This window comes from Chrysemys picta, chromosome 1 (genome assembly GCF_011386835.1).
Source record: "Chrysemys picta bellii isolate R12L10 chromosome 1, ASM1138683v2, whole genome shotgun sequence".
NCBI lineage: Eukaryota > Metazoa > Chordata > Testudines > Emydidae > Chrysemys > Chrysemys picta.
Window position 1 is genome coordinate 137,879,565 of NC_088791.1, and position 144,179 is coordinate 138,023,743.

General features: G+C 48.9%; 2 protein-coding genes across 2 annotated transcripts; both read left to right on the forward strand.

The window, feature by feature from the left end:
• Positions 1-44,525: 44,525 nt before the first annotated feature.
• Positions 44,526-108,896, forward strand: LOC122172996 (antigen WC1.1-like). Its single transcript, XM_065584730.1, has 15 exons — positions 44,526-44,837; positions 57,630-57,944; positions 58,399-58,710; positions 73,227-73,544; positions 85,495-85,809; positions 86,829-87,143; positions 88,644-88,706; positions 88,793-89,107; positions 89,498-89,533; positions 90,518-90,655; positions 104,592-104,687; positions 105,649-105,732; positions 106,406-106,495; positions 106,914-107,066; positions 108,466-108,896. The coding sequence occupies exons 1-15, from the start codon at positions 44,780-44,782 to the stop codon at positions 108,588-108,590; spliced, it is 2,733 nt and encodes a 910-aa protein (XP_065440802.1). The 5' UTR covers positions 44,526-44,779; the 3' UTR covers positions 108,591-108,896.
• On the forward strand, positions 92,806-95,350 carry LOC135981598 (uncharacterized). The gene is made up of 2 exons (XM_065584822.1): positions 92,806-93,786; positions 94,781-95,350. The coding sequence occupies exons 1-2, from the start codon at positions 93,210-93,212 to the stop codon at positions 95,254-95,256; spliced, it is 1,053 nt and encodes a 350-aa protein (XP_065440894.1). The 5' UTR covers positions 92,806-93,209; the 3' UTR covers positions 95,257-95,350.
• Positions 108,897-144,179: the final 35,283 nt, after the last annotated feature.

Consider the following 144,179-nt stretch of genomic DNA (forward strand, 5'->3'; position numbering starts at 1 on the left):
CCTTTTCAGGGGTGGGAAGTGAATCTAGGTGAATGCACCTCTGAACTAATGGTCTTCGCTGACCAAGGACAGCCAACTGTGAGTAGGGTGCAGTTCAGGGAGAGGGGAGTGGTGTGTTAAAGGAACATCTATTTGTCAGACTTTCATGCTGCAAGATGGGAAACTGAGACAAAGGACACTGCCCCAATGCACTGTGAGGTGGGTGTTGCTTATGGTTACATGCTTTTGAATCATGGTTGTGGTGTTTTCCCAAAGTAATGCTGGCTTCTATTTCCCTTTTAACAAAAATTTTCTTGTGTTATACACAGACTCAGTGCTTCTGAGTGAGTAAGTATTGACTCTTAGAGGTGCCCAAGGGTGCTAATTAGTTTTATCAGATTATTGGATAGGGGCTTGAGATGGTTCTCTTTTGTATTGGTAAGAGGAACCCATAGACACTGAGCCCTAGCCCTTGTTGCTGCCAACTCCATCTGGCAGATATATCTATGGAAAAAAGTGAGGCAGATGGCAAACAATATACATTAGAGGTTATGAAGTGTAGAAAATAGATAAGGAAAGCTAAAGACATCCAGAAAAAAATCATGGCTGCAGAACTAAGGACAATAAGGAGAGGTTTTTGAGTATACCAGGAACAAAATAAATCCCAATAATGGGACAGGCCCATTACTAGGTAAAAATAGTAAAATTGTCAATAAAATGATACAGTAAAGGCAGAAGTGTTTAATAAATATTTCTGTTCTATATTTGGAAGGAAGCCAACTGATGTATTCAGATTGCATGAGGATGATGAACTGCTTCCCCATCTATTAGTAACTAAGGGAGATGTTAAATCAGCATCTACTAGGGACAACTGCTCTAAAAGCATCAGGACCAGATAACAAGAGCCCTAAAAGAGTTGGCTGGTGAAATCTAGACAATATCAATAAAGCTCATGCTATATGGACAGATATAACTGACAGATTTCAAAAAGGAATGATCAGTGGGAATAATCTTTGAATTGAGGTGTTTCTATTGGAGTTCTACAAGGCAGATGATATTTTATATTTTTACCAAAGGTCTGGAAGTAAATATAAAATCACTGCTGATGAAATTGGCAGATGGCACAGAGATAAGCAGAGTGGTAAATGAGGACAAGGCAGTCATCCAGATGGTCTGGATTTCTCGGTAAATTGAGCTCATTCAAACAGAAAGCATTTTAATACAGCAAAAGTTTAAGTCATATATCTAAGAAGAAAGAATGCAACCAAATAAGATCTCCTGGAAAAAAGTGGCTCTGAAAGGGATATAGGAATCATGAAATCCCAAAGCAATGTTGTGGCAAAAAGTTCCTTGGAGGGGAGTAATGAGTAGTACTAGGGAAGTGTATACTGGTAGACTTCATTGGTAAAACCACTACTAAAATACTGCTGTGAAGAAACTGGGAGATATCTGTATTAATTTTATGAAAGTTATCTCCATGGGTTTGGTGGTTGGTGTACTGCAGGCTAAAAGGTAACTGAGGGTATGTCTATACTACAAAGTTAAGTCAACTTAAGGTAAGTTGACATCCAGCCGCCGCAGTAATTAAGTTGGTTGTGTGTGTGTCCTCACTAGCAACACTTGTATTGATACACAAAGAAGTGCACTATGGGTAGCTATCCCACAGTGCAACTAGCCACAGGGGGTTTTGGGAAGAGCTTACAGTGCCTCATGGGACCAAAACATTGATGCAGGGGGGAATGGGAACATGGCTTTGGCCTCCCATGATGCAGTTTCCTACCTCCCTCCTTACCCTGATATCAATGGCACTTTCTCATGCCTTTTTTTCCGAAAGCCTGGCTTAGCCATGTGCATGTCATACCCCAAGAAGCATGGACCCCATTCAGCTGTGCACTGTTGTGAGCATTAGAAACACCTTTTGCCTTATCCTGCAGTATTTCCACAGCTGAGAAAGGCATGCAAGCAGCCCTGCTGCAAGCCATAGGATGAAAAAATTCCTGGTTGCTGCTGGCAGTCGTGCAGCAGCTGAAAAGGGTGGAGCGCCATTTCTGATCCTGGGAAACAAGCACAGAGTGATGGTATTGCATTGTTATGCAGCTATGGGATGACGAGTAGTGGCTACAGAACTTTTGAATCCATAAGTCCACTTTCCAGGAACTTAGTGCAGAGCTTTCCCCAGCCCTGAAGTACAGCAACACTAACATGAGACCTGCTCTGACTATGGAGAAGCAAGTGGTGATTGCTCTGTGGAAGTTTGCAATGCCAGACTGCTACCAGTCAGTGGGAATCAATTCGGAGTTGGTAAATCCACCATGGGATCTGTTGTGATCCAAGTATGCAGGGGCATTAATCGACTTCTGCTAAGAAGGGTAGTGACTCTGGGCAACGTGCAGGACATAGTGGATGGTTTTGTCACGATGGGGTTCCCTAACAGCGGTGAGGTGATAGATGGCACGCATATGCTTATCTTGGCAGCAGACCACCTTGCCAAAGAGTACATAAAGCGTAAGGCATAATTTTCAATGGTGTTGCAAGCACTGGTGGATCATAAGGAGCATTTCACCATCATCAATGTGGGAGGGTCAGGAAAGGTGCATGATGCGCGCATCTTTAGGAAAACAGGTCTGTTCAGAAAGCTGCAATCAGGGACTTTTTCGAGATCACAAAATAAGCATTGATGATGTTGACATGCCAATCGTGATCTTGGGAGACCCAGCCTACCCTTTGTTCCTGTGGCTCATGAAGCCAAACATTGGCCACCTGGACAACAGTAAGGAGCATTTCAACAACAGGTTGAGCAAATGCAGAATGGTGGTGGAATGTGCCTTTGGACATTTAAAGAGTTGCTGGCACAATTTGCTTACTAGGTTGGATTTCAGTGAAAGCAATATCCCCATTGTTATCACTGCCTGCCGTGTGCTCCATAATATCTGTGAGGCAAAGGGAGAGAAGTTTCTGCAGGGGTGGTGTATGGAGGCAGATAGATTGGCAGCTAATTTTGAGCAGCCAGATACCAGGGCAATAAGAAGAGCCCAGCAAGGATCTCTGCATCTCTTGGATGCTTTGAAAACCTGTTTCAGTAATGTGCACCGCTTATCTGTGTTGTGCCATCCCCTCCATTGAATCAATTTCTCTGTACCCCCTCCCCCACCCAAACCTCAATGATTAGAATAAATAAAGAGCATTTAATTCTCGAAACAAATACTTTTATTGCACACACATACATTATTTTCCTGTTCTTTCTGTTTCTTTAACTTTGGGCAAATGATGGAATAATATTGGGGGGGGGGGGGGAGAAACCAAGTCAGTTTGTCTGTGAAAGCACAGAAGTCTTGCCCATCAAAGGTCTTTGAATGGTTGCCTTTTGTTCTTAGTACCCTCCTCAGTGTTGAGTGGAAGAGATACTGCACACCCTACCCCCAGCTCCTGGAACGTTTTGGGGAGGAGGATTGGGAACAGGACAATGCTTGCAGGCAGTTCTGCAGGGGCTGCAGAGGGATTTTAGCCTCAAGCTGCTTTTCCTGAAGCTCAACCAGATGCCTCAACATGTCGGATTGGTTCTTCATAATCCACAGCATCTCATCCTGCATGACATGCTCATGCTCCTGGAATGCTCTCCTGCTTTCCATGTCTATGTCCAGTTTTTCAGACAATGAAATCCTCCAAGCTCTTAGCCCTGTCTCAGCTGTCCCAGAGGCCTTATTGTCTTTCTAAACATATCATCACACTGTGATAGGATCCCCGGGCTGCAGCCTGGGACTGTGGGACCGCTGTGCCCCCTGAACTCTCCAGCCTGAGCTAACTCTTACAATGCTTTGCTAGTGACAAGCAACAAACCCCTTCAGGTGATGTTATCACTCAGCACGACAGCATATGGAGTCCCATACCCAGCTAGATTGCATGAATGCTCCCAGAGCCACTCATGAATCACACAGAGAAAGGCACCAGCCAAGTCCCCCCAGCTCCCAGCCTTGTACCTCAGGAATATACCATCTGATGAGCAATACAAGTTTATTAATTGGTTCATCGCTTCATCAATGGAAAGTGGATATACACCAGCCTTTGTAAACCTGTGCAGATTTACCAAACACTTCAGGCAAACTCACTGGTAAAGATAAACAGTAAAACAAGTTTATTGACTACAAAAGATAGATTTTAAGCAATTATAAGTGATAGGCAAAAAGTCAGAGTGGTTACCAAAATAAACTAAAATATAAGCATGCAATCTAAACTCTCAACCCTATTAGACTGGGCAACATCTAGACTAAGCAATTTTTCTCACCCCACTAGATATTGCAGTTCATAGTACAAAGGTTTCACCCTTGAAACCTGGGCCAGTCTCCTCTGTTGGAGTCTTCAGTCTTCTCAGTGTCCTTGTTGCTTGCAGCATAGGTGAGGGGAGGAGAAAAGGCGAAGTATGGGGGCACTGTGGTCTGTTTTATATCCTTAGTCCCACCATGTGTTTGGAGAACACAAGTCCAGGCATGTCTGGTGGGCATTGCTGAGTCACCAGGCAAGGTTGAGCAAGTGTGGCCTTGTGCAGCTGAGTCATTGCATCGTGGCTCCCTTTCTTAGACAATGGCTGTTGATGATTGTTCGACACCTGCCTGGGTGTTGGTTATCCCCCTGGTTATTGTCTTTGGTGAGCTGGTGTCTTCCCAAACCCACAGCATATTTTTGTGACAGTCATACAATACAATTTGCATAACTTCATATGCATTAATGATATGCATATTTAGATGGAACAGTGGGTTTGAGCAGATCATAATCTTTCCCACGATACCTCACATGGCATGCTTTGCCTGAAATATCACAATTATATACAAATAATGAATATGAGGGTTACAGGGCATTTCCCTGGGGTGTAGAACGACACACACACATCCTCTTCCCCCCTTCTAATTAGAGCCCTGTGCAGATACAAATTTATACCTGTGGATGCGGATATCCGCGGATATAAATCGGTATCCGCAGAACCCGCAGGGCTCTCCCGGGAAGTGCAGCGGCGAAAGGAGCAGAACATGAAGCCACCACTCTCAGGAGCCTGCACCCCACGCCGGCAGCTCCTCCGGCTCCGCAGTACTGCCCCCAGCCCTGTCCTCTGTTGAGGGTGTACAGACCCCAGACAGGAGATGCAGTCACGCAGACAGCTGCATGGAAGGGACAGGTGTGGGGCTGAGGGCAGTACAGCCACGCTGGAGGTAGTAGTTGCCATAAACGTGCAGAATCTGAGGTCAATGCCAATCCCTGCCAACCAAACCATCTACATGTTAGGGAAAACATGGTTGAGGGACCCTGAAATCACTTAGGGTGCTGGATCGCATGCTCTATTGTTTGCGTTATGAGCACTTGTAATGAAAACTTCCCCCGTTTCCCCTAGGTGACCCTATGTGATATCAGTCTCCTGAGGGTAACAGAGGTAGCAAGGGAGCGGATTCCGCAAGCGTCTGGGTACAGACCTGGTCCTTATGTTGCTCTGCTTTGTATCACAGTGATGCCAGGAGAGTTAATACTGGAGTGGCATGGGAAAGTGTCCTATTATGGTGAAAGAAATAAGGCAGCCCTCCTCAGAAACCTTCTGCAAAGGATTGCAGAGTACCTCCATGAAAGTTTCCTAGAGATCTCCATGGAGGATTCCTGGGCATCCCGGTGCACATAAACGGTCTTTTCAAGGGGGCCACCCTCTGCGTAGATGGAGCAGCCATTGGGAAGCAGATACTCACTACACTTCACGTTTTCTTTACATTAAACATAAAATATAAGAGTATATAACCCCTACAGTTTGATTGAAATTGCATACTTACCAGAGGTGCCTTCCCCAGCATCATGCTCAACCACCATGCTGTCCTGCAAACAGCTGGACTCTGGGGTTAAAAATAGCTCCTGGCTCTTGGGGAGAATGGACCCTTGTCTCTCATTCTCCTCCTCTTCCTCATCTAGAATGTTCTCCTTGTTGCTTGAGGCAGCCCGAGACTCAGGCCTGGTCTACACTACGGGTTTAGGTCGACTTTAGCAGTGTTAAATCGAATTAAGCCTGGACACGTTCACACAACGAAGCCCTTTCTTTCGACTTAAAGGGCCCTTTAAACCGGTTTCTTTACACCACCTTCGAGGAGGGGATTAGCGATAAAATCGGCCTTTGCGGGTCGGAATTGGGGTAGTGTGGACGGAATTTGACGTTATTGGCCTCCGGGAGCTATCCCACAGTGCTTCATTGTGACCGCTCTGGACAGCACTCTCAACTCAGATGCACTGACCAGGTAGACAGGAAAAGACCCGCGAACGTTTGAATTTCATTTCCTGTTTGCCCAGCGTGGAGAGCTCAGGTGACCACGCAGAGCTCATCAGCACAGGTAACCGTGATGGAGTCCCAGGATCGCAAAAGAGCTCCAGCATGGACCGAACGGGAGGTACGGGATCTGCTCGCCATATGGGGAGATGAATCAGTGTGAACTCCGTAGCAGTAAAAGAAATGGCAAAGTATTAGAAAAGGTCTCCAAGGCCATGAAGGACCGGGGCCATAACAGGGACACACAGCAGTGCCGCGTGAAAATTAAGGAGCTATGGCAAGCCTACCACAAAGCCAGAGAAGCAAATGGAAGGTCCGGGGCAGAGCCGCAAACTTGCCGCTTCTACGCGGAGCTGCATGCCATTCTAGGGGGTGCAGCCACCACTACCCCAACCGTGTGCTATGCCTCCGTCAATGGAGAAACACACAGGGAAGAGGGTTCAGGGAACGAGGAAGATGAGGATGGAGGTACTGTAGGTAGCTCACAGCAGCAAGGAAGCGGAGAAACTGGTTTCCCGAACAGCCAGGATATGTTTGTCACCCTGGACCTGGAACCAGTAACCCCCGAACTCACCCAAGACCCTCAGGGCACACAGGAGACCTCTGGTGAGTGTACCTTTGTAAATATTACACATGGTTTAAAAGCAAGCGTGTTTAATGATTAATGATTAATTTGCCCTGGCAATCGCGGCCAGTACAGCTACTGGAAAAGTCTGTTAACGTGTATGGGGATGGAACGGAAATCCTCCAGGGACATCTCCAGAAAGCTCTCCTTCATGTACTCCCAAAGCCTTTGCAAAAGGTTTCTGGGGAGGGCTGCCTTATCCCGTCCGCCATGGTAGGACACTTTACCATGCCAGGCCAGTAGCACGTAGTCTGGAATCATTGCATAACAAAGCATGGCAGCGTATGGTCCCGGTGTTTGCTGGCATGTAGACAACATCCATTCCTTATCTCTCTTTGTTATGCTCAGGAGAGTGATATCATTCATGGTCACCTGGTTGAAATGGGGTGATTTTATTAAGGGGACATTCAGAGGTGCCCGTTCCTGCTCTTCTGAACAGAAATGTTCCCCGCTGTTAACCACGCGGTGGGGGGAGGGGTGAAGTGATCATCCCAGAGAATCGTGTGTGTGTGTGTGTGGGTGGTTTACTTGGGTTTGTGCTGCATGTTAACCCGGAAACCACAGCCCCTCCTTTTACATTGAAAACCCATTTTAAATGGCCAACCCAATTCATCCTTGATATGGGAAATGCGCTGCTGTTTGAAACCATTCCCGCATGTTAAGAAGGTTAAAAAAGCCAAAAGACTGTGGCTTACCATGGCTGCCTGCAAGCCGAAATATGTTGCCTGGCACTGCGTGAGTGATCTCTCATACCAAACCGGCAGGCAGAGGAAAAATGCGACCTTGTAACGAAAGAGTGTACCCATTGTTCTCTAAAATGTGTCTTTTTTAACCACCTCTCCCTTCTCCTCCACCAGCTGCAAATGTTTCTCCTTCGCAGAGGCTAGTGAACATTAGAAAGAGAAAACGGAGGACGCGGGACGATATGTTCACGGAGCTCCAGATGTCCTCCCACGCTGATATAGCACAGCAGAATGCGTGGAGGCAGTCAATGTCGGACATGAGAAAAGCACAATATGAACGAGAGGAGAGGTGGCGGGCTGAATGGCGGGATGAAAAGAGCAAGTGGCGGGCTGAAGATGATAGGTGGCGTCAGCTTGCAGACAGACGGCAAGAGTCAATGCTCCGTCTGCTGGAGCATCAAACTGATATGCTCCAGCGTATGGTTGAGCTGCAGGAAAGGCAGCAGGAGCAGAGACCGCCGCTACAGCCCCTGTTTAACCAACAGCCCTCCTCCCCAAGTTCCATAGCCTCCTCACCCAGACGCCCAAGAACACGGTGGGGGGGCCTCCGGCCACCCAGTCACTCCACCCCAGATGATCACCCAAGCATCAGAAGGCTGGCCTTCAATAAGAGTTAAAGTTTTAAAATGCAGTGTGTCCTTTTCCATCCCTCCTCCCCCACCCATCCCAGGCTACCTTGGCAATTATCCCTCTACTTGTGTGAGGAATTAATAAAGAATGCATGAATGTGAAAAAACAATGACTTTATTGCCTCTGCAAGCGGTGCTCGAAGTGGGGAGGGGAGAGTGGGGTGGTTTGTTTTCAGGGAAGTAGAGTGAACCGGGTCGGGGGAGGTTGGAGGGTTCATCAAGGAGAAACAAACAGAAGTTTCACACAGTAGCCTGGCCAGTCACAAAACTCGTTTTCAAAGCTTCTCTGATGCGCACCGCGCCCTGCTGTGCTCCTCTAACCGCCCTGGTGTCTGGCTGCGTGTAATCAGCGGCCAGGCGAGTTGCCTCAACCTCCTACCCCGCCATAAATGTCTCCTCCTTACTCTCACAGATATTGTGGAGCGTACAGCAAGCAGCAATAACAATGGGGATATTCTTTTCGCTGAGGTCTGAGCAAGTCAGTAAGCTGCGCCAGCGCGCTTTTAAACGTCCAAATGCACATTCCACCACCATTCGGCACTTGCTCAGCCTGTAGTTGAACAGGTCCTGACTACTGTCCAGGCTGCCTGTGTACGGCTTCATGAGCCATGGCATTAATCATAGAATCATAGAATCATAGAATATCAGAGTTGGAAGGGACCTCAAGAGGTCATCTAGTCCAACCCCCTGCTCAAAGCAGGACCAATTCCCAACTAAATCATCCCAGCCAGGGCTTTGTCAAGCCGGGCCTTAAAAACCTCCAAGGAAGGAGACTCCACCACCTCCCTAGGTAACGCATTCCAGTGTTTCACCACCCTCCTAGTGAAATAGTTTTTCCTGATATCCAACCTGGACCTCCCCCACTGCAACTTAAGACCATTGCTCCTTGTTCTGTCATCTGCCACCACTGAGAACAGCCGAGCTCCATCCTCTTTGGAACCCCCCTTCAGGTAGTTGAAGGCTGCTATCAAATCCCCCCTCATTCTTCTCTTCTGGAGACTAAACAATCCCAGTTCCCTCAGCCTCTCCTCATAAGTCATGTGCTCCAGACCCCTAATCATTTTTGTTGCCCTCCGCTGGACTCTTTCCAATTTTTCCACATCCTTCTTGTAGTGTGGGGCCCAAAACTGGCCACAGTATTCCAGATGAGGCCTCACCAATGTCGAATAAAGGGGAACGATCACGTCCCTCGATCTGCTGGCAATGCCCCTACTTATACAGCCCAAAATGCCGTTAGCCTTCTTGGCAACAAGAGCACACTGTTGACTCATATCCAGCTTCTCGTCCACTGTGACCCCTAGGTCCTTTTCTGCAGAACTGCTACCTAGCCATTTGGTCCCTAGTCTGTAGCAGTGCATGGGATTCTTCCGTCCTAAGTGTAGGACTCTGCACTTGTCCTTGTTGAACCTCATCAGGTTTTTTTCGGCCCAATCTTCTAATTTGTCTAGGTCCCTCTGTATCCGATCCCTACCCTCTAGTGTATCTACCACGCCTCCTAGTTTAGTGTCATCTGCAAACTTGCTGAGAGTGCAGTCCCACACCATCCTCCAGATCATTAATAAAGATATTAAACAAGCAGAGGCTAACAGCGGGAGCTGTCCAAGAGGAGGTAGGCTGGGTAAGGGGTAGGCTGGGTCCCCAAGGATCACGATAGGCATTTCAACATCCCCAACGGTTACTTTCTGGTCCGGGAAAAAAGTCCCTTCCTCCAGCTTTCGAAACAGACCAGAGTGCCTGAAGACGCGAGCATCATGTACCTTTCCCGGCCATCCCACGTTGATGTTGGTGAAACGTCCCTTGTGATCCACCAGGGCTTGCAGCAGCATTGAAAAGTACCCCTTGCGGTTTATGTACTCGGTGGCTTGGTGCTCCGGTGCCAAGATAGGGATATGGGTTCCGTCTATGGCCCCACCACAGTTTGGGAATCCCATATCAGCAAAACCATCCACTATTGCCTGCACGTTGCCCAGAGTCACTACCCTTGATATCACCAGGTCTTTCATTGCCCTGGCAACTTGGATCACAGCAGCCCCCACCGTAGATTTGCCCACTCCAAATTGATTCCCGACTGACTGGTAGCTGACTGGAGTTGCAAGCTTCCACAGGGCTATCGCCACTCGCTTCTCAACTGTGAGGGCTGCTCTCATCCTGGTATTCTGGCGTTTCAGGGCAGGGGAAAGCAAGTCACAAAGTTCCATGAAAGTGCCCTTACGCATGCGAAAGTTTCGCAGCAACTGGGAATCGTCCCACACCTGCAGCACGATGCGGTCCCACCAGTCTGTGCTTATTTCCCGGGGCCAGAATCGGCGTTCCACGCCATGAACCTGCCCCAGTGACACCATGATTTCCACATTGCTGGGGCCTGTGCCTTGTGAGAGGTCTATGTCCATGTCAATTTCCTCATCACTCTCTTCGCCGCGCTGCAATCGCCTCCTCGGCTGGTCTGGGTTTCGCCTTGCATTGTCCTGGCTCTGCATATACTCCAGGACAATGCGCGTGGTGTTCATAGTGCTCATAATTGCCGCAGTGATCTGAGCGGGCTCCATGATCCCAGTGCTAGCTATGGCGCCTGGTCTGAAAAAAGGCATGAAACTAGTATCTGACGGACCAGGGGAAGGAGGGAGGGCGGGCCGAGTGACGACATGGCATACAGGTACAGGGAATTAAAATCAAGAAAGGTGGCTGTGCATCAGGGAGAAACACAAACAACTGTCACACAGAATGGTCCCCCCAAAGATTAAACTGAAAACCCTGGGTTTAGCAGGCCATTGATTTGACGGATGGAGGGGGAAGCAAATGAATACAGAACAAATCTATTTTTTACATCTTAAGACAATGGTGCAGCATGACTGATAGCCCTCGGCATCTTCTGGGTGCTTGGCAGCAAATACTGGGCGCTTGGCAGTTAGTGTACTACAATGGCCTTCAGGCCTATTGCGCGATCTGCTGCTCAGGGAAGATTCTGCTAATGTGCGATGATCCAACTTGTAATAGGACGGTTACCAGTTGTAATACACCATCTACTGCCAAAAGGCAAGGGGCTGGTGCAATGCAGCCCTACGGCTGCCAGCCCCACAGCTGCCAGCACCCAGATCACCGATGAAGGCTACCAGTCTACTGCACCGTCTACCGCCAAAAGGCAGTTAGCTGCTGCTGCTGTGTAGCAATGCAGTCCCACGTCTGCCGGCACCCAGATAACATATGGTGACGGTGAGCTGAGCGGGCTCCATGCTTGCCGTGGTATGTTGTCTGCAGAGGTAACCCAGGTAAAAAGGCGCGAATCTATTGTCTGCCGTTGCTGTGATGGAGGGGGAGGGGCCTGACAACATGTACCCAGAATCTCCCGCAACACTGTTTTGCATCAACCGGGCATTGGGATCTCAACCCAGAATTCCAATGGGCGGTGGCGACTGCAGGAACTGTGGGATAGCTGTGGGATAGCTACCCATAGTGCAATGCTCCGGAAGTCGATGCTAGCCTCAGTACTGTAGACGCGGTCCGCCGACTAGAGCACTTAGAGCATTTTATGTGGGGACACACACAATCGGCTGTATATAACCGATTTCTATAAAACTGGCTTCTATAAATTCGAACTAATTTCGTAGTGTAGACATACCCTGAGCTTTCCTGGTAACATTCAAACTAACATGTAAACAATGGCATCGGCCTGCAGAGAACTGAGTCATGCAGGGACATGTGACTTGCTCCTGTGACTCCAAACTCCATCTTGCTGCTAGGATTTTCCACAGTAAGAACAAAGGGGTGTCCTTCCAAAGGGTAAAGAATATAAAAGGCCCTGGAAACTCCTCCATTTTTCTTCAATCCTGCTTCTTACTTCTGGAGGAACTTTGCTACATTGAAGCTCTGAACAAAGGACTGAATGACCCATCCCAGCTGTGGATGTACTCCAGAGACTTGATTTGAGCCTGCAGTTTATTCCATCACTGCTGCAAGCCTGAACCAAGAACTTTGCCATTACTGTATGTAATTGATTCCATTTAACCAATTTTATTCATCTGTTTTTCTTTCTTCTATGAATAAACCTTTAGATTTTAGATTCTAAAGGATTGTCAACAACGTGATTTGTGGGTAAGAGCTAACTTGTATATTGACCTTAGTCTGGGACTTGGTCCTTTGGGATCGGGAGAACCTTTTATCTTTTATAGAGGCATTTCTTTTACAGTGTCTGAGGGAATTGCTTGTGTGAGTTCTGGTTAGCCAGTTGGGTAAAATCAAAGTCCTCCCTGTCTGGCTGGTTTGGTTTGCTTTAGAAGTGGAGAAACCCCAGCCTTGGGCTGTAATTGCCCTGCTCTAAGCAGTTTGTCCTGAATTGATACTCTCAGCTGTGTCCTGCCAGAGGTAGCATCGTTACAGTATGTGATGTTTGCTTTTCAGCTGGCAATGGCTGATCATGCAAAATTGCTGATGGCAGTATTATTAAATTCTGGGGTACATGCAGGAATGCCAAATTCTGGGGTAACAGCCCAACCTGTTCTTAAAAACCTGCAATGACAGTGATTCCATCTCCCTTAATAACCTATTTCAGTACTTTATTATCCTTATAGTTAGAAAGTTTCCCCAAACGTCTAACCTAAATCTCACTTGTTGCAGATTGCTTTTTGTCCTACCTTCAGTGGACATGGAGAAAAATTGATGACCGTACTCTTTATAACAGGGGTGGGCAAACTACGGCCCGCAGGCCGCATCCATCCAATCAGACCTTTTAATCCGGCCCTCAAGCTCCATTGCCCCGCTCCGGCGCTCCAGCTGGGGAGTGGGGTCAGGGGCTTGCCCTGCTCTGCCCACCCGGCACTCCTGCATGTTCAGGACCTGCATGACAGGCATGAGGGCCCGCATGTTACTCTGGCTGCACAACCCAAATGAGCCTCACACACCATCAGAGCCCGGAACGTGCAAGCCCACATGCCTGCTACTTGTTGTCTTAGATGACTATGATATTTTACCAAAAAGAGCGAGGAGTACTTGTGGCACTTTAGAGACTAACAAATTTATTTGGGCATAAGCTTTCGTGGGCTAAAACTCACTTCATTGGATGCATGGAGTGGAAAATACAGTAGGAAGATATATATACACAGAGAACATGAAAAAATGGGTGCTGCCATACCAACTATAATGAGATTACTCAATTAAGGTGGGTTATTATCAGCTGGACAAAACAAACTTTTGTAGTGATAATCAGGATGGCCCATTTCCAACAGTTGACAAGAAGGTGTGAGTAACAGTAGGGGAAAAATTAGCATGGGGAAATAGTTTTTACTTTTGTAATGATCCATCCACTCCCAGTCTTTATTCAATCCTAATTTAATGGTGTTCAGTTTGCAAATTAATTCCAATTCTGCAGTTTCTCGTTGGAGACTGTTTTTGAAGTTTTTTTCTTGGAGTATTGTGACTTTTAGGTCTGTAATTGAGTGACCAGACAGGTTTAGGTGTTCTTTGACTAATATTTTAGTAGTGTTAATTTTCCATTGTTAATTTCATGAGCATTCATGGCCCACTATACAATTAGGGGGAGGGATAGCTCAGTGGTTTCAGTATTGGCCTACTAAACCCAGCATTGTGAGCTCAATCCTTGAGGGGACCATCTAGGGTTAATAATCATCATCATCATCATCTGTTAGGAATAGTACTTGGTCCTGCTGTGAAAGCAGGGGATTCAACTCAATGACTTTTCAAGGTCCCTTCCAGTTCTATGAGATAGGTATATCTCCATATATTATAATTTCTATACCCAGATGTGGCCCTCAGGCCAAAAAGTTTGCCCACTCCTGCTTTATAACAGCCCTTAATATATTTGAAGATGTTTATCAGGTCTCCCCCAACCTTTTTTTTCTCAAGACTAAACATGACCAGTTTCTTTAACCTTTCCTCATAAGTCAGGTTTTCTAAACCTTTTATAATTTTTTGTTGCTCTCCTCTGGAATCTCTCCAAACTGTCCACATCTTTCTTAAAATGTGGCACCCAAAACAGGACACAGTGCTTCAACTATGGCCTCACCTGTGCCAAGTGGGGCAGAACAATTAGCTTCCATGCCTTACACATGACACTCCAGAATGTTGTTAGCCCTTTTTTCCAACTTCATCACATTGTTGACTCATATTTCAATTCAGCAGTACTACCACCTAGCCAATTATTCTCCATTTAGTACTTGTGTATTTACATTTTCCTTACTGAGTGTCGGACTGTGCACTCGTCTTTGTTGAATTTCACCTTGTTGATTTCAGACCACTACTCCAATTTATCAAGGTCATTTTGAATTCTAACCCTGTTCTCCAAAGTGTTTGCAACCCCTCCTAGCTTGGTGTCATCTACAGATTTTATAAGCATACTCTCCACTCCGTATCCAAGTCATTAATGAAAATGACAAACTTTTATAGGACCCCACTTGATACGCCCTCCCAGTTTAACAGCAAACCATCGAGAACTACACTTTGTGTATGGTCTTTCAATCTGTTGTGTACCCTTTGTGACAAAGTGGAGATTTTTTGTATTATTTTTATGAATCCTAGGCATGCCTCAGTTTCCTTCTGTACATGTCATTGCTAGCCAGAGGGTAAAAAGAGTTATCACTGCTCCTGGAACAGTGTAATAGACAGGAGGTTTGTGTGTGTCACCTCATTGTCTGGGGGGAATGAATACAGTCACTAAAGAACTGGCTCAAACTGATCCAAATCAACAGAGAGTCCATCAAGACAAAGAGATGCTCCAACAAATGAACCATCAACACCTAACAGCAGAAAACTCCAGCAGTTAGGATTTGGGAACTGAGCTGGAGAAGGTGTCAGTTGACTGGAAGAAATGGGCTTTTCAAGGGACTCGGGAGCCAGACATGAGGAGACAAAGGGGTAAACAGAGAGAGACAGAGATGGAGTTCATCACAGTGTGGCTGGCCCATCAGGGCACTAGTTTGACCAAGGTGGACTACGGCTTAACTTTGGCTTCTCTGTGTTGATCTAAGGTCAATAAAATTCTGTGAGCAAGGTGACTAATAAATGATTACCTTGTTTTGAAAAGGTTGCCTGTGTTGCTGTAAATACTCACTGAGAGCATTGCACACTCTGAAGGGGCACAGTAAAAGCCTCCCAGAGGAGTTTGGCTTGGCTGGATTCATTGCAGGGAGCCACAGAGGCAGGGAACACTGGTGCTGAAGGCCCAGTCTTGGAGGTCAGGAGCCTGCCCTATGGAACTGTGTGGGTCCTTGGGGCCCAACACACTAAAAGGGTTACTCCCAGGAGCCTGGTGACAGGCTGGGGCATAGACCAGACCCTGTAACTCCATGACAGTGTCTTCATTGTAATTTCATCTTGACCATATTTCCCTAGTTTGCTAATGAGAATAGTGTGTGGGCTGTGTCAAAAGCCTCACTAAAATCGAGGTATTTCATGTCTACTGCTTCCCCCCATCCACTAAGCTATTAACACTGTGGTTGGTTTCACATGATTTGTTCTTGACAAATCCATGTCGGCTATTACTTATCACCGTACTGTCCTCTAGGAGCTTACAAATTGGTTGTTTAATAATTTTCTTCTCAGGGGCCCATATCTACCAGTTCACTGAATCTGTTAAAGTCTGTGGTTTTTTTAAGTCCATTGTCCATTCACTGCTGCTCTCACTCCTTCTGTTCCTTAGAATCTTGAAAGTTATCATTTAATAATCATTTAACCCATAATGGCTGCCCACCTTCCAAGTTAATTTCTCCACATTCCAAAATAAGAAGTTATCCCCAACAGATTGCAAGAACTTATTAGACATTTTGTGCTTTTTCTGTATTATTTTCCCAACAGATGTCTGCGTAGCTAAAGTCTCCCATTAATACCAAGTCTTGTGTTTTGGATATTTTTGCTATTTTATCCAGAAATGCTTCATCCACCTCCTTCTCCTGATTTGGTGGTCTGTTGAAGACCCCTGCCATGACATCTGTCCTGGTTTTGCCGCTCTTATCTTCACCTAGAGAGTTGCAACTGGTCTGCCTCTCTCCTCCTTCTGGATCTCAAAACAACTGTATACATTCTTGATGTACAATGCAACACCTCCTTCCTTTTTTCCCTGCTAGTCCTTTTTGAAAGAGCTATATGTCTCTATACCAATATGTTTTAGTTAAAAAAAAAATTGGACTCAGCACAGGGGAAACTGTGTTCTAAGGGAAGAAAGACACCTCACTTGGAATGAAACATGACTAATTATATTATACTGCCACCTGTAAAAGTAAACTGAAGCATCCAACTGCAAGTCCTAGGACAGCAAAAGAACCTGCTACAGCCTGGAACCCCATTTCCTCTCCACAACAGCAAAGATTGGAAGAGAATATGGCCAGTTTATAAAGACTCTGAAAATATAGAGGAATTTGTATCTACCTTCAAGCATCTATGTGGGATTCACAGGGCTCCAGATGACCCATGAATGCCTGTCCTGTTGACCAAATTGTCTGGGAAAGCTAGAGAGGTATTTAATGAAATGGGGGATGAGGAGGCTTTGAATTATGTAAAGTTTAAAGAAGCTGTATTGAGCTAACTGCCTCCCTGAGATGAGGGCTCAGTGTTTGAGATATGTAGCCACAAGACTGAGCTTTGCATCCAAGCAGGTGATGGAACGTCAAGTCCTACCTGCAATGGAGCTCTGAACCCAGCCCAGACTGACAGAGTGGGGAGGGAGCTCTTCTGGAAACCAACAACCTAACTATCAGTCACAGGGGACTGGGGCCACCCACAGCAAAGAGAGGGATGGAGCAGGTGACAGTGTGAGGTAAAGAGAGAGAGAGTGAGCACCAGACACTCAGAGCCAGGGGTGGCATCAGCCTCTTTCTAGTGGGGGCACTGAGGTGGGCTAGACAGAAAATTGGGGGTGCTGCGCTAGACATCTTGTGGGCAAACATACTTATTTTTTTTAACAATATGCGCTTAAACATGTGTTTTATCTATGTTATCCTGAAAAGAAGAATAAAAATATATAATATATGGAGATATACCTATCAATAGAAGTGAATAAATATATAAATTAACTAATAATGCTAATAATATTAACAAGAATAACAATACACATGCAAACTTCGGGGAAAAATACTGGTTAAATAATACTAATTTCTAATTACTTTAAATCAGAGAGTGTACTGTATTATATTCTGTAATTAGCCATTTGCACACACAAAAGAAATGAAACAACACGCACTATTTAAAGCAAAATAAACAACTGACCAAATCTAAGGAAGTATCCCTTTTTTCCCTAGCCGATCAAGCCCGTATTTGCATTCCAGTCAAGTCAAAACCCAATCAAATACATACAATCTGAAAATTCAAAACATTTTTAAAGTTGTTTTTTGGGGGGAACAGACCACAAACAAATCCCAATATTTATATTTCACAATTCACTATTCAAAAGAACAGATCTGACCTGAGAGGAGGAGAGACATACTGGTGTGCTGCAGGCTGCGTGTGACACAGGTGCTGCTGCTCTGCTCAAGGGGTGAGCATTGGAGGAGCTCCCATCACCCCCATTTCTGCTGGAACTCAGTACGCACTCTACAGGACAGTAATGTCAGGGCGGGGGAGGAGAAAGGGAGTGTTAGAAGTAAAGCTCTTCAGAGAAGACAAACTGAGCTCCCTCTCACCCATGTCCAGCGGGTTCCCAGCGCTGCCATGGCAAGGCAGTATTGCACACAGGGACACACTAGCTGGCTATTTACAGGATAAAAATTACACAGTAGCGATGTTAGCGGTAAATGTTATGACACAGCAAGGGCCTAAATCCTCAAAGGTGTGTAGGCACCTTTAAGGATCAGGGTAAGGTATTTATAGGAGCAAGTGCTAGATAGTGACTGGATATATAACAGGGATGAGAGCGCTGAGTATTTATATCCATGAGGAATATATGATCATTACTTCTGCCTCAACTAAGTATGTGGCCAAACCAAGATAACGATTGCAGAATAAGATAGTTAGATGATAGCTATAGATATTATACAGGGAAACTTTGTGAACTATTTATAGCTTCAGATGCAGCTGATTAGTTGGGTATTTACAGGATAAAAGTCACACAGAGTGGCTGGGGGTTATCTCCAGGGACAAGTTCTGTTGGATAGCGATGTCGGGGTTAAATGTCAAAAAGCAACAAGGGCCCAGGCATCGGGTTAACACCCGGGATTCTGTTCAGCATTCAATGTTACCTGCCTTATAACATTTCCTGTGTTGTGACTTAAACTAAGTCATGATATCTGCAGAAACCCTCCCCCACCTCCCCACTAGTTGATAGCCCAAATCACATCCATATCCCGTACAATAATAGAGACAGATTTATTAGTAATCAATCAATTATGCGTCCTCCCACCCATCTCTCCAACTTGCATTACCCTGGGGCTCTGATCCTCTACAGGCATCATCACCACAGAAAGAGAGAGGGGTGTTTGGACATTATGACTCTGGCACATGACTGGCTTCTGTAGCAGAGAGTTGATAAAAATCTTTAGCCCCACGTCCTTGCAAAAGAAAAATCAGGTATGTCACCTCCTCTCATTCTAGTCAACAAAAGCAACATGTCCAGGTTTGTCTGCCTATTTCTCCGCTTCCATACAAGCCCCCCACTTACACTCCTTTAATTACCCTGGTGTGTCAAACACCGCAAGTGGCTGTCTAAACTCCAAGCACTCAATGACACTATCACTGCCTAACTGGACTCTTTAATATTTCACAGTGCCACCTGCTTGTGAGACAAGAGCAATAACACAGCTAATAGAACTCCATTTTTTATTGAAGAAAGTGTTGTGGTGACACTAGGCCAAAGAATATGTGTGTTCAGATAAGGGGGAAAATATAGTTGTCTTTTAGGGAACAAGTTCCAATCAGTTCCCCCTTGCTCTCCAAAATCCAGAGTTCCTTATTATTTATTTAACAGGAGTGCCTGGGAGCCACAGTCAAGGAGTAGAAATCCATTGTGCTCACAGAAAAAGAGGGAAAAAGTATTATCTCAATTTTACAGAGGGGGAACAGAGAGAGAGAAACTAACCTGCTCAAGGTGGTCACACAGGAACCTGTGGCAGAGCAAGCAACTGAATCCACCTCTATTGAGCCCCAGCTCAGTGCATGTACCCAAGACCATCCAGGAGATGAACACAACCACCCACTTGAAGGAATCTGATTGGTGTGTGTTACCAGACAGAGATGTGCGGGGAGGTGCACTGTGAAGAGTGGAACTGGAGGAAGAGAGTCTGGCATTAGGAGGGATCTAGTAAAGAGCTGGCAAGACAGGCATCAGCATGGGCTGTACCAGCCTGCCCAGGACCCAGGGTATGTACTCACATCACTAGCCTGTGCTGGGGTCTATGCCTCCATGTTTTCATGCTTTTTTTAGCTGTGCTAGCTAGATTAAATCTAGTGTGGGCCTGCCTACCAGAGCTGCAATCACACCTAAAACTGCAGTGTAGACAAACCCTCTCTCTGATGTAGAGGCAGTTGTGAGGCAGCAGCCATTTTGTGTTTCAGTTCAGATGCAGAATGTTACCTAGCAAATCACTGCACTGTACTCTCTCTCTCAACCTGGAATGAAAATTTTACTCTTCAGATGGAATTTTCAAAGGGGCTCAAGGGAATCAAGCTTGCATGACTTTATTGCACGTCTTGCAATATTTGGTGTTTCCAGGATCCATGTGGTTGCAGGAGAATCTCAACTTTCATAGACATGGGTTTAACTCCTGCCAACCTGTGCTGGAGTCATTTTGAATTAGGATCATACAGAAAATTCATACATTTGGGACTTGTAGGGACATGAATAAATGTTGTGCTGCATAGAATGAGTTATTATTAAACATCCTTTCTATAGTGCCCTAAATTTATCTGTGTTTACAAACACAGATAAGGTGAGTTCCCTGCCCTGAAGAGCTGAATATCTAAGCAGGACAAGTGAAACAAAAAGATGATATTGGGCAACAAGGTAAGAGAGGTTGGGGATTATTGGTGAGGTGCAGTGGGTTTTCAGCAGGGATTTGAAACAGGAGCTGGAGGGCTATTAGCATATGAGAACAGGGAGAAGGTTCAAGGCATTAGGGGCAGCATGACACAAGGCACAAAGCTGAAAGGGAGAAGGAGACAAAGCAGTAAGTCTTCAGAACATCTGATAATGATGATGACCGTGGCCCTTTAGAATCTCCTCTAACACTAATCATCTAGTTTTTAGCAGGAAGCCCTAAGAAACTCTGCTACTACTGAGCCTCAGAGCTTTAGAAGGATACTCTATCATGTACCAATACCCCTACCAGTGATGATCACAACCTAAGTTGGACATACTGAGAACAAATGTTACAACTCACAGACAACTGACAGTCATGGTACATGCATAATTTTAGGGTTGGATCCTGACTTTTAGAGTCTTCCCAGAAACAGTAGTAATACGGTGCAGAGCTATGGAGCCACCCAGCATTTACATTAATTTGGGGGTTGGAGCCAGGTCTCAAGTGTGCTATCTAGCAGCCCAACAATGACATTAATGCTGAGTTTGAAGTTAGGCCTCATGGTCACTCCGCAGCAGCAGGAGGCCACCCAGAGCTGTGATTTGGGTCAGCAGTGATGTCACCAGGTCTTGGTGTGTCTCTGCCAGAGCTAGCAGGACTCCTCTCCCTACAGGGCTATCGAGCAACACAGAAAAATCATCAGTTGAGGGATTCAGCCAGGTCTCATGTGTCCCCAGCAGCAGCTGATTGTCTCTGCCTGCAGGCGATAGAACAGCCTGGCCAGGTACTAATTCTGGGATAGAGCAGGTCCCAAGTTACAGACGTTGCAGAGCAGCCCTCCTAGAAGTGTGTACAGCAGCTGGGCAATGGTATGAATCTGGGGGCAAGAGCCTGGCATCAGTTCTCCCCAGCAGCAGCAGATTGCCCCTCCCTCTAGGGCTGTAGAGAGGCCTGGCTAAACTGTCATTTTTGGGGATGTCCTCTGCAGCAGCCTGGCAATGGAGTTAATTTCCCGCTGGTCTGCCCAGCCAAGAAGAAGGTAGCTCAGTTTAATATCACCTTGGAAGTATAGCATCCAGAGTGCAGAGCTGCAGCATCGGGGTGGGATGGCTTCTGGTGTCTCCTCCAGCCCCTCTGCCCCCAGTCCAGTATTAACACCATCCGTATGCAGGAGCAGGTCCAGCATGAAAGCAGACTCCATGCTTGAGGCAGGATGAGCACCTGGTCCAGCTCTTCGTAGACTGGACGTGTTCTAGATGAGTTCCCAGGCTGAGTTGTGGTTTTTAGTCTTGCAAAACTTTGGGTGCTGCTCAGTTTTGAAATAATAGTTCACACCTAATTGGCAAAGACCTGCCCATGAGTGAGAAAACCAAAGCACAAAGTGGTCAGATGGCCTAGCAGTATGACTCCATTACAAAGGCACATGTCCTGGGCTCAAATCCCAGAGGAACCCTGCCTTGGGAGGAAAAATTATGGCAATTTAATTTTGTTGAGAAAAACCTCAAGGCAAATGGGAAAATGTTTCTTTACAAGGATCATGGCATGTGGGTACCTAAGACATGCACTGAGTCCCCCACACCCAAACCCCCACCCCTCAAACCCTCCCTTGCATTGGGAGCCCCCCCACCTGGAACCCTCCCCACTAAGCCCCCCACATCAGGAGCCCCCCTCACCCAGAACCCCCCCACCAAGCCCACTGAGCTCCCACCCAGCTGAGCCCCACCCGCTGCATCAGAAGCCCCCCACACCTGGACTCCCACCCCACTGAGCCCCAACCAGATGCACCGTGACCCCCACCCTCACCCCCACCAAGCCCTACTCCACCAGCCCCCACTGCCACTGAGCTCTAACCACCTTCACCTGGACTCCCCTGCAGAGTCCCATTGCCCCTGCACCCAAAACCCCACACCGAGCCCATGTGCATCCAGATTCCCCCCTCCACAGCCGGACCCCCACGCCAAGCTGCCCACACCCAGATTGCACCACACAGAACCCTGGTACTGCTTAGGGAATTCTGTGCCATTTTTTTAAATTAAATTGTGCAAAGTTCTGCAGATTTTATTTGTCAAAATAACACAATAACAATATAATCACACCATTTTCAATTATTTTGGTAATTTATTTCAAAATACTTGTCAGCAAATAATTGAAAATGGTGTGATTATAGTTATTGTGTTATTTTGACAAATAAAATATGCAGAATTTTGCAGAATTTTAAAATATTGTGCACAATTTTTTTATTTTTTGGTGCAGAATTCCCTCAGGAGTATCCTGTGAGCAACAGGGGGGAACATGGGTCACTTGCTCCTCCCCTCACCCCACAGCACAAGCCTAGGGATGAGGAGGGGTTGAAGAGCCCCTGGAGCTGCCCCAGCATCCTGGAAAGTGGCGGGATGGACCCTGGTGCAGCCCCAGCCCTGAGAGAGACGGTGAAGAACCCCAGGGATTGAGCAGATGTGGAGGCAGAGAATGGGCAGAACTGACAGCGTAAGGTGGGGGAACAGAACTGATGCAGGGACTGAAGGGACAGGATTGACTTGGAGGTTTCAGGAAGAATTCATTGGTGGGGCGGAGATGGGCAGATGTGGAGATGAGAGCTCCTGGAGCAGGAGCCAAAATCACCTTACCCAAGAAATTTGGGAGATGGGTAACAGTAATTGTCTCACACACACTGTGGATAGGCAGAGGGAGTTCAACGGTCAAAAGACAGATAAAAACACAATATAGTCTTTTTTTAATCTTATGATTTTTTGGATCAGGCTCATGCTTTTGGGGGGATTGACTCATGATTTCTGATTTCCTGAGGTTGGCCATACTGGAACAGGACTGGCTGACCTTGGACAACAGCTCCTGCTAAGGGGACAGATTGTCATGTTCCAAGTAAGAATTTGAATATCCAGCTCCTAATTCTGAGTATCTCTTTGATGTAAAGGATCCTGAGGATTCTACAAAGGATCAGACATTGGCATGAACAACAAGATCAGCCAAAATGATAACAATAAATACTGTGACATCAGGGGGTCTGAATGAATGCAGAGAGACAATATTTGTCTAAAACCCCAACAGACTCTAATGAAACCAGAGCCCTCACACAGCAGCTCCACCTCCCTTGGAGGTGGGGACAGGCAGCAGCCTCACACACAAGAAAGAACAGTCGCTTAACTTCTAGTAACTGTGGTTCTTCGACACGTCCTATCCATGTGAATGTCAGTGTCGGTGCCAGGACCTCATACATGTAAGACCTGAACTTTCTAACAAGCTGTGTCTGTTGCCAGCACACATCTTTGATTATCAGTCAGTTCTTGAATTCTCTGAGCTTTGTTCTGTTTATTCCGGGACAGTGGCTGCACTGTGCTGCATGGTGAGCCGCTGACAAGGCTGAATCCCCATTCTGGCACTTCAAGTGCAGAAGATGGGGGCCCGCAAGGATTTTAAAAATTCATACTGGCCACTACAGGCTTGTATTAAACTCACAAAGTTACAGCTTTTCTCTGACCTTGGCTTGGTAAATGCAGCCACCATCAAAATGAAAAAAACAAAAACAAAAAAAACCCCAACCCTTGAACCCAGGAAGAAGCACTTGAGAATTCCTCCCTGTGCGGTACCCTCAAGCCCTTTCATCCTCCTTCGGGGAAGAGCTGAGAAAGAAAACAAAGGAAGTTAGCTGTTGCCACCAGTTAATTAAACAACATATGCACAAACCTCTTAGGAAACCAAAAATCCAATCCTGTTCTTAAAAAAGGTAAATTTTATTAAAACAAAAATGAAGAAAATACATCTGGAACTTAGGCTTTTGCTAGAGATTAAAACAGCAATTCCAAAAAGTAAGCATCCAAAATAGCTTTCTTGAGGCTACAGCTTAAAGGTTACAACCAAACAAATCATCTGGGGTTGGCACAGAGGAGATCCATCCACAAGCCAAAATAAAGAAATAAACCTGATTGCATCTATTTCAACATTCCCTGTCCCAGTGATTCCTTCCAGATATGGAAGATAAATTTTCATACCTGGTTCAAACCTTACACAGCATTCCTGCTTATAGCATTGCAGCTCTGTGTCTCCTTCTCTGGAGAACAACATATAAAGGGAAAGTTTCTTTCCCAATTTTAAAAAGTTCAAGCCTTCCCATTGGCTCTTTTGTGCAGGTGCCCACTCCTTTTCCTTTACCTGGGGGACTTTTTAACCCTTTACGGGTAAAGCAAGCAGGGAACAGCTACCAAGAGGGATTTTACAGCTAACTGGCTGGCTGGGTGTCAATAAAAGGGAGCTACCCCAACCACCTTCATTTATCACAGCCACTGACAAGGACTGTATTTAAGGCAGAGCTGGTGTAGCTGCCGCATGGTTCCTAATGAGTTGTAGTAGGGAGCGGGGTGGACTGACCTGGGAATGTTGTCTAGTTTTACTGGGACTGTCTGCATGGGAGATGGAATAGCAGGGGATGACTTTACTTGAGGGATGATACCTGAGCTTGTAACCTGAGCGGGGAGGGGAGCAGGTGACACCTTTGCCCAGGAAACTGGACAAAGGCTGGAGGAGGGGCTGGAGGGAGGGTGGAAGAAGATGGCTGCAGTGGAGTTTCAGTTTGAAGCTGGCTGGGGAAACGGAGAGAACCCCCCAGGGTTGGGGTCTAAGCTCCCTGCCCCCAAGACGGACCTGGCTGAGGGGTCCTGGTTGTACCTGCAAGCTCTGCTTGGGTCTGTGTTCCTGTCATCTAATAAACCTTCTGTTTTACTGGCTGGCTGAGAGTCACAGTGAAACGCCGGAAGAGAGTGGTGCAGGATCCTGACTCCCCCGCACTCCGTGATAACTGGTGTTAGTGGTGGGATCTACTGCACCCCCTGGATGGCACTTCCAGCAGTAGGTGACTGGGGAGCAGTAAAATGAAGGGGGATTGATGGGGACCAGGCGTGCTGAAGATTCAGCGAGGAACGGTTTTGGGGGATGGAGGAGCTACACTTAACCCCTGAGAGGTGGTGACCTGGAGAAGGGCTGGCACACAAGGGGATCCCCCTCGAAACTGTGGGGAGCGGTGAGCACACAGGCCTGCGAGTGGCCAACAAGGAGATGTGTAGCAAGCACCTTAAGAGTGACCTGGTTGAGCTGTGTAGGCAGAGGGGGCTGCACACTGGGAAGCACACCAAAGAACAGCTGATTGCCCAGCTGGAGGAGGGAGATCGCTCAAATGAACTGATCCCTGTCTCTGAGGGAAGCAGCCCATCAGATGCAGCGCAGGCACTGGTGTCTGTTCCAGCTGGGAGTGGTCAGCCAACTGCTGAGGGCTTCCCTTCTACCTATGCCTAGGGGAAGGGCTGGGAAGGGCCCAGCGAATACCAAGGGCACCGTGACCTCCCTGGCCAGCAGGCGATCCTCCCAGTTGAGCTCCCCACCCTGGGAGCTGAGGCGGCTGGAATGAGAGAAGGAGATAAAACTGAAAGAGCTGTAGTTGAGGCAGCAGGAACTGATGGAGGAGCAAGCAGAATGGGAAAAGCAGTGTCAGCATGAGCTGGAGTTGGCCAAGCTGAGCAGCAGCGAGCCCCCGGCTGCGGTGAGTGATGGGGGACCCAGGACTGCATGGAGATTTGATAAGGGCATCCTGGCCCGGCGTAAGGAAAGGGAGGACATAGATGACTTCCTGAATGCCTTTGAGAATACCTGCAAGCTGCACAGGATTGATCCAACAGACAGGCTCCAGTTTCTCACCCCCTTACTGGACCCTCAAAGCCATGGCGATGTACAGCCGAATGAAAGGGGTGGAGGCAGGGTACTATGAACTGTTCAAAAAGGCCCTGCTACACGAGTTTGGGCTGACTCCCAAGATGTACCAGAAAAGGTTCCGGTGTGAGCGTATAACCCAGGAGGTCACATATCAAGAACTGGCCCTCTGGATGCAGGGATACACCCACAAGTGGGTAGATGCAGCCCCAACTAGGGAGGACATGCTTAACCTAATGGTACTGGAGCAACTGTATGAACAGTGCCCATCCGACCTGAAGCTATGGTTGATGGACAAAAAGCCAGAGGACCCGTGACGCGCAGGACAGCTGGCTGACGAGTTTGTGAATAGCCGGTCAGGGGGTGGCAGGAAGGAGTCCCAAAGGAACAGGCCCACCATGATGCAGCGAGAGAATCACCCTGGGACCTCCCAAAGGGGGAACACGGAGAACCCCCTCCCAAGGGGAACATCCGGAGTCAGGACCAACCGACAGGCTTGAGGGGACCAATTGGACATGCGCTGCTATTACTATGGCCAGAGAGGCCACATATGGACCCAGTGCCCCAAGCTCAAAGACAGACTGAGCAGACCAAACCCACACAGAGTTAACTGGGTAGGGACCCATCTGGATGAGGGGCCGGCTTCCCAGGCAAGGGGGACTGACAGCTTCCCAACTGCTCAGGAGGGAGGAGTGCCCTAGGCCAGCTCCTCTGGGGGGGCTGGATGCTCCGGACACAAGGTTCTCCATTTACAGGGTGGGCGCGGGGCTGTCCCTGCGGAGCGAGTGCCTTGTTTCCCTGGAGGTGGATGGGAGGAAGGTCAATGGATACTGGGACACGGGCTCTGAGGTGACGCTGGCCCGGCCCGAGGTGGTAGCTCCAGATCAGGTGATGCCCATCACCTACCTGACCCTGATGGAGGTGGGCGGGACCCCATTCAAGGTGCCCGTGGCGAGGAAACATCTGAAATGGGGGGTCAAGGAGGGCGCCAAGGATGTGGGGGTGCACCACCATTTGTCCACTGAGGTGTTGATGGGGGGGGACCTAGAGGACTGGCCAAGCAACCCCCAAAATGCCCTAGTCATGACCCATAGCCAGAGCCGGCAAGGGGCACGATGCCCTGACCTTGGGAAGGATATCACCCCAGAGGCACAGAACCCTACCCTGGTGGGGAGGGAGCGCCCAGGGCCAAGGCTCAGAGAGGCTGCGGCTTCAGACCCAGCTGGCGAGAGGGAGCAGGTCCCTATCCCTTCTCCTGCTGTTAAGTTCCAGGCCGAGTTACAGAAAGATCCCTCCTTGCGGAAGCTAAGGGACCTGGCCACCCTCAGTGTGGTACAGACCATGGGAAGAGGTTGCAAGGAGAGGTTCCTGTGGGAGAAGGTGTTCCTATACTGAGAATGGGCTCCCCCAGGGGAGATGGAGTCATGGGGGATCAGGAGTTAGCTGGTGGTACCCCAGAAGTATTGTCACAAGCTACTGCACCCAGCCCATGACATCCCTCTCGCAGGGCACCAGGGGATCTGGCGCACTAGGCAGAGGCTGCTACAGAACTTTTACTGGCCTGGGGTCTTTACTACTGTCCAACAGTATTACCGATCCTGTGACCCTTGTCAGAGGGTGGGAAAGGCCTGGGGCAAGGGGAAAGCGGCTTTGAGACCCTTGCCCATCATAGAGGAGCCTTTCCAGAAGGGACATAGTGGGACCTCTCAGCAAGACAACCCGGTCAGGGAAGAAATACATTCTGGTGGTAGTATATTTCGCCACCTGCTACCCCGAGGCAGTGCCCTTAGCTTCCATTGAAGCAGACACCGTGGCAGATGCACTGCTGACCATTTTCAGCTGAGTGGAGTTCCCCAAGGAAGTCTTGACAGACCAAGGGTCCAACTTCATGTTGGCCCTGCTCCGGTGTTTGTGGGAGAAATATGGGGTCCGGCACAACTGGACCTCAGCATACCACCCCAATCCAATGGGCTGGTGGAGAGGTTCAACAGACCGCTAAAGATGATGCAAAAAACATTTATGAATCAGCACCCGCAGGATTGGGACAAATACTTACCTCACCTGCTGTTCGCGTACAGGGAAGTACTCCAGGAGTCTACTAGGTTTTCACCTTTCGAACTGTTATAAGGCAGGAGGGTAAGGGGGCCCCTAGACCTGATGAGAGATGAATGGGAGGGGAAGGCCACTCCCGATGGAGAGTCAGTGGTGGAGTATGTCCTGACCTTCCGGGAAAGGCTTGCTGAGCTCATATTGATGACATCTGTGTCTTTAGCCAGACCTGGGAGGACCAAGTGTCCAGGTTAGACAAGTGCTGGACCAACTCCAGGAGGTTGGGCTGAACGTAAAGGCTGAGAAGTGCAAGATGGGGATGGCTGAAGTATCCTACCTGGGCCATCGGGTGGGGAGCAGCTGCCTAAAGCTGGCACCAGCCAAAGTGGAGGTGATCAGAGACTGGCCTGCTCCACAAACCAAAAAGCAGGTCCAAGCCTTTATTGGGATGGCGGGGTACTATCGAAGATTTGTGCCCCACTGTAGCTCCATAGCCACCCCCATCACTGAGCTATGCAAGAAGGGGAAGCCAGACAAGGTGGTCTGGACCAAGTAGTGCCAGAGGGCTCTCTGTGCGCTGAAGGAAGCTCTGGTCAGTGGCCCAGTTCTGACAAACCCAGACTTTGACAAGCCCTTTATGGTGTTCACTGACACCTCAGACACAGGACTGGGGGCGGTGCTAATGCAGTATGATGAAAAGGGGGAGAGACACCCCATAGTGTACCTGAGCAAGAAGTTGCTACCCCAGGAGCAAAACTACGTGGCCATCGAGAAGGAATATCTGGCCATGGTGTGGGCCCTTAAGAAACTAGAGCCATATCTGTTTGGGCGACACTTCACCGTGTACACCAACCACTCTCCCCTGACCTGGCTACACCAGATGAAGTGAGCCAACACCAAGCTCCTAAGGTGGAGCCTGCTCCTGCAGGATTATGACATGGACGTGATCCATGTGAAGGGGAGTGCAAACATAATAGCGAATGTATTGTCCTGGAGAGGGGACCCTGAACCTCCCAAGGTCACTGGTCAGAGTGACCCCACTCAGTTCAGTCTCGAAGGGGGTAGAGATGTGATGCAGTAGGGAGTGGGGCGGACTGACCTGGGGAATGTTGTTTAGTTTTACTGGCACTGTCTGCATGGGGGATGGGATAGCAGGGGATGACTTCACTTGAGGGCCGATACCTGAGCCTGTAACCTGAGCCGGGAGGGGGATGGGGCCAGATGACACATTTGCCTGGGAAACTGGACAAAGGCTGGAGGAGGAGTTGGGCTGGGGTATGTGTGTGTGGAAGGAGACGGCTACAGCAGAGTTTCAGTTTGAAGCTGGCTGGGGAAATGGAGGGAAGCTCCCTGCCCCCGAGAGGGACCTGGCTGAGGGGTCCTTGTTGTACCTGCAAGCTCTGCTTGGGACTGTGTTCCTGTCGTCTAATAAAACTTCTGTTTTATTGGCTGTCTGAGAGTCACGGTGAATCGCTGGAAGAGGGGGGTGCAGGACCCTGACTCCCCCACACTCCATGACACCTAGTTTTGCTGCTCTCTGGATGGGTGAGAGAGAACTTCCTGTGCTGACTCAGAGTTCTCTCCACTCACCAAGATGGTGTCTGGCTGGGGAAACACCCTGTTGTTCATTGCCAAAGAGCTCACTCTGTGGCACTTAGGCCTGTTCTAACACACACCTACACACGGCTCCTTCAGGCGGGATTTTACATTTGATTGCCTCCTCCCCCACCCACTTTCCGCTGGACGTCGGCTATGTTGTTTTCCTGGTTAACTTGCTGCTGTCTCCTGGGAAGCTGGTGTCCTATGGCCAATGTGCTGCTCTTCACTGTGCAGACGAGACGGGTTTCAGCTACACAGACTATTAAGGAGATTCTCTATTCTGACTGACGGAAATAGCCAGGACCCTGCAATTCTCACTAGCTCCCAGACTGACTAACGCAGCCTGTGCTGTCTAGAGTTACCACACAGGGCAGTCCTAGCACTGGCCTCGACAGAGATTCCTGGAGTGGAGTAGGTAGTGTCACTACCTACACTACGGTATGTGAGATGGTCACTCAGAACCTAATCAGTAAGTGTTAAGAACAAACTCTAACAGGGTGAACAGGAAGTCCTCTGAGACTCTGCTGCCACTGATGGTCACATCTGAAGAAGAAAGCTCCATGACACACTCCTACCACTAATGTACCACTGCCGATCCCACTCCGTTCAGGAAGCCCTGAACAGTCTGGGTTCCACAAAGGGAGCAGGGGTTGTTCCCTTCCCTTTTCGATACAGCTAACCCCAGTGGTAACATTCCAGCTCTGTGGTTTTAGTGGCCTGGCTACAATTGGACACACACAGCTAAGGAGTTCAATTTTAGATCTCCCCCCCCCCCCATTTTTATTTTCTTAATTGGTTTATCAAATGGGCAGAATTCAAGGCTCACTTTTATTTGCCTAAAAAGACAGAATCATTTTTCACACTGTTCTGGCCTACGCCAAGGAGGGTGGTTACATGATGATCCGAGACTGAAGCGAACATGACATCAGAAGCGGACTCGTCACTCATATATGGTCACAGCCGGAGTTTTAGAATTGTATTGGACGTTTTAGCTGCACAAAGTTTTAGATAAATCCTCTGATAATGTCTAAAAAGGTGAATATTGTTTCTATTGGTTCCTTCTCACAGCTGATGCCAGCCTCTGAATCTATATATTTCCCTTCCACTACTTTGTCGTCACTTGTCAGACACAGAGGAGCCCTGGCAGAGTGTTTTGGTGCAGCCAGTGCAGTGTCAGGAGGGGACAGCTAGTCCGGCTGGCAATGAAGGGACATCTCTCCACTCAGCTGCTTTGGTTTCTCTTCTTTCTTCAGGACACCATGGGTAAGTGCCTGCTTTATTTTATTTTATGAGTTGGGCAGACGAGAGCTAGAAATAGAGTTTTGAATCCACTAGAAATGGGGGTTTATTCCAGAAATCAATGAAACAAAGGGAAAGCAGGCAATTGGATTTAAGTAAATGTGTGTGTGTGATTATCTCCCCGTTGGTTATTCTGAGAGAGGAGGTTTATATATTTGCAATAATCATAGATTTGACTCAGTCCCAGACGATTTATACTTTATAAAATACCCCAGTCTTGTAGCACTGTGAGCTCGGAGTTGGTTTTAGTGAACTAATGGCTTCAGTGCTTAGAAATTCCTGCTAAACAAATGAACCACAAGAAAAGGAAAGTGGGCTTCCCTGTTATGACCTCCAGCCTCATCCCCCATCCAGCTCTGTACCTGTGTATGGGACCTGTGAATAATTCCAGGTATACACTCCATACCATTTAAAATAACACTGCTGTCCTGCGTGTGTCCAACTTGCTGAGCACCTTCAGCAGGATGAAGAAGAACAGGAGTACTTGTGGCACCTTAGAGACTAACAAATTTATTAGAGCATAAGCTTTCGTGGACTACAGCCCACGCAGGATGTAAGTGATGCATTTGTCAGGACATTGAACTGTCCAGTAGCAGACTATTTCTGTGAGTTGCTGCAATCTGAGATGCTGCTGTTCTGTAGCTGCAGCATGAACAGGTGAAGCTGAAGATAAAAGTCAGATTTTAGAAACCTCAAATATTTAGCTAGAGACAAACTGTGGTACCACAGCTGGTATGTACAGATCACAGATAGCTCTGCAACGTCTCTGTCTCGGAGGGTAGGTGCTGAGGATTACAGAGCAAGGGATTTTCTAGAGTGGGGGATTGTACTTGAACTCCCAAGAAATTCAGACAGAAGTAGCTGGAGTTTGATCTCATGATAAAAATGAATTTTAGCAGAATGAAACCACAGAGAATTCCACTGGGATTCCTGGGTAACCAAATCGCCATAGCATGGGCCACGTGAAACCAGGGGGCCCTATTCTCCCTGCAGGGTGGATTGACTCTCATTACCTACAATGGGTGGAACTCATACCCTGCAGGGAGAGAAGGCGGCCCTGGACTCCACTGGTCAACAGGCTGGTCAGAGTAATAACAGAGGCTGGTTACAACCTTTTCTTGTCTTTAAATTTGACTCCATGTGGAACAGGAATGTCCCAATCACAGTTGTGTCCAGTTAAAAGCTCATAGCCCAACAGTCCATGAGAATGTTTTTCAGTTTGATTTAAATGCAGCTTAAACGGCTGCTGAACTCCCTGCCACCCTCCCTCAATAACGGGGCACTTTACAAATCTACAAATGGACACCTATGAACAGGCTGGATTCTGGTTCCACCCAAAAGTTTCACAGTGGTGAAACCGACATTCCAGCGGGTTAACGTTTTCATCTTTGATTGTCAAAACTTTAGGAAAACATGCACACAGAAAAAAATTGCGGCAGAACAGAAATGGTTTTGTGAAATTGTTGCCCATCTTTCTTCCTGCCATTGCTGAGCCCTCTGTGACAGGAGCAGTCCCAGGGAGGCCAGTGTAGTCAGTGGGACGACTCCTGGGAGTTCCACAATCTGGACTTAAATAAAAAAGTCTCAAGGAAGGAGGCGACTCAAATACAGGCAGGGACTACAGCACAAAGGGATTAAAAAAGAACAGGGACATCTTAAAATCAACCCATCACTCCATAGGAGGTAATGTATGTTAAAAGCTCCCTTCCAACCAGTTATGAGCTGCCAAAATATTAACAACCGGTCCCTCCTCCTCACCCCACGAGGGGGTTGTGCCCCCCCCCCCCCGGCCCTGGGACTCCTGCCTCATCCAACCCCCCACGTTCCTTGACACCGCACCACCAGGACCCCTGCCCCATCCACCCCCTTTCCCTGTCCCCTAACTGCCCCCTGCCACCCCATCCAACCCCTCCTTTCATTCTTGATGGCCCCCCGAGACCCCTGCCCCATCCAACCACCCCTTCTCCCTGTCCCCTGACCACCCCCGGAACCCCTGCCCCTGACTGTCCCCCACTGCCCTATCCAACACCCCTGCTCCTTCCTGACTGCCCCCCCCCCGAACCCTTGCCCCCATTCAATTCCCCTGCCCTCTGACCGCCCCGAGACCCGACCCTAATCCACCCCTCCCTGCTCCCTGCCCCCCTTACCACGCTGCCTGGAGATGGGGGCCGTGCTGCCCGGAGTCGGTGCTGGGAGCCGCTGGCGCCGGGCAGGAGTTGGGGGCCGGGCTGGAGCCACGGGCTGTCCTGGGCCAGCGCCGCAGGCCGGCCCGAAATCAGGGGCTGGCCCAGAGTCGGGGCCGGGGACCGGGCAAGAGCCAGGGGCCAGGCCGGATCCGGGCCGGAGTCAGGGCCGGGCCGGAGCTACTGGCCGGTGGCTGGAGCCGTGAGCCAGCCCAGAGCCACTGGCTGGCCTGAAGGTGGGGGCCGGCCCGGAGTCGGGGGCCGGGAGCCAGAGCTGCTGGCCGGCCCGGAGCTACTAGCCAGCCCGGAGTCGGGGACAGGGGCCGGGCCAGAGCCGCTGACCAGGGGCTGGAGCCGCTGGCCGGCCCGGAGTCGGGGCTGGAGTTGGGGGCCGGGCCGGAGCCACGCCGCCTGACCAGAGTCGGAGTCAGGGCTGGGGCCGCCCGGAGCCGCGCGACGCCTAGAGCCCTCCTCGTGCCCCCAACCCCAGCTCACCTGCAGGAAGCTGCTGCTTCCTTCTCAGCCCTCCCAGGCTTCCCGTGCTAACAGCTGATTCGCGGGAAGCCCAGAGGGGGAGACTTCACGGAAGGAGGCAGAGGCGGAGCCGGAGCCAGGTGAGCTGGGGCCGGTGGCAGGGCAGGGAGCTGCTGGAGATTTGTTAAATTTAAAAGCCCTTTTAGAACTGGGACAACCGTTCTAAAAGGGCTTCTAAATTTAACAACCGGTTCCCCTGAACCGGTGGGAACCGGCTCCAGCTCATCACTGCTTCCAACAAAACACCTAAATATGAGCTTAACATTAAGCTCTGTGACTAAAAGCCTTTGCTGGTTCAGGGCCATAAAGAGCAGGGGACAGATGTAACATGATGGTGGCTGCTCAAACATGCTGCAGTGGATATGCCCTACTGGGAACAGCACTAAGAGGAAATCATAATAATTAATCCCCAGTCACTGCTGTGATGAGGACACCATGGAATACATGAGTGCACAGCCTATATGCATCCGAAGAAGTGGGCTGTAGTCCACGAAAGCTTATGCTCTAATAAATTTGTTAGTCTCTAAGGTGCCACAAGTACTCCTGTTCTTTTTGTGCCCCCTGTGTAACTTACAGATGGTTCTATGGTGAAAACCCTGAGCTGGGAATCTGGCGATTAGTGTCTGTTCTTGACTCTGCCACAGATTTCGTGTGTGACCATGGGGCATCTCACTTCATTTCTCACTGCCTCAGGTTCTCCTTCTGTAAAATGGGAATAATACCTACCTGTGTGATTGAGGATGGAGAGATAATGTGGGGATAAAATTCACCAGACAGGAAAAAAAACACTTTAAATAAATTAAAATGAACAAAGTAAACTCTTTTGTCCCAAGTCCAACACGTGGGTTCCCACAGAGCGGGGATGGGTCTGAAGAGACACCAATGTTTTTAATCTGACTCAGTGTCGCAGAATGAATCCCCTCAACAAGAGGGACGTGGGGGTGGGTCCAAAGTTCCTGGACTTCCCATAATAGTCACTGTGTTCTGGGGAAGAAGTTTGTTTTCACCATGAGATTAAATGGAACAGTGCCCCCCACAGCTCCCCATCAATATACAGCTGTAATTGCAGCTAGCGGGATCTCTCTGCTCTGAGGGTTCAGATGTCCCCTGGCCCCCAGGATGGAGTTACAGCCCCTGTTACAGGAGAGGGAATGTGCTTTATAAAAACGAAGTATAAAATACTCTTCACAGATAAATCTGCAGTTACAGTTTTTAACCAGCAGGTAAATGCAGATGGGGAAAAACATTTTCTTTAATTCCTTATGAGAAATATTTAAAGATTTGAAGCAGGTAGAAGGGGAGGGGTCTGGGAGGAGCAGTGACTCAGACAGAGGAGGAAGGCAAGTAGCATTGAGTGGCAGGTGGGCTGTATGTGGCAGGAGGGTGGCACTGAATGGGCAGAACAGCAGCAAGTCTGGGGGCCGGAGAGCAAGATAGTGGGATATGTCTGGCTCTCCATGTTATGTTCACAGCATAAACACAGAGAAGTTAGATAAACATATGAAATACTCTTTCGGGAAGGTTGCAATGTAATACAACTTTATTACTTTGAATGTAGAACCCTAACACACAAGAACCCCAAATCAGAGAGAGACAAAGCAGGCTGCTCCACAAGGCAGAGAGGCACAACTTACCGTACCTAGGTTTAGATGGGTTCTCTGCAGTCTGACTGCTGAAGGCCCAGATTGCCGCTTCCTTACAAAGGGCTCAATCCCTAGCCTGCAAACAGGTCCAGAAAGCCCCTTATTCTTAAAGTGGCATCAGGTTGCCATTTTAACATTTTTTTAATACACCACACTCCTTTCCAGGCAGGAGAGGTTGTTGGAGATGGATGGAGGAGCTGGTGCCTGGGAGAGGTGGGGTGAGGGAACATGTTTCCAAGTGAGTGGTGGGGGAGGAGGGTCGAAGGAAGGAGGAGATGGGGTGGGTAGGGAGGGGAGAAGTCTCTGAGGGCACTGCTGCTGTGAATCACACAGCACTGATGGTGCTCAGCATCCATCAGCCTGGAGAGCTCAGAGGGGAGGAGATACCTCATGCTGCCTCGCCAGTGATAAGCCTGACTGGGGGATCAGGGAGTAAAGTCCAGGGCCCTTGTGTGATACTGTCCAAGCCAGAGGGTTTGGGCTCTGCGCTGTCTGAACCCCTGCTCTGTGTCTGTCTGAAGGTGCTGATGAGCTGAGGCTGGTGAATGGAAGCAGCCCCTGTGCCGGGAGAGTGGAGGTTAAACACCAGGATCAGTGGGGGACGGTGTGTGATGACAACTGGGACATGGAAGATGCTGAGGTGGTTTGTAAGCAGCTGGGATGTGGCTCTGCTGTCAGTGCCCATGGCCAGGATCATTTTGGAGAAGGATCTGGACCGACTTGGCTGATTCTAGCTGATTGTGGTGGTCATGAGACAGCTCTCTGGGACTGCAAACATGCAGGATGGGGTGTATACCAGTGCCCTCATTCTTATGACATTGGAGTGATCTGCTCAGGTAAGAACTTGGCCAACCTTCCCTTGTAGGAAACTCCCCATGAGGGAGAAGGGACTGAACCCATGTGTGACATTCCTGGTGACTCAGAGCTAGAGGGTGCCCTGCACTGAGGTCTGTGTGGAGCTGACCAGTCTCTCCCTGAGCTCTCCTGGGCAAATTGAGGATGAGCAGGCTGTGCCATCCTCTGGGCAGGTGAGGCAGCTGTCATGGAGTAAGGGTGGGGTGGGGTGAGGGGAGGCCCCATTAACAGGTGTGTACTGGTAGGTGCCTGTGTATAGAAGGCCAGTGTCTCCCCAGGACAGCAGCAGGAGCTGTGACCCTACCTGTGGATGCTGGAGCTGGAGCCGGCAGGGGTGAATGCTATGGAGCTTTCCCCAGAGTTCCCTGAGGCAGCAGGGGAGGAGCCTTGAGCTTGACAGTGGTAAGGGGGAGGGGCCAAAACAGCTATGGGTAGGTGCAAGAGGCAAAAACTGGCTACACTGTGCCACACAGCTCCCTCCTTCCCTGAATCTCCCCACAGGGTCAGGCAGGAAACTCCCACATGACACATAGCTCTTTGTTCCGCAGCCCACCTGGCTGCCTTCCCATGCAGGGTGGGCTAAATTTGCCCCCCAGGGTAATGTCATGGAGATACACCTGGATCCCTCTGCACTCTGCATTTGGGAAATGTGTATGTATAACCTGGCTTCCTCAAATTGGTGCTGTTAAAATGGCTGTGTTTGCACACAGGTCTAAAGAGAGTGACTAACACACTGTTAAAAACAGCCCTGACACAAGTCGTACTAAGCCCTGGTCTACACTACAGAGTTAGTTTAATGTAAGGCAGCTTACGTCGACGTACCGCCCTAAGCGCCTACACTAAAATGTAGCTCCTGACAATGTAACTTGCCCACTACACTGACATAATAACTGCACCTCCATGAGAGGCGTAGCACTTAGTTCAATGTAGTTAGGTCGACGCAGTGTCAATGTAGATGCTGCATTGCTTACATTGACTGTTGCTGCCTTTCTGAAGCCATCCCACAATGCTCCACACTTACAGTTAAATTGATGCAAGCATGGGCGGTGGATATGGCAGGCCAGGGGAGGCTGATTCTCTCCAAACAGCCAGGCATGGCCCTACCCACGATCCGCCCCGAACCCCCTCCTGCTTCCTGCCGCTTCCCCCTGGCCTCAGGCCAGGCAGGCTGCTCCTCTGCCCCACGGGGGCTGGGGCTAGTGAGTGCCGACCTGAGGCCCGGGACTCGGGGCGGTTGGGGGCGCTCGGGCGGGCTGGTCAGGGTGGCCTGGGGCTGGGGCAGGAGGGCCAGCGACCACGGTTGGGGGCTCGAGGTTCCAGCAGGGGAGTGGGGGCGGAATGGGTGGAGCCTCAGGCAGAAGGGACAGGGCTGTGGGCTAGGCTTTCAGAATGGGTGGCTCATGTGCTGCCCGTAGGTGCAAGCGCCCCTGGTGAGGATGTGCACCACCAACACAAGAAGCGTAGTGTGGACATGCAAAAGCGATTTAATTACTGCGGTGGCTATACATTCACGTAACTTAGGTCAACTAAATTTTGTATTGTAGATGAAGGACATAAATCCACACCGTGTAGAGGTCAAAGCATAGGGGTTTATTACACACAGCGCTGGCGGAGTGTCACCTGGCTTATTAGGCTCAGAGACACTGTCAATCAATTGATTACAATGAAATATATAGATTTTCCATGGGCGGGGGAAGGTGACGGGGTAGGCAGTTCCACACCCCGGGATAGGTTTTGCAGCAAGACAAGATAGCACAATAGCCAATGGTTAAAAGGTTACACAATGTCTCCGCCCATGGTCTCAAGTTAGCAAGTTAACATTTGATTAATACTTTGATAAAATGTTATTAGTATAAAATATATATGTTGAATTCTGATTTGGGGTCCATAGGAACGGAGTAACTCCTTTGATTGTCCGACAGGTACATGTCTAGGGGTAAAGCAAAGAAACAGTGAAAGCGTATGAAAATAGAGATTGTCTCCTTTATGTCTTAAGGCAGGGCATTGGTCCCTTGGAAGGGAGGTGGAAGGATGCCATATCATTATAGTGACATGTGCCAATATTTCATAAACTCAAGGTTGGATCTGTGGGAAGACTGTTTTCCCTTCAGGAGAAACACAATAGGAACAGGGATCCTTTGTTCAATTTGAAACATTGGATGAAACATAATTATTCAGTTATTGCTTCAACATCTGGCATTTCTACTGACCAAGCAGATCTTAGCAAAGGCAATGTTATTTTGTTTACCCCAGCTTTCTCGTAGCTGATCACTATTAGCTAGGCCTCTGGTCTCCAGACCAAACTCTGGACTTTGGGTCTGGAAAAGAGCTGGCATAATTCATATACCAGGTTGTTTATATAACATGCACATGGATTTTAACCCTTCAGTAGACTTGCCCTTAGTGCAGGAACATTGGTAGCTACAGCTGGCTGAACAGCGATAACACCTCTTTGTTCTGATTAGCTCAGTTTGCACCTCTCTGCTAGTCCCTGATCACCACCATTATTGAGATCACATCTGATCACTGGGGTCAGTGCTCTGTGTGTCTCCCCCTCACACCCTGCCACTCACCTACCATCCTCAGAAACTGTGGGGGAGGTCACCCCTCCCCTGTGTCCTCTTGGCCCTGTGTCAGAACACAGGGGCCACAGTCACCATAAGCCACCTCTTCCCTCAGAAATATGCCTGGCACAGTGGGGCCTCCTCAACAGGCCCTAAAGTCACCCTCAGGACATGGAGATTCACTGGTTCCCCTCTCAGTCCTGTGCCAGGCTCAGCAATAGTGCATGGATCTACCGGGGCCAAGATAAAGGGTCTCTCGCTAGGCTTGATTCTGGGTTTCCTGTGTACAGTGAGCTCTGCTGCTGCTGTGTCTCAGCTGAGGTGTAACTGACTGAGCTGCACCATCCTTATTTCCACTGTTTCTATACCAGAAATGCACAAGTGCACAGAGAAGTTCATTTGCCAAATGAGAAGCCAAAACTGGAAGCCTGGCAGCCACATCCCCATTCCCTGCTGGGCCTGTTCTTGTCTCTGCAGCCGCAGCTCTGGGCTTCTAAACCCTGAATTTCTGGGCCTATTGGTGCTGCTTGGAGAATTTGGGGAATATCCAGAGGGTACAAAGGAACTCAACCGGCTGTCTAGGAATTAGGCAAGGGGCTCACTGGAATCAGGTAATGAGTTTCAAATGGCCTGGCTAGTTCAGTGTCCCCCAATTCACTGATGTCATAATCTATGTCTGATAGGTGGCACGTACAATATTGGAAAACTAATAAGTCACTGCTCATTGATATTCTTACATATTGTATGTATGAAGTATGTTCAAGGAGTTATGAGTATAGGCTGGAATAGTGACTAAAGTGTGTTTAAACCAGGCATGTCAGGGGGAGTTGGCAAACAGGTCTGCCAAAGGAATGTGTTTGCTTCTCTGACCAGCCCAGTCATCAGGCAAAGGTCAATTTACATATTAGTTAAACAAAACTATCAAGCTCCAAGTTGGGATGGAGACATCATGGTATCTACACGCAGCAGGAGAGAGAAGCTTGGTCTGAGTTTTACTTCTCAAAGAGTATGTTGCAAAGGTTTACTGGGCTATAAAGATAGGGGAGCTGAACCTCAAGCAATAAGCAATTGAATCAACTGATTGTATACAATATTATATCCACTGTTACTATATTATGAAAGTGTATTGAGTGAGATCTTCCATTGAAGCCTATTACACACAATATGATCATGACAGGTTTCAGAGTAGCAGCCGTGTTAGTCTGTATCCGCAAAAAGAAGAACAGGAGTACTTGTGGCACCTTAGAGACTAACAAATTTATTAGAGCATAAGCTATCGTGGGCTACAACCCACTTCTTCGGATGCATATAGAATGGAACATATATTGAGGATATATATATACACACATACAGAGAGCATAAACAGGTGGGAGTTGTCTTACCATGAAATCTCTGTATTATAACTATATTAATAATTATGGATTCTCATTGTTATTGTGGTTTAAAGTGAGTGCCCAAACAAAGGGTTTCTCCCAGGCAGTAGGGAAGGCAACTATCTACTTGTCCCCAATGAAATTAAGCAAAGGGTCACCCAAAACAAGGGAAGCTTTATTTATATAGACATCAGTAGGGGAATGGTAAGTCCACAGAAAGGGAAGAACAGCATAAGGTCATCCTGCCTCTTGAAACAAGATAATTGAACTTTGGAAGATATATGCAAGAACAGAAACCATCTTTGCCATCCATCACTAGACAAACAAAAGACAACAGTTGAAATTTGACCCAGGTGAAAACTTGACAATGGTTAGGCTGGTGGTGTGCTGAGAGCACAATCTGTCATGCTAACCATCTACTCCCCTGTCTATATCCCTCTGTTGTTTCTTGTCTTCTACTTAGATTGTAAGTTCTCTGGGGGCAGTGACTGTCTTTCTCTGAGTTTGTACAGCGCCTAGCACAATGGAGCCATGGACCATGAGTAGGAATCCCAGGTGCAATGATACAACTACTGATGTGCCTGGTGTGATAAGTGCCTGTTGTATTTTGCACAACATCTGTGATACCCAGGTTAAAATCCTGGAGGATTGTTAGACAGGAACTGGATAAAACTTCTCAAAATTATGGGCAGCAAGAGAGCCCCCCCCCCGCAAAATGGTCCAAGTGGTTAAGGGAAGAGAGTGGGGGTGTCTTGTGCTTCTACTAGGATGCCACAGGAAGTTGTGGCTAATGAACACTCTGAGCACATAAAGGAGTTTTGGTTTGATTATATTCTGAATTAATAGCATGGTGTAGGAGGTATTATGCCATTTATGGGCTGAGATCTATCTGATTACGTTTTTCAGTGAAAATCGTATCCAACAGAGGAGAGTGACAAAAATGATTAAAGGTCTAGAAAACATCAACTGTGAGGAAAGATGGGGAAAAATGGGTTGGTTTAGGCTGGAGAAGAGAAGGCTGATGGTGGGGACATCCTAACATTCTTCAAGTACATAAAAGGCTGCTATAAATAGGAGGGCACTAAATGGTTCTTCTTCACCACTGAAGACAGGACTAGAAGTAAAAGGATTAAATTGCAGCAAGAGAGATTTAGACTGGATATTGGGGAAAACTTCCTAACTGTAAGACTCGTTAAGCAGTGGAACCAATTACCTAGGGAGGTTGGGGAATCTCTGTCACTGGAGGTTTTTAAGAAAGGGTCAAACAAATATCTGTCAGGGATGGTATAGATAATATTTATGCTATGTCTACATTGCAGACCTTATAGCGGCACAGCTGTATGCTGTTCTATGCCAATGGGAGAGATCTCTCCTGCTGGCATAATTAAACGAGCCCTAACGAGCGGCAGTAGGGAGAGCATCTCCCACTGACACAGCTCTGTCCATACCAGCGCTTTCGTCACACAGAAGTTTCACTGACAAAGTGCCAGTGTAGACGTAGCCTTAGTCCTGCCTTGGTGCAGGGGACTGGATTAGATGACCTATCATTCTGTGGAAGTGAATTTATTGAGTTTATCAAAAAAAGTAACTGTCTCTTAGGGGTGTGAATTTTTCACAGGCATGACCCATGTAGCTAGGGCAACCTAAGTTTTAAGAGTAGACCAGGCCAAAGGAATGTGGTGCAAACTGAAAAACTTGGGTATTGAGGGAGAGCCCCACCAAGAGGTATTCACTCCTGAAGGTGATGCATCAGAAAGCATTCTCCTTCTCCAGCTCCTGGGGGGTTGAACACAGTGGGAAGGAACTATGATAAGGTTGTTTGGAATTGTGCACCTGGTATGGTGCATTCTCTAAGGTTTGCAGGACATTGGAGCGTTGGGTCTCAGTGCTTGGCTTTTGCAGCAAAAGGTGCTTTATCACAGTTGTTTGCCTCTGCATTGTCTGCATCGTGTCCCTCCCAAAGGCCATGCGCTCCATTCTGACCTTTTGTGCATGCTCTAGGAAACCTTTCCAGCTGCTTTCAGGGCCCTCTATAGAATCATGGAAAATTCGGGTTGGAAGAGACTTCAGGTAGTGATCTAGTTTAACCCCCTGCTCAAAGCAGGACCATCCCCAACTAAATCATCCATTAACTGTATGCTCCATGGAACAGATCTATAGCTTTTTCTTATTTTTCCCTGAGATCTGACAGCCTCTCTGCAGACTACAATTCCCCTCTTCACACAGTTACACGTGCACAGGGAAATAAGAAAAAGCACAGTCATTTATGGTTCCATTCTTCATAGTCTCCGTGCCAACAATGATAAAAATGTTCTTGTTCCCATAATGTTGGAATACCATTCCCATCTTCTCTTCCAACTCCATGTTTTCCTTTGTGATAGTAAGATATTCACCCATTCTACAGACCCTCTGTTCTTTATTTGAGTGGTACACATGCGTGTGTGGGGAGGAGGGGGCAGGCTTTATATAGGTGTGTTTTTTTTAATTATATAGTTTGGAGCTGTTGGGGGTGGGTGGTGGATGACTCTTCTTTTCTAGGGTGAGAGGAGAAGTAGCAGGAGCAGGTTAATGACTGCATGTGCTCTTCTGCAGTCTTTACTGACTGCAGCTGAGTGAATAATTGATTTTTCAGTTCAGTGGCCAAACCAACAAAATCTGAAAAAAGAACTGGTTCATTTAGAGCCCAAACTGAATGTTTGTTTTTTTTCTTGCAGAAAGAAAAAAATTTGTTTTCTGATCTAATGAAAGATGAAGATAAAGAAATAGGATTTTGAAAAAATATTTAAAAAGGAACAAGTTTTGGGTGGGAAGGGGAGAAATTTCTGTTATTCATTCAGCTGTACTCAGGACAGCTTGCAGAGATGCATGTGCAGTTACTAACCTGCTGGAGTGGCTTCGCTGACTCGGTACCAGGTCCAGCACCACCTCATTTTCTCTGACAGTGCGCTGTAGATATCTGCATTCTAGTGACTCTTATCCAGAGACCTGGACCTGCTTGTCTCCAGACAGGCCAGTCAAGTCCTGGGCCTCTACATGGGTCCATGTGGAAGCAAGGGGGCCATGGTTGCTATGAGAATGTGAACTCACCTGGTACTGAAAAGAGGCACTCCTGGCTGCCTGCCAGCATTTAACCAGAGGGTACATCTGGTCAAGATGACCCCAGAGCTATGGAGCACACACAGGCATAAAGCACATTGATGAAAGTATGAAGCAATGCAGTGTGGGACACTAGCTGGAGGACTGTCAGCAGCATTAGCATTAGGAATTATTTCACAGGAATCTTACAATGAACAAACTGATTGTGAAGTGGAGCTACTCTTTCTCCAACGAGGATTAGTTACAGCAACCTAAGATGCCAAATAAGTTGCTCTGAGAACAGGGTTCATGTGGACACAAGGTATTTAAGGTGAGCTAATTACAGTTAATATGAGGTAAGATCCCTTATAGACAAGCCATAAGAGTAATTAAGTGCTTCACATTGGAACCTGTGTGTCAGATTGTTGGCATGAGGCTGACACACAAGATCTTAATTCCAAGCAGTCAGAGCAGCTCTGCTCTCTGGTATGGTACAGAACATTCCCCTGCCTCATTCCCACTAGTATTGTATCTTCAATCACAGTGACTATCACTTCCCCTTTGTGTCTATCCCACTCTACTCCTTCAAATGGTAGAGAGGAGGAATAATTCTGCAGCAGTGGCTTTTCCCTTCTGAACTCTCAGCTGTTATTTTAGTATTTTCAGATACACCTCTATCCCTATAGAACGCTGTCCTTGGGAAGAAAAAAAAAAATCTTACCGCGTTATAGGTGAAACCACATTATATCGAACTTGCTTTGATCTGCCGGAGTGCGCAGCCCCGCCCCCCCCGGAGCACTGCTTTACCGCGTTATATCTGAATTTGTGTTATATTGGGTCACATTATATCGGGGTAGAGGTGTAATATGAATTATGAAGCTCCTCCCCTCCTTGTTCTCACCCCTGTGCAGACACTTGCTATTCCTTACCCCTTATTCTCCTTTACTCCCCAGTCTCACAGATTGAGCCTCTTTCAAGCCTCCAGGCTTCATCATTGAATAGTTTCCTTTCTTTGAACTTTCACCAGTTTTTCCAATATCCTAAAATAAAGGGACAGAAATAGTACATCCTCAGCTGGAATATTGTAAGACCATGTAAACACTCTTCAGTCCCATACAGTCCTACCTGCAGGACACTCACATGCTCTGCTTTGTGTCTACCTGTTCACCCCTTGAGAATTTTGTTGGCTACCAATACACTGCAGCAGTGTCATACATTGCCCTCTTATGAAAACACTCTCTCTCATCACTGGAACACAGGAACTGGCTATGGAGTAAAGGGCTGCTGCTTATTTAACAATGTCTTTGCTGTTGAGAGATGAAGGTTCCCTTCATTTCATCCCCAGGAAGGCCTGGGGAAGGTTATGGGATGTCAGCATAACCAATACTCACTCATGGATTCATTGACTCTTTAGGTCGCATAGAGGTGAGGCTGGTTGGAGGGGACACTGCCTGCTCAGGACGTGTTGAAGTCAAACATGGAAATACATGGGAGACAGTCTGTGATTCACACTTGGATTTCAACACTGCTTCTGTTATCTGCAATGAATTAGGGTGCGGACAGGCTGTAGCTACTATAGGAGCAGCACATTTTGGAGAAGGACACGATCTGATCTGGAAGGAAGAGTTTCAATGTGTGGGGAATGAGTCTTTACTTTCAAACTGTCCCAGGATGTCCCGTCCCAATGACACATGCTCCCATACTGATGTCGTCAGCGTATTGTGTTCAGGTAAGAATTCAAAGTGTTGACTTTAACATACAACTAACATGGGCCCTACAGTGAGGCTACTCCGTCTCTTTTCTCTCACATCCATGTATTCCTCACATGAACCCACATCCCAGAAAACTTTGCATGTTTCCAAGTTGCTTCAAAGGATTCCCGTCTGCTACAAAGGGTGGATCCACTTTCTCACCACCCAGGGGGAGCCAAGAAGAGATGATGTGAATCCCATTATCTCTCTCATATTCCTCTCTATTTTAAGTGTCTCCAATAAATGGGGACAGTTCTATTTACCTTTTTCCTGCTAGAAGGATAGGGTCCCAGCAGAGCTCTGATTTCCCTTATCCTCCACTAGGGATTCAAGTTTTCCACTGTTGAGCACTTTCCTCCCTACTCAGATACATCTGTAAGGGGAAGGGGCAGGGTCTAGTGGTCAGAGCACATAACCGGAACCTAGGAGACCTGGGTTTTATTTCCAGGTCTGGTTCTGTATTCAATAATGCCGTGTACCTCAGTTTCCCCATCTGTAAAACAGTTAATTGCCTCTCAGAGAGTGGCTGTGAGGCTTACTTCATTTATGTTTGTAAAGTGCTTCCAGGCATTTGAATACATAGTGCTATGTAGGGACCAGGTGGTGGTGTTATTTTAAAAAACTTTCTTGATGGATTTGGAGTAGTTATGGCCACTTTTATGTTATTGGCCTGCAATGGAGGTTGGCTTTGTCCCACCCATTCATACAGATCTGATTATTAGAGACTAGCTGAAAACCCGTGATATTGCATGGGTGTAATTCATAAAGTCTTGTGAAGCAACAGTGCCTGCTGGAAGAAAATATTAAGCAAAAAACAGAAAGAATATGAATGCAAAACATGTAGATTGTCAAATTGCAATGTATGCACATGTGACAGCTTTGGCTCATATCATCTAACTCAGCTATACCCACCTCCCTCCCAGTTGTTTTTTAAATTACTTAGGACAGTTAATGTTTTCACGGAATTTTGAACCACACATTTCATTAATGTTGAAAGCATGTAGCCATTTTCATTCTGAGGCAGACATTAATTGAAAGACAAATGCTCGACAACTGGAGTGCCGGACAGCTCTCTTATTTAAAAATGAAACTTTATTACCAAGATGCCTTTCACCAATCTGAGTATATCACTGTACCAATACCGTATGTATTGCTAAAGTATGTTTTCACCCTGGTCTGTCTTTGGACTTTTTAACTGCCCTCTATTCCCCTGCCAATGTCTGTGTGATAATTTCAGGTTGGAAAGTCAACCTTGTAATGCACACACAAAACACACTTGCCCTCTTCTCAGCCCTGAGATGGGGGAAACTTCCCTTTATTCCCTCTTCACCAATAGCAACACTCCCCTGCTTCCTGCAGCAAGTGGGTTTGTCTTCTGCCTGGTTCCCAGCAGGAACAGTTTCCCAACTTTGCTCTCCCTGCCTCTTGCTGCCCTGGGATCCTCTTTCTGTGCTAGGGACATACATGAAGGCAGGGCTCAGTGGCAGGGCAGGTCTGTGTCCTCAGCCCTGAAGCTCTCACACAGAGCTTGGCTCAGCCCTGAAAACTGGAGTATTAGAGGAGCTTCTTGCGTCATCACACCAGCTCCTCTGATGCTTTTTGTAGGCAACAAAATCCCATGACTCCCAATCAGCTTGCGAGATCTGGAGACACTGCAAGACTGCCTTCCCCAGTCTGCCACCTAATCCCCTTCATCTCTCACCCCCATTGCTGTCTTCTGCAGCCCCCTCAGCCTTCCTGCACTTCACATCCCCCTATGTCCCTCTCAACCTCCCTTCCACCTCCACCTGCCCCACACTTTCCTCTGCCCCCCAGCCTCTCTCCTGTCCCACATCCTTCTCCATGCCATTCTGTAAAACCCATACATCTGCCTTCTGTCATTGCCCCCTAGTGGCCTGCTCCCCAAACTCTCCCCCCCCCCCGTCCTTTCACATGGCCTCTGCTGCCCATCATGGTCCCTGGGTCCTGTCCAGCCCCCTCAGTCATAAAGGGGCAGCCATGTTCCCTGTGGGCTTCAGTCTAATTGAAAACAGAGGGAGCTGGCATCAACTTTACTCAGGGCAGCCTCACTCCCACACACCAGCAGACTGTAGGGAGATGGCAGCATCTTGCTGGCTTCAGCCCCAGTGACAGGAGATGGCACCATTTGGAATAAGGGAAACTCAGAGAGTTGAAAAAGGCTTACAACTTGAAAGTTGGAAAGTAAGTGACTATGAATTCCAGTGATGACTGAACCTGTTGATATTCTGAACCAGAGGAGCTCTCAGCCATGCGTGTAGCTGGCCCCAGCATTTCATGCTGACTCAGCACACTTACTAGGTGTCAGATGGACTCTGAGTGACATTCCTGGGATTTTCTTCTATGGGTAACAAAGGTCGCCTTCTTGTCAGGGCCAGGGCCTTGTCAGGACACAATCTAAATGGACGAGCTAAAAGAAGGGTGGGGCCATGTAGCGAGGTGCTTCCCTAACATCACCGCTAACGGCAGAGCCTGGAAAGGATCTGCATTGCCCACTAGCCTGTCTGTGACACACACCACTGGTCGAAAGCCCTGTCCATGGCAGCCAGCCAGATAACCTGTCACTGTGTCAATGATGAGCCCTGGCTGGCTGGCCATGATCATGCTGCCAGGTTGGGTATTAGGATGGGCTGGGGAAAATGGAAACAAAGGTCTTTCCTGAAAGGGGAAGTCCTGGAGAGAGGAAGCCAGGATTGGAGAGAGGCTGCCTTTCTGTATAGGGTGGGAGTGCCACCTCCAAGGCCCAGAAGAACTGTCCTGTCTGTTGGCAGACCCAGATCCCGGGGTAGGTGTGGTTGGTCTGTGGACAGGGCCATGTCCCAGGGCTAAGGACAACCATGGGGAGGGGCTCAGTAAGTTATGGGAGGTTTGGTGGGATTCGGGGTTGGGAGTGGGGCCCGTCTCTCCCATTGACTGGTGTCTGCCTTGGCACACTACACACATGCAGATCAGGATGAGCATGCCAGCCTGGAGGCCATTGTGTGTTTCCAGTGGTGACACACAGCTGGTGTTCCAAGATCAATGCATTCCCAGGTGCATTTGTGCACAGCTTAGAAATCCTGGCAACACCAACCCCTCCCCCGCCCCCAGCCAGTAACACCTATGGACCAGCAACTGGCAAGGCCATAGAAAACTAGCCAGGTAGTATAAGGCTGGTAGTAGGGAGAGAGGGAGACCTCAGCCCCAGGGTGCTCATTCGTACACATTTCTCTGTGTGAGCTTCTAGTAATAATAAAGCTCTCACCTCCCCATGCCCCTTTCCTCCTTTATCCCTTCAATGGTGTGTTTGACTCACTTTGGGCCTGATCCAGCAGTGGCAGCTGAGGGTGCTCAGCCTCTCACAGGATCCACTCAGCACCTTGTGAGATTGTGCCCTGTATTTGGGGGAATCTCTGTTGCTGAACGCAACATTCTGGAAGCGCCCAGGGTATCATTGGGCAACCTTAACTCTTCATTAATGATATTTTTTTACCATTTAATTCTACTCAGTCTGCTTTGAATCCCCAATTCTACCCACAATCCCAGAACAGTGCTACAACTTCGGGGCAGGAAGATAAAAAGCAAACACTGGTGTAACTGTCCTCAGAAAGCCCCAGATTGAGCACTGTTGAGTTGACTGAGGCAGTTCACAACTTTTAAGAGTTTCTGTTTCAGTGCCACCAATGGAAGCCCGAAGCAGCTCTTCACCAAGGGATCCTCCTGGAGCGGTCAATAACCACGGGGCTTAATTGCTCTCCAGCTGCAGTCACTACATTAGGTGTGGCTGTACTGAATGGTGGAGGATTACGCTGGAGCAGCTTGGGAGAGCTGTGGTTGTAATAGGAGGAGATCTGGGGATTAGTTTGAGGAGTATCAGAGAGCTGTGAATGTGATATGAGGAGATCTGGGCTTGAGTGCCCCTGTGTGTGTTATCAAAGGAAATATGTGCATATGGACCTTGAGGTTCCAGTCAGCATCATTTGTGTAGGCTATGTCAGGAGCAGGGTACTGGGTTCCTCTTGCTATAGGTATTGTCAGTAGAGAGTTAGGACATGAGAGCTGTGTGTGGATTTAATGATGGGTAGGGGAAAGTAAATGTTTAGGGGATATCTTATGTTGATGTGTAAAGGGGTGGTAAAAGTGTGGTATGCTCTCAGGGGGTAGGTTCAGTGTTTGAGCCTAGGGAAAGTGCAGATAGTGCCTGTCTATTACAGTGACCAGGCAGAGTGTCAGGTTTCAGAGTAGCAGCCGTGTTAGTCTGTATCGGCAAAAAGAAGAACAGGAGTACTTGTGGCACCTTAGAGACTAACAAATTTATTAGAGCATAAGCTTTCATGGACTACAGCCCACTTCTTCGGATGCATATAGAATGGAACATATATTGAGGAGATATATATACACACATACAGAGAGCATAAACAGGTGGGAGTTGTCTTACCAACTCTGAGAGGCCAATTAATTAAGAGAAAAAAAACTTTTGAAGTGATAATCAAGCTAGCCGAGTACAGACAGTTTGATAAGAAGTGTGAGAGTACTTACAAGGGGAGATAGAGTCAATGTTTGTAATGGCTCAGCCATTCCCAGTCCTTATTCAAACCGGAGTTGATTGTGTCTAGTTTGCATATCAATTCTAGCTCTGCAGTCTCTCTTTGGAGTCTGTTTTTGAAGTTTTTCTGTTGTAATATAGCCACCCGCAGGTCTGTCACTGAATGACCAGACAGGTTAAAGTGTTCTCCCACTGGTTTTTGAGTATTTTGATTCCTGATGTCAGATTTGTGTCCATTAATTCTTTTGCGTAGAGACTGTCCGGTTTGGCCAATGTACATGGCAGAGGGGCATTGCTGGCACATGATGGCATATATCACATTGGTAGATGTGCAGGTGAACGAGCCCCTGATGGTATGGCTGATGTGACCAGTTAAAACTAGACAGATGTTTAGTCATCCTGTTCATAAGAACTGCCAATGATGTTGTCAAGGTTCCTTCCCCACTCTAAACTCTAGGCTACAGATGTGGGGACCCACATGAAAGACCCCCTGGCTCTTTAGGACACTGAAAAACAATCAGGTTCTTAAAAGAAGTTTTTTTTTTTTTTAAAGATAGAATCACCTCTGTAAAATCAGGATGGACGATAACTTTACAGGGTAACAAAAAGATTCCAAATAGAAGAGGATTTCCCCTCTAGGCAAAACTTTAAAGTTACAACAACAGGGATAAACTTCTCTTAGCACAGGGAATATTCAAAAGCTAAAACAAAAGATACAGAAATAGTAAGGAAAGATGTTAAAGTAATATTAGATGGATCATTTCAATAGAAGCTGGATTACTTGCTTGGTCTCTCCCTTTGTCTCCTGGGAGAACACCCACAGAGCACAAAACAAAGCCTTCCCGCCCCTCTCCTCCCCACCCCCCCACAGATTTGAAAGCATCTTCTCCCCTTATTGGTCCTTTTGGTCAGGTGCCAACCAGGTTATCTGAGCTTCTTAACCCTTTACAGGTAAGGAGGGATTTTATGCTACCCTTAGATGTATGTCTATGACAGATGTGAATTCTACAACCTCCCTTGGCAGCCTATTGTAGAAGTAAACTACACTTCTACTTAGGATGTTTCTCCTAATATCTAACAAATTTCCCATGCTGCAGATTGAGCCCATTACTTTTTGGCCTACCTTCAGTGGACAGGAGGAAAAATTCATCCTGGTTCTCTTTATAACAGCCCTTAACATATTTGAAGGCTGATATCAGGTCCCCCTAAGTCTTCTTTTCTTCAGACTAAACATGACTTTAACTTCTACTCATATGTCAGTTTTTCTAAACCTTTTATCATTTTTGTTGCTCTCCTCTGGGCCATCTCCAAATTTGTCTACATCTTTTCTAAAGTGTGACACCCAGTGTAACCGGTTGGATCACAGAAACCCCCTTGGGAGCTGCCACCTGATGTGCCAAGACTACGTCTAGCCCTGTTTTCCCTGCCAGCTCAGGACTCCAGCACCCTGTCTTGCTCAGCCAGACACTCCCATCTGCTCCAACACAGACCCAGGGTCTGAATTACTTGCCCCAAAGCTGCAGGTTTACCTGAAAGCAGCTCACAGAAGTGTTCCTGTCTAACACTCAGATGCCCAACTTCCAATGGGGTCTAAACCCAAATAAATCCGTTTTACCCTGTATAAAGTTTATACAGGGTAAACTCAAATTGTTCACCCTCTACAACACGGATAGAGAGATATGCAGAGTTGTTTGCTCCCCCAGGTATTAACACATACTTTTAGTTAATTAATACATAAAAAGTGATTTTATTAAATACAAAAAGTAGGATTTAAGTGGTTCCAAGTCATAACAGATAGAACAAAGTAAGTCACCAAGCAAAATAAAACACGCAAATCTATGTCTAATCAAACCAAATACAAATAAGATCCTCACCAGTTCCAGAATGTTCCCTTTTACAGACTAATCTCCCTTTAGCCTGGGTCCAGCAAGCACTCACACCCCCTGTAGTTACTGTCCTTTGTTCCAGTTTCTTTCAAGTATCCTAAGGGATGGAGAGGCTCCATCTTTAGCCAGCTGAAGACAAAATGGAGGGGTCTCCTAGGGGTTTAAATAGACTCTTTCTTGTGGGTGGAGACCCCCTCCTCACTCCTATGCAAAGTCCAGCTCCAAGATGGAGTTCTGGAGTCACCTGGGCAAGTCACATGTCCATGCATGACTCACAGTCTTTACAGGCAGAAGCCATTGTCCACATGGTAGCTTGTATATCTCCAGGAAGACTTTATGTGGATTGGAACATTCCAAGATGCATTGTTCCCCAAGTGCTTCCTGATCAGGTATTTAACCTTGCAAATTCCTTCCTAAAGAATCTGACCAAATGCCTCACAAAGCTTACTTAGAAATCAAGCAAGTATACAGCCAATATTCTTAACCTCAAGTAAGAAATGATATATGTATACAAATAGGATTAATTTTCAGTAGATCATAACCTTTATGTTACATGGCATATGTAAAGGTTTAGACTCACCCCTGCAGCGCCACCAGCTAGTCATCTCCAGGAATTAGCTCTCATAGCCTTGGAGCGCCCTCTGCAGGCCAGTGATCAACTGGTCCTCTGCACACCCCCCCCACCCAATGTCCCTCCTTGGACCCTAGTACCCTTTTGTCTGCGGTGCTGCCCCCTGGCAGTAACCCCACAGTCTTAGGGTCTCCCCTCCCCAGGGAACCCCCCACCCACTATTCCCACCTCACCTCAGTATAAGGCTACTGTCAGTCATTGTCTAGCCCCTCACCCTGGGGCAGAGTGCAGTATCAGCCTATTCATCACTGGCAAGGAGAGTTTGGACCTGCTGCCTTGGCCTATCCCTGGGCTGCCCTCTGCAACCCCCAGTACCTCTTGGCCTTCTGCTAGGCAACAGCCTGGGGCTTTCTAGGCTGGAGCTCCGCAGCTCCTCAGCCTTTCCCCAGCCCTGCTCCACTCAGGTACCCTGTCTCTAGCTCCCTACAGCCAGGCCCTTCTCCCTCTACAGCTAGAGAGAGAGACTGCTAAGCTCCTGGCTCCAAGCCTCTTATATAGAGCCAGTCGAGGCCTGATTGGGGCGTGGCCCAGCTGCAGCTGCTTCCCAATCAGCCCAGTTTAGCAGCTCCCAGCCACAACCTTCCCCCAGGGCTGTTTTAAGCCCTTCAGGGCAGGAGTGGGGTAACCACCCCGCTACAAGTATAAAACACATTCTAAGTATATTTCCATAGAGCCTTATGGGAGGTACCGTCCGTCACACCCAGACTTGGACACAGTACTCCAGCTGAGGCCTCACCAGTGCCCCCTAGAGCAGGACAGTTACCTCTTTTGTCTTACATGTGACACTCCTGTTAATACACACCATCATATTCAGTTTGTGATCTACTGTTACCCCAGATCTTTTTCAGCAGTACTACGACCTAGTCCAGTTATTCTCCCTTTTGAAGTTGTGCATTTGAATTTTCCTTCCTAGGTGTAGTACTTTGCACTTTTCTTTATTGAATTTCATCTTGTTTTCAAATCTGCTCTGCAGCTTGTCAAGGTCATATTGAATTCTAATCCTGTCCTCCAAGTGTCGATCTCTCCCAGCTTGGGTCACCTGCAAATTTTATAAGCATATTCTCCATTCCATTATCCAAGTCATTAATGAAAATATTGAATAGTACCATACCTAGGACTGACCCCATGGCAGCCCACTAAATACACATTCCCAGTTTGACAGCAAACCACTGATGACTACTGTTTGAGTATGTTTTTTCAACCAGCTGTGCACCCACCTTATAGTAATTTCATCTAGGTCTCATTTCTCTAATTTGTTTATGAGAATGTTGAGTGCAACTATATCATAAGCCTAACTAAAATCAAGGTATATCACGTCTACTACTTCAGCCTATCCATGAGGACAGTAACCCTGTCAAAGAAGGAAATTAGGTTGGTATGGCATGATGTGTTTTTGACAAATCCATGCTGGCTCTTCCTTATAATCCCATTATACTGTAGGTGCTTATAAATTGATTGTTTAATAATTTGTTCCAGTATCTTTTGTGTACTGAAGTTAAGCTGACAGGGTCCTCTTTATTCCAGTCTTTATAGATAGGTACTTGCCCTTCTCCAGTCCTCTGGGACTTCACTTGTCCTTGATGAGTTCTTAAAGATAATTGCTAACAGTTCCACCAGTGCTTCAGCTAGATCCTTAAGTATCTTTGTGTGAAAATCAGGGTCCAGACACCCCAACGGGAGAACAGGAGGCCTGAAACCCAAAGAACAAGCAGTTGAAACAACTGTTTGTATACAGTATTATTGTATTATAACAGTGTGTTGGGTAAGATATCATATAAAAACTGGAGACATGCTGGTTATGGATATCGTTGGGTGAGGTATATAGAGATGGCGAGTAGAGTTATGTATGTGTATGTTCCTAAAATATGTTTTGGGGACAGACTTGATAAACAAGTTTGTCCCAGACAAAAATATGTTGTTTTGCCAGTTTGTCCATGTCTCCAATGTAAACTGAGCAAGCTGTTGCCAGAGACAGTAGCAATTATGTTACATATGAGCCAAGAGGGGGATGGGAAGTCACCAGTAAGAGTCAAATAGCAAAGGAGAATAAATGTATCTGGGGATGCACTTCAGACTAACACATTTCAAATGTTTACTAAAGTATACAAAGAAGGGGATAGAACTTCTTAGTTACCTATCATTTAGGGGGCAAAGGGGACAGCACCCTCTAATTCTGTGAATGTTGGACCCTCCTGCCGGAAGGCTTGGAAATGCTGGTAGCTTGAAGTGAGAAAGCTGTTGCGGCAAAGATCATAGTTTGCTAAAGTAAAGTCTTAGACACTGGAAAGTTGTTGTATTTTGTTATGTTTGTAAGCATTTCTGCTTCTGTTATCTTTGCTTAGAATCATTTAAATCTATGTTCTTTATTAATAAACTTATTCTTGGTTTTACCATAAATTAGCTCAATGCTGCGTGTTAAGGTAAAGAGTGTGTCCTCAGCTGGGTTTGTTACTGAGGGGTTTTAGAACCCAAATCAGTGGTAACTTAACTGGTTTTCTTCAAGAAAAAATGAATGTGGCCATAACTCCTCTGTCTGATAAATGTTTGTTACAAACCAGTGTGCTTCACTTAAAACTACTTTTTATTAGGTTTCAAGCGTGTGCACGCACACACACACACGTATGCTGTAGTAGTAGGGTTCAGAGCATTCCAAATATTTATAGTTACCTAAAAAGGTCTGAAATTGTCTCAAGAAATTAATAGCGAGGCTAGCGGGGCCCCCCTCCTTCCATCTGACTACTGATGTCAAATCCTTGCCAAAAGAAAAACTTTCTCGGACTGCTCCACACTTTCTAAATAAAATTTTTATATATTTTCTTTGGATAAAGAACACAACTCATAATAACTTCTAATTGGCTAATAATTTCCGCAGCAACAACCAATAACAATTCATTATTTTTTATTTGCAAAGTATTTCTAGTTATAGTAATAAAACTTACATGTTAGAGGCACCTAAAACCAAGGTCGGTTGTCCAAACATTTTTTCTATTTTACAGTACATTTATTTTTTATTTTATTCTTCCATTTTGATTAGAAAAACTGCAAGCATGAAGCTATTTGACCTTGCCTCTCAGGGTCATAAAACTATTTTTAGCTATGTGATGTTTTGGTTTCAGCTGGCAGTGGTTGAACATACAACATGACTGACTCCTGTGCTGTCAAATTATGTGGTACATGCAGGAATGTCAAATACAGGGGCTGCAGGCTAACAGGCTAGTGTGTGTGTGTGTACTGTATCTTTGGGGACAGTAGACTTAATAATTTCTATGAGGCTTGCATTCCTTCCCCCTCATTGCTAATATTAATTGTATTCGGTATCTACTCACCATTAAGCTTTTCAGTAAAGACTAAAGCAAAATAGTCACTAAACACCTTATCCTTCTTGATATAATACCTTATTAGCTCTTCTTTGCACTAAGTAGAGGACCTGTATTTACTTCATCTTTCTCTTACTCCCTAATGTATTTAGAGAACTTCTTCTTATTGTCTTTTATGTCCCTTGCTGGGTGTAACTCATATTGTGCTTTAGCCTCTCTGATTTAGTCCCTACATACTGGTGCTGTGGTTTTGTGCTCATCCTCATCATGCCTTCCTTTCCTTAGAATCATGAAAGCTATCGTTTCATGGTCACTTTCACCCAAGTTGTTTTCCACCTTCAGATTCACTAACAATTCCTCCCTCTTGGTCAGAATCTAGTCTGAAATGTCGATCCCCCTGGTTTACTTCCTCTACTTGTATGGAACAAAAGGTTTTCCCCAACACTTTCCAAGAACTGATTGAACATTTAGTGTTTTGCCTTATTACTTTTCCAACAGATGTCTGGGTAGATAAACTCCCCTGTTACTGCCAGGTCTTGTGTTTTAAATATTTCTGTTTGTTGTAGAAATGCCTCATCCACTCCTTCTCCTGATTTGGTGAACTATTTTAGACACCTACCATTACATGACCTCTACTTTTCCCAGCTTTGATCTTTCCCTAGAGACTTTCAGCTGATCTGCCTCTCACCACCTTCTGGGGCTCAGAACCTCAGACTTACCCAAGGTCAACCAGTGGCAGAGCTGGGGATAGTCCCAGTCCAGTGCTTTTTCCACTAGGGCACAAGGTCGCTATGGGATTCCTCAGTGCTCCTCCCCGTCCTGTACATTTTGTTACAATGCAATGGGGATAATGGTGGTTGCGTAGTTGCTACCGGGGCCTGCAAAGCGGTAGGGCTCGCCTAGATTGCAGCACACACGGAAGGGGAGAATTCATGGCTGATGTGCCTTACCTCAACCCCCCAACTTTTTGTGCTACCCTTCCTAGTTTGCAACCCCTCCTGTCTCCTCCGCCCCAATCCTCACTCACTCCCTTGCCTGAGCCCGCCCACAACTTCCTCTCTCCCCTACCAGCCATTCCCCTTTGTCTCCCTCCCCATAATAAACACATCCCTGGCTGCAAACCCAAACATTTCCCCCTGTTACCATCTACTCTTGCACACCTGATCATCCCTCCCCCTCCCAGTCAGCATTCACATTTGGGAATAGTTTTCTTTTCAAAAGCTGTTTCAGCACATTCTGAATATTTTGCTGCACTCAGATTATATTTACACCAAACAAAATCCCCCCATGAAAGAGACAAATTGGAACAATAAACCTGCTTTTTTAACATCGTTTTTTTTTTCTGGGCTGGAGTTGCACTCACAGTGCCAGGGGTGGGGGTGCCTAGCTGTAAGGACCACAATTTACCCTCAAAGCCACCCACATCTCATAGTGGATTGGTAAGTTTCCAGATAGCTATCCTCTCTCACTGCACATGCTCAGTGTAGTCCATTAGGCATGTGTGTAGGCGCACAAGCTTTCGCAAGCACCTAACTGGAGAAGCAGGTGCTTTTTGAAATAACATTTTAATTTGATTTCCCCCAAGGGCTGGTGGAGGCCATGTACTCTGTTGGGGGTAACCCTCGAGTGTCTGAGACCCTGGTGCAATGATCTGAGCCTTGGTTTGATCTCTATCTGTGAGCAAAAATAGAATGCCAGAATCTGTCAACTTTAAGATAAGCTGTTGTTTTTCCCCCCCCGAGAGCTGTATATTGGAAACCCCTTGGTGAAATGGCCCCAAATTTTGATTACTAATACAACCCTGTGCTCCTATGTGAAATACCGTATTTCAATCCAATCCGATCAATCAGGCAGACATTAGAGCACTTAGAAAAATTTAGCTTTGAAGGAAAGCTGGTCTCAACCTTAACTGTTGCAGAGCTGTCACTGTGCTATAATATCACCACTGTGTATTTTGTCCCCAGTCAGACCCCTGAGTTCAACTGTTCTGATTCAGAAAGCTTCCAATAACCTAGGACTCAGCACCCATGAGAACCCCAGTTTCTTCACATGACATTTGTGTGAGATCCTGGGGACAGCTGCTCCTGATTCCTGACCAGCACTTTGGAACCACCAAAACAGAGACTGGGCCCAGCCCAAGACTATCCCAGGCGTGACCCTGAGCCCAGAGCGGTACATGCTGGAGTGGAGTTTGGTGGGTGCTGTGTGACCCCTCACAAAGGGCAGACATGGGCAATAACACCTGCACTGTAGGAACCTGATTATCATGTCTGAACGTCCTGATTCACAAAGTGCCCAGTAAACTGGGAAATAATTATTAATACTTTGTCACATCTCTGAAGACAATTGTGCAAGAGAAATATCCCTCTGATCTCCCTTCTCCTTGTTCTCAGGGTACTCCGGGTACAGGCTGGCAAACGGCAGCACAGGGTGTTCGGGGAGAGTGGAGCTTCGCCATGGAGGTACCTGGGGAACCCTCTGTGACTCCCAGTGGGATTTACAGGCTGCCCACAGCCTCTGCCAGCAGTTTGACTGTGGATTCGCCCTGTTGATTCCAGCAGAGCAGCTCTTTGGCACAGGAGATGGGCCTGTCTGGAATGGCACATTTGGCTGTGAGAGGAACGAATCCCGCCTGAGGGACTGTCCTGTTACTGCGCTGGGCACAACTGAGTGTCCCCCTGGGAGCGAAGCCAACGTTGTGTGTTCAGGTGAGCAGCTGCAGTGGGAAAGAAAAGAACTGGGGATTGGGGAACATCCTCAGCCAGATCTTCACAGTGTGTCAATCGGCCAAGCGCCACTGGGCTCAGTGAGGCTATGCTGATTTACACCAGGTGGGGACCTGGCCCATAAATTGGCGCCTTGTCCCTGCACCAGCCACGTCTGCTGGAACTGATCCCTCTGTGAAATGCTTGTGGTGCCTTGAGTATGGAATGTACCAAGGAAACCAAATTCTGGTCCCTTGTCCTCCCTTTGCACTAACTGACGTGGATCGAGGATCAGTTTGTGAATGTGCTGGTGTGGAATAGCCCCACAGCCCCCACAGAGTAACTGCTAGCATTGAACATGAGCAAAAATTCCTTCCTGTTCCCCACTCCCCTCCCTGTCGTTGCCATTAACTCTGATCACTGTGCCACCTCGACACTCACTTTCCCTCATGCTCAGGGTGCCCGGGCGGCAGGTTAGTGGACGGCACCGAGTGCTCCGGGAGAGTGGAGATCCGACATGGAGACACATGGGGAAGCCTCTGTGCCTCCCACTGGGATTTGCAAGATGCCAACGTCCTCTGCCATCAGCTGAACTGTGGCTACGCCGAGTCGATCCAGGGAGGAGCCCATTTCGGGGACGGGAGCGGAACCATATGGAGTGACACTTTTCATTGTGAAGGGACTGAAACCTGCCTGTGGGATTGTTCTCGCATGGCCCTGGGCAACCCAGCCTGCTCCCGCCGAGACACGGCCAGGGTTATTTGCTCAGGTAAGTTTAATACAGACGTGTATATGTTAGTTACAGTGCAGTGTACTGCCCAGATTAAGATCTTCACGAGTAGTCCCATTGACTACAGTACTCAAGGTAAGTAGGGGTGTCGGTATGTTGCTCTTTGTTTAAGTTCCCCAGATCAGAGACTCCTCCGGGTGCAGAGAGGGGTGGCAAGGTGGATCCTAGCACTATGACAGAGTTAACCGGAGAGAATGGCTCTGTGCTATAAACCTGGGGTTTCTGATTCACAGATTCCCTCAGTCCCAGCACGGCTGACTCAGCCCTTCATCAGATTGAAGCTGGTGTTGCAGAAGCAACCTATACGCAGAGATCTCATCCAAGCTGTGGGGCCATTACAATCCCATTTCACTCTGGAAAAGTAGGTGTTTGCCCTGGTGTTCCTGGCCAAAATTCTTCCCCCGTTGCTCATCCTGGGTTGTGTGCTGGTGGGCTGCAGCCCTCACCTGCAGTTTGCTCAGTGTGTGTGTGTATGTTTGTAGATCATTAATACCCCACAACTCTTCATAGAAATAGTCATTGCTTTGCGAAAGATCCCAGTTTTCAGGAAAGTGTTCAGCTGGTACCAGATCTTGGCTCCTGAGCCAGCTGGGAACTTTCACAAAGATCCTGCGCTTAGTGAGAGCAGCTGTTGCTTTGATGAAGATCCTCCTCTACAATGCAACACAAATACTGCAGGGTCCTTTTTCCTGCAGGCTTCTCCAAAGATCTTCAAAGGCTTCCCCATGCCACACCAGAGAACTGCCATAGCTGAGAGATGGCAAGTTATCTGATGGCTATCCATAGTGGCTTAGGCCAGGTTTTTCAGCTGTTTCACTGTTGCTCCATTCAGCATGGGAGTGACTAACTGGTTTAAGAGCCTACGTTTCATTTTCAGTAAGGATTTAGGCATTTAGGAGCCTTCATCAATGAGATCAATAGGATTCACATCCCTGAGTGACATAACTATGCCAACCTCACCCCCAGCGTAGACAACAATAGAAGAATTCTTCCATTGATCTAGCTACCACCACTCGGAAAGGTGAATTACCTACAGCAATAGTCAACCCGCTTCTGTCACTGAAGGAGGGCTTGGCTACACTCGGGACTTCACAGCGCTGCCGCAAAGTGCAAGGGTAGTCGCACCGCCAGCACTGCGAGAGAGCTCTCGCAGTGCTGTATGTACTCCACCTCTCCGAGGGGAGTAGCTTGCAGCACTGCAAGCAAGCGTGCAGCGCTGCACGCTCTGATTACACTGGCGCTTTACAGCGCTGTACTCACTGCGCTCAGGGGGGTGTTTTTTCACCACCCTGAGCGCAGCGAGTACAGCGCTGTAAAGCGCCAGTGTAATCAAAGCCAGAAACATCTACACTACAGCAGCGTAGCTGCAGTGGTGTTCTGTGTCACCATAGCGCCCAGAGTGTAGACATGGCCTTAATAAAACAAACATTTAATGCACAGAGAAAACATTGTAATGACTATGAATAACATTTAAAAAAATTAATCAGTAAATCTATGGCTTCTCCTTATAGAGCATGTCCCCCTTTTGTTTCTGTTACAACTTACCATGTTCTATACTTCAGCACACACATCAAAACACATTCCCCACTGATCTTCTCTTAGAGATGATTTCTCAGTCTTTGCAGTCTGGTTGTAACATGTAGTGTGTCTTCAGAGCTTGAGAAATGGCAGTACCTCAGTTGTTTCAAACACTTTGGAACTCGGTGAGCAACGAAACAGCCTGGGGATCTCGGCAGCTAGCAGTGCTCCTGCCCTAGGCTTGGGTTAAGAGTTGACTGGGTCTCTCAGCTGCTGGTGAAACAGAAATCTGTAGCCTGTATTCAAAGTGGTACCAGGATTGGAAGCAGCCTCTACAATATCTGTTCCCTGGATCTCTGTAAGGCTCTCACTCCATAGAGCACAGTCTTCTTCCCATAAACTCAGCTAAGTCAGGCAAGAATTCACAAATCCTCACCTCACTAAGTGCTGCCCCATTCTCTCTCTTTAACTGAGACAGAATCCCAGTTTAGAGCAGTCAGCTGATTGCTAAATGTAAATTCCATAGGCTCTCTGGTCTCCACAGTAACAAATACTGCCCCCAACTCTCTCTATAGGTCCATAGAACACACCATGGTGCACCAAACATTATCCCAATGGAGGGCTGCCCTAGAAAATAAAGCTGGCATAGCACTGCCCTGTATCCACGGTGGTACGGGGTTGGGACCAGCCCTCACAGCAGACACATCTCTCAGTGCTGCATCTATCAGCCACCGAGTCCACAGGGCTGTTTTCAATTCTTCTGTCAAGCTAGCTACCCCTCTCGGGTAGGTGGATCAACTTAAGCAAAGGGAGAACCCCTCCGGTCGGCATAGGTAGGGTCTACACTAAAGGGCTACAGAGGTGCAGCTGCAGCGCTGCAGCTGTGCCGTTGTAGCCTTTCAAGTGTATAAAAGCCCTTTAACTCCTGTATTTATAACCTCCTCCCCCCCCCCCGCACTCTAGCTCTGCCCTCAGAGGGTGACTAGGGTGTGACCTGCCAGCTGGGTTGCCCATAATGTAACAGAGGCCCAGAGTATCCAGTTAAAATCTATGTCCCCTTCCCACTGCATCTTTCGCTTCCTGTCAGAGAAATAAAGTCAAATGCTGCAGTACAAGGAGTGTGGGTCACACTGACACTCTGAAAGTGCAAAACACTGTGATAATACAGTATAAATATTCTTACTCTACTTCAGCACAGGAAAAATAGCAGCAGATCACAAGAAACAGAGCTATCCTCACTCTTTCTCTGGGCCGTTGGTGTTCACAGTTAGTATTTGTACTTCCTCCTTCCACTTCTTACTAACTACAGGGTTCATTTACACCTGCTGTGACGAAGTGGGAATATTCTTAATGTTTTCTCTGAATACTGTGTGAGTGCCTCAATTTTCCCTCTGCATTTCTTAAGTATCTAGGTGGTGGGATATGGGGGTGTGATTGATGCAGAGCCCAGGGCCAGCTCTGGCTTTTTGGCCACCCCAAGCAAAAAAACCCCCAAAAACCTGCGGCGTGGCTAGAGCGCGGGTGCAGGGGGACCGGCTGGGGGAGAGGGGGAGGGAGCGGGTGGGAGAGAGAGAGAAGGGGGCGGCCAGGGCTACAGCAGGGGCACTGCCACGCGGCCTCACGCTGCGCTGCCTCCTGCCGCGAGGGCTCCACTCCGGTCGGCGGGGAGGGAAGGAAGAGGACTGCCCTGCAGGGCACTCTGGTTCTCCGTGCCGCCGCCCCCTACAGGGCGGCCGGAGCGGAACAAGAACAAACAAAAAAAACAAAAAACAAAAAAAAGGTGGCCGTGCCGCCCTAGGATTGGGCAGAATGCCGCCTCCAACAATCTGCCGCCCCAAGCACCAGCTTGCTCAGCTGGTGCCCGGAGCCGGCCCTGGCAGAGCCCTAAAGGGCCAGTGTGATGCTGTCTGCACAGAGAATGGCCGACGCCCTGTCTCCTGGAAACAGATGGCGTGGGCCCCTCTCCTGCAAATGTGCCAACTGAAGGTGTTGGAGAACAAAGAGATCAGGTGACCTCCTGGCCCGGGAAAGAGGCAAAGGCTGGAGGAGGGGCTGGAGAGTTTCAGTTTGGAGCTGGCTGGGGAAATGGAGGGAGGCCCAGATGGGGCTCTGGCAGTAGCGTAGCTAGGGGGGTGCAGGGGAAGCAGCCGCTTCCCCTCAGCACATTTTCCAAAAGCGACGCCTTTCCAGGCAGCCAGCATTGGGCTATGGACTTGAAGTCTGGAGACGGGTTTTGCATGCAGCCGCCGGCTGGCTCTCGGCTCTGCGCTGCCCTCCCACATCCCCAGCTCTGCTCGCTCGCTCCCTCCGGGGCTGCAGGCAGCGTCGGCTGTTGCCTGGCTCCCCGGGAATGAGGAGGAGGAGGCTCCCATCCCCTCCACCGCTCTGGCTGCTGCTTCTCCGCCCCCCACGCCTCCTCCCCCCTCTTCTCCCCCCGGTGCTGTGCAGCACGGAGATCCGCCGGTGCAGTGCAGTGTCAGGCAGCCCCTCTGCACAGCCCGGGCTCAGCTGGCATCGTGCCTCTGGCAGCAGCTCTCCAGGCTCTGTCCTTTCCTTTCATCCATTACTGCCCACCCCTGCCTGCCCCCCTTCCCAGCAGCTGCCATGCATGGGTCCCGCCTGGGCATTGCACGGAAAGCCCGAATGCCCAGCAGGCACCATCCTCCTCCCTTGCACTGAGCTGCATGCAGCCAGCCCTGTTCGGCTCGAGAGAGCACCTGTGCAATCCCTGCGTGCAAGGATAACGGGGTTTAACCCGCCTGGCTTGCAGCTGCACTTGAGGCTGGGGTGCAGCAGGCTGCGGCGTGGCAGACCAGCCCCAGCAGAGCAGTACCCTGCTGGAGAAGGGGGATTTTTCTGCCGTTGGTTGACACGCTTAGTCAGATTGTCAATGATTTGCTCCGTCTCCCGCCCGCCCCCAGCTGCCCGGCTCGCTAAGCCGAACCCCGCTTGGCGCACCCTGTCCAGGCAGGGGTGGGCTCTGCCGGAAGGGGAAGGGGTGGCAGCACAGCCCCCCAGCCTTTCCACAGCTTATTTGCAGTCTCACTGACATGAGCTAGGCATATATTTCTCTCTCTCATTGCCACTCATTCAAACTTGGCCGGGCTGCCCTCCCCTGCCGAGAGGACCGGGGAAAACAGGGCAGGTGCTGCAGGACAGGAGGCAGGATGAGCTGCTGGGCTGTGAGAAAACTGCCGGCTCCAGAGGGGAGCCCTGTCTGCCTCCTGCAGGAGCCCTGAATGGCTGCCCTGTCCCATGAGGCAGGGCAAAGGGAAGGCAGCCAGCCAGAGGGGGGTTCTTCCCCGGCAGGGGTGGAGATTCTTGGTAATCGCCAGCCCAGCTCCCACCTGGCCTGAAATCCTGTCCCTCCCTGAGACATAGCGAGAGCTGGCAACCCTGGGCTCAGCAGAGGGCCCGATCTCCAGTGCCCTCACCCTTGAGGCACCTTCTAAAAACGGATTTGCAGCCACCTGCTGAAAATACAGGCTGCCCTCCAGCCATGTGGCTAGTGCTCTGTGCTCCCAGGCCAGGGAAATCCAAGCCAAGTCTCATGAGTGGGAGAATTAGTATCTCCTACCCTGGAGCCAGGGGTCAATCCCCAGCCAATGCAGAGAAATCGAATTTCCGTACAGTTAGACCCGGGATAGCGACTGTGGGGAGTTTTTTGCTAACATTTCCTAGAACAGACAAAGCCTGAAAATGCATAAGGGATTGTGCAAGAGAGAAATTAGAAATTGGCCAGGAATAATTCCCTGGGTCTTATGGAAAGTTATTTCCAGTCTGAAGAGCATTTGTGTTATGGAAAATGTTATCCGCCCACTTTGCCTTATAAAAAGAAACCAGACTATCGAATGAAAACTGTTGAATTTATGTTATTCATTAAATGTGCAGTAATCATTTCAAAAGGAATCTAATCCCAAAATAAATTAGAACAGAGCCGTAGAAGTATTTCCTCCTACTCTGCATTGTTGAAGTAGCGTATGTTTATTATGAGAATTGGAATGGCCAACCTAGCCAGCATTATGACACGATGGTTTAGGTGAGTGCGACAAGAACTTGTGAGACTGTATTTTGGGTAGCAATTAATGTATGTAACACTTTGCATGGAGTATGGTCAGGGGCGGCTCCAGGCACTAGCGCAGCAAGCCTGTGCCTGGGGCGGCAAGCCGCGGGGGGGCGGGAGGGGCGGCATGTTGGTTGCTGTGAGGGCGGCAGTCAGGCGGCCTTCGGTGGTGTGCCTGCTGGAGGTCTGCTGGTCCCGTGGTTTCAGCGGCAATTCGGCGGCAAGTACGCTGAAGCCGCGGGACCGGCAAACCACCCGCAGAAACGCTGCCGAATCGGTGTGACCGCAGACCGCCCGCAGGGATGCCGCCGAAGCCCACCTTACTGTCGTGCTTGGGGTGGCAAAAAACATAGAGCCGCCCCTGAGTATGGTAAGGCAGGGTTCTCAGGCCCTACCCAGCAGATGGACCAGAGGAGGCTAGCATGAAATCAGAGCTTTGGCCAATCTGACCATCTTTTCACATTAGACCGTAGTGACTTCCAGCTACTGCTCATTTCTAGATGAAATACCATACAACACCAGAGGTCTAAGGTACACACACACCAGGAGAAGGAACAGATATAGATTTTTATTTTGTACAACATAAAATAAACCCCATTTTTCCAACTGTGGCACATGAAAGAAAACAAACCCCTCCAATACAGTAAAAGTGCGCATAATACTGAAACCAAAGGGCAGGGGAGAGCAGGCACAGCTATGCAGGCTGCTTACAACAGAAGGAGAGGAACAGAACACTTCAGATTAATCCTTTTATTAACAAAAAAAAAAGGTTTAAGACAGTCGTGTGTAGAAGTAGCAAAGTCCACAGAGGCTATGGGGAAGGCTGCCAAGCTGCTCTTTGGACTGGGTTATAGGAAAGATGGGCGAAGACAGGGCTGGGCCATGAGTCACCTTTACAAAGAGCCCGGCAGTGCTAGGCATCCAGAAGATGACTGTAAATTCAATAGGATACCACAGGACCCATGGGTGCACCACAGAGAAACCCTCCATTTCTCCAGTTGGTGGGAGCATTTTGGGCCCCAGTCCACCAGAGATGCACGTAAATATCCCCACTGAATCGAATGGAGCTACAGTTTACTTAGGCCTTGGCTACACTTGCAGATGTACAGCGCTGTGAGTTAAACCTGACTTCGTGCAGCTGAGTAGGGAAAGCGCTGCAGTCTGTCCACACTGACAGCTGCCCAGCGCACTGTCGTGGCCACATTTGCGGCAATTGCAGTGCTATTGGGAGCAGTGCATAATGGGCAGCTATCCCACAGAGCACCTTTTTCCATTCTGGCGCCGTGGGTTGTGGGAAGGGGGCGTGGGTGCGGGGAATTCTGGGTCCTGTCCCAATGCCCCGTGATGCATCGCTTCACAATCCAGAAATCCCTTTGTTTCCGTCCACCTTTGGCGCCATCTTTCAATGGTTTCTGTGCAGCGCGATCTGTCTGCGGGAAATAGAGTCCGAACTGCTGAGGAGTATGCTGATGAGTCTCGCCAGCACGTCACGTTTGAAGAACTATTCCTTAAGATCCAAAGTGACAGTGAGAGTGAGGGTGAGGTGTCCGATGATGCTATCGAGCCGCGTAACGCGTACGACACAAAATTGCTTGTGGCATTCACGGACATGCTCAGCACCATGGAACGCTGCTTTTGGGCTCAGGAAACAAGCACTGAGTGGTGGGATCACATCTTCATGGAAGTCTGGGATGACGAGCAGTGGCTGCAGAACTTTCGGATGAGAAAAGCCACTTTCATGGGATTGTGTGAGGAGCTTGCCCCCACCCTGCAGTGCAAGGACACGAGATTGAGAGCTGCCCTGCCAGTGGAGAAGCGGGTGGCTATTGCAATCTGGAAGCTGGCAACTCCAGACAGCTACCAGTCGGTCGCAAACCAGTTTGGAGTGGGAAAGTCGACAGTTGGAATCATGTTGTTGCAAGTTTGCAAGGCCATTAATCGCATCCTACTCAGCAGAACCGTGACTCTGGGTAACGTGCAGGAAATAGTGGATGGCTTTACACAAATGGGGTTCCCTAACTGTGGAGGGGAGATAGATGGGACGCGCATTCCTATTCTGGCACCACCCCACCTAGGATCCGAGTATGTTAATCGGAAGGGGTATTTCTCTATGGTTCTCCAGGCGCTTGTGGATCACCGTGGGCATTTCATTGACATTAACACAGGCTGGCCCGGAAAGGTGCATGACGCCCGCATCTTTTGGAACACTTGGCTGTTCAGGAAGATGCAGGCCGGGACTTTTTTCCCAGAGCGGAAGATCACGGTAGGGGAAGTTGAAATGCCCATTGTGATCCTTGGAGATCCCGCTTACCCGTTAATGCCGTGGCTCATGAAACCCTAGACAGGGAGCCTTGACAGCAGCAAGGAACAGTTCAACTACAGGCTGAGCTGGTGCCGAATGACTGTGGAGTGTGCCTTTGGCCATTTAAAGGGCCGCTGGTGATCTCTGTATGGGAAGCTGAACTTGGCCGAAAACAGCATCCCCGCGATTATATCCGCGTGCTGTGCCATCCATAATATTTGTGAAGGGAAGGGTGAAAGCTTCACTCAGGCATGGACCTCCGAGGTTCAACACCTGGAGGCTGAATTTGCACAGCCAGAGAGCAGGGCTATTACAGGGGCCCAGCGCGGAGCTGCAAGGATTAGGGATGCCTTGAGGGAGCAATCTGAGGCTGAAAACCAGCAGTGATATCTGGTGCCCTGCACGGGAGTGAAGTGCAGTAGTTCCAATCTTTATGAATCAGTGTCTGCTAAGCAGACAAGCAGACTTGCAGTGCCTGTTTATTTCCTGGGCTAAGGAGTCTTTTACTTTATGCAATAATAAAGAATGTTTTCAAAGCCAAAGAATCCATTTATTGAAAAGAAAAAAAATTATTTCTTGAAAAGAAACAAGGGGGTGGAGTGGGGAACAGTACAATCACAGATACGCATATGTCCTGTCTGGTGTGCTGTGCAGTGGGTGCTACACTTCAGGACAGCTATACTGCATGGTGATGGAAGTTGAGTGCAGAGGGTAAGGGTCGTGGTCTTCAGGGCTGGGTGGTGAAGATACTGGTGTTGGAGGCAGCGGGTGGCGTGAAGAACACGGAAGTTGGGGAAAGTGGGTTGGAGGTGACAGTAGGGCACAATGGAAAGAGTTTTTGGACAAGAGCTGTGGGGGGGGTGTTTGCGGTACTGCTCCTCTTTCTGCATGGCTACCAGCTCCTGGATAGCATCTGCTTGGCGCTCCAGGATGCTTATGAGCCTATCAGTGCTTTGCTGCCGGTGCGCGGTGCTTTGCCGCTGGTGCGCTGTGTTTTCCTGGCGGATCCTGCTTTCTCTCTCCCTCCAGTTCTGTGCTTTCTCATTCTCTTTAATAGATTGCTGCATCAGTTCTTGCAGCATATCTTCTTTGCTTTTTCGCGGTCTCTTCCTGAGTCTTTGCAGTCTCTGAGCAGGCAATAAGAGGGATGGCTGTGGTCTCAAGGTTGATGCAGCTGTATAGGCAAAATGCAACATTTAACAGAGGCAGCATTGTTTATACCAGACAGAGTAATGATTTCCCCCACACTTAAGGAGTAGAAAACACACAGGGTCTACACAATAGCATAATTTTCCCGTCTGAAACAGAGCACACATATCCCACGGGAGCCTCAAAATGGTGAGTAAGGGGGACTGATTGTTTCAGGGCTGCACTGTCCTCTGGGTTTCTGTGCCTTGGGGAGAGCCAACAGCTTCAGGGGGCACCTACGCTGAACACTGTCCCAACATTTTCCACAGGAGTTCGTCCTGGACAATATCTCGCTGCTGAGGGTGACCTGGGAAGCAAGGGAGGGTCTTCTACTGCAAAGCGGCTTCCGCCCTGGCCCATATGCAGCTTGCCTGTTTGCAGCAATGGTCCCCCCACCCCTCGCGGCACAGTGGTGCGGACATGTTAGCCTGGCTGGGACAAGGACCACGGTGGCTCTCCCCATAAACCTGTGCAAGCGCATTGCACACGTTCTGGATGAGACATTCGAGGAGATTACCGAGGCCGATTACCGCGATGTGATAAACCACATCAACGCACTATTCTGCATCTAGGCATGCATGCCTAACCCTCCTCTCTGAAAGAGCCCGCACTGAAAAAATTCCTACCTGAAAAAAAAAAAAACGCTTACCGGGAACCTGCTCTTCTGTTTGTCCTCCACCAAGTACCGTCCGCTGCGACTGGCTACCTTCCTCCTGGCTCTAGAAGAGCTCCTGGCTGCATAGCTCCAGGGATTCTGGGGTGTCTCCATCTGGCCCACCACCATCACTCCTGTTTTCCTCCTCCTCCTCCTTCCCCCCCACCCCACCGGCTCTGAAGTGTCCATGGTGGTGCTCAGAGTGGGGTTAATCCCAAGTATCGCATCCAGCTCTTTGTAGAATCGGCAGGTCGCGGGGGGAGCACCCGAGTGGCCGTTTGCATCGCGGGCTTTGCAGTAGGCACTCCGCAGCTCCTTCACTTTAATCCTGCACTGCAGGGCGTCCCGGTCATGGCCCCTTTCCATCATGTCCTTTGATACCTTCCCGAAGGAATCGTAATTCCTACGGCTGGAGCGCAGCTGTACGGCAGCTGTACAGCTTCCTCCCCCAAACACTGATGAGGTCCAGCAACCTCCATGCTGGGGCTCGCTTGGCACGTGGAGGCTTGGTCACCTGAAAAGATTCGCTGATAGCAGTCCACGCCACGCCGGGCTGAGCAAACAGGAAGGGGATTTTTAAAATTCCCGGGGAATGTAAAGGGTCGGTCACATGGTTGGTTACCTGAGGCCAGGGCAGTAGAGTTTGAACTGATGACCAGACTGGCTAGAACAGGCATTGTGGGATACTGCTGAAGAATTCTGGAGGCCATTCACAGCGCATTGGGCGGCCACACTGGCGCCGCAGCGCTGCAGCTGCAGTGCAATACTCGCTATTCCTCTCGGAGAGGTGGAGTACATGCAGCGCTGCAACCACGGAGATACAGCGCTGCAAATGCCTTGCCAGTGTGGACGGGGAGTGAGTTACAGCGCTGGGGGAGCCTTTACAGTTCTGTAACTCACAAGTGTAGCCAAGGCCTTAGAAAGTGACTTCTCCTATATAGGTCATAAGGATCCTATCTGTCTGAATACTGGCTGCTCTTTCTTTCTTTGATCTGCAGACTGACTGATGCTTTTCAGATGTCAGTTGTGGATACAGGAGGATTTCTTTGCATCTTCTCTCTTGGCCCCAGCTACTGTTCTCCCTTCTTGTTGCACTGATAGTGGGTGGGTGTGTCTCGCCTTTTTTTTTTTTTAAATCATAGTGACAGTCTTGTCCTCTTCTTCTCTCCTGATGTCAGTGTAGATGCAGGCAGTCATATAGTATCTCAAATGCAAAGCTGCATTTCACTGATCTGAGGTTTGAAGAACAATGTTGAACTAGCTGTTTTACAGGATGTCTAGATTTCATTCCTGTAGTAACAGAACTGGTGATAGGAAAGCAGGAAGAGGTTTGTTTTTTGTTGTTGGTTTTGTGTGTGTGTGTGTGTGTGTGTGTACAGCTTAAATTGGTTAAAAACCCTAATTTTCAGTACTCAGTGTTTCAAAAATGTTAGACTGCCAACCTCTGTCGTAGAGATGTCTTTTGTTTAAAAAAAAAAAAACCATGAATAAAGCTACTTTGAGGGAAATTACTGCTTTGTCCAACCCCGAAGAGCTATGAGATCTTTGCTCACCAATTCTCATAAAACTTGTATTTGTCATGCCTTTTTGGTGACTTTAGTATTACGATCTATTATAAATAAAGTGCATTTCATTGATTGATTTTAAAATGAAATTAGTAACTGGAAAAAATGGCCAGTATTGTTTTTTAAACCTGTGACAATTATAAACAACCAGGGCCGGCTTTAGCAAGAGCGGGGCCCGATTCCTGGAGGCGTGGCTTGCCGCAAGCCCAGCCCCCAGGAATCGGGCCCTGCTCCGGCCGGAGCTCCAGCCGGGGTCGTGGTGCTTGGGTCTGGCCCGGAGCCACTTAGCCAGGGCCGGGCTGGAGCTGAGCCGGGGGGGCTGGGCCGGACCTGGAGCCGCTCAGCCGGGGCCAGGCTCGAGCCGCGGGGGCCGGGCCGGACCCGGAGCCGAGCCAGGCCGCGGGGGCCGGGCCGGAGCCAAACTGGGGGGCCGGACACAGGCCGGGTCCGAACCAGGCCGCGGGGCCTGGGCCGGAGCCGAACCAAGCAGGCCGGACTGGCGCCCCAGGTCCGGAGCTGCTGGGGCCGGAGGTGCTCGGCCAGGGCTGGACTGGGCCGCGCCGCGCCTCCCCGGAGCCCTTCTCACACCCCCCACCACCCCAGCTTACCTGGTGCTGCCTGCCTGCCCCTGCTTCTTTTCAGACTTCCCGCGAACCTCTGATTCGCGGGAAGCAGGGGCGGGGGAGCAGCAGGGGGCGGAGCGCTCAGGAGAGGGGAGGAGAGGGAAGTGAGCTGGGGGCGGGGTGGAGAGCTGCGGCGCGGGGCCCTCTTGGCGCGGGGCCCAATTCAGCCGAATCGGCTGAATCGGCCTAAAGCCGGTCCTGTAAACAACTGTATTCTGTCATTTACTTTCTAGAAACTAACGTACATCTAAGTATAATCTAAAGTTCTCCTGTGAAATGCCGGCTGTGCAAACCCTTCCGTGGTTGGATCATTCTTGTGTTTTTATTTTAAGTACAAATAAATATGTATAACGAATTTAAAAGTATGTAATTAGTAATTTGATATGTCGGGTGGTGCCTTTTTTTGTGTTCGCTCCCCCTGATGTTAGAACCTGGCTACGCCACTGGGCTCTTGCCTTCCCGGCCCCAACATGAACCTGACTGAGGGGTCCTGTTCCCTGTACCTACAAGTTCTGTTTTGGATTGTGTTCCTGTTGTCTAATAAACCTTCTGTTTTACTGGCTGGCTGAGAGTCATGTCTGACTGCGGATTTGGGGTGCAGGGCCCTCTGGTTTCCCCAGGAGCCCCCCCCCCCCACGGTACGAACTCGCTGTGGGAAGCACACTGTGTGAGAAGGGGATGCTGAATACTCCGAGGTCAGACCCAGGAAGGTCGAAACTGTGTAAGCTTCTTGCCCTGGAGACAGTCTGCTCACAGAGAGGAGTAATATTCCCCCAGAGTCCTGACTGGATTCATATGGAATAGTTCCAGAGCATTGTCCGGTGACTCTGTGACACCTGCTCAGAGTATAGGAGTCTTAATGTGAGAATCAGACCATACATAACTTTAATAATCCCTGTCTTAAGTGCAATATTAATCTCATCTTTAAATATGGAGTCACTACTGTCCTCTGTATGTATATTTAGGGTTACCATACGTCCGGTTTTTCCCGGACATGTCCGGCTTTTCGGCAATCAAACCCCCATCCGGGGGGAATTGCCAAAAAGCCGAACATGTCCGGGAAAATGCCGGCCGGGCACTTCCCCTCCTGTGGCTGCTCTGCTCCTCCCCTGACTCTTCGGCTCTGTTTAAGAGCCGAGCTGCCCGAGCGCTATGGGCTTCAGGCAGCCCCCTTGCCTCCGGACCCCAGCCGCCGGCCGGGCACTTCCCCTCCCAGGCTCCAGCGGCGCAGGGTCCGGAAGCACGGGGGCTGCCCAAAGCCGGTAGCGCTGGGGCAGCTCGGCTCTTAAACAGAGCCGAAGAGTCAGGGGAGGAGCAGAGCCTCCGGCCGCGGCGGCTCTGCTCCTCCCTGACTCTTCAGCTCTGTTTAAGAGCCGAGCGCTACGGGCTTTGGGCAGCCCCCATGCCTCCGGACCCTGCACCGCCGGAGCCCGGGAGGGGAAGTGCCCGGCTGGGGGCGCAGGGTCCGGAGGCAAGGGGGCTGCCCGAAGCCCAAGCGCTACCGGCTTCACGGTTTGCCGGGCAGCCTCCAGACCCTGCGCCCCCGGCTGGGCGCTTCCCCTCCCGGGCTCCAGCTGCACTGGGGAAGCGCCAGCCAGGGGCGCAGGGTCTGGGGGCTGCCCGGCAAACTGTGAAGCTGGTAGCGCTCGGGCAGCCCTTTCCGCGTGGCTGGGAGTGGGAGGGAGGAGGGGGCGGTGTTAGGGCGGGGTTGGGGTGGGGCTGGGGTGGGAAATGGGCGGGGCCAGGACCTCATGGAGGGTCCTCTTTTTTTATTTGTTAAGTATGGTAACCCTAGTATATTTTTATAACTGTTTACATATTTAGGAAGATTTGACAGGTTTACAGATCATATTTTGGGAACACTTTGGCTCCTTTGAAATGCAAGGTGCCGTACACACTGTATAAATGTCCAATGACCTAATCACCAGAAAGAGTCTTGGCTTCTCCCATAAGGAACTTCAACATCTTTACATGCTCACAGTGAACAAAGTTTTAAAATGAAAAATACATATGCTTAGAAAAAAATGGGACTTCCTCCCCATTGCCCAGAGGTCACTCACCCCTCCAAGCATCATCTCCAGCCAAGACAATAGCTAGAGTTCATGAGAAAGGTAACTCAAGTGTCCACAGTTGCAGACCTGGCCTGGAAAAACCCAGCTGAGTGTAGAAAAGACTAGTGTTGTAAATCACACCTATCTCACAGCACTGCCACTATCAGTGTGTGGGGTGAGCACTAAGCGCTTTTGCACAGAGCGTTTTGGTAACCAGGGGCCTGATGTGCCAGGTGTTCCTGAGCATTATCCACTCACATTGACTCCTTAGGGAGGTGATAGCGCTCCACATTGTGCAAGCTCTGATCTCAGAGCTGGGGAATTTTTTCCGTCCATCACCTCCTGCATTTCTGAGTAGAGAGACAAATGAAACCCTTGAGAGAGGTTGTTCCCTCTATCACTGCACAGTGGTGAGGGTTACCTTCCACTTGGCACAAAAACCTGTGTTTTACCTCACATCTGTGTGTTATTTCTAATGCAGTACCAGCAGGGAGTGTTATTCAGCATATTTTGTGTCTCTGTGAGCCCAGGTCGTTCTGAGGCGCTCAGACTGTTGTATGGAGAGAGCCGATGCAATGGGACAGTCGAGATTTTCCTCCATGGTGCGTGGGGCAGAGTCCTGGATGACCACTGGGACATGGACGATGCCAGCGTGGTGTGCAGACAGCTCCAGTGTGGAGTCGCTGAGAAAGCTTATAACCCACCTAAGTCTGAGCGAGGAAGGGGCCCCGTGGGGCTGAAAAGTGTCCGATGTGGAGGAAATGAGACTCGTCTGACTCTCTGTGACAACTCCCTATCTGAGACAGCCCAGACAGGAATTGCTGAGGACGTCGGTGTCATTTGCTCAGGTGACTTAGTGTGAAAATCTTCTAAATATCCTGTCCTTGTTCAGTGGGAACATAACCCACCCTAGGGCCTGCCTCCACCCCACCTTGTGCTGTGATCTCAGTAGTCCTTGAAATGATGTGGATCTGAGGTTCAAACTGTGACCCGTTTATAGTAAAAATATATTATATACAGAACAAAGCATAGCCATGTTATACGGTTAATGCACTATAGCAACTTCTCTCTCTCTCTCTCTCTCTCTCTCCTATATTTTTATGTTAAAAAAATTTCATGAAAACTTTTTTCCTGTGAAAAATCTTCACAATAAGATTACAAACTTTCACAAAAAGTCTGTTTTCATTGAAAATGTTCAGATTTTTGTTGAAAAACTTGGACTGTTGATTAACCACAGTTAACTCATGCATTTAACTAAAAAAATTAATCGAGATTTTAAAAAAAATCATTATTAATCATAGTTTAATCACACTGTTAAACAATAGAATACCAAATGAAAATTGTTTTATTTTAGCATGCAGTTATTTTTTGTACATAAAATCTACATTTGTAAGTTCAACTTCCATGATAAAGAGATTGCACTACAGTACTTGTAGTAGCTGAATTGATAAATACTATTTCTTTCATTTTTTATACTTCAAATATTTGGAATAAAAAATAGATATAAAGTGAGCACTGTACACTTTCTATTGTGTTGTAATTGAAATCAATATATTTGAAACAGTAGAAAACATCCAAAATATTTAAATACATGGTATTCTATTATTGTTTAACAGCACGATTAATCACGATTAATTTTTTTTAATCATTAGCTCTATGAAAAACCCAAATTTATTTGTGAAACATGAAAAATATTCATGGTCATTCATATTTTGTGGGGAAAAAGATGAACTTCCAAGCAGATCTAGTGTGTATAGTGGCTTCTTGATTTTAAAGTCTTAAAAAACATGCTGTCTTGTATCAGAAAACAATAGTAAGAAAAGGAAGTCAGATGCAACCTGTTTTGACCAAGACTGCCATGGATAGTAGCTCTGGGCTAGATCCCACAAGGGACTTGGGCATTGCAAGGTCTGACTCCTAGGTACCTTGCCATCCAATGGAATCCTCAGCTCTGAGTCACACACCCAGCTCCCCGTACAATGCACGGGGAGAGTTAGGCACCAGAAGCCAGAAAGCTGAACAGTGAACCACCTAAATTTGCCAGCAGTGAAATGCCAAGGAAGGGAGTAGGACCTAGATAGACAAAGTTCTTTAGATGCCAACCTGCTATTGATCTAAGCCTCAGCCCCCTGACACACAGGCAGAGGTAAACACCTCTGCTCAGGGATCTCAGTCATGAACCCACTCCTGGAGCAAGGCATGTAAGCCAGGTCAGCTCTCTCATCTCCCCATTTTACCCATAACCCAGTGGGTAACGCACTCAGCTGGGAGGTGGGAAATCCACGTTCAAACCCTGCTCTGCCTGATTTGGAGCAAGGACATGAACACAGGTGAGTGCCCTAGTCACTATAGACTATAGCAGGGGTCGGCAACGTTCAGCACGCGGCTCGCCAGGGTAAGCACCCTAGCGGGCCGGGCCAGTTTATTTACCTGTTGACGCGGCAGGTTCGGCCGATCGCGGCCCCCACTGGCTGCGGTTTGCCATCCCGGGCCAATGGGGGTGGCGGGAAGTGGCGCGGGCCGAGGGATGTGCTGGCCGCGGCTTCCCGCCGTCCCCATTGGCCCGGGACAGCGAACCGCGGCTAGTGGGGGCCGCGATCGGCCGAACCTGCCGCGTCAGCAGGTAAATAAACTGGCCCGGCCCGCTAGGGTGCTTACCCTGGCGAGCCGTGTGCCGAACGTTGCCGACCCCTGGACTATAGGATATGCTCAGGTGGGTCTCTCCTGCTGGAAATGTTCCACTTTGTACAAATAATCGGTCACTGAATCAGAAAAATGCTAGAGGTTGATTCTAGCTGTTGGCCAGGGCAATCACCTGGGATATGGGAGAGGCAAGTCCCTGCTTCAATAAATATGTAACGATTTATACATTATGTATTTATAAATTAGGTAGCTACGTACCTTTGTGGATCTAGTCCTCTGTCACTTAGGAAACACATCAAAGTTGCTGTTCTAATGTGACCTTGTTAAGTCCTAATCATATAACTGTGCAATTTTCCTTCATTTAAAGGAAAAGAAGGAAAAAGGAATCTGTGATGGGATTTTTTTCATTGTTCTTGGTTGTACATGACTATTGTACAAGATAATTCCATTGTTCTTTTTGCTGGTATATTATTTACATTAAGGTCCCACTGTAAACGTAAACAAGTAACAGATATTTTAACTATGTCCCGTGTGGCAAAGTACCTTCTTCCCCTCAGCAGGCTCAGTCCTTTTTGCCTTGGAGACACAGGCTTGGGCAAGGCAGATCCTTACAGATAGCACAGGGTCCGGCTATTCCTTTCCCGAGTCAGTCCCTTGTGCTTGTTTTCCTTCCCTTCTGGGGAGGGAGTGCAGCTTCCTTCCCGGAATGGTTCAGTGTCTAGCTGCACACAGCCTACTGGCAGCTTCCCTGCTTCTCTCAGGCTAGGTCTACACTACCTGCCTGAATCGGCGGGTAGAAATCGACCTTTCGGGGATCGATTTATCGCGTCCCGTTGGGACGCGACAATCGGTCCCCGAATCGACACTCTTACTCCACGAGCGGAGGTGGGAGTAAGCGCCGTCGACAGGAAGCCGCAGAAGTCGATTTTGCCGCCGTCCTCACAGCGGGGTAAGTCGGCTGCGATACGTCGAATTCAGCTACGCTATTCACGTAGCTGAATTTGCGTATCTTAAATCGACTCCCCCCTGTAGTGTAGATGTCCCCTCACTCTCTCACCTCCCTCTTTCCACGCAGGGGAGGATTTTAAAAGGTCTCAAGCATTTGGAGCCAGCTGAACCTAATTAGTTTCCTAGTAACCCCTTTTCCAGCTGAACCTTGTTTCCCCGTGATTATCTCTACTCAGTGGACTGGGAGAGGCCTTTTAACCCCCTGGGACTAATTACTACTCCTCCCCCCGCTTTGTAGCTGTTTGTCCTGGTTTACCACATATTCCTCCCCCCCCCCCACCTCTACGGGGTTGGGCTACTTGGGTCGGAAAGCAGTGCACTCTCGACAGGCCATCCACATTGCCATGTTGGGTTCCAGACCTATTGTACGGTGAAGTGGAAGGGTTGAAGTGACAGTAACCATCTTGTTACTCTCGCGTTTTTGTACTTGTTTTGGTGCATCCACTGCGGAGGGGCATGGTCCGTGACAAGGGTAAACCTCCGTCCAAGTAGATAGTAGTGGAGGCTTTCTATGGCCCATTTTACTGCCAGGCATTCCTTCTCCACTACGGCGTATTTCCGTTCCCTAGGCAGGAACTTCCTACTGAGGAAGAGGATGGGGTGTTCGTCGTCTCCGACCATTTGTGAAAGTACCGCCCCCAACCCTACTTCAGAGGCGTTGGTTTGTAGGATAAACTCCTTCCCCCAATCTGGGGCTACTAGTACGGGGTCTGTGCAGAGGGCCGCCCTGAGATCTGCAAAAGCGCCTTCGGCCACAGCAGACCATTTTACTATGTCTGGGCCCCGAGCTTTTGTTAGGTCCATTAATGGGCATGCCATAGTGGCGAAGTGGGGAATGACCCGCCTATAGTACCCCACTAGTCCCAGGAATGCTCTGTCCTGTTTTTCCCGGAGTGGTCGGGGCCACTTCTGTATAACTTCTAACTTGTTGAGTTGGGGCTTCACCACTCCCCTCCCCACTATATACCCGAGGTACTTGGCCTCAGCTAACCCGATTGAATATTTGGAGGGATTTACAGTCAGCCCCGCCTTCCTCACTGTGTCCAGGACCGCTTCCACCTTCTCCAAGTGCATCTCCCAGTCAGGGCTATATATGATGACGTCGTCGAGATAGGCTGCAGCGTACTTGCCATGGGGTCGCAACAGTTTGTCCATTAGCCGTTGGAAAGTAGTGGGAGCCCCATGCAACCCAAAGGGGAGGATGGTGTACTGATACAGACCCTCTGGAGTTGCAAAGGCTGTCTTCTCCTTGTCGGCCTTGGCCAGGGGGATCTGCCAATAGCCCTTGGTCAGGTCAAGGGTAGACATAAACCGTGTTTTTCCCAGTCTGTCAATTAGCTCATCTATCCTGGGTATAGGGTACGCCTCAAATTGGGACACCTCATTCAGCTTGCGGAAGTCATTGCAGAACCTCATACTGCCGTCAGGCTTAGGCACTAAAACCACGGGACTTGACCATTGGCTATGAGATTCTTCGATGACTCCTAAGGTCAGCATTTTCCTGACCTCTGTCCTGATCTCTTCTCTTTTGGCCTCCGGGATCCAGTATGGCTTGACATTCACCTTCACTCCAGGCTCTGTGAGGATGTGATGGTGAACCTCAGTAGTCCTGCCTGGCTTTTCCGAGAACACATCCTGGTTGCATTTGATCAGGCTGATCACTTCCGATGGTTGTTCCGGAGTCAACTCCGGAGATATTCCCACCAGATTGGGCTGGTTGCTTTTAGGGGATGGTGCCCCCAGCACAACCTCTGGAGCTTTTCTATCCTGCCAAGGCTTCAGCAGATTTATATGGTAGATCTGCTCCAGCTTCCGGCAACCCGCTGTCGGACGTTATAGTTGACTTCTCCTATAGCTTCTATTATCTCGTACGGCCCCTGCCACCTGGCCAGGAGCTTACTCTCCACCGTGGGTATGAGCACCATCACCCGGTCCCCCACCTGGAACTTCCAGGTCACTGCTTGGCGATTGTAGTATATCTGTTGTGCCCCTTGGGCCTTCTCCATGTGTTCGCACACAAGGGGGGCGACTTGGGATATTCTGTCTTTCATCTGCAAGACATGTTCAACAACATTTCTCCCAGGGTTCGGCTGTTCTTCCCAGTCTTCTTTAGCCAGGTACAGTATGCCCCTGGTGTGGTGACCATATAACAGCTTGAAGGGGGAGAATCCAGTAGAAGCCTGAGGGACCTCCTGTACGGCAAACAGCAAGTAAGGCAGCAGGGCGTCCCAGTCTTTCCCGTCGCGACTAACCACTTTCTGTAACATGTTCTTCAATGTCCTATTAAAGCGTTCGACAAGGCCATCGGTCTGGGGATGGTAGACCGATGTCCTGAGGGTCCGTATGTGGAACATTGTACATAGGTCCTTCATCAGCTTAGACACAAAGGGGGTCCTTGGGCCGTCAGGATCTCCTTAGGTATCCCTATTCTGGAAAAAATCTGGACTAATTATTTGGCTATGGTCTTGGACATGGAGTTCCGTAGAGGTACGGCCTTGGGGTATCGAGTGGCATAATCTAGTACTACCAAAATGTACTGATGGCCCCGGGCTGACTTCTCCAATGACCCTACTATGTCCATGGCTATTCGCTCAAATGGGGTCTCAATAATTGGCAGAGGTACCAAAGGCCCTTAAGTGTGGTCGGGGCCCATGTACAATACTGCCGGGCTGCCGCATAAATGCCGGGCCAAAAAAACCTCTGTAGAATCCGGTCAAGGGTCTTATCTACCCCTAGGTGGCCCCCGAACAGATGGCTGTGGCCAGATCCATCACGGCCCTCTGATGCTTCCGTGGGACCAAGAGTTGTTCTACGACTTGCTCTTCGACCCAGACTACTCTGTATAGCAGATTGTTCTTAATCATATAATATGGCGCTGGGCCCTTAACTCTCCCCTCCATGGGGCCCCATTTACTTCGACTACTTCTTTACAAATATTGTTGTATATGGGATCATTGGCCTGATCCTGACCAAAATTCCCAAGTGCGGTCCCCATTTGTCCAAACTCAGGGGGGTTCTACCTCCGTTTCCCCCTTGGGGAAAGCCCCTGGAGAACCAGGTCCAGCGATAGGGTTGTTGATCGCTGGCCCAGTCCTGCTGTCGGTTGAGCCCCCTCTTTCCCCTGCAAGCGTAGACTTCTGGTACTGGGTCAGGATCCTCGTCCCCCTCCTTTTATCCATCCTCCATTCCTTCCAAGTCTTCCTGGTCTTCCCGGGCAGGGAGAACAAATTATGGCTAAATTCATGGACAGCCGAAGGGGGGTTAACTATCTGGGCCACCCCCTGGGTCCCGGGGTCATTATTTTCTTCTACCTCCTCCCCGGGGAGTAGGCTATCAAACCCTGGGAAGTCTCATCCGATAAGGACTGGGTAGGGGAGTTTCGGAACTACTCCCACCGTCAATCTAGTGGGGTTTCTGAGAACTTCTATTTTTATGGGGATGGTTGGATAATAGTTGACATCCCCATGCACACAGGATATTCCTGAGCGCTTGGCCCGGGATAGTTGGTCCTGCCTGACCAGCTTCCCCGAGACTAACGTGATTGCACTTCCCGAGTCTACCAATGTTGTGGTCTCTATACCATTCATCTTAACGGGCCTAGTGTATCTATGAGGGACCATCGCAACCCCAACTAGACTTATTAGATCACATGGTCCCCCTATATCTCCCAATTCGCATTGCATAGGCTCTTCTAGATTCAGGCATTGGGCAGCAATATGCCTCAATTCGCCACAGGCATAACATCGGTACCCAGCTCGGGGCAGCCCCCTATTTTTCAGGCTGCTGTTCTTTATCCCCCAAGTCTTTCTCCCCCAGTCCTCAAGTCTCTCCGGGACCGCCGGCTGCTCTTCTGCCTCCTTCCTCCCGTCCATTGTCCAGCCTGGCGCTAGGGCAAACCAGGACCTCGGCACAGAGACTGGCCTCCGATTCTGGCACCTTCCTTCCCCGGTGGTCTGAGAAAGTTCTTGGGCTGCTAAGTGTCTCTCTACGAGGGAAACTAGTTCATCATAGGAGGAGGGATCATTTTGGCGGACCCACCCTTGTATGTCCAGCGTCAACCCCCTCACGTACCTGTCCAACACCAGGATTTCCACTACCTTCTCTGGCCCATGGGTCTCGGGTCGGAGCCACTTCTGGGCAAGGTGGATCAAGTCAAATAGCTGGGACCTCGGCGCTTTGTTGTCCCAATATTTCCACTCTTGGAAGCGCTGGGCCCTTATGGCCGGCGTCACGCCTGACCTCACCAGGATTTCTGCCTTCAGCTGGGGGTAATCCATAGGTGCTTCTGTGGTCATGTTGAAATAGGACTTCTGGGCCTCCCCGCACAGAAATGGGGCCAGGATACCTGCCCACTGGTCTTGGGGCCAGGCCTCCCGCAGGGCTGTCCTCTTGAACGCGAGGAGATATGCCTCTGTATCGTCGCCTGTTTTCATTTTCTGTAAATAGTTGCTTGCGCGTAGCGGCCGGGACCCCTGGGGCCCGTGCGTCAGCATGGTAAGGGCTTTCAACTGGTTCACTACTTCATTCCGGGTGGCTCGATCTTGGGCCGCCTGGTTCATCAGCAATTGGTTTGTCTCCTGTTGGACACATACTAACTCTTGGTGGGCCGCCATCTGTACCTGGTAGCCTCTTGTTGGGCCACAGTGGCCTGTCTCAACGCCATCACTACGTCCTCCATTTTTTATTTTTTATTTTAATTTTTTGTGTGTGATTTACTCTGCCCTGAGATGGCTTGCCACAGAGCCTCACTCACTATACCACATCCCACCCCTGACACCGCGTGTGGCAAAGTACTTTCTTCCCCTCAGCAGGCTCAGTCCTTTTTGCCTTGGAGACACAGGCTTAGGCAAGGCAGATCCTTACAGATAGCACAGGGTCTGGCTATTCCTTCCCCCAGTCAGTCCCTTGTGCTTGTTTTCCTTCCCTTCTGGGGAGGGAGTGCAGCTTCCTTCCTGGAAGGGTTCAGTGTCTTGCTGCACACAGCCTACTGGCAGCTTCCCTGCTTCTCTCACTCTCTCACCTCCCTCTTTCCACGCAGGGGAGGGTTTAAAAAGGTCTCAAGCAGTTGAAGACAACTGAACCTAATTAGTTTCCTAGTAACTCCTTTTCCAGCTGAACCTTGTTTCCCCATGGTTATCTCTCCTCAGTGGATTGGGAGAGGCCTTTTAAGCCCCTGGGACTAATTACAACCCCTCACCCCCATAGCTGTTTGTCCTGGGTTTACCACACCCTATATCATGCTCTGTATGTTACTGCACTGATATCATTTTTCATGCCCATTCCAACTGCAGGGTAACTACAGCACATTAAGGGCCTATTTCTTTTCCCATTGTGTCAGTGGGAGCTTCACAGTTGATTTCAGCAGCGTAGAATTAGGCCCTAAGTGTCTGGGAGTTTATTGTAGACACATGGATTCAATTTGCCTTTCTTTCCCTTTATTTGTAAAATAAATTGGTACCAAGTCTGCTTTTCTCTAACGTTCTGGTACCTCCTGTCATGCTGTCTGCAGTGGCTCACCACTGTAAGTGACTATCTCAGGGCAGACTCAAAAAAACAAGAGCAGACACCCAAACTGCTAGTCTGGTCAATAACAGGGGTCTCAAACTCAATTTGCCTTAGGGCCAGTGCCAGTCTTTGAATCCGCCCAGTGGGCTAATAATGTCATTGAAGATGGTGTTCAGAAAAGAAAACATTTATATTGTATTTTTTATTCTGAATTTCTTAGAAATAATAAAGCTGTCATACAACTTTATACAATTCTTCACCTGCCAGAGAGTTTTTAGTGTTTGCCAGACACCTGGCAATGCTTCAGTTCTGTCAGTTTGTTGATGTTTGGCCTCCCTGCCTGAGCAGTTGAAACCTTCAGGATTGCAGCAAGGTGTGCATCAGATAGTTGTGTTCGGTATTTTGACTTGTTTATATTCATTGTGGAAAAAAGTGATGCTGCCTCCATGGCTGACTCTGCCCAGCAACTAATGATGATATCTCTGTCCCTCTCCCCCAGCCAATGGGAGCTACAGGGGGGCGGTGCCTACAGCAGACATTGCGGACAGCCTGTCTGCCTGCGTCTCTCCTTCCATCTCTCCTCCACGGGCCGCAGTGGGGAGGTTCCTGGGCTGCAGATGGCCTGCAGGCCAGGAGTTTGAGACCCCTATTCTATAATTAGATTTCACCAAGCCAATCACAAACATGAACTCCTGGATCACTACGCAAGTCTCACCATGGAGTCACAGACAGTCCCTTTAGGCTCTTCAGCCTAACTTGCCACCCAGACAAACTGAAAGTTGTGATAAAATGTCACTTAATCATAATATAACACCACACCAAGTTTCTCCCAGTCCCAAGAGACCAGTCAGTCACTCCAGACCTTATTCCAATGATAATGCTGGCAGCCAGTTCTATAGTAAATAACTAAAGGTTTATTAGCTAAGAAGTTATAATTTATTAGCTAAGAGGGTTATTGAGAGTCTATAGCAGGTAAAATATAATAGGCAAATCAGTTTGTAACTCCAAATGGTGGCAGTGATGTAATAAACTGTCAGTTTCCCAAAAGTCTTTTACAGGGTGTCATGAGGTACTCCATTCACTGCCGATCTGGCATCTCCTCCTGGTCATTCTGGGGATTAGCTTTCAAGGCCAACGCCCCATCCACAGTTTGCACATCATCACTCTGACTCTGGTCTGCAGCTCCTCTTCCTCCAGGACCCGCAGCATTCTCTTTGTGACTTAGACTTCCAGCTAGGTCATTCAGTGTTTCCCCTTATGGGATTCAGGCCATCAACTGCCTAGGCAGTCTTCCCGTTCACTGCCCTGGTGCCACTCCCTCAGTGGCTGGTAGGGGAACCCAGGCCTGCTCAGCAGTTCTGGGCTTCCTCCCTCTGCCCACACTGCTCCTTACCTGGACTGATGTAGTTGTGGTTGGTCCTGTTTTGAGCAGGGCGTGGGACTAGATGGCCTCCTGAGGTTGCTTCCAAACCTAAACTTCTATGATTCTATGACTGCTTCCTATACTCTGGTTCCTCTCCTCACTCTGGCTGTGCCAGCCTCAAGAATCCACCTCCAGGGAGTAACTGCAGACTATATCCCTGCAGCCCCCAAACACTCCTCCCTCTTCCCAGGGCATGACTGCTGCCTGCCTTACTGCAGCCTTTCCCAACAGCCCCAGCCCATAGCCAGCTTCCTGGCTTTATAGGTCTCACCAGTTCCTGAACAGGCGAGTCTCTCTAACCAGCTGATTCCGGCCTAAAGCTCCACTGTTTGCAGTGTAATTAGCTGATTAGGTTCATCCTGCCCAACCCAGCTCTTACAGGGCTAGTGTGGGGAGCTCACCCCTTCACACAGGGCTACCCAGAATAACTCTGGGGATCTCTGTCTTCTCATTCAGTTATTCTTCTCTGTTAGATCCTGTATCTCTGGACTGTTTGGATTCTTTCTTTGAATCCATATTTATATCTTCTCACAGAAAACACACTGACAGTCTCTCTACCCATGTGGGCTTTTCCTTTGATGACAGAGAGTGAGGAATGCACTTAGATTTTTGACCTCTGACCTTGTGCATAATGGCCATTTGCTTTGACATTAGCATTTTCTGCTAAAGTCTTAAATCCTTAGTATTTCACAAAATTTATTTGATTTGTTATTTAGCAACAAATGTATTTACCATGTACATGTTTGGCATTTCATTATGACAGGAATAGATAAGCGAAAACAATACCAGTAAGATTCCACTAGTTTTCATAAAATTTAAACATCTGAATACACACTTATACATCTAACCATTACTTTGATCTACACAAGTGAAATGACCCTAAATTAGGGTTACCATACGTCCATTTTTTCCCGGACATGTCCGGCTTTTCTGCAATCAAACCCCCGTCCGGGGGGAACTGCCAAAAAGCCGAACATGTCCGGGAAAATGCCGGCCGGGCACTTCCCCTCCCGCGGCGGCTCTGCTCCTCCCATGACTCTTCGGCTCTGTTTAAGAGCCGAGCTGCCCGAGCGCTATGGGCTTCAGGCAGCCCCCTTGCCTCCGGACCCCAGCTGCCGGCCGGGCACTTCCCCTCCCGGGCTCCGGCGGCGCAGGGTCCGGAGGCATGGGGGCTGCCCGAAGCCGGTAGCGCTCAGGCAGTTCGGCTCTTAAACAGAGCCGAAGAGTCAGGGGAGGAGCAGAGCCTCCGGCCACGGCGGCTCTGCTCCTCCCCTGACTCTTTGGCTCTGTTTAAGAGCCAAGCGCTACGGGCTTTGGGCAGCCCCCATACCTCCGGACCCTGCGCCACCGGAGCCCGGGAGGGGAAGTGCCCTGCCGAGGGCGCAGGGTCCAGAGGCATGGGGGCTGCCCGAAGCCCAAGCGCTACCGGCTTCACGATTTGCCGGGCAGCCTCCAGACCCTGCGCCCCCGGCTGGGCACTCCCCTCCCGGGCTCCAGCTGCGCTGGGGAAGCGCCGGCCGGGGGCGCAGGGTCTGGGGGCTGCCCGGCAAACCGTGAAGCCGGTAGCGCTCGGGCAACCCTTTTCGCGTGGCTGGGAGTGGGAAGGAGGAGGGGGCGGAGTTAGGGCGGGGTTGGGGTGGGGAAGGGGCGGAGTTGGGGCGGGGCTGGGGGTGGGAAATGGGCAGGGCCAGGGCCCCGTGGAGGGTACTCTTTTTTTATTTGTTAAATATGGTAACCCTACCCTAAATACACTCTAGCATGACCTGGTCAGCCAGTATCACACCCTCCCCATTCTGTAACAATTGAAAAGAATATTTGGTTTTGGGTAAATTAATTGCCTAATAATTCCTTGAACACCTTGATGCTTATCATTTAAGAGTTGTTTGAAAATATTCAAGATTTTGAGTAAGGGCTGATTCTGCTAACCCTTTGTCTCACAAATAGCTCTGACCCATGTGACGAGTCCCTTAAGGATTACTCTGATGAATAAGGAATTCAGAATTAGGCCCTTACACTCACATGCTGTTTATCAATATTGCTGTGTAAACAGTATTCCTTGTTTCCTTACTCAGTTTCCCTTCCTTTCTGTGTTTCTTGTTAAAGACAGACTTTTAAAAGCATTTCAATATCTCAGCCATTGTAGCAGCACCATTGATTTGCATGGAAGCTGTTTAATTATCCTCCTATTGCAAATTAAAAGGTGGGATCTATCCCTGCAGGAAGCAGGCGGATCAGACTGGTGAATGGGACTGATCGCTGTGCCGGGAGAGTGGAGATTTATTACAATGGCAGCTGGGGGACAGTCTGTGATGATTTCTGGGATCTGTCAGACTCCAATGTCGTTTGCAAACAACTGGGATGTGGACATGCCATCAATGCAACTGTCTCTGCTCATTATGGGGAAGGATCCGGACAGATCTGGCTGGATGATGTGAACTGCTCTGGGAATGAATCCGATCTCTGGACGTGTCCTTCCAGGGGCTGGGGACAGCACAACTGCAGACACAAAGAGGACGCAGGAGTTCTCTGTTCAGGTCTGGTCCAGGAATGCTCATGTGAGCCTGGTTACCAGGGGATTTAATGGAGAGGGCAGACAACTGAGGAGAGAGCTGAGAATGATAGAGCCTCTACCTCATTGTCTCTTCTATAGGGTGCCCATACATCCAGTTTTAGCCAGGACAGTCCCTTTTTTAAGCCTGCCCTGGCCATCCCAACTGTTTTGGCAAAAATGGGCATTTGTCCCATTTACTCTTGCCAAGTGACCATGAGTTGGCAAGAGCAAATTGGACAAATGCACAGTTTTGCGAAAGAAGTGGGATACGACTCCTAGCCAGGTGCGGATGAACATGCAGCGGTGGGGTGAGTGGCAACGCCAGTCCCCCGCTGGAAGGAGGACTCAAAACAGCAGCTTTGGCTGGGCCAGCCCCGCGCGGGAGGACAGCAGGGGTCTTGGGCCACCCTGCGTGTGGGTGGGAAGAAGGGGGCCTGGGGCTGGCCCAACATGGGTGGGTGGCAGGGGGGCTCAGGCTGGCCCACGTGCTGAGGGGGTAGGGGAACCTCAGGCTGTCCCTCTGCGGGCAGGAGGCAGTGTGGGCTCAGGTTGGCCCCATGTTGGAGGGAGAGAGAGGAAATGAGGCCTTGGGGTTGGGCCCCCAGTGGGGTGTTCCGTTTTCCCTTTTAAAGAAACTATGGTCACTCTACTTTTCTATCTACCTACTGGGTTCGTGATTAGAAAGTCACCATTTCCCATATGTTCCCACCCAGGAGGATTGGAGATATCGCAGCATTTCTCTAGTGTTGGGAGGGCAGTCACTGCTGTATTGCAGGTATCTGTGTGTGTAACTGCTGGGAACCGGTGACTTTTCAGAGGTGACCATTGTATTTCTAATGGGCCTATGGTGTCCAGGAGAGTTTCTGATTCTTAGAGTGATTCTCTCTGACACTTGCTTCTGCAGAAGGATGCATCGTTAGAATTGCTGGGATTTCACTCTTTAAACCCCAGTTCATTTCAGAATCAGACGATTTAATTCATTTTTTGTGCATTTCCTTCTAGAATTCACAGATCTGAGGCTGGTGAGTGACAGTGACTGTGCTGGGCGACTGGAGATTTTCTACAATGGGACGTGGGGCAGTGTTTGCTACAATCAGATGTCTGGAGTAACCCCAGAAATTGTCTGCAAACAGCTGAACTGTGGGGACAGAGGACAGATTGCAAAAGACTTTGCATATGGAGCAGGTTCTGGTCCCACGTGGCTGGACCATGTTGCATGCAATGAGCAGCACAGGTCCCTTTGGCAGTGCCCATCAGACATGTGGAAACAGCAGTCCTGTGATAACCGCGCAGAAGAGACCCATATTTCTTGCAGTGGTAATTCTGAAACTGTCTGTGCACATGCATGCTCACACCCTCTACATGCCTAACTCATTGAAAGGGTGTGATAGAAATTTTGAATGTATTTACTTTTCAGTATAGAGAGTTTTACATTCGCAGCAGTGGCAGACATATTTTCATTGTCCATTCTAGGAATGAGAATACAGCCCCTGGAAAACAAACATGGGACTTATCTATACAAGCTGTGTGTTACACGGTGCAGTCACCTAGTGAGAGCCCACAAATGCCCATAGGCAGGGGAACTAGTGGTGAATGGGGTGCTGCAGCACCCCCCAGGTTTTGCACGGGGTCCCAGCTGCCAGCCCTGCGCTCTGCTGCTGGTACCGCACACAGGGTCCTGCTATTGGCCCCGCAAGCAGGGCTCTGCTCCCGCCCCCAGCTGTGCTCCCAGCCTCAGTCCCCTTACCCCTATCCATGTCCCCCGCCCAGAGTCAGAGCTCAGTCTTGGCCCCAACTCGGGGGAGAGGGAGCACGGATGGGGTAATGGGGGCAAGGTAAAAAGTTTGGGGACCACTGGCTTTCAGCACCCCAACTGTAAAAATTTTCCCAGCGCCACTGCAAATGTCTCCCATTAGTGAGTGTCATTTGGGAATCTCTGTGGCTACACTTTTGGGATGAACAATCAGAGATGGGCCCAATGTGACTGACCAAGATGTGGGCGGTCATGCTGAGTGGTTGAAGCAGGAGTCATGCCCATTAGCTAGAGCAGAAGCTGATAGCCAGAAATTGAAGCCAAGGGTCAGAGCCAGAGTCCAGAGCCAAAGTCAGAAATCGGAGCTCAGTGTCAGGACTAGGTTACCTGGAGCAAGGCAAGAGGTAAGTCCGGAGTCAAGGCAAGAACAAGGCTGGGAACAAGACAGGAAAACGAGGTATCCTAGCTATGGGAAATGCTTTGAGCAGTTGCTGAATGGCTGCTCTGGGGCTGAATTCAAGACCTGAACTGCTGACCCTTCCCACCAATCAGGCAGTACGACCAGTCAGGCAGCCTAATACAGGCCGTTGCGCTTGTTAGTCTGCCTGGAGACTAGCTCTGCTGCAGACCCTGCTTCCTGACCCCCCAGGCTGTGAAATCTAGGTCAGGATCAGAATTCCCGAAAAGTGTGTCTGTGTCTGTGCGTGTAGGTGAGAGTTTGTTTCAGATCTAAAGTCCCATTTTGGTCTCAATTCTAATACCACCATGTCTGGATCCCCAAAATAATATGGGTGAGTTTCAGCTGACAAATCTGTTTACATTCAAAGAGGGCCAAGAGCACCTGTACACAGGGTGGATGGAACAGACTCAGATAATCAAAAACGCACACACCAGCAGGGAGCTGCATAAAGATTTCAACATCCAAAAAATCCACTGAGTAATAAATCCATTAGCTCTGAAACAAACTAGATTTTAGATTTAAGTTTATAAAATTGCTGAAATTTAGGGGTTTAATGTACACACACTCTTCTTGGTCTGTTCAGTTCATCATTTTCTCTGCATAGGACAAAAAGAGAAAACACCTCAGACCCTGTTCACCGAATGCCCGAACACTACAAGCTGCACAGGTATTTCTGCTTCTCTGTGTCTCATTCTTGGTCCCTAAGGACTTTCCCAGTTGTCCCAGTAACATGTGAGGTTTCTGCATTTCCAGACCGGGAGAAGTTACGTGTCGTGGAAGGAAAGGACAGATGCTCGGGGAGAGTGGAGGTTTGGTACCGTGGCTCCTGGGGAACAGTTTGTGATGACTCCTGGGACATGGCGGATGCTAACGTTGTGTGTAAACAACTGGGCTGTGGATCTGCTGTATCTGCCCCGGGCGAGGCTGCATATGGCGAGGGGACTGGTCCCATCTGGGTGGAGTCGTTGAATTGCAGAGGGACAGAGTCATCTCTCTGGGAGTGTCCTGCCAAGCCCTGGGGTGAGAGCAACTGTGGCCATAAGGAAGATGTTGCAGTGAATTGCTCAGGTGAGTGACAGATGTTTCTGCTACATGCTGTAATTTTCCGGAAGGAGGATGGGTCCAATTGCCTGCCCCTCCTTGGTCACAGACCAGGCCCTCCCATCTCCCATGTGCAGGAGCATCAATGATGCTATAGGGTGGAACCTTTGTGGGGTCAGATTGGCGCAGACATCAGCCCACATAGCCCGTGCATCCACCACAGACCCCAGTGTGCTGGTTTGTTACAAGTCAGCATAGGAGGACGTGGGCCCTAAATCACTAACATACAGACCCTGTGCTGGTCTGAGGGAGTTTGTAGAAGTTACGTCTGGAGATCCTCAGGGACTCTGAGGGACGCTACCCGGTGACAAACACGTCACTTCCCAGACTCCAACTCTCCTCCTTTTCTCTTTGCAGGTGTGACAGAGACAACAGCATCACTGAGTAGAACAGGTAAAACATCCCCCTCTCCCATTAAGAGTTAAATTTACCTGCTACTGGGTCACAGAGGATGTGCTGCCAGCTGCAGCCTAAGGCAGGAGCTCCTTTCTGTGTGTAAGCAGGGGAATGGTCCCGCTATTGTGGGGAACTTTTCTGGCTTATACAGTACCCCGGTGAAGTGGATTAATTAAGGGATCTGAGTCCTCCCACTTTCTTTACCCAGAGTTCTTCCTGATGTCAAGCGCTCCCCTTCCACTCTCCTGTGTGGCAGAGTCCTTGTAACCCTGACAAGGCTGGGCCCAGGATTCCTGGGGGCTCGATCCCCAACCTTGCCGTGGTCACTTAGGGCAGGGGCTGGGGTGTCCCCACTCTGGGATGCTCTCTCTGCATTCAACGCTTCCCTGACCCACTGATCATTACATACAGTTCAAAGCAAATACAATTTATTAAACAGCGATCAATTTTAAAAAAATAAGGGAAAAATGGGAAAGGTTAAAGAAAAACATGTCACCCCACTCTGTGGTACAGGGACATCACAACCAGCGTCTCTGGAATGTAAGGGAATTTCACAGTCTGCTCCTCACAAGCCCCAGGTCTCCTTCTGAGGCCCTGGCTGTGCTGCAGGGATGCTGCGGGTTGGACACTTGCTCTGGCGGTGGCCACACACCCTCAGGCTTTAAATGGCAGGACCTTCTTCCCAGCATCGCTCCTGCCCTGTCGGGGTTACGTCCCCTTACACATGGCCTGTGAAATCTAGGGGTGAATGACACCCGGCCGGGAGCTGCAGGCCCTGCTAACCCTGATGATTCCTGTCTGCTGGCTCCAGCTGACAGGGCAGGGCCCATGATTTAAACAGCAGCCTGTGAGCTGCGCCCTGTGTTCCAGCCCATTACTCTGCTGTTCTGGGCTGTGCAATGAGTGACTTGGGAGCTCCCCGGGGCCCCCCCTGACTCTCACAGAATAATCTCTCCCTGTCATATGTTCATTTCCATCCAGTTCCCCCGCGCCGTCCTCTGACTGACAGTGGGAGAGTCACAGTGCCCATGGTCGTCTGCATTATCCTGGGGGCCCTGCTTTGCCTGGTCTTAATCATCCTGGGTGCACAGGTGCGAAGTGCCAGGGCACAGCGCAGAGGTGGGTGTTGATTGGTGTCACTGTGTGAAATGCCTCTGAAATAACAGGGGGAGCTGTGTCTAAGGGGGGTGGGGTGTTGTCAGTGTAATGGAAGGTTAAGTTGTATTATACTGTTCGGCCACAAAGTGGCATTGCATGTACCAACTTATTTTAGCTATCCTCAGCCATGCCTGGCAGAGCATTAAGGGATCTTATTGTGAACAGATCTGGTGAGTATTTCTCTGGGAAGGGAGCTCTGTAGCCATTCTATATCTGGTACAGAAACCTGACCTGCTAATAGCAGCCATGCCACCTACCATGTACCAGGTGTATGTGACATGGTGCCCAAAGTTAAGCAGTGCCAGAAGAGAAGAAAAAACAGAAGGAAGAGAGTAACAGAAGTTGCAGACAGAAGGAGGAGCAATGAAGGTTGCAGAGAGGAAAAAAAAAAGCAACACAGGTTGCAGGATTTCATCAACATCTCTCTCTGCGTTGCCCCAGAGAACTTCAGCTTTCACAAACCTTCACAACTGAGAGACAAGAAGCAGCATTTTGCAAGATTTCAAATTGCTACAAAACTCCATAAGGAAACTGAAGATATACAGGTATGGTGTTTACTTTGTGCTCTTTGGAAGCAAGCAGAGCATTTCTTTAAATCCTTTGATTTTCCTGAGGACAGTCACAAAGATGACTATGGAAGGGTTCTAGCTATGTTTGATGCATACTTTATACACTGGAAGCTCAAAGTTACAGAACTGACCAGTGAACCACACACCTCATTTGGAACTGGAAGTACGCAACCAGGCAGCACCAGAGACCCAAAAAAACACAAAAGCAAATATAGTACAATACTGTCTTAAATGTAAACAACTAAAAAAATTACAGGGGAAGGTTAAAAAAAAGGTTTGACAAGGTAAGGAAACTGTTTCTGTGTTTCATTTAAATTAAGATGGTTAAAAGCAGCATTTTTCTTCTGAATAGTACAGTTTCAAAGCTGTATTAAGTCAATGTTCAGTTGTAAACTTTTGAAAGAACAACTGTAACATTTTCTTCCGAGTTACAAATGTTTCAGTTATGAACAATCTCCATTCCAAGATGTTTGTAATTCTGAGGTTCTACTGTACCCTCAGAGAAATGTGGTTTATGAAAGGGAATGTTTTCATCAGAGAATTCAAGGACTAGGGGAAAATGTTGAATAAATTATAAGAGCTCTGCATGCCTTGGCTGAAAACTCTGATTCTGGAACAGCAAACCTGAAAATATCAGAGAGAAGCTGGTTATTGAGTTAAACGATAAAGTCTTTCACAGCAACTACAATTAAAAACAGACTTCACCCTACACACTGCTATTCAAATGGCAAGGCAATCTAGCTGATGAGACATCAAAACCCAGAGCAACTTGCCAAACAAGAATCTAGCTTAGAAGCTAGTAACAAACACAGCATGAGTGCGACAAGTTAATACTATAAAACTGGTGAGGTAAAGAGAGAGAACTCCTGGCTAAGAGGAACAAATTTTACTCAAACACTCAGGATATATTAAATGCACAAAATATGGGCATTTTGCAGGTTTTTTTTTTTGCCACCTAAACGCAGTGATATGCAGTAAACACATAAAGAACAGGAGTACTTGTGGCACCTTAGAGACTAACAAATTTATTAGAGCATAAGCTTTGTGGGCTACAGCCCACTTCTTCGGATGCATATAGAGTGAAACATATATTGAGGAGATATATATACAAATATATATATAGAGAGATATAGATATAGATATATGTGTGTATATATATCTCCTCAATACATGTTTCACTCTATATGCATCCGAAGAAGTGGGCTGTAGCCCACGAAAGCTTATGCTCAAATAAATTTGTTAGTCTCTAAGGCCTTGGCTACACTTACCGGCAAGTTCGACGGCTGGAAATCGAACTTCTGGGTTCGACTTATCGCGTCTAGTCTGGACGCGATAAGTCGAACCCGGAAGTGCTCGCCGTCGACTGCGGTACTCCAGCTCGCCGAGAGGAGTACCGCGGAGTCGACGGGGGAGCCTGCCTGCCGAGTGTGGACCAAGGTAAGTTTCAACTAATTCGAAATAAGGTACTTCGAACTTCAGCTACGTTATTCACGTAGCTGAAGTTGCGTACCTTAGTTCGAATTAGGGGGGGTAGTGTAGACCAAGCCTAAGGCCTGGTCTACACTAGGCGTTTATGTCGAAGTTAGCGCCGTTAAATCGAATTAACCCTGCACCCGTCCACACTGCGATGCTATTTAGTTCGACATAGAGGTCTCTTTAATTCGACTTCTGTACTCCTCCCCGACGAGGGGAGTAGCGCTAAATTCGACATGGCCATGTCGAATTAGGCTAGGTGTGGATGGAAATCGACGCTAATAGCTCCGGGAGCTATCCCACAGTGCACCACTCTGTTGACGCTCTGGACAGCAGTGCGAGCTCGGATGCTCTGACCAGCCACACAGGAAAAGCCCCGGGAAAATTTGAATTTGAATTCCTTTTCCTGTCTGGCCAGTTTGAATCTCATTTCCTGTCTGGACATCGTGGCGAGCACAGCAGCACTGGCAACGATGCAGAGCTCTCCAGCAGTGATGGCCATGCAGTCTGGGAATAGAAAGAGAGCCCCAGCATGGACTGATCGTGAAGTCTTGGATCTCATCGCTGTGTGGGGCGATGAGTCCGTGCTTTCCGAGCTGCGATCCAAAAGAAGGAATGCAAAGATCTACGAGAAGATCTCTAAAGACATGGCAGAGAGAGGATACAGCCGGGATGCAACGCAGTGCCGCGTGAAAATCAAGGAGCTGAGACAAGGCTACCAGAAGACCAAAGAGGCAAACGGACGCTCCGGATCCCATCCCCAGACATCCCGTTTCTACGAGGCACTGCATTCCATCCTCGGTGCTGCCGCCACCACTACCCCACCAGTGACCGTGGACTCTGAGGATGGGATACTGTCCACGGCCGGTTCCTCAGACATGTTAGGGGACGGGGAAGATGAGGAAGGAGATGAGGAGGGCGAGGCAGTTGGCAGCTCTCACAACGCTGATTTCCCCGACAGCCAGGATCTCTTCATCACCCTTACAGAGATCCCCTACGAAGCGTCCCCAGCCATTACCCCGGACACAGAATCTGGTGAAGGATCAGCCAGTAAGTGTTGTAAACATCTAAACATTTATTTTTAACAAAACAGGAATATTAACAATTAAAAGAATGGGTTGTTCATGATTAGTGTGCCCTAGGCGCTTAACGGTTTAGTAAGGGGCAGTGCAAGTTTTGAAAAGAAATCTAGCAATGTCCGGTTTTCAGTGATTGTCCTGCACAAGCCGCTCTACTGTGTATTCCCTGCTACTGCAGCTACAGTAAAATGCGGTCTATATGTGCGGGGATAGAGCAGTAATCCTCCTGGGACATCTCGATGAAGCTCTCCTGGAGGTAACTTGAAAGCCGTTGCATGAGGTTCTTGGGGAGAGCGGCCTTATTGGGTCCTCCGAAGTACGACACGTTGCCGCGCCACGAGATTATCAGGTACTCGGGGATCATTGCTCTGCACAGCAGGGCGGCATACGGCCCTGGTCTTTGGAGGCTTTCCCGGAGCATTCTCTCTTTGTCGCTCTCGGAGATCCTCATCAGGGTGATGTCGGCCATGGTGACCTGCTTTTAATTAGGTAGGGGAATGTTAGTGTTGGGACTGCTTTCCCGTTCCTTTACAGAACTGTCACCGCTGGTTTGCAGCCACGCGGTGGAGGCGGGAGAGGGGCAGCCGAAAGGGATCATTCCCGGGGACAGCCGCGAGGGGGTGGGACAGGGGCAGAGTTCCCGCTTGCCGGATTGCTGGCAGCAGGGACTGACATTGATTTAAATGTGAAATGAGGCCAGTGGTAATATAAAAGTTTTAAACTGCCACAAGTGTACGGCTTACCATGTCTGCCTGCAACAGAAATTCCGTTGTGCTGCCTCGCTTCTCAAATGTGCTGTTCAAGACCCCAGGCACAGAATGCGAAGGCCGAGAATTCGACCTTGTGCTGAGTGCGCATGTGAAAGGTGCTGTGCATGGTCTTGTTCACAGAGAAAGACTATGTTCTTTGTTCACAACTACATTTATCTTTCAGAGGAATTCACTCCCTTTTTCCCATTTCCACAGCCCCGTCTGCGACTGTCTCACAACCTAGCCTGGAATCACACTCCCAGAGGCTAGCGCGGATTAGGCGTAGGAAGAAGAGGACACGGGAGGACATGTTCTCTGAGCTTATGGCCTCTTCCCAAGCCCAGGCAGCACAGCAGACCCAGTGGCGGGAGAACTTGACCCGAATGCACCAAGCCAACATGGATCGGGAGGAGAGGTGGCGGCAGGAAGACCAGCAGGCGACTCAAACGCTGCTTGGACTACTGAGGGAGCAAACGGACACGCTCCGGCGCCTTGTGGATGTTCTGCAGGAACGGAGGCAGGAGGACAGAGCCCCGCTGCAGTCCATCTCTAACCGCCCTCCCCCGCCACCAAGTCCCATACCCACCTCACCCAAAGTGCAAAGAAGGAGAGGCGGCAGAGTCCCTGCTAACTCTCACTCCACCCCTGCAGAGAGCTCTAGTAGCAGAAGGCTCTCATTTCCCAAAATTTGAAAAGTTCTTTCCTTCCTGCCTGACACAAGCCCACGTCCAAGTTTCACCTCCCAATGCCATGTGTAGTTGATAATAAAAAATTCGTTTCTGTTAACTACTGTTTCAATCATGTTCTTTTGGAGGAGGAGGGGAAAGGGGGTTGGAAATTGGACAGGACAGTCTCCTTTGGCAGGGTACATAGTCGGGGGCAGGCACAGCAGCAGGGCACATACACAGTGCAGTGATGCAGTGACTAGTTGCCCCGGTTAGTCTGGGAGGTTGTTTTGATGTAATGTTGGGGGGGGGGGGGTTGCTCTGTGACTTTGTGGCGGGGGAGGGCAGTTACAGATCTTAAGCGCCGGTCCTTAGACAGGATCACAGAGCCACACAGCATGGGATCTGTAACCGTCCTCCCCCTGCCACAAAGTCAAATAGACCTCCCATACACACAGTCCCGATCAGGAGGGGTGACAGGCTCCGTTGAAACAAGCATCCCACCGCAGCGGAGCCTGTCAATCCTTGAGTTTAGAAGCTGCATTCGCATCACAACACTAGACCCGCCCCGCACCACAGTCTGCGTCCCAGTTTTAAAAAATTCCCGCTAAAACAGTATTAAAGAAAACGGTGTGCTTTAACAAAGTAGAACTATTTTTATTTCGACACGTGTGTTGGAGGGGGGGTGAAGGGGGTATGTAACTGGATAGGATAGTCAACATTACCTGGGTAAAGAAACGGGGGCAGGTTTAGCTTCTCAGTACACAAACTATAAAATCACAGGTTACCCTGCTCACTCAGGAACTTTGCTTTCAAAGCCTCCCGGATGCACAGCGCTTCCCGCTGGTCTCTTCTAATCGCCCGGCTGTCTGGCTGTGAGTAATCACCAGCCAGGCTATTTTCCTCAACCTCCCACCCCGCCATAAAGGTCTCCCCCTTGCTCTCACAGAGATTGTGGAGCACACAGCAAGCTGCTATAACAATGGGGATATTGGTTTCGCTGAGATCACAGCGAGTCAGTAAGCTTCTCCATCTCCCCTTGAGACGGCCAAAAGCACACTCCACCACCATTCTGCACTTGCTCAGCCGGTAGTTGAAGAGTTCTTTTTCAGTGTCCAGGGCGCCAGTATAGGGCTTCATGAGCCAGGGCATTAGCGGGTAGGCTGGGTCCCCGAGGATGACTATAGGCATCTCCACATCCCCAACAGTTATTTTGTGGTCCGGGAAGTAAATACCTTGTTGCAGCCGTCTAAACAGACCAGAGTTCCTGAAAACACGAGCGTCATGAACCTTGCCCGGCCATCCCACGTAGATGTTGGTAAAACGTCCCCTGTGGTCCACCAGTGCTTGCAGCACCATGGAAAAGTATCCCTTTCGGTTAATGTACTGGGTGGCCTGGTGGTCCGGTGCCAGGATAGGGATGTGAGTTCCATCTATGGCCCCACCGCAGTTTGGGAATCCCATCGCTGCGAAGCCATCTATGATCGCCTCCACGTTTCCCAGGGTCACTACCTTTGGCAGCAGTACATCAACGATTGCCTTCGCTACTTGCATCACAACAACCCCCACGGTAGATTTGCCCACCCCAAACTGGTTCGCGACTGACCGGTAGCTGTCTGGCGTTGCAAGCTTCCACAGGGCTATGGCCACTCGCTTCTGTACACTCAGTGCAGCTCGCAACCGGGTGTCACTGCGCTTCAGGGCAGGGGACAGCAACTCACAAAGTTCCAGGAAAGTTCCCTTCCGCATGCGAAAGTTTCGCAGCCACTGGGATTCATCCCAGACCTGCAGCACTATGCGGTCCCACCACTCAGTGCTTGTCTCCCGTGCCCAGAATCGCCGTTCCACGGCATCAACATGACCCATTGCCACTGTGATGTCCTCGGCGCTGGGTCGCCTGCTTTCTGACAGGTCTGTGCTACTCTCAGACTTCAGGACATCACCGCGGTGCCGTAGCCTCCTCGCCTGACTTTTCTGCATCTGCCTCAGGGAAACCTTTATGATAAGCTGCGAAACGTTGAGAGCGGCCACAACTGCAGCGATGGTCGCAGCGGGCTCCATGCTCGGAGTACAGTGGCGTCCGCGCTGTCAATGACTGGAAAAGCGCGCGAACTGTTTTCCCGCCGGCGCTTTCAGGGAGGGAGGGCGGGAGTGATGGACGGATGACGACAGTTTCCCAAAAGCACCCTCGACTCATTTTGTTACCCAGAAGGCATTGCCGGCTACACCCAGAATTCCAATGGGCAGAGGGGACTGCGGGAACTGTGGGATAGCTGACCACAGTGCACCGCTTCGAATGTCGACGCTATCACCGTTAGTGTGGACGCACAAAGTCGAATTACTGTCCTTAGTGTGGACACACACGTTCGACTTTGCAATATCGATTACAAAAATTCGATGCAAGTAAAATCGAACTACTCTCGTAGTGTAGACAAGGCCTAAGGCTTGGTCTACACTAAACCCCCAAATCGAACTAAGGTACGCAACTTCAGCTACGTGAATAACGTAGCTGAAGTTCGAAGTACCTTAGTTCGAACTTACCTCGGTCCACACGCGGCAGGCAGGCTCCCCCGTCAACTCTGCGGTACTCCTCTCGTCTAGCTGGAGTACCGCAGTCGACGGCGAGCACTTCCTGGTTTGACTTATCGCGTCCAGACAAGACGCGATAAGTCGAACCCAGAACTTTGATTGCCAGCCGCCGAACTAGCAGCTGGGTGTAGATATACCCAAAGGTGCCACAAGTACTCCTGTCCTTTTTGCGGATACAGACTAACATGGCTGCTACTCTGAAACCTGGCAGTAAACACATTGATTTATATTACAGACAAACGAGCCATTGTTTCTGGGATCTATTATGTGTGATGATACAGAGCCTGAAAGTGATCATTCAGAGAAACAGTATTGACTTTAAAATTCATTTAGGAACAGATGTAACAGTAATCTCAGAAGGGCCTTACAATTACCATCAATCCCTCCCAGAGCTGAAGTCACCTGACACAGCTGACTAGCCCTAGAGGCATTCTGAATTGCATGGGACAGTTCACCGTAGAAATATCTTTCAAAGACAAAAACTTCTCATTCAGAGTGCATGTGATCAAAGGATCAAAGACCAACAGCGTTCTCGACCTCAGTGTGGCAGCCATGATGGGCCTAATGAGAAAAGTGGAAGAACTTGGCAGGGGGATATTTGAAAGGAGACCCAGTACAAATAAACTCAAGATAAAATGCTGGAGCATACAGTGTACATCAGAAAGAACAATCAACGGAGCAAACAGATAGCAGATGCAGAACAAGAGGAAGAAAACTCAGAGATTCCAAACAGGCCTCAGGCAGTCATTGCAACTGATGGAAAGCCAGATGACCAAGTTGTTACTTGTGTGGGTTTGGTAATTAGAAAACTAGTACCACTGAGAGAAGTTAGGGCTTTTTCCCTCGCCCCTCTCTTGGTTCTTATCACGCAAACAGAAAGCAGAAGACCACAGTCCAAGTGTAGGCAATTCAATGTTTATTGGGGTTAATCAAGCAAGCATATCCATAGCTCTGTACGCCACAGAGTTTTCCCTGTCCTTTTCCCCACCTTCTTTTTCTTAGCAGGCTTAATTATACCTATGGTGCACACCTTGGTCCCACCCCTTACAATTTATGGTCATGTTCCCTTTTGGAGGATCGTGAGTATGGACACCTTGGTACCGCCTTTTTGTACCCCATGGGAGGGTTAGGCGTAAGGTTATGTTTAAGCAAAGGTCACCTTTTCTCTGGCTTTTTAGTGTTTTTATGCTTCCCCATCACCCCACTTGACCCTCCCATCTGGTTGCTTGACCTTGCCTTTAGATAAGGGTCAAGGCAGTCTTCAAGTGTACACTGGTATATTAAACTCCCACCATACCCAGCAACACTTTAACTCTTTTCCTTATTTCTTTTCATTGTGCTATAAACCCCATCTGGAAGCAATACACAGTGTTTTCATTCTTTGTTCACACATATTAGTAGGGAGAATATATAAAGGTATCAAAAGTCAAACGCAAACTTTTATCCTAGGCTGAGAGACAGGCCTATATACTAAAAAGACACTTAATAGACTGATCTGTGCAAAACTACAAATATACAATGATAACCTAAATTTTGTAAATGGTAGGAATGTAGAACTCAAAAGTGAAAATGTAATGGAACGCTAAACTGTATTATACTGTTCACCCACTAGGTGGCACTGTGTGTAACACACCTTGTTTAAACTAACTTCAGCCATACCTGGTAGAGTATTAAGGTATCTTATGGTGAACACATGTGGTGTGTACCTCTCTTGCAGGGAAGCTCTGAAGCCAGTCCAGATGACAGTAAATTGGGAGGAGTTGAGACTATGGGGACAATAGAGAAATAATACAAAGGGGAAATGCAGTGGTCCCTTGCTCTCAAGTGGGGAGGGAGCCCACTCTGTCCCACTGTGTCAGGCAGCAGCACACAGGCTTGGGTCCCACTAGCTGGGCCGATCTGTAAGCTGTCTAGAGCTCACAGCCTCCTGTCAGGGCTGCCGTCAATCAAGAGTCTAGGGCTCTGGCCCTCTAGGTGGGGCAGAGTATAAGCAGTCTTTAGTCTACACCATCCTGGCTGGGACAGCCAGCAGTTAATGGTTTATTAGGGAAGCTCTGGCCCTCTGGGCAGGGCAGAGTGGGGAGCAGGTGATGCCTAAGCCTCTTGGCTAAGGGAGCTAGCAAACACACAGTCTGGGGCTCTGGCTTTTTGGATGGGAGCAGAGCAGGGAGCACCAAACAGTCTAGGGATTCAGGCCCTCAGGCAGGGCAGAGCACCAAACAGGCACGTTTGATGTCCTGGCTCTGGCAGAGAGCAGAGGAAGGCTGCCACCCGAGGAATGGGGTTGGCAGCAGGGGATGGGGGGACCTAGGCACACCCTACTCCATTGCGTCTTAGCCCAGGTCTCTAACAGTGGCGGACTGTTCCATTGGGTCAGCAGGGATCCAGCTTAAATATGTTGACTTGGGTTTTGACAGTGAAACGGGACCAAAGTCCAGTTTCCTTGGGCTACTTCCTACCAGCGTCTGAGTGAGGGGTTCCATAGTGCCTGGGTTCTTGGTCTCATCGGGGTATTGGCCGATGGCAGTCCTGGCAGTTTCTCTCTGGGGTTGGTCTCCTTTGGGGACAGGATCCTGTCCAGTGCAGGTCCAGCTCCAGATTTCTGCATCAGGCTGGAGACAGGAAACAAAGGGTAGGAATAAACGGTAAATTTTCAGAATGGAGAGGGGTAACTAGTGGTGTTCACCAAGGGTCAGTCCCAGGACCAATCCTATTCCATTTATTCATAAATGATCTGAAGAAAGGGGTAAACAGTGAGGTGGCAATGTTTGCAGATGATACTAAGCAGCTCAAGATAGTTAAGACCAAAGCAGACTGTGAAGAACTTCAAAAAGATCTCACAAAACTAAGTGATTGGGCAACAAAATGACAAATGAAATTTAATGTGGATAAATGTAAAGTAATGTACGTTGGAAAAAATAACCCCAACTATACATACAATATGATGGAGGCTAATTAAGTTACAGCTAATCAGGAAAGAGATCTTGGAGTCATCATGATAGTTCTCTGAAGACGTCCACACAGTGTGCAGCGGCAGTCAAAAAAACAAACAGGATGTTAGGAATCATTAAAAAGGGATAGAGAATAAGACAGAGAATATCTTATTTCCATTATATAAATCCATGGTACACCCACATCTTGAATACTGTGTACAGATGTGGTCTCCTCATCTCAAAAAAGATATACTGGCATTAGAAAAGCTTCAAAGAAGGGTAACTAAAATGATTAGGGGGTTGGAACGGGTCCCATATGAGGAGAGATTAGAGGCTTGGACTTTTCAGCTTGGAAAAGAGGAGACTAAGGGGTGTTATGATAGAGGTATATAAAATCATGAGTGGTGTGGAGAAAGTGAATATGGAAAAGTTATTTACTTGTTCCCATAATATAAGAACTAGGGGCCACCAAATGAAATTAATGGGCAGCAGGTTTGAAACAAATAAAAGGAAGTTCTTCTTCACACAGCGCACAGCCAATCAGTGGAACTCCTTACCTGAGGAGGTTGTGAAGGCTAGAACTATAACAGGGTTTAAAAGAGAACTAGATAAATTCATGGAGATTAAGTCCATTACTGGCTATTAGCCAGGATGGGTAAGGAATGGTGTCCCTAGCCTCTGTTTGTCAGAGGGTGGAAATGGATGGCAGGAGAGAGATCACTTGATCATTAACTGTTAGGTTCACTCCCTCTGGGGCACCTGGCATTGGCCACTGGCAGCAGACAGGATACTGGGCTGGATGGATCTTTGCTCTGCCCCAGTATGGCCGTTCTTATATTCTTATGTTCTAACATTAAAAAGCTTCAGGTATAAAAAATCAGTTTGGAGGGCCCTCCTGCAGTGTTTTCTGCATTCCTCAGATTCTGAGTTTTCTTATACGAGAAAAACAAACAAAAAATAACCAACCAGCCAAGACTTCGAACACAGTAGTTATATCTATTTCCACTGTGCAGAGCTTCACAGTGTAACTGATGCTGCTAATCTGGTCACTTTACAGGAAACTGGCAGCAGTCCCACTGAAATGAAATGCAAGGCCCTAGCTTTATGCTTCCTGTCCTGTCCTGGTAATTCCGGCGAGTGGGGCAGGGCAGGTTTGGCTCCACCCACCAGAGGGATTGTCGTGGCCCCTCACTGTCAAGTGGGGAGGCAGGCAACTCCGCCTCACTAGAGGAAATACTACAAAGTGACTGCAAGTATTGTTAGAAAAAGAACATTTTAAGATTCCATTTAGAAAAGTGCTGGAAAATCCATGTGAGGGAAAGATCCTGAATAGAGAGATACAGCTGGAGGGAGGGAACGAGGAAGCAGAAATGCTGCAAAAGAGCTTGGGTGATAATGGCCAAAGAAATCAGACAGTTCTATTAGACATTTAGGGAATATGTACACTGCAGTGAGAGGTGTGATTGAAGCACATGTAGACATACCCGAGCTAGCTTTTACCTAGCTAGGTAAAAGCTAGCTGGCATAACAACAGAAGTGTAGTTGCGTCAGCATGGTAGTGACGTGGGCTAGCCACTGGAGTATGCACCCAGGCTCCTCGGTGAGGTTGTACATGGAAGGTTAGCCTGTGCTGCTGTGTCTGCTGACACAGCTACATGGATAGCTAGATCTAAGTCAGCTCAGATGTGTTTATGCATCCTGCAATCACACCTCCAGATTGCCGTGTTGATGTACCCTTATACAAGAACATAAGAAAGGCCATACTGGGTCAGACCAAATGTCCATCTAGCCCAGTATACTGTCTTCCAACAGCGGCCAATGCCAGGTGCTTCAGAGGGAATTAACAGAACAGGTAATCAACAATTGATCCATCCCCTGTCACTCATTCCCACCTTCTGGCAAACAGAGGGTAAGGACACCATTCCTGCCCATCCTGGCTAATAGCAATTGATGGACCTATCCTCCATGTATTTATCTAGTTCTTTTTTGAGCCCTGTTATACTCTTGGCCTTCACAACATCCTCTGGCTATGAGTTCCACAGGCGTTGATTGTGTGTTGTGAGAAGAAATTCTTCCTTTTGTTTGTTTCAAACCTGCTGCCTGTTAATTTCATTTGGTGACCCCTAGTTCTTGTGTTATGAGAAGGAGCAAATAACACTTCCTTATTTAATTTCTCCATACCAGTCATGATTTTATACTCATATGGCAGCTTTTCCATACCCCTAATCATTTTTGTTGCCCTTTTCTGAACTTTTTCCAGTTCCAATATATCTTTTTTTGATATGGGGTGACCACATCTGCACGCAGTATTCAAGATGTAGGCATACCATTGATTTATATAGAGGCAATATGATATTTTCTGTCTTATTATCTATTCCTTTCCTAATGATTATCAATATTCTGTTAGCTTTTTTGACTGCCACTGCACATTGAGTGGATGCTTTCAGAGAACTATGCACAATGGCTCTAAGATCTCTTTCGTCAGTGGTAACAGCTAACTTAGACCCCATCATTTTATATGTATAGTTGGGATTACGTTTTCCAAAGTGCATTACTTTGTGTTTATCAACACTGAATTTCATCTGCCATTGTGTTGCCCAGTCACCCAGTTTTGTGAGACCTCCATTGAATTTTTCGCAATCTGCTTTGGACTTAACTGTCTCGAGTAGTTTTGTATCATTTGCAAATTTTGCCACCTCACTGTTTATCCCTTGTTCCAGAGCATTTATTAATATGTTGATCAGCACTGGTCCCAGTACAGATCCCTGGGAGTCACCACTATTTACCTCTCTCCATTCTGAAAACTGACAATTTATTTCTTTCCTTTGTTTCCTATCTTTTAACCAGTTACTGATCCATGAGAGGATCTTTCCCCTTATCCCATGAGAGCTCACTTTTCTTAAGAGCCTTTGGTGAGGGATCTTGTCAAAGGTTTTCTGAAAATCTAAGTACACTATATCCACTGGATCCCCCTTGTCCACATGCTTGCTGACTCCCTCAGAGAATACTAGTAGATTGTCAAGGCATGATTTTTCTTTACAAAAACCATGTTTACTCTTCCCCAACAAATCGTGTTAATCTATATATCTGATACTTCTGTTTTTACTGTAGTTTAAACTAATTTGCCTGGTTCTGTAAATTTGGATTCTGGCCTGTAATTGCTGTAAATGCTTCTTCAGCCTTTTTTAAAAATTGGCATCACGTTAGCTATCCTCCAGTCATCTGATACAGAAACTGATTTAAATGATAGGTTACATACCACAGTTAGTAGTTCTGCAATTTCATCTTTGAGTTCCTTCAGACTCTTGGGTGAATACCATCTAATCCTGATGACTTATTACTGTTTAGTTCATCAATTTGTTCCAAAACTTCCTCTAATGACACCTCAATCTGGGACAGTGCCACAGATTTGTCACCTAAAAAGATACGTAGATAGTACGTTCCATGTTTAAAGCACTGCACAAATATTAGCTAATTATTCCCCACACAGTCCCTAGGCAGTACATATACAAGTACTATTTTGCCCATAGGTGTGAGCACCAGTATAGGAGAGGAATGATTTTGGGTCGTACTAGGAGTAATAGGATAAATGTATGTAGGGACCATTAAGGCTGAATATCAAGATAAACTTAATGACAGTGAAATAGCCAATAGAACAAACAGGAGAGGGACGTGGTCCCTGTCACCTGGGACTCTGAAATCTTAACTGGACAGAGCAGTGGGAATGTGCTGTAGGGACCAGTCCTGCACTGGGCCAGGGGTCGGGGGGTTGGATGATCTCATAGGGTTTCCCATCCCTAGCTTCTCTGACCCTGTGCAAACCCTGCCTTTTGTTTTTAGGCTCCAGAAGATCCTTGGACCCTTTCTCTGAGGCCGTGTATGAGGAGATCGATTATAACCTGATGAGAAAGAAGCAGGAAATGTTTGATCGCTCAGGTCTGTGTGTGTCATTCCTAACAGGGAGAAAATCTCTAATGCACTCTGCATTCTAAAGCTCTGACGTAGAGCTAAATCTCTGCAGCCTTCTAGCCTGTGAGTCCTGTATGGCTGCAGATGCTGGGTCTGTGAAGAGATCAGCCAGTTACTGGAATGAGATGAATGAGTTTCCTCCCTAGCAGACTCCGATCTGTACATCCTGCAGTCTTAGGGGGTAATTAGTTATGGAAAGTGACTGTTCACGTCCTTTTGACTCAATGTCAATCAGTTGGGAAGATGCTGCTCTCAGTTTAGCACATTTTGGGGCACTCTGAGCGTGGTCAGTACGTCTCCCTCAGGCTACTTCTGAGATGCACATTGTCCTCTCTACTAATGGTGGGGGTTGGTCACAAACTCTGATACTTGGAGGGGCGTGGCCTAATCTGGCAACAAGACAGGGGAGGGGGAGTATCTTGCATAACAAAATGGGAGTCATGTCCGTGGCTGAGGAGATCTCGACCAGCAGCCTCAGCCATAATTTTCTGCTGGATCAGGCCATGAAGTAGCAACATTCAGGAGGAGAAGATAAACATTCCTCTCTAAACAGATTCTTACACCCTGAGTGTGACTCAAAACACGCTCCGCAGTTAATGAGAAGGATTCAAATGAAACCCACAGGAGGGGGTCCCAGGTAAAAGGCACACTCAGTCCCTGCCTCACCTTATGAGGTCAATATGGCTGTTCCCAGCATCTTCCCAGTCTGATTTATCCACCCCAAAGCCACATTTACCACAAAAAAATGGATATTTATCTTGGAAAATCTGTGTCAGCCTCTCAACACTCAGTCACTGTGAATTCAGCATCTTCTCTTCAAGGAGCAATATACTGGGACCATACATCTTGCTCCAGGACCTGGATGCATTGCCCATCAGCCAGTTTCGCTACTCTCACTGTGATAACATCCCATTTATCATTTCTCCAGTCTCCTATTCAGATGACTCAATGATGAAGCTGCAGTATTACACTGGGGACAGCGAGGGTGAAAACGATCCTGGATCAGAACAAGGTAACAAGGGTAGGGGTGGATACAGAGACACATAAAAGATTTCTGTCCAACTCTTGACGGAAACATGAACAAATCGTGACCCTTTCTGTGTGTGGTTGATGGTGCTCTCCCCCAGGGGAGGAGCTGCTGGGAACCGGGCACAGAAATATTCACACGGTATGAAAGAATCTGACTTCCACAGCTGACACATGTCACTATACAACCCCTGATCTGTGCCCCATGATCTAAGCCCCTGCCTCCTTGGCATATAGCCCAATTCACGATCCAGTCCATATAAAGTAAGGACTTTAAACTATGTCTTTATAGAGTTCAGTTGAATTCACAATGGTCAGCTCTGGTGTGGCAACTACTGTCTCCCAACCGGTCCAGGGTTAACTCAATACCAGCATAGATCCTGATCTCATTGAAGGGCATGACAAAGTTGCCATTAGATGCTGTGGGGCAGGGCTGGGCCCTAGTTATTTTTGAGGCAATAAAAGTGGCACAATTATTGTTTCACAGAATGTCCATGACTCTCCCTTTTCCCCTGGGTCACCCTGTGACTTCCCCTACAGACTCTATGATGAACAGAACAGCCCAAACTCCAAGACAACAGGCCTTTAATGGGGAACTAAAACCTACTGGGGAAATGGGTGTGTTCAGGGGAAGCTGAGTGTCGTGTTTGCTTTTCCAGAGGGAGATTACCCGGGGGGGTCTCGGTTGGATTACGACAATGTGGAGGAGCCTGCCTTGAACAAGGTCCCCCAGACTCCAGACGGTCGAGGTGAGCAGTGATGAATCTGCCTCCTGGAAGCCACATTACCCCTTAGCTACTTCTGCTCCACCCTCTTCATTCCCTAGTCTGCCCTTTGATCCTGAGCTCAGGGCTGGGAAGAATTAACCTAGACTAGCCTGGCTGGAGCCAGGGAGACACATTTCACAACAGCTCCCCTCATTGTGCCCTTAAAGAGCCATGTCTTTGTTAGTTTTATGTTTCCTGTTTGCTTCCTCACCAACAGCCTCCTTTGATTTTCTCTGTGCAGTCTGGCAGGATAATATCAAACAGCTAAGCTGAGGTGTATGTGGCATTCATAAGAAATAATACACATAACTCCCTCGTTTGCTACTCCTGGCATGTAGCTTATTTCTCTATTCAGTGGAAAGGCTCTTCTCATTACCATTAATTCCCATCTTTGTTTCAGAGGTCCCGGCCCTGCCTGGAGATGATCCAGGGGACGGTTATGATGATGCCAGAGAAATTTCTGACCCTGAAGATGACCCTGGTTCTGGACTGAGAGCCCAGGAAGTCACTGGGGCCCATGGAGGAAGTGTCAGGAACAGGGATTCACAGACAGGTGAGTGGTGTGTGGACAACTCACCTGGAAGAGCCTTTACTGGCCACTAGAGGTCACTCTCACTGCACTGAAATACAGTTATTGGTAAACTCCCAGCTGTATCACTACCCTAACCTCTACTAAACAAAGTTAAATGACTTAAATCAAGAAATAAAGAAGATTTCCTATTAAGGTCCGTGATCCTACAAATATTAGATCTCATCTGTCACTTTACTCACATGAATAGTCTTGCTGACTTCAGTGGAATTGTCCAAATCATCAAAGTTACAAGAGTCCATTGGCAGGATCGGGGCCAAAGTGCCTTTCCCCAAACCAGTGCTCTGGGTGGTAGTGGGAAGAGCAGGTCCCTCAAGTGTGGTTAGTTAGTGGCCTGGCATCAGGTTTGAAATCACTCACTTCAATATGTAAATGTTTCTGTTAGCATAGGATCAGAGTTGGGGCCAATTGCTGAGCTCCCACTTTGCACCTCAGGGGAAACTGGGTTGGGATGAAATGTGCATTTCTTTGGTCTTGGTGGGAATAATGTGCGAACAAGCATTGTGTGGGCAGGTGAGATCTGTGATGCCCCCGCATGTTCCATGGGCTATTGTCCCCACCCAGCTCCAGCCATGATGTTGTGAATTATACCTATAGGTCATGCACAGTTTGAGTCTAGGCTGAGGTACAAGAACCAAGTCCACAACTGCAGAGAATTACAGAGATAACAGGTTTATTACACTCGAGTGTGGTGCCCCCCTGCTAGTCAGGAGGGGACTCAGAATGCAGGTTACACAGAGATTATATACTTTTTAGCAAAGCATGCTGTCCTCGTGCATCGTAAGTCATAGCCAATAAACAAACTTTTCCCTTATCTACCACCTATCCCCTCTAGGCATGCTGCCCATGCTGCCTAATGCTGCAGCTGCTTAGGTATGCTGCTAGCTTGTTTCTCAACTGCTGCCCTTATCTTCTTGTGTCCAAATGCCTCCCCTTCTCCCTCCTAGTACATGGAATGCTGGCTTCTAACTAATAGTGGGCCTGAAACACAAAATGGAGTTACATATGCTGTTTTCCCTTAACAACGAGGTCTCTGATGACGTGTGGTCCCTTAGGGACTATATCAGCTGTCAGAAGTTACAGCAGCTCCCAGTGGCCTATCAGGGAGTCATAGCCAGCTCACTGCCATCCCCACACTTCTCCTTCACCAGGGAGGTCTCAGCACAGAGAGAATCTGTTCCCCCATGTTTTCTTTGAAGAACAGAGAGAGATAATGGATTAAACTTGTCAGAGACCCTCTCAGAGGAACTGGGGGTAGGGGCTGATTCACAGCCCATTCTGTACATTGCCCATCCATTATGTGAGAGCACGTGGGTGGAGAATGGATACATTGGCTATAATGTGACCTCCTTGCTATTTCCAGGCTGGAGTCTGCACTCGCTAAGAAGTGAAGGGGCCTCTGGGGCTGAGAGTGACGCCCTGTCCCCACCTCCTCGTGACCCGGGTTATGATGATGTTGGTGATGGCGTCTCTGGGACATCAATATAAGAATGACTGGGTTCAGATAAAATATGCTGTGTGGATGTAAATGCTGTATGGTTAAACTTTTCCTGTCCCAAATGCTCATTGGGCAATGGGGGTATTGGAGACAATCCCTGCCTGGGAACTACTTCAATTAGCTTTTTTATTTCAGTTTTGTTTAAATGCAAGAAATAAGTGTGACTGAGACAGGCGCTGTGATTTCCCCTCTAATTTTCCATTGATCAGACAGTCTGGAACTTCCCTGCTTTTTTGTTCCTAACATTTCTTCATTGTGAATTTTTGCTTTTTCTTATTAAACCCTTTTTGAAGATATGTTCCAGGCCTGATGTTTCTCTTAATAGGTGTGTTGGATGACTCTATGTGGACGAGCAGGGAAAGAGATGGAGACTGATGTGACGGGTTTGGTGACAGAGACCCCCTTGGGACTGTCACCTGATGTGCTGAGATTACCTCTGAGCCCATTTTCCCTGCCAGCTTGGGACTCCAGAACCTTGCCTTGTTGAGCCAGACACACTAGTCTGCTACAGCACAGACCCAGGTCTGGTCCACGCCCCCAAAGCTGCAGACTTCAACCAAAAACTTCTCATTAGGTATCCTATCTCCAGCACCCAGGCACCCAGCTCCCAGTGGGATCTAAACACCAAATAAATCCATTTTACTCTTTACGAAGCTTATACAGGATAAACTCATAAATTGTTCATCCTCTATATCACTGAGATATGCACAGCTGTTTGCTCCCCCAGGTATTAATCACTTACTCTGGGTTCAATAATAAACAAAAGTGATTTTATTAAGAATAAAATGTAGCATTTAAGAGGTTTCAAGTAACAACAGACAGAACAAAGTAAGTTACCAAGCAAAATAAAGCAAAAACACACAAGTCGAAGCCTAATACATTAAGAAACTGATTACAGGTAAAATCTCACCCTCAGAGTTGTTCTAATAAGCTTCTTTCACAGACTAGACTCCTTCCTAGTCTGGGCCCAATCCTTTCCCCTGGTACAGTCCTTGTTAGTTCCAGCAGACATCTTAAGTGGAAAGCAGGGGTGTTCTCATGACTGGCAGCCTCCTTTGTTTTGTCCCACCCCCTTTTATAGCTTTAGAACAAGGCAGTAATATTTTCTCTCTGGGTCTCCACCCCTCCTTCTATATGGAAAAGCACCAGGTTTAAGATGGATTTCAGTATCAGGTGACATGTTCACATGTCCTGTGACCCCAGCCTCTATTCTTCTTGGGCTGGCTCACAGGAACACAGGAAGATTTGCAGGTAAATGAACCATTTACAACCAATTGTCCTAATCAATGGGAGCCATCAAGATTCCAGACCATCATTAATGGCCCACACTTTGCACAGATACAATAAGACCTCAGAGTTATACTTTGTATTCTTAGCTTCAGATACAATGATGATACTTGCACCCAAATAGGATGAATATATTCAGTAGGCCATAAGATTTGTAATGATACCTTACAAGAGACCTTTTGTATAAAGCATATTCCAGTTACATTACATGAAAACTCTTAAGCATATTTCCATAAAACATTATGGAGTGCAACGTCACACCTGAATCACCCAAAAGTAATAATGATAAAATGTCACTTCTCAGATATCGCCGGCTCTAGGATGGGCACTGCACTGAAAGTGAATGTTCATCAGGGGTGTGGTAACAGTGAGAAACCCAGCAACAAAATATTCCTAACTCCAGAGAGGGCCCTAACCCCCAATCCAGACTCCAGACTTTCCTCTGAAATCCAGGAGGATAAATGGGAGGTTATTTACAGGTACCTTAATGAGCACGCACACAAACACACACACACACACACAAAATTAGACAGTGACAAGAGTCCTCTAATCTCTTCTCTGCCCTACACATTCTGATACTATGCTCGTCACTGTGGCATCAGAGCATTATATAGAGATGCAGGAAGTGACATGATTTTCTTTCATCACACTTGGGTCATTCTCCATCCTTCCCCCTGGGGAAAAAGTGCATATGGATTCTTATGGAGGGTTCTGGGGGTTTATTTGCAGATTTATTTTATGACATGCTGTGAGCTTATGCTACTAAAGGCAGATTTAAGAAGCTCACTTTCAAGTGGAACAGAAAGAGGGTTCAGGTGGTTTTGTGATCCTGTGGGAGAAACAATTGCAACTAGCTGTGCTGGTTCTCTTTCTAAAAGATACACTTTAGTTCAACCAAAACTGTGGGCTTGATGTAGGAATTACTTTGTGAAATCTGTGTTATTCAGGAGGTCAGACTAGATGATCAGAATGGTCCCTTCTAAGCTTTGAAAGTCAAATGTGAATCCCTGTTGTGAGATAACATAGCCAGATCTATAACACCCCTCCACCTAAATAGTCAGGTAATTGCATCAGTGTCACTAATGAAAGAGCAAGCAAATGGCCGGAGTCTGCAGGAGAGTAAAACAGCCCTACTGGGTTTTGGTTACAGTATGATCATGTCCACTCCCTGAGAGTAACAGAAAGGGGCTGTACTGGAAGCAAACACATACAGAAGTAAATAAGCATCCTGGTTGAGTTCTACAATTTCTAGCAACTGAACTTTCTAGGTACTCCTACGGCCCCGTCATTGTAATATCTCAGCCTCTCCCAGACATTCATCAATTTACCCTCACATCATCCCTGTGAGTTACGTAAGTATCATTGTCTCCAGTGTACAGGTGGGGAGCGGAGGCACAGAGCGGTTAATAATTTAGCCATAGATGATGCTTGGGATAACCCAGGCCAGTAAGGGGTTCAGTCAACATCTGCCTTGCAACCCTGGGTGCCTTAAATGCTATGTTGCTGTGGCTCTCTATTGGCTGAGACCATTAATGCCTTGCTATGGAAGAGCACAGAGCAATCCTCACTCAAATGACCCATTGTTAGGCACATGCTCAAGAAGCCATGACTTCAAGCTCTCATTGCCCGGCCTTTACTGTCTATGTTCTGGGTAATTTCATTGAGCAGGTTAGGGGGAAACTACTCTGATGTCACCTGAGGTCTCCTGCTGTACCTGAGTTATTTTGGTCAGGACAAATCCTAGGCATGGCATGGAAACTGCTCTGATTTCATGAATTGATGATCTCCTAGCCATGCTGGCTCTCTTACATCTGCCATCAACTTCTGACATCTTTGACATTCAGGGGAGGGAGGGCATTTGCAATCTCTGAAACCCCTGCGGCTTTCCCCAGGAAGTCTCTTTTTCAATTTCTCCTTGGAGTCCTTAGACAGGTGTCAGGGTCACACAGCTGAGCGCCAGGGAGGAGTCGCTTTGGAGTTTTCTCCTTTCTTACTAATTTCTTTTCATAGAAAATTGAGCTTCCCTATTTGGGAGGTTAGAGTTTCATCTCACTGTTCAATCTGATTCACCTATCACCAGCCAAGCTCTGGGATCACCAATCACTAGATTAAGATGGAAGAAAAGTTTCCCACCTAGGATTCTGCCCCTTTGAAGCACTGGTGGTGTTTTGTCCTTCTGTCTTTCTTCCCTTTTCTCCCTCCCTCCTCTCTCTTCTTCTTTCCTTTCTTTTTTCCCTTCTCCCTGCTTCCCTCCCTCCGAGGCAATAGGTTCAGGGCCTGAGTATATCCATCCCTTGGCAGTAAGACAATATTTGCTTTCACAACCACTGTCGAGTACCCAGTATCTTCCCCCTACTCTGCTGGCAAGGCAGTGTAACGCCCTCCCATATAGCTTCCCTCTAGCCTGTGCTGCTGTTGGAGAGTGAAGAGGAGGCAGAGACTCTGAACATGCACTGTTCAGTGTCCATCATTTAGAGCAAGTAAGTGAAATTTGGTGTTTCCCTAGTGGCTTCACCTTTCTGTCCAAGAAGGGGCAAAAATAGAGGGCAAATCTCCCCCAAATAAGACTTGATTTCCTAACAGCCTTCTTGAGCCCCTTGCACTGGGTCTGGACAGCACATTCCCTGCAGGGGGTTCTCCAGAGCCATCCCCACAGTGTTTGGAAATATCCCAGCAATAAGGTTCCCAGTCCTTCCTTTGTAGGTGACTGTTCCTCAGGCTGAGAGACTCTGAGCTGGGCCAGCCCCTGTGAGGTGCTGAGCACCCACAACCCCTGTGACAGGATCCCCGGGGTGAAGCCTGGGACTGTGGGACCGCTGTGGCCTCTTAACTCTCCAGACTGGGCTGTGTCTCCCAATGCTTTGCTAATGACAAGCAGCAAACCCCTCCAGGTGCTGTTATCACTCAGCACGACAGTATGTGGAGCCCCACACTCAGCTAGCTTCCATGAGTGCTCCCAGAGCCACTCATGACTCACACAGAGAAAGGCACCAGCCAATCCCCGCCCGCCCCCCCCCCCCCCCCCGCACGCAGTTCCCAGCACTGTGCCTCAGGAAGACAAGCAGTGCAAGTTTATTAATTGGTTTACCACTTCATCAATGGAAAGTGGATATACACCAGACTTTGCAAACCTGAGCAGATTTACCAAACACTTCAGGCAAACCCAATAGTAAAGTTAAACAGTTAAACAAGTTAATTAACTACAAAAGATAGTTGTTAAGTGATTATAAATAATTATATTATTATTTATATTAATTATTATATTATTTATATAGTATTATAATAGGCAAAAATTCAGAGTGCTTACTAAAATAAAATAAAAAATAAAATATAAGCACACAGTCTAAACTCTCAACCCTATTTGATTGGGTAACATCTAGATTAACTACTTTTTCACACCCCACTGGATAGTGCAGTTCATAGTACACAGGTTTCACCCTGGAAACTTGGGCCAGTCCCCTCTGTTGGGGTCTTCAGTCTTCTGAGTGTCCTTGTTGATTGCAGTGTAGTTGGGGGAAGGAGAAAGGCCAAGCATGTGGCCGCTGTGTTCTGTTTTATACCCTTAGTCCATGTGCTTGGAGAACACAGGTCCAGGCATGTCTGGTGGGTGTTGCTGAATCATAAGGTGAAGCAATACCTCGGTGTGTCTCCTGTGAGTAAGGCATTGAATTGAAGCTCCTCTGCTGGACAATGGCTGGTGATGTCTGTTTAGCAGCCACCGGGGCATTGCATACCTCCCTTATCATTGTCTCTGGAGAGTTAGCATCTGGGCGCTTCCCAAACCCACAGCATATTTTTGTGAAAACCATACAACACAATTTTTATAATTTTATATGCATATGCACATATTTAGATGGAAGAATGACTTTCAGCAAATCATAACCTTTCCCCGATACAACACATGGCATGTTTTATATGCAATATCACAATTATATGTAAATGAGGAATATGGGGGTTACAGAAAGCTTCCTCAGGGTATAGAATGTCACACCCCCCATTGAAATCAATGGGTTCCAAGAGGGCCCAGCACCTCATACGTCTGGAACTTTCTGAATCTTAGGCAGGAAATAGATTCCCAGGGAAAGTCAGGACTCCTGGATTCTAGTTGATCTCCAGTCTGTGGGGAGAGGGGTGTTTCATGTTGTCATAAATGAGCCTGCAACTTTATCCTAATGGTAAGTTCAATTGTAAGCTGTGGAAGTTCATAAAATGTCACAATAACCTGTAACAATAAATGTTGACATGAAAGGAATGAAAGGGAGGCAAAAGACTAAATTAGTCCAAAGAAGAAAGCCTATTGATTTAACCCATAGACTACATTAAAATCATGCCTGGTAAAAAAGAGAAGTGTGGGACCGGAAATCAATGGACCAAAATTGATATATTGAAAAGTAGACCTAATTGGTGGACAAAATAATGAGGGGATGGGCTATTCCACCCATCATTCCCTTTTGGGGTCCTCAGAAAAAGAGACTTTGGTGGTCGTGGTGGTGGTGAATTAGGGAATGCTGGCTAACTAAAAACCAGAAGAACAGGAAGGAGTAAGATTCAGCATGATGGCTGCCACCCCCACCATCTTCTGGGACCCCGGGATCCACTGGGACACTGTTGTGATTTAATCGTTCTAATCCCAAGAGATGTCCTGACCAGACCTGGGCAAAGAAGAGGACCCAGATGATGTCACCACCTCCACTGGCTCTGGCTTAATCTCAAACACCATCTGAGATGTGAAGCTTTGTCATCATTCTCCACCCCCGTTGTGTCTTTTTCCTTCCCTATCTTACCTCTTCTCTTTCCTATCCCTCTCCGTTTGCTCTCTGTTCAATAAGAGTCTGACTTAGCCGGCCAAGACGGCGTATTTTGCAACACTGATGTGAGCCTGTGACCAAAGAGGCAGCTCAAAGCAATGCTCTAAACAGTCTGTTGGTAATACTCATTTGTCAGGCTCAGGGTGGCTGATCAGACCATGTACCTCACCTGTGTGTTTCCAGCAGTGAGGTTGCAAGTGACAGTCAACACCAGACAGAAGTTGCATTTCCTACCTGCAGTGTCATTTCTCTCCCCTCTTGTGTGTGTTTGTCATGTCTTTTAGGAAATGGGACTGGACTTGGACAACAAGAGGAACAACCCCAGTTCTAGTCTATCTCAACTAACTATTTCTCGCATGGTGTCAAGTATCAGGGGGTAGCCATGTTAGTCTGTATCCACAAAAACAACAAGGAATCTGGTGGCACCTTAAAGGCTAACAGATTTATTTGGGCATAAACTTTCATGGGTAAAAAAACAGTTCTTCAGATGCACCCACCTAAAGACTGTCAGAAGAGCTTTTTTTTCCTTCTCAGGATTCCCTACAGCTAATAGGAAAGGGGGAAAGGAAGGGCATCTCTGGGCATGGAGTGTGGGGCCCTTTCTTCCATGACGTTCCTTACACAGCAGGAAGGAGCATTAATTCTTCTGTCCCACCATCCCCCTGCCCCTGCTCCCAGTGGCAAGAGGAGTCACACTCTCTCCTTCTCTCCCTGCTGCAGGGACCCCCCATACACCAATTGGAGGAGAAGGACCTGGCCCTGGAAGAAGCTGTTTTCAGAACCATCCTGGAGTATTTCCAGGTTGAAGAAAAGGTACAAACATACCCAGCTGAGCTGAATTTGAGTCTGTCCTTCCCCTTGCAACATCCCGACCCCTGTAAGGGGAGCTTGTCTTGGAGGATCCAGAACCCTGTAATAAGGGTGCTTATCCCATACGATCTAGGATGCCCAGTATGGCGTGTTTTGCCTATCTTGGTCTCAGGGTGTTTGTCCCATGTTTAATAGCATCTCCCTCCCCAACAGACCCTGTCCCAATCCCTGACCCTGCCAGTGCAGAAACAGACTGTGGTTTGGGAAGGGGGAGATTTTCCTGCCCCACCCCCATTGCATGGAGCCCTTGAGCTGGTGTGGGTGGGGTGGGGAGGTCCCTGACTAATAGGCTTTCTCCTTGGCAGCCCCACTCCTCATGCGGGCAGGAAAAGGCTGAGCAGATCTGTTTCCTACATTCCATCCCCCTACCACCTGCTTTGCCACGCATACGGTGGCCAAGTGACCCTGCGGCTGCACTGCTCCAAAGGGGCCCTGGGGAGAGACGATCTTGATGAGTGAGACACAGTGTCTGGCACCTGGGGAGGGAGCAAGACATAGGAGGAGAAAGGGCCTCCCTCCCCTGGGACTCTGGGGGGAAGATGTGTGGGGCTTCAAGGGGCAGAGAGTGTGGGATTCCTGGGACACAGGATTGGGGCTCAGGGAAGAAGGAAATATTACATACTATTTGTGAGATTAGTGGGGGAGTCATGGGGTTGGAGGGGCAGCTTATTGTGGGGTCAGATGGAACCAGGTGGCTAGGAATGGCTGGGGTGCCAGGAAGTAGGAGTGGGGTGGTCCAGTGGGGCATGAGGGCGGGATTGGGGGGGTTTCCCAGCTGAGGGGCAGGAGAGATCTGAAGGGGTGGGTGTTCCCAGGTGGGCGGCGGGGGAGGATGGGGGATGGGATCCTGTTGGCTGTGACTGCAGCATGGTGTAGTCTTGTCTCTGGGAAGCACCCATGTGGCCTGACTCTCACAGCTCCTTTGTCGTCTTTGGGTGTCACGGGCTGACTGGGGAGCTGCCCCTGGACCACAACCTGGCTCCACCCTCTGCAGATCCCTGGACCCCATGTGCAGTCTCAGGTGTCCCACCTAGGATTCTGCCCCTTTGTGTGTCCTCCCAACTGGCTCCTCTGGCCCCAGTGCTGCTCAGAGCCAGGAGTCCTGGACCCTCTCACTCCCAGATCACCTCCACACTGTGGCTGTTCCCCTCCTCTGTTCGCTCACTCCTGGCTGAGCTGGTGATTTCATTGCAGTAACATTACAATGGCCTTAGAAAGCAAATCTCTATAACGATCATAGAAGGAGGGACAGCAGTGTCCACTTCTGAGAACTCTCTTCCAGCCCAGCCACTGACTGGCTCTGTGACCTTGTCCAGGTTACTCGCCTCTGGGTCAGGAGTGTAGCTAGGAGTGGGCCAGGTGGGCCGTGGCCTACTCACTTAGCATCCAGGACCACCCCCCATCCTCAGCTCTGCTCCAGCCCCAGCATTAGCCCTGCCCAGACCTGAAGGACACTGCATGCCAGGTGCACACCCCCATGGTCCAAGTGGAGGGGAAGGGACAGCAGCGACATAGCAGTGGAGTGCCTGATAAGCGTGCTCCACATGTGCACGTGTATGCATTGTGGAGCAGGAGGAGGGTGGCTGGCCAGCTGGAGGGCCAGCAGCAACAATCATAAAAACCATAGGCCTGCTGCCTCGGGGAGCCCAGCCTGACATGGGGCGGTGCGACGGGGACGGTTGCTGGGAGTCATGCATGCTGGAGAAAGGTTTCTCCTCCCGGAGCTGGGTGCACACACAAGGTTCTGCGGGGGGGGGGGGGCCTGACTAGAACATCCATTGTCCCCTGGAAAGCCGGCTGGACTGAAGTGGGTGGGCAGAGGCAGGCCCCCCAATCCCTCCTGTCCCCCAACATTGCCAGCATACCCAAATTCGGGGCCCACTCAAATGTCCCATGCTAGCTATGCCACTGCTCTGAGTGCCTCAATTTTCCCATCTCTGAAGTGGGGATTATCCTGACCCACTGTTACAAGGGGTTTGGATCCCTGGACCCTCTGCTGCTGCATCCTGAACCCCTGAGCCAGTTGCCTTGCATTTTCACATCCCTAGCTCACACTGGAAAGTCTACTACAGGCTCCTCTGTCTTGCCAGCAAACGGGAGACTGGTCTGGAATATGCCCCGCTGCCGGCTGCCTGCACAGTGTGTTCACCATGGCCACAGGGAAGGAAATACACCCGTGTCCAGGCAGATTTTCAGCCTACTCCTCAGTCCCAGGAGCAGGAGCTGCAATTGAAGGCTAGACTGTATTATACCAATCAGCCACTAAGCGGTGCTGTATGTCACAGACCTTATTTAAGCCAAGCTCAGCCATAAGTGGCAGAGCACTAACGGATGTTATGATGAACACATCTGCTACATCTCTCTTGGGGAAGGAAGCTCTGTAGTTAGTCCATATCTGGTACAGGAGCCTGACCTGATATTAGCAGCCCTGCAACCTACCATGTACAAAGTGTTAGAGCCCTGCACGGATACAAATTTATATCCGCGAATGCAGATATCTGCGAATATAAATTGGTATCCACAGAACCACAGGGTTCTCCCGGGAACAGCAGCGGTGAAAGGAGCAGACTATGGGGCTGCTGCCTTGGTGCTGGACTCTGCCCAGAAGCCCAGCTACTGTCCATAACAGCTTGGCTGTTCCATGTCCTGTTGTGTACCAGGTCTTCTGTAGAGACCCAGACAGCAGGCACTGACCAGCCAGCTGTCAGCGGAATTCACTACATGACACCTGCCAGTGGCGGGTTCTGAATGGGGTGGCCGGGATGTGTGTCCCAGAGGGGAAAGGGCCCAGCAGCTCCTTTCATCAAGCCTTAGTGTGGGGGAAAGCGATCAAAGGAATATCCCTTGGCAGAGGTGGGGGAAGAGATGACAGACCTTAGGGCCCTTGCTCTGATCTGGGGGCCCCAACATAACAGCCATGCCAGGACCCCGTGATGCTGCCCCTGGGGCTGGAGTGAGCACTGGTCCTGAGGGAAGCTGGGATTTTTGAGCAAGCGTCCCCATCCGTACAGGAGCTCTAAAGGCCCCCATTGAGCTCTGTGCCACCACCTATCCCACATGGGTTTGTGGGGCAGACTGTCTTGAGAGGCAGAGAGAATTGAGGCCCCTCTCACAAGCTTCCCACACCCATCTCCCCAGGAATTGAAGAGAGCAATCCCTTGCCCAGGGGAGACTGGGGGCTGAAGGTTCTGCGGCACCTGGGAATGCCTAACATCATACCGATGGGTCCTAGAGATTGTTTGTTTGTTTATTGGCCATGGGTACTCATCCATTTGATTCCCCATCTCCCACAACACCCTTCGCCATCCTTCTCCAAGGACCCGTCTTACAAGAGTGTAGTATGACAAGAGGTAGACGGTCTCCTCCAGTTAGGAGCCACAGAACTGGTATCTCAACATCTGGAATGAAAAGGGTTCTACTCTTGGTATTTCCTAATACCCAAGAGAAAGGGCAGGGCTGGAGACCCATATTAGACTCAGGGCTCTCAACAAATTTGTCAAAGCTCAGAAATTCAAGATGGTTACTTTAGCAATGATCCTTCCAGCGCTGGAACAGGGAGACTGTTTTTCTGCCCTTGACCTTCATTATGCATATTTTTACAGCTTAATCCTACTCAGATGATTTCTCAAATTCTGTCTGGGACAAGACCACTACCAGTACAGGGTGCTCCCCTTTGGGTTATCATCACCCCAAGAGTATGTTCCAAGGTTCTCTCAGTGGTGGCCGCCCACTTACGCTCCTAAGAGATCATGATTTACCCTTATGTGGACGATTCCCTCCACAGAGTTCGGTCTCTCCAAGCAGCTCACGGAGTCACTGAAGCCGTGATGTGCTTGTTTACAGAGCTGGGCCTGCAGATCAATGCCCAGAAATCAACCCTTACTCCTGTGTAACGCCTGGACTTATAGGCATTGACGTCGACTCTCCACAGGCGAGAGCTCTCCTACCTCAACACAGATTTCTCTCTCTAGCTACACTCACAGAGACAGTTCAAAACATCCCACAAATATCAGCCAGACACTGCCTACAACTCTTAGGGCATATGGCAGCAGGCACAGTGGTAATACCACACCCCAGACTTCACATGTGGTGCCTTCAGATGTGGTTCAATTCAGATTACAGACCAAACAGGGACAAACTAGACCAGGGATCTGAAACTCAAATCACCACGAGCGCCACATGAGGACCAGTACATTGGCCTGAGGGGTGCGTCACTGAAAACTTTTCATACAATACTGGGTTGCTGGAGACTGGTGTGGTGGGACGATAAGGGGTTTGGGGTTTACCTTGGTATGTAGGTGGGGCCTTGGGCTGCCCCCGGAGGGAGGGTGTGGTTTGAGGGTGTCCCTTCTGATTTTCACTCAAACTGCGACCAGCATTGTTCCTCTCTGCTCCCTCCACCCGTTTTGTGTCGATTTTCCTTGCCTCTCTGGCGGCCTGGGGCTGCTCGTATTGATCAGTGTAAGAAGCAAGACTTTTGGCCGAGTCTGTTTTCTTATCCCATAACCACTGTTTTATACTATCATTGGTCATATTCAGGAATTGTTCCTGAGTTATCAAATCCACCATTCCTTGAAAGATAGTTACAGATCCTTTATCTGGTGTACATAAGCCACATTACTTAGTCCAGGCCCTCTCTGAAGGGCTCTAAATTTTACTCTTTAAGTGTCAGGTGTAACTTGAAATTGTTTCAAAATCAAATCCTTAAATTTACCATAGTCAGAAGCCTCCCCAATAGGCATTTTGTTGAATATGTCTAGAGCTCTTCCAGTCAATTTTGCTACCAATGTGGTCATCTTCTGATCTTCAGGAATGGCATGGAGGGTGCACAGTCTCTCAAAGGTGAGGAAATATTCAGCAATGTCACTAGATTCATTATACTGTGGACATAGTTGCTCCCATCCATGGATTTTGGGTGGATTGTTCGGATTATTGGTGTATTCGGCTGAATCCTTGCTAACTCCAGTGCATGCTTCTTGGACTCCCTCTGGATCTCCATAGCCTTCTGGTGGTCAGCCTCTTCCTTGGCCCTTTCTGTTTCAACCCTTGCCTTTTCAATTTCCAAAACTCTTTCATGGGTAGCTGCCTCTGCCTCCCTTTTGGCTTTTTCTTCAGCCTCAAATCTGGCCAATTCCAGTTTCTTTTGTGTGTCCGTTTCTGTCATGGTCCCCGTCCCCCGCCCCCCGGTAAGAAAGAAACAAAAAAAACTGTTTTTGTGACTTCTTTTGCAAAATGGTAATTGCTTGCTAGCTCTCACAGCTTGAAACCTTTCTCTAACAAAAACCTTCGTTAAAAGAATTAACACCTCTGCCTTCAGGCAAAGAGTGATAAAGATCTGTCTTTCCTTCAGCTCCGAGAAGAGAAAAAAAATCTTAGTGGCTTTTGGTTCCAAATGAATCCCACAGCTACCAACATGTCAAGGTTTCTTCCCCATTCTGAACTTTAGGTTACAGATGTGAGGACCTGCATGAACGACCCTCTAAGCTGCCACCACCAAATGATTTAAACAAACGTTTATGGGAGAGTCATTTGGAACTCTGCCTTCCCCTAAATTTCCCAAGTCCCTAACCCTTCCCTGGGCATCCTTGAGACTAATTCCTCCCCGCCAAGTCCTTACACCCCTTTCCTGGATAGACTCAGGAGAATCCCTTCACCAATTCCCTGGTGAACACGGATCCAAAATCATTGGATCTTAAAACAAGGAAAAATCAATCAGGTTCTTAAAAGAAGACTTTTAATTAAAGAAAAAAAGATGAAAGGAATACTTCTGTGAGATAAGAAAGTAAGATAATCTCACAGACAACAGATTCAACACACAGAGGATTTCCCTCTGAGCAAAACTTTAAAGTTACACAAAAATCCAATTTGATTCTCCCTCTATTTTGCAAAAAGAAATCACAAATAGAAATAAAAGTAATTTAATACATTCCTTCTCTAATTACTCACTACCCTGTAGTAGTTGGATGGTTCCTTCTCCCCGTCCCGCAAAAGCACACACAGAACAGACAAAGACTCTCTCCCCCTCCCGCTTTGAAACTATCTTGTCCCCTTATTGGTCCTTCTGGTCAGGTGTCAGCTAGATTATTTGAACTTCTTAACCCTTTACCGGTAAAAGAGGAATTAACCCTTAACTATATGTTTATGACAGATACAAAAGTATAGTCAAAAATGAAGAGTAATAGAGTATGCTATTAAAAGTCAATATATTAACTTCTTAAAAACTGTAATGCGAAGAGGGGTTTTAATAAAATACAAACTCCTCTAACTATTCCTTATGTGGTCAGTAACAGTGATGACGATCTACACTAACAGTCTATCAATATAGCTGTAATGGCAGGAACTTTTTAAAGTAACTATTCATACAAAATACGTTGCCACTCAAGGGTTTTGCAAACCTCTTTCCAGAAACTCGGCTTCCCACTCCCACATGGGACTTAAGCCTGCTACTAAAAGGACTGACCAGTCTTCCCTTTCAACCCATGGCCACCTGTTTGCTTTCTTACCTCTCAATGAAAACGGGGTTCCTGATAGTGATCACTTTGGCCATGAGAATAGGAGAAACAGCAGCTCTAATGGCACATCTCCCCTGTACAGTATTCTTTCAGGACAAGGTTACACTCAGACCATATCTAAAATTAATTCCTAAGGTAATGTCCCCATTTCACATGAACCAATTGATTCACTTTCCAACTTTCTACACCAACCCTCACTGAGATAACAGAGAGGCTATAATACATACCCTAGATGCCAGAAGGGCCCTCGCCTTCTACCCAGACAGAATAAAGATCTCCAGGAAATCCCCCAGACTTTTTATTTCCATTGAGGAAAGCTCCAAGGGCTCAGAAATATCGGCCCAAAGACTTTTCAAGTGGGTCTCAAACTGTATCTGGCAATCATAGATTCATAGGACTGGAAGGGACCTCAAGCGGTCATCTAGTCCAGTCCCCTGCACTCATGGCAGGACTAAGTATTGTTCTAGACCATCCCTGACAGGTGTTTGTCTATCCTGCTCTTAAAAATCTCCAAGGATGGAAACTCCACAACATCAATAGGCAATTTATTCCAGTGCTTACCCACCATGACAGTTAGGAAGCTTTTCTTAATGTCCAATCTTAACCTCCCTTGCTGCAATTTAAGCCCATTGCTTCTTGTCCTATCTTCAGAGGTTAAGAAGAACATTTTTTCTCCCTCCTCCTTGTAAGCTTTTATGTACTTGAAAACTATCATGTCCCCTCTTAGTCTTCTCTTTTCCAGACTAAACAAACCCAATTTTTTCAGTCTTCCCTCATAGATCATGTTTTCTAGACCTTTAATCATTTTTGTTGCTCTTCTCTGGACTTTCTCCAGTTTGTCCACATCTTTCCTGGAATGTGGCGCCCAGAACTGGTAATCAGCGTGGAGTAGAGTGGAAGAATTACTTCTCATGTCTTGTTTACAACACTCCTGGTAATACATCCCAGAATGATTGCTTTTTTTGCATCAGTGTTACACTGTTGACTCCTATTTAGCTCGTGGTCCACTATGACACCAAGATCCCTTTCCACAGTACTCCTTCCTAGGCAGTCATTTCCCATGTTTTATGTGTGCAATTGATTGTTCCCTCCTAAGTGGAGTACTTTGCATTTCTCCTCATTGAATTTCATCCTATTTACTTCAGACCATTTCTCCAGTTTGCCGAAATCATTTTGAATTATAATCCTATCCTCCAAAGCACTTGTAGCCCCTCCCAGGTTGGTATTGTCCAAAAAATTAATAAGCGTACTCTCTATGCCATTATCTAAATCATTGATGAAGATATTGAAGAGAACTGGACCCAGAACTGATCCCTGCAGGACCCCATTCTTTGTGCCCTTCCAGCATGACTGTGAACCACTGATAACTACTCTTTGGAAATGGTTTTCCAACCAGTTATGCACCCACCTTATAGTAGCTTCACCTAGGTTGCATTTCCCTAGTTTGTTTATGGGACGGTCATGCGAGAAAGCATCAAAAGCTTTACTAAAGCCAAGATGTGCAACGTCTACCACTCCCCCCTCCATCAACAAGGCTTGTTACCCTGTCAAAGAAAGCAATCTGGTTGGTTTGACAAGATTTGTTCTTGACAAATGCATGCTGACTGTTACTTATCACCTTATTATCTTCTAGATTTTTTTTTAATTTATTTGCTCCATTATCTTTCTGGGTACAGAAGTTAAGGTGACTGGTCTGTAATTCCCTGGGTTGCCCTTGTGACAGTGTACCCCATAAGGCTTTATGGGGAGGGGGTGCTTATAAATGTATGTATGACATAACTGGAATATGTTTTATGCTGCCTGTGCCATGTAACATATCTCCGTAAGGGTTGTGATCTACTATATCTATTCATCCTATTTGTACGTATATATCATTTTCTACTCAAGCTTAAGAATATGGGCTGTATGCTTGCCTGATTTCTAAGTAAGCTTTGTGAGGCATTTGGTCAGCTTCTTTAGGAAGGAATTTGCCAGGTTAAGTACCTGATCAGGAGACACTTAGGGAACAATGCATCTTGGAATGCTCCAATCCACATGAGAAGTCTTCCTGGAGACATGCAAGATGCCATGTGGACAATGCAAAGACTGAGTCATGCAGGGGCATGTGACTTGCCCAGGTGACTCCAAAACTCCATCTTGGAGCTGGGCTTTGCAGAGGAGGGAGGTCTCCACCCACAAGAGAGAGTCTACTTAAACCTGTGGGAGACCCCTCCATTTTGTCTTCAGCTGGCTAAAGAAGGAGCCTCTCCACTCCCCCCAGGATACTTGAAGGAGACTGAAACAAAGGACAGTAACTACAGGGGGTGTGAGTGATTGCTGGACCCAGGCTAAAAGGAGATTAGCCTGTAGAAGGGAGCATTCTGGAACTGGTGAGGAGATTATCTGTATTTAGTTTGATTAGGCATGGATTTGCGCATTTTATTTTATTTTGCTTGGTGACTTACTTTGTTCTGTCTGTTACTACTTTGAACCACTTAAATCCTACTGTCTGTATTTAATAAAATCACTTTCTATTTAGTAATTCACTCAGAGTATGTATTAATACCTGGGGGAGCAAACAACTGTGCATATCTCTCTATCAGTGTTATAGAGGGCGAACAATTTATGAGTTTGCCCTGTATAAGCTTTATACAGGGTAAAACGGATTTATTTGGGTTTAGACCCCATTGGGAGTTGGGCATCTGAGTGCTAAAGACAAGCACGCTACTGCGAGCTGTTTTCAGGTAAACTTGCAGCTTTGGGACAAGTGATTCAGACCCTGGGTCTCTGTCTGGAGCCAGACAGGAGTGTCTGGCTCAGCAAGACAGGGTGCTGGAGTCCTGAGCTGGCAGGGAAAACAGAAGCAGGGGTAGTCTTTGCACATCGGGTGGCAGCTCCCAAGGGGGTTTCTGTGATCCAACCCGTCACAGTGGCGTAGTCGAGCAGGATCTGTGCACAGTTGATTGCTTTGAGATACTGGTAGTGATTTTAAGTGAGTTTTAAGTGTGGTGGCTGGAGAACAGACAAAGTGGTTACTGGTTTGTTATTTTCTGTTTGCTTATTTCGGGCAAGGGAAGTAGGGACAGAAAAGGAAGCTCTCTGGTAACTAAGAATCCCCTGAGCTGAGTGCATCTCAGTTTCAGTGAACTGCAGAGGGGTTGTGGCCCAGCACAAGAAAGCAGGACAATGAGTACTAGTGATCTCAGTTCCAGTGAACTGCAGAGTGGTTGTAGCCCAGCACGAGAAAGCAGGACGATGAGTACCAGTGACGCGGCTATTAAACTAAAGCTGGCCAGGTTGGAAGCAAAAGAGAGAGAAAGTGAACATAAGAGACGGCTGGAACTAAGACAATTAGAAATTAGTGCCATGGAGGCAGAACATGCAAGGGAAGAGGCTGCCCACAAGAGAGCTATGGAGGTAGAGGCAGCGAGGGCGGAGGCAGAGGCAGCGAGAGAGGCAGCTGCCCACGAGAGGGCTATGGAGGCCCAGAGGGAGGCCCGGAAACATGAACTGGCTGTTATGGAGTCAAAGAGACGAAACCCTCCCCCTGCTGGCTCCACTTCCCCAAAAATCCACAAATGGGAGCGGCTATGTCCACAGTATGACGAGTCCAGCGATATCGCCGAATATTTCATCACCTTTGAGAGACTGTGCACCCTCCATGCCATCCCTGAAGATCAGAAGATGACCACATTGATAGCAAAATTGACTGGCAGAGCTCTGGACATATTCAATAAGATGCCTATTGATGATGCTTCAAACTATGGTAAATTTAAGGAACTGGTTTTGAAACAGTTTCAGGTTACACCTGAAACCTACAGGGTTAAATTCAGGAGCCTTAAGAGGGGATCTGGATTAAGTAATGTGGCTTATGCCAATGAAATGAGAGATTTGGTAGATAAATGGGTGCGGGGGAGAGGCATTACCAGCTTTGAAGGGATGTGTGATCTAGTTACTCAGGAACATTTCTTGAATATGTGCAGTGATGAGGTAAAACAGTATTTGTGGGACAAAAAGGTAAATGCAGTGGGTGAACTAGCTGAGTATGCTGACTCTTATGAACAAGCCCAAGCTGCAATCAAACACAAACCACTGGCAGAAGGGTATAAGGTTGGGGGAAAGCAGAATCACCGTTTTACCCCTGGGTCTGGGAAAAAAGAGGCTGGGCGGTCACCTCCCCATTCCCCTGGTACTCGACCCAAATTTCCTGTGCAAGCAGAGGAGCCCAAGAGGTGCTATCATTGTAAGTCCACTGAGCACCTGAGGAATAAGTGTCCCCTACTGAGTGAAGCTGCGGCTTCTCAGAGCCAGGCTGTGGCCTCTTTCCACACAGGGTTTGTAAAGCTTGCTTCCACACAACCCAGCAATGAGCATATGCATGCTGTTAAATTGAATGGTCAGATGCTTCTTGGATTAAGGGACACGGGTGCTGAGATTTCTGTGGTCAGGAGGGACCTAATCCAGGAGAAGGATTTGTTGCCAGGTAAAATGGCAGAATTAGAGCTGGTCGGGGGTTACGAAGTCCTTGCACCTTTAGCTAAAGTACACATGCAAACTCGGGATTTGCAGGCTGAGCTGACTGTTGCAACGGTGGCAAACAATTTTGCACCGTTTCTACTGGGGAATGATTTCTTTAGTGTGGCAGAATCTGTCCCAGGGTTGGTTAGCAGTGAGAAGGAATCTTGTGCTAAAAGCTCCAGAGGGGGGGGTGAAGTCACACGGACTGCTGGGGGAATAGGAGAGTGTCTCTTAGGTTCCTCTGCAGCAGTAAAGGATGCAGCTTCGGGGGCAGGGCTGGTTGTGGCCAGTTCCTGTAGCCCTGGGGCTCAAGGGAAGTTCCAGAGGGAGGAGCTGGATGAAGCCAGCTCCTGTCCCGTAATCATCTCCCCTGGGGAGGGGGATGTACCACCTTGTAGCAAGGAGGCCACCACAGCTGCTGACTGCCAGGAAGTTGCAGGTCAGCAGGGGGCTGGGCCTGCCCTGGGGTGCACAGAGGCGTGTGTCCCAAAGGTGGAAGTTGGGGTCCTGGGGACCGCTGTGGTGGGAACAGGCCCCAAGGACTCTATAGCTGAGTGCCAGCCCAACCCGAGTGGAAGGGGAGGGATTTTGCTGGCCAGCGAGAGGTCTGTCGTAGCTGGTAGCTGTGAGTCCACAGCTGGGGCAGGATCACCTTCCCTTTCAGGGGACACAAGAGTGTCGGACCCAGAGGGGAGATCAAAGAGGGAAGCCCAGATGGAAGGTCAGGGGGGGCCAGAGAGTCCACCCACCTTTTGTGGGGAGGGGCTTTCCCAGGAGGAGGGTGAAAAGTCTGCATTCGAAATGCCAGCCCCCTCTCCTGTGGATCAGGTTTTAAGGGAAACCTGGGGGTCAGGCCTCCAGGATGAGGGGGTCTATCCAGCTGACCCATTGGAAACAGAAAGTGGGGTGCCCAAAGGGGTCCAGAGCACCCCAGGGAAAGCTGCTGTTCTTGCTACACTTGCAAGAGATACAACTCTCTCTCCAAGACAGGGGGGGGGGAAATCTCTTCATGGGAGGAACTTCACAAGGGAGTGGGGCCCAGCCCAGAGAAACTCCAGAGGGAGGGGCCGAGGACAAGTATGGTTGTAGTACACCTTTTCCTGGCCAAAGACCCAAGCACATGCCCGAACTAGAAGTCTTCCCCAAAGAGGCAGAGGAATCTGCATCAGAGGGTCTACCAGAGGGCACAGAGAACTGGGAAAATGCAATGGGTGCTAAACAAGTCAAATTGAGTGAACGAAGCCTGTCCACTGTAGATTTGCTGTTAACCTTGTGTCTTTTGCTAATTCACCTATGGGATAAAACAAAAGAATTCACACTAGTGGTAAACCCTTTAAAGATGTGGAACATATTTGATTTGCGGAATAAGCTGTTATGCATGCTGGGGATGGTGACAGGACAGCCCCACCAGCGTGTTACTTTACAGCCCATACCTGTAAAAAGCAGCAAAAGCATAACAGGCCTATGCTGCTGTGTAGAAGGGGAAACTGAGGCACACCGCCTCATGGCATTGGTGGCTAAATGCCAAGATACCTCCACGTTAATGAGTATTGCTGCCTGCATTCTGTTAGCAATACTACATCCCTACCTGTTTGCAAGCATCTGGGGACCAGGGACCCCAAAACGGGCTAGAACCCCCAGGAGTGACACCATATGGTTTCAAGGTACTGAAAGGAAGTGTGACCAGAAACAAACAGAAATTTTACAGGTACTGCCTCCGCCATGGACAGTGTCCAAGTCTCTGGCAGTAAGTTCAGGGGGAGGGTGTGACAGTGTACCCCATAAGGCTTTATGGGGAGGGGGTGCTTATAAATGTATGTATGACATAACTGGAATATGTTTTATGCTGCCTGTGCCATGTAACATATCTCCGTAAGGGTTGTGATCTACTATATCTATTCATCCTATTTGTACGTATATATCATTTTCTACTCAAGCTTAAGAATATGGGCTGTATGCTTGCCTGATTTCTAAGTAAGCTTTGTGAGGCATTTGGTCAGCTTCTTTAGGAAGGAATTTGCCAGGTTAAGTACCTGATCAGGAGACACTTAGGGAACAATGCATCTTGGAATGCTCCAATCCACATGAGAAGTCTTCCTGGAGACATGCAAGATGCCATGTGGACAATGCAAAGACTGAGTCATGCAGGGGCATGTGACTTGCCCAGGTGACTCCAAAACTCCATCTTGGAGCTGGGCTTTGCAGAGGAGGGAGGTCTCCACCCACAAGAGAGAGTCTACTTAAACCTGTGGGAGACCCCTCCATTTTTTCTTCAGCTGGCTAAAGAAGGAGCCTCTCCACCCCCCCCCAGGATACTTGAAGGAGACTGAAACAAAGGACAGTAACTACAGGGGGTGTGAGTGATTGCTGGACCCAGGCTAAAAGGAGATTAGCCTGTAGAAGGGAGCATTCTGGAACTGGTGATGAGATTATCTGTATTTAGTTTGATTAGGCATGGATTTGCGCATTTTATTTTATTTTGCTTGGTGACTTACTTTGTTCTGTCTGTTACTACTTTGAACCACTTAAATCCTACTGTCTGTATTTAATAAAATCACTTTCTATTTAGTAATTCACTCAGAGTATGTATTAATACCTGGGGGAGCAAACAACTGTGCATATCTCTCTATCAGTGTTATAGAGGGCGAACAATTTATGAGTTTGCCCTGTATAAGCTTTATACAGGGTAAAACGGATTTATTTGGGTTTAGACCCCATTGGGAGTTGGGCATCTGAGTGCTAAAGACAAGCACGCTACTGCGAGCTGTTTTCAGGTAAACTTGCAGCTTTGGGACAAGTGATTCAGACCCTGGGTCTCTGTCTGGAGCCAGACAGGAGTGTCTGGCTCAGCAAGACAGGGTGCTGGAGTCCTGAGCTGGCAGGGAAAACAGAAGCAGGGGTAGTCTTTGCACATCGGGTGGCAGCTCCCAAGGGGGTTTCTGTGATCCAACCCGTCACAGCCCTTATTTCTCTTTTTATAGATGGGCAAATTAAGTGCCATTTTCCAGTCTTCTGGAATCGCTCCCATCTTCCATGAGTTTGTGAAGATAATCAGTAATGGCTCAGATATCGCCTCAGTCAGCTCCTTGAGTATTCTAGGATGCATTTCATCAGGCCCTGGTTACTTTAAGACATCTAACTTGTCTAAGTAATTTTTAACTTGTTATTTCCCTATTTTAGCCTCTGATCCTACCTCATTTTCACTGGCATTCACTGTTAGACATCCAATCACCACCAACCTTCTTGATGAAAACAGAAACAAAGAAGTCATTAAGCACTTCTGCCATTTCCACATTTTCTGTTATTGTTTTTACCCCCCCATTGAGTACTGGGCCTACATTGTCCTTGGTCTTCCTCTTGCTTGTAATGTATTTGTAGAATGTTTTCTTGTTACCCTTTATGTCTCTAGCTAGTTTGATCTCATTTTGTGCCTTGCCCTTTCTAATTTTGTCCGTACATACTTGTGTTATTTGTTTATATTCATCCTTTGTAATTTGACCTAGTTTCCACTTTTTGTAGGACTCTTTTTTATTTTTAGATCATTGAAGATCTCCTGGTTAAGCCAGGGTGGTCTCTTGCCATACTTCCTATCCTTCCAGTGGGATAGTTTGCTCTTGTGCGCTTACTAATGTCTCTTTGAAGAACATGCCAACTGTCTTCAATTGTTTTCCCCTTAGACTTGCTTCCCATGGGATCTTCCCTACCAACTCCCTGAGTTTGCTAAAGTCTGCCTTCTTGAAATCCATTGCCTTTATTTTTCTGTTCTCCTCCTACCATTCCTTAGAATGATGAATTCTTCCATTTCATGATCACTTTCACCCAAGCTGCCTTTCACATTCAAATTCTCAGCCAGTTCCTCCCTATTTGTCAAAAGCAAATCTAGAACAGCTTCTCCCATAGTAGCTTTCTCCATCTTCTGAAATAACGAATTGTCTCCAATACATTCCAGTAACTTGTTGGATAATCTCTGCCCTGCTGGGTTATTTTCTCAACAGATGTCTGAGTAGTTGAAGTCCCACATCACCACCAAGTCCTGTGCTTTGGATGATTTTCTCAGCTGTTTAAAAAAAGCCTCATCAACCTCTTCTTCCATTTTTAAATATAAAGCAACACCTCCTGCCTTTTTTCCCTGTCTGTCCTTCCTGAGCCAGATGTACCTTTCTACACCAATATTCCAGTCATGCATGTCACAGTTGTGTTTATTTACGAGCATTTCGAGTTCTTCCTGCTTATTCCCCATACTGCTCGCATTAGTATACAGACATCTAAGATACTGATTTCATTCCACCCCCCCCCCTAGTTCTGTCTTGTCTCTCCCTTATCCCTGCTATAACAGCCCATACTCCCCCTCATATTCTGACCCTTCTCCCAAATCTCCTTGTTTTTGACTTATCTGTGAGCTTTGGTCACCTCCCCCCTTTGAACCTAGTTTAAAGCCCTCCTCACTAGGTTAGCCAGTCTGTCCCCAAATATGCTCTTCTCCTTTCTCAATAGGTGGACCCAATCTCTGCTTAGCAGTCCTTCTTCCTGGAACAGCATTCTGGGATCAAGGAAGCTGAAGCCCAAATTTGCAATATGACCTCTCTGGATACTATTCACACACACTCCACAAGGTCTATCTTCTCATCTGTCACCTTCTTCAAGAATGTCCCTATCTCAGAGATCTGTTCTCCCTCCTACCATTCCTTAGAATTATGAATTCTACCATTTCATGATCACTTTCACCCAAGCTGCCTTTCACATTCAAATTCTCAGCCAGAGTGGCGACAATATGTGTCAGTCCACACCTATACAGACCTGGCCAGCAACAGATTAGGAGACTATTACCGCCGGGCCGGGCCGGGCCGGGCCGGGCCGGGCCGGGCCTGGCCTCCGCCCTCCCCCCACTTCTGTTCTCACTTCCTCCCAGTCTTATAGCTCCTGCTAATGATGTTGGCAGGTGTGGTCAGTTACCAGGCAAGCATTAGTCTATCTACCCAGCCGCAATCCAATCCCACTGATTGGAGCTGGAGTGGCAGGAGCTGATTAAGGCCTCTCTAGCAGCACCCTGCCACACACCTCCCCACTTGAGCCACTGCCAGGGGGGGCCTGGTCCGGCCTCTTCTCCCCCTGCCTGGGAGGCTGCTCCAGAGAGGCCCGCTGCCGCCCACTGGGTGCTTCCCAGGGTCCTCCACGCAGGGTTGGTCCATGCCCCAGCCACAAAAGGCGCACTAGGTCGGGAGGCGGTCCGCCCCACAGGCCTTCTGCTACCCAGAGGTCCTCACACTAGTCGCAGCTCCGTGGTCACCCTCCCTGCTGCTCCCCATTTTTGGCCAGCAGGTGAGACGGGTCGGTCTGTATCTAGCCATGGCCGCCCGGGCCAAGATGGTCTGGCTCTCCCTCTCTCCCTGCCTGGAGGCTCCACCTTCAGGCATTCCTTGGGGCTTTCCCTCCTCTCACCCTCAAGCCCCTTCCCCTGGGGTTCTATAACGGGACACTCCTTCGGTCCCTTGACCTCTACTTCTCTCCCGCCTTCACTCTAGCACTGTTGTCTAGGGACTTTCTCTCCTGTCCTCTGGGGACCTGTGTACTCCCCCTCCCTAGGCCACTGGGCATAGGGGTCTCCACTCCCCTCATTGGAGTCTCCCCTTTCTTCTTGCCGGGGACGCCCCCCCATGGCCTCCTTTCCCCTTTGGGGTGGGGTCCCAAACCGGCCCCCCTACCATGAGTACGGCAACCCCTCTACCATCCTCACCAGTTGTCAGACAAACAGGCCCCTGACCTCCAGGGGCACCTGGACCACAGGGCAGGGCCTCCAATCCCCATTCTCACCCCAGGGATAAACCACTGGGGATTCACCAGCTCTCGCGGAATGAGGGAGCAGGCTGAGGCCATGTCCACTAAGTCCATCTGGGGCTTCCTCCCCACCCGCACAGAGATGGTGGCCAGTCCTTGCCCCGGCTTCCTCCCTCCGCCATTCGTCCGACTGCAAATATTGGCTAGCCCACACTCCATTTCTGGGCAATCTCTGCATTTGTATCCCGGCCGCACACATCGCCAGCAGACCAACTGTACCGGGCGACAAGGGGCTCCCTCGTTCTCCTCCTTTCTTTTCTCCAGGCTTCTCCCAGTGGGGTGGGAGGTTCTCAGGGTTTCTTCCCCCAGTCCAGGTCACGGCCTGTCCAGCCCTCCTTTCGAGGAACATCTGCCTCTGCGTATTCCTCAGTGAATTTGACAGCGGCCTCTACCATATTCGGCTGGTGCCACCAGACCCAGAGTTACATGTTTTCCGGGAGGCCCTGCACAAATTGTTCCAGGATCACCCTGTCCATAATCTCTCCCACCACCTGGGTGTCCGGCCTCAACCACCGAGTGGCCCAGTTCATGAGTTTCTGGGCAAAAGCTTAGGCCGCAAATCCCCTGTCCACTGGGCTGCCCACAACTTTTGTCTGTACTTTTCCGTGGACAGTCCCATTCAGCCTAAGATGGCCGCCTTCACCATGTCTTAATCTTTGGCCTGTTCATCAGTTAAGGCTATGTAGGCAGTGTGTGTCTCACCGGCCAGATAGGAGGCCTATCTTAGGGCCCAGGTTGCCTTGTCCCATCTGGCCTGTTGCCACCTGCTCAAATGTACACAGGAAGGTGTCGGGGTCGTCGGCTTGGCCCCTCTTATAGAGTCCCAAACGTAGCGCGCGGCTGCCATCACCTCCCGGGGACTCACCCATCAGTGCAGGAGCTGCTGCTGTACACTGGCCTGCTCTCTGATGAAGTCTTGGAGGGTTTTCTGTTGTTTGGCCTGCCAGGCAAGTAAGGCCTGCTGCTCCGCCTGGTGGGACTGCTGGAAGACCTGCAGGGTTTTCTGCAGCTCCTCTTGCTGTTTAGGTGTCCACTGCATGGTTCCCTCCATTCTTGGGTAGCCATGCCCTGGTGGTGGCTTTGGATCCTGGACAAACCTCCCCATGTAACGGGGCACATGCTGTGCCCCTCTGGTTCGGCCCTTCTCTCCCTCTTCTCAGAGACTCAGGCAGGGTGTCCTTAGGCATATGCACCATACACGGCTGAGTAGGGTACCCAAAAATTTGAGACACCTTTGGGTCTTATTGTCCATCCTCCCGCCTTTTCCTATCTCCATTCTGACCCTTCCTGCAGGCTCCCACAGCTAGCTGCTGCAGCCTGGTGAGTCTTCCTCTGGAGGGGATCTAGTACTTAAAAGTGAAAAAGCCTTCCAGCCTGCCAGACCTATTAGCACAAGATTGAAACTGTTAAAGAGTGGCAATGAAGCCATTTAACAGGCATTTGCCAACTCCCAGGTATATACTGTCAGTTTCTGAATTTACTGACAAAAACAGTTGTGGATTACTGTAATATTTATTCAGAAGGTGTTAATCTACAGGACCTTAATTTAGAAGTTGCTTTAAAAATATTTCATTAGTGTGTTGCTGAAGATGATAAAATCACATCTCTAAAAAATCCTTGCATAGATTTTTAGATGCACAATCTGAGTATTCATCTTTAGCCTGAAATGCCTGGATCTTCAGACATAGAGTTTTTAAAATAAATCCTTCAAAAGACCACAATTATCTAAAATACACATTTTAATTTTAATTACTACAGTACAAAAAACTTGCTTCCCAAGTCTTCCTGTCCTTTCTGTCCATCCCTTTCTCCCTTTACCCACCTGTTGAAGAGAGCCCTTAAAGGGACAATGCTCCTTTCAAACCAGATAGCTGGACAAAGGAGTTTCCCTTTCTTTACTTCTGACTATTTGATGAACTAATTTTAAGAGACCCCTCTAGCAAAATCAGAACCGTAGTAAAATATAAAATCCTTTGTTAAGCCTAAAATCTTTTGAATTTTTTTTTAAAGTTGGTGAAATTTCATGAACATGTCTATTGTTATGGAGTGGAGATCACACAAAGTAAATTAGTGTTTCCTTTTTCTAAAAGCAATGAACATTGTTATGAACACACTAAACCTCTGTGACTAATTAATTTAAAAAAATTCTTTGTTTCAGTGAGTTAAATATGTAGCAATCTGGATTGATTACTTTATGAAGGCTTAGGAGTATATTTAACATATAAAATCAGCTTAGAAATACTGATTAAGAAAATGTAAAACAGAGAAGAGCTGCATCATGTATTCCATAATATTTAATGTTGTAGTCAGCAGGGCAGCTGACTTGCCCTTACTACAAAGTTTTTGCAAATAAATCTGACAAACTTCAGGGTATATCAAAAAATCCTGGACTGACATTTTTTATTCCCAAATTTAGTGCTTTTAATTAGGTACCTTCTGCATGTCCAGTCTTCACTTTCTGGCATGCAGTGGAAAACTGCTCCATTTTCTTTAGAAAGAAATTCCAGAAGAGGGTTTTTTTTTTTTCCAAATGTCATTTGCTTCATTTGGGTTCAGGGATTTGGCTAGAAGGGGGTGATCAGGGATGGGCAGGGAAGAGAGGAGGGGGAGAGTGGGGAGAGGGCAGGGCCCTGGCAGAGTGGGGGCGGGGCCTGGGGCAGATCAGGGGTGGAGTAGGGGTGGGACCACAGATAGAAGAGGTGGGCTGGGGAGCTAGCCTCCCCAAACGGCAGCTTCACGCACCGCCCATGACAGCAGGTAAGAGCGGGTCGGCTCCCGCACACCCAGTGCCCACTGCACTCTCTTTAGGCAGGGGCCTTATTCACTAGGGTGACCAGATGTCCAGGTTTTATAGGGACAGTCCCGATTTTGAGGGCTTTTTCTTATATAGGCTCCTATTACCCGCTACCCTCTGTCCTGATTTTTCACATCTGCTGTCTGGTCAGCCTATTATTCACAGAGCCTAATGCATCAGCATTCTGCATGAGAGAGAGGGTACGGGGCTCTCTGTGGGGAACTGTAACTCTCCGCTGCTGTGAGGTGGGCCGGGTGGCTTGGTATCCTTTCCTGCCTCATCTCTCCCCACCCTAGGCTGAGAGTCCGGGCTACCGTTGGGTATAGGGGCACCAGTTTAATAATACTGCATTGGGCCGTGTGGTGGGGCGATTGCCCACACTCAGAGAGGGTAGGCTGCAGCAGGTCTAGGCGCCTGCGCAGCCGCCCAACCAATCAGGAGAGGGCTTACTGGGAGCCAATCAGAGTGCAGATTGGAGCCAGCCAATCAGAGCCCGGCGTAGCCATATAAAAGGCTGCCCAGAGCAGGAGCAGGCAGTCTGTCCCAGGCCTTCAGAGGGGAAGGTCTGTCTCCAGAGCTGGGAGGCCAGCACCACGGACAGCGCAGTGCAGGCCAGCCTGAGCGAGTGGGAGAAGGCCCTACTCCATAGCCTGCTAGGCGGCAGGCCTGGGAGGAGGAGGCCTAGCGTAGCGAAGGGCTGTTGGGGAAGCGGTCCAGAGGGATAGTCAGAGGAGGAAGGAGAAGGAGGACAGTGAGACTGTCACACGAGGGCCTCTGGACCGGGACTCAGAGTAGTGGGTGGGCCTGAGTCCCCCCCCCCCCCTTTTCCCCCTCTGTTTGCTGTGCCACGCACAGCCACAGGCCGCAGGGAGCGGCCGGTCAGAACCACACCAAATCCTAGACCGTGAGGATTGGACTTGAAGGTGTGGGGCTGTTGTTTACCCCCACCCCCGGAAGGGGGTGTGATTGGACAAAGGGGCACTGTCGGAGGGCAGTGCTCCGGAAGAGGACGCCGACGTCGGGAGCAACGCAAGTCCGTGCACCCCACAGAGGCGAGACGACAGGCGGAACGCCACCCAAAGAGGACGCTCTACTGGCGCAACCCGAATTCCCCGAAGCGGCCAGGAGGAGGCGCCACAACGGTGAGCTACCGACGCTGTCACACGTGGTGGAGAATGCGGGCATAGCGGTCCGTCCCTGATACGAGGGGCCAGCGCCAAGACTGCGGACTATTGCCCAGAGCAGTGTCTTGCGCAGACAGACGGTCGACCCGGATTGTGGGTGCGGACCCGGACCCACCAAAGGGGTCCAGAGTGAGGGGATTGAACCGGGAGTAACCCGCTGAACCCCAACATGGAAGCTGAGAAGCTATTAAAATGGCTGCTAGAGAAGCAACAAGAGCAGTCGGCCCAGCAGCACCAGCAGCAGGTGCAAATGCTGCAGCAGATGACCACTCAGCAGCAGCTGCTGATGACTCAGCACCAAGAGAATCAGCAGCAGCTCCTCCGAGAGTTGGCCACCCAGCAGCGGGTGCAGCAGGAACATTTGGTGCAACAGATGGCCGCACTGTTACGGCCGGCAGGAGGCACCCCTGCCGCCCCCATGGGAACCGAACTGGGGGATACCTCAGGGGCCCTACCGATACGCCTCACCAAGATGGGGCCCGAGGATGACCCAGAGGCCTATCTGGTCACATTTGAGCGGGTGGCGACTGCTGCCCGGTGGCCCTCAGAACATTGGGCCACGTTACTAGCCCCTTATTTGACGGGGCAGGCTCAGGCCGCATATCGGAGCCTCGACCCCCGGGAAGCGCTCGAGTACGCCCGAATCAAGGCGGCCATCCTAGACCACGCCGGCATTAGCCCAGAGACCTACCGACAACGTCTCCGTAAGGAACAATATCCTCCGGGAGCTCGACCCCGCGCTGTAGCCCAACACATCCGGGACCACTGCTGGAGGTGGTTGAACCCCGAGGGCCTGACGGGACCCCAGGTGGCGGAGCTCGTGGCCTTAGAGCAGTTCACCCAGATCCTACCCCCGGGAGGGAGGGCCTGGGTGCGACGGCACCGACCGGCCACCCTCTCCGCAGCAGTGGCCTTAATGGAGGACTACTTGTCGGCCGAGGGGGCAGAGGCGCCACCCCGAGCAGCCGAGAGCCTTGGTCGCAAGGGCGGCGCAGGGAAGGGGAACTCCCGTGGGGCGGGAGCCTTCGGACCACTGGCAGGCAACAGCCATCGACACCAGCTACCCCCCAACCCGGAACCCCGACCTAAGTTATTACCGATGGCGACTCGGAGGGAGCAACAGCCCTCGGAGCGAACAGGCCCCCCCGGAGGAGGCCCAAGCCCGGCCGAAACCCGAGAGAGGTGCTGGGGCTGCGGTCAAGAGGGACATTTCCGACGAGATTGCCCTTTTATGGACTGCAGCTATGGGCAGGCCTGGATGGCCGGACAACGGGCACGGAAGAACGGGGTAAGAAAGTTGATTGTCCCAGTCCAGGTTGAAGGGAATCCCACCAATGCCCTCGTAGATTCAGGGTGTAGTCAGACCCTCATACGAGAGGGGCTGGTCCCGAACCTCAATCTTTCGGGGCCCCCGATCTACCTGCAGTGCGTGCATGGAGACATCCGCCAGTATCCCACAGCCTGGGTCAAGATGGGAGTAGGCGGCCGAGAGGAGGGTCTCCGAGTAGGAGTGGCCCCTAGGCTGGCCTACCCGGTGGTGTTGGGACGAGATTGGCCTGGCTTCGGAGAGGTCCTCCTAAGATATCAGCCACCCAAGCCCCGACCAGACAGGACTATAGCACCGGGAACGGGGCTGCTTGGGAGCAGGCTAAGGGATGACCCCGGCGAAGGGACCTCCTCGACGGCGGAGACCCCTGCGAGTTGTCCGGGAGACAGACCCCGTTCGGTGGAGGACGCCCGGGTAGAGTTAGAGCGCGACGGGGACTTCTTACGTGAGCAACGGGAAGACCCAACCTTAAGCCGAGCCTGGGAGCAAGCCACCAACCCGGTCATTGAGGGGGACGGGACGCAACGGATTCCGCAGGGCCCCCGCTTTGAGGTATGGCAGGATCGCCTGTACCGAATAGCGCAGGAACCCCAGACCCAGGAGACGTTCCGTCAGCTGTTGGTCCCCCGGAGACTGCGAGCCGGTCTCCTCCACTTAGCCCACGCGAACCCTTGGGCTGGACACCTCGGACGCGAGAAGACCCTACAGAGAGTGGCCCGCCGGTTTTTCTGGCCAGGCATCCACCGGGAAGTGGCAGACTTTTGCGCCTCATGCCCAGAATGCCAGCGAGCCGGACCGAAAGGGGTAGCTCCTGCACCCCTGGTACCCATGCCAGTCGTGGGGGTACCCTTTGAACGGATCGGGATGGATCTCGTCGGCCCCCTTGAACGAAGCAAGACAGGGAACCGCTTTATACTAGTAGTCGTGGACTACGCCACACGCTATCCCGAAGCCGTTCCCCTAAAGACAGCGACGGCACCGACCATTGCGGGTGAACTAGTAAAGATTTTCGCCCGGGTGGGGATACCCGGTGAAATATTGACAGACCAGGGCACCAATGTGTCCTCCAAGTTAATAGCTGAGCTATGTCGCCTCCTCCATATCCGGACCCTCCGGACATCGGTGTACCACCCGCAGACCGACGGCTTGGTAGAGCGGTTCAACGGTACACTAAAAGCCATGTTGCGGAAGTTTGTGGAGGAGGACCCCTCACATTGGGACACCTTGTTGCCGGCCCTGTTGTTCGCAATAAGAGAGGTACCACAGGCCTCGACGGGGTTCTCGCCCTTCGAGCTCCTATACGGCAGGCAGCCCAGAGGGATACTGGACCTCCTGAAGGAGGAGTGGGAAGCACAGGAAACACGGGTCCTTGGGACCACACAATACGTGCTACAGCTCCGGGAGCGACTACAAACGTTAGGGGCCTTCGCCCGTGAAAACCTGGAACGGGCCCAGACAGGTCAGGAGCGCCTCTATAATCGAAGGACTAGAGGGAGGAAGTTCGCCCCAGGCGATAGGGTGTTGCTGTTACTGCCCTCTTCCGAGTCGAAGCTCCTGGCCAAATGGCAGGGTCCCCTACGAAGTGATCCGACGAGTGGGACCAGTCGATTACGAGGTCAGACTACCTGGTCGACGTAAAGAGACCCGTATTTACCATATTAATCTCCTAAAGGCCTGGAAGACCCGGGAAGCCATGTTCATCGGCCCGTCCACCCCAGAGTCAGAACTTGGACCCCTAGCAGGAGATCTTCCCGACCCCGGACCGGCTGTGGTGGGGTCAGGCCTCAACCCCAGACAGAGAGGACAACTGCAACAGACGGTGGAGAAGTTCTCAGATGTATTATCGGCCCGCCCAGGCCGGACGACCCTAATGAGTCATCATATTGCCACAGACCCCGGGAAGAGAGTGACGGACAACCATCGACCGTTACCCAAGAAAATGTGGGACACCGTCCGACGGGAGGTGGAGACTATGTTGGAGATGGGAGTGGTAGAAGAATCGACGAGTGAGTGGCGAAGCCCTATCGTCTTAGTACCGAAACCAGATGGGGCGACCCGGTTTTGCATCGACTTCAGAAAGGTCAACGCTATCTCTCGTTTTGATGCCTATCCAATGCCGAGAGTGGATGAACTGTTAGAGCGCCTCGGAGGAGCCAAGTACCTGTCAACTTTAGATTTAACTAAAGGATATTGGCAGATCCCACTGACGCCAAACTCCCGAGCGAAGACGGCCTTCCCTACGCCCTTCGGCCTCTTCCAGTTCGTAACCATGCCGTTCGGCTTGCACGGAGCAGCAGCCACGTTCCAACGTCTGATGAACAAGGTCCTCCAGCCCCACGACCAATACGCGGCGGCGTACATCGACGATATCGTGGTTTATAGCCTTGACTGGGAGAGCCATTTACACCACCTGACAGCAGTGCTACAAGCCCTCAGAGCGGCCGGCCTGACAGCTAACCCGGCGAAATGTCACTTAGGCCAAGAAGAAGTGACCTACCTGGGATACACGGTAGGAGGGGGGAAACTAACACCCCTGATTAGCAAGGTACAAGCCCTCAGAGATGTACCCACCCCCACGACGAAGAGACAAGTGCGTCAGTTCTTGGGATTAGCTGGGTACTATCGTCGTTTCGTACCAGACTTTGCATCTATAGCCGCCCCCCTGTCAGACCTAACGAAGAACTCCCAGCCTCGACAGGTACAGTGGACTACGCAGTGCGAGCGAGCCTTTAACACGCTCAAGGAACGGCTCACTCAAGAACCAGTACTACGGCACCCCGACTTCACGAAGGAGTTTATTCTACAAACAGACGCTTCAGAAGTCGGCCTAGGTGCAGTACTCTCCCAGGAAGTAGACGGGGAGGAACACCCAGTACTGTATTTGAGTCGGAAGCTGTTCCCTCGAGAAAGACACTTCTCAACAATAGAGAAAGAGGCCCTGGCAGTGCGGTGGGCTATCGACGCCCTCCGTTACTATCTGCTAGGGAATAGTTTTAAGTTAATCACAGATCACGCCCCTTTGCGATGGATCCACAGCATGAAAGACACGAATGCTAGAATTATGCGGTGGTACCTCGCCCTTCAGCCTTACGACTTCCAGGTGCTCCACCGACCGGGTAAGGCCCATACTAATGCCGATTTCTTCTCCAGGCTAGGGGAGGAGGGCGAAGAATCGGATCAGGGAGGGGGATCTGTAGCGAAGGGGGTGGTCTGCGAGGGGGCAGCCAAGCCCCCATCCAACTGCCGAGGTCCTAGACAGTCAGCCCTGACGGCAGAGGATCCGTCACGGTCGTACGGGGTGTGTCCCAAATGCACGGAGAGCGTGAAAAGAGGGAGCATACCCCAGCCTAGGCAGACGGTCGTGGGAGAAGAACCCTTGCGGGAAGCCCCGGTGGAGGACCAGCACACACTCCTGGAACCGCCGGGGACTGTGACTTCTCCAGATCGAGAGGGAGCCTCGCTGTGGGGAGGACCAGCCGAGGCGGTGGACCACGAGACCCGTGGAGAATCAGGGGACCCGTGGGACACTCCGGCAGCTGAACGGATAGGAGGCAGCTTCAGGGAATCGACAGGCTGGTACGTCGGACCTGGTAAGCCTCAGCGTGTTTCGGTGGGATCCCCCCGCTGAGGCGGCGGATAAGCCGGGTTGCCTGGTAGCAAAGACTAATTTCCGTGACTTTGGGGGCCAGTAGGCCATGGGGTCCCGCGACAAGGGCTATGGTTCTGGACTGTGAGCCGGTAAGCCGAGCCACTGTGGGATAAAGGCTAAGTTCCGAGCTCCTGAACATTAGGCCGATTAGGATATCCCACCCCCCCGGGAAGGTTCTTAAGGGGGAGGGTGTGTGGTGGGGCGATTGCCCACACTCAGAGAGGGTAGGCTGCAGCAGGTCTAGGCGCCTGCGCAGCCGCCCAACCAATCAGGAGAGGGCTTACTGGGAGCCAATCAGAGTGCAGATTGGAGCCAGCCAATCAGAGCCCGGCGTAGCCATATAAAAGGCTGCCCAGAGCAGGAGCAGGCAGTCTGTCCCAGGCCTTCAGAGGGGAAGGTCTGTCTCCAGAGCTGGGAGGCCAGCACCACGGACAGCGCAGTGCAGGCCAGCCTGAGCGAGTGGGAGAAGGCCCTACTCCATAGCCTGCTAGGCGGCAGGCCTGGGAGGAGGAGGCCTAGCGTAGCGAAGGGCTGTTGGGGAAGCGGTCCAGAGGGATAGTCAGAGGAGGAAGGAGAAGGAGGACAGTGAGACTGTCACACGAGGGCCTCTGGACCGGGACTCAGAGTAGTGGGTGGGCCTGAGTCCCCCCCCCCCCTTTTCCCCCTCTGTTTGCTGTGCCACGCACAGCCACAGGCCGCAGGGAGCGGCCGGTCAGAACCACACCAAATCCTAGACCGTGAGGATTGGACTTGAAGGTGTGGGGCTGTTGTTTACCCCCACCCCCGGAAGGGGGTGTGATTGGACAAAGGGGCACTGTCGGAGGGCAGTGCTCCGGAAGAGGACGCCGACGTCGGGAGCAACGCAAGTCCGTGCACCCCACAGAGGCGAGACGACAGGCGGAACGCCACCCAAAGAGGACGCTCTACTGGCGCAACCCGAATTCCCCGAAGCGGCCAGGAGGAGGCGCCACAACGGTGAGCTACCGACGCTGTCACAGGCCGCATAAATCCTAAGGATGGCCCTGGACTCAGGGACACTTCAGGATGGTGCAGCACCCATGCTCTTTATTTGTGATCATTTCCCCACCACCCGTTTCCAACTATATACAGGCTTTTTACCACAGTTTGGCGATCACAGGCCTTGCCAGCAACAGACTAGGAGACTCCCACCTCCCTCTGAGTCTGACCATCCCCTCCTGGTCTCTGCCTCCCCTTCCTCCTCCCACCCCTGCTCTCACTTCCTCCCAGCCTTATAACTCCTGCTAACGAGGCTGGCAGGTGTGATCAGTTATTGGCAAGCATCAAGCCATCTACCCAGCCCCAGTCCAATCCCCCTGATTGGGGCTGGAGTGAATGGAACTGATTAAGGCCTCTCTAGCAGCACCCTGCCACACTCCCTATGGGTGCTCCACAACCCACCCTCCTCCTCTGTACTTCAGAGTTTTTGTCAATGACTCTGCGGTAGAGAAGGAACTGAGGACAGTTAGCTCACACGGACTGACCAACCTTGTGCCGCAGCACAACGAGAGACAGCACATGTGCGAGCCCAATGGACACTGCTACTGATGTTCTCCAATCAGCAGCGCAGGGATGCAAGCACACCTATAGTGGAGCACCCATAGGGCCACACGTCTAGAAGAACCATCCTTACTGCACAAGGTGAGTAACTTCTTATTGCATAGGATACAGCTATTATAAGTCAGATTAATGCATGCATCACTTTACAAGCATTTCATAAAGTCAAAACATATTTCTATAAAGCCAAAATCTATTTTAACACAAGTGAGCCAGACTTGTCAGTGTTCAGTGAGGCCTAAGGGCCTTGGCATAAGATAGCACCTGGTCTGTCAGTGTCACAGGGGCGACCAGAGCTGCATGCAGTATTCAAGGTGTGAGTGTACTGTGGAGTTATATATTAGCATTATGGTATTTACTGTCTTATTATCTATCCCTTCCAGTGGTTCTCGAACATGCTGTTAGCTTACTTGACTGCTGCTGCACATTATGCAGATGTTTTCAGAGAACTACCTATGGTGACTCCAGGATCTCTTTTTTGAATGGTAACAGTTAATTTAGAGCCCATAATTTTGTGTGTATAGTCAGGATTAAGTTTTCCAATGTGCATTACTTTGCATTTACCAACATTGAATTTCATCTGCCAATTTGTTGCCCAGTCATCCACCTTTGTGAGATCCCTTTGTAGCTCTTTGCAGTCTGCTTTGGACTTATCTATCTTGAGTGATTCTGTATCCTCTACAGACTTTGCCACCTCACCGTCTACCCCTTTTTCCAGATCACTTATAAATATGTTGAACCGCACTGATCCCAGTACAGATCCTTAGGGTGCCCTGCTATTTACCTCTCTCCATTGTAAAAACTGAGCATTTATACTTACCCTTTGTTTCCTATCTTTTAACATGTTAGGACCTTCCCTCGTATCCCACAACTGCTTACTTTGCTTAAAAGCAAAGTGACCTTTTTAAAGGCTTTCTGAAAGTCCAAGTACTCTCTATCCCCTGGATCATCCTTGTCCACGTTTGTTGACACCCTCTAAGAATTCTAATAGACATGATTTTCCTTTACAAAAGCCATGTTGACTCTGACATGCACCATTATGGAGTTTTCTGTTTTTGTAGTCTCTCTAATCTCTCTGATCATTTCACAATTACCATCACCATCTTGGTTAGTTACTCAGAAGTGTATTCTTACAGCTCTAATATTATTCAAGCATGGAATTTCTATCCATAGTGATTCTGTGGTACAGTTTAATTCATTTAAGATTTTTACTATATGTGACTCTCTGCTTTCTTTCAAAT

Bases quoted from the DNA above. Each gene is read 5' to 3' on its own strand.
- LOC122172996 (XM_065584730.1), top strand. From the start codon at position 44,780: ATGTCCCGTCCCAATGACACATGCTCCCATACTGATGTCGTCAGCGTA. The intron at 87,144-88,643 runs GTAATTCTGAAA...TTCTCTGCATAG, and splicing joins GACCCATATTTCTTGCAGTG to GACAAAAAGAGAAAACACCT. The intron at 104,688-105,648 runs GTCTGTGTGTGT...TCATTTCTCCAG, and splicing joins GGAAATGTTTGATCGCTCAG to TCTCCTATTCAGATGACTCA.
- LOC135981598 (XM_065584822.1), top strand. From the start codon at position 93,210: ATGCAGAGCTCTCCAGCAGTGATGGCCATGCAGTCTGGGAATAGAAAG. The intron at 93,787-94,780 runs GTAAGTGTTGTA...CCATTTCCACAG, and splicing joins ATCTGGTGAAGGATCAGCCA to CCCCGTCTGCGACTGTCTCA.